The sequence below is a fragment of the Myxocyprinus asiaticus genome, chromosome 26, assembly GCF_019703515.2.
Source record: "Myxocyprinus asiaticus isolate MX2 ecotype Aquarium Trade chromosome 26, UBuf_Myxa_2, whole genome shotgun sequence".
Taxonomy (NCBI): Eukaryota; Metazoa; Chordata; class Actinopteri; order Cypriniformes; family Catostomidae; genus Myxocyprinus; species Myxocyprinus asiaticus.
Genome location: NC_059369.1, coordinates 517,802 through 661,980, shown reverse-complemented (window position 1 = coordinate 661,980; position 144,179 = coordinate 517,802). Strand labels below are relative to the sequence as shown.

At 40.3% G+C, this 144,179-nt stretch overlaps 3 protein-coding genes across 6 annotated transcripts; 2 read left to right on the top strand and 1 right to left on the bottom strand.

The window, feature by feature from the left end:
* Positions 1-50,817: 50,817 nt before the first annotated feature.
* On the bottom strand, positions 50,818-57,373 carry LOC127417359 (uncharacterized). Of its 2 annotated transcripts, XR_007893265.1 has the most exons (3): positions 56,405-56,727; positions 51,383-51,736; positions 50,818-51,181 (listed from the first exon to the last, which is right to left on the bottom strand). XR_007893265.1 is itself a non-coding variant. In XM_051657345.1 (2 exons), exon 2 carries the CDS (start codon positions 53,961-53,963, stop codon positions 53,151-53,153), a length of 813 nt encoding a protein of 270 aa, XP_051513305.1. In that variant the 5' UTR covers positions 53,964-54,055; positions 56,405-57,373; the 3' UTR covers positions 51,759-53,150. The 2 variants fall into 2 exon arrangements, 1 of the variants encoding a protein (XP_051513305.1); XM_051657345.1 differs by lacking the exons at positions 50,818-51,181; positions 51,383-51,736 and adding an exon at positions 51,759-54,055 and having other exon boundaries at positions 56,405-57,373.
* A 4,390-nt stretch (positions 57,374-61,763) lies between these two features.
* Positions 61,764-101,647, top strand: cldnd1a (claudin domain containing 1a). Of its 3 annotated transcripts, XM_051657343.1 has the most exons (4): positions 61,764-62,399; positions 62,490-62,597; positions 98,977-99,114; positions 100,074-101,647. In XM_051657343.1, exons 1-4 carry the CDS (start codon positions 62,108-62,110, stop codon positions 100,292-100,294), a joined length of 759 nt encoding a protein of 252 aa, XP_051513303.1. In that variant the 5' UTR covers positions 61,764-62,107; the 3' UTR covers positions 100,295-101,647. The 3 variants fall into 3 exon arrangements, with proteins under 3 accessions (XP_051513303.1, XP_051513304.1, XP_051513302.1); XM_051657344.1 differs by lacking the exon at positions 98,977-99,114; XM_051657342.1 differs by having other exon boundaries at positions 61,764-62,597.
* Positions 101,648-103,785: 2,138 nt separating this feature from the next.
* Positions 103,786-115,675, top strand: LOC127417362 (dynactin subunit 6-like). The gene is made up of 7 exons (XM_051657347.1): positions 103,786-103,887; positions 104,395-104,459; positions 105,416-105,521; positions 105,604-105,692; positions 105,899-105,946; positions 113,859-114,001; positions 115,439-115,675. Exons 1-7 carry the CDS (start codon positions 103,850-103,852, stop codon positions 115,535-115,537), a joined length of 588 nt encoding a protein of 195 aa, XP_051513307.1. The 5' UTR covers positions 103,786-103,849; the 3' UTR covers positions 115,538-115,675.
* Positions 115,676-144,179: the final 28,504 nt, after the last annotated feature.

The following is a 144,179-nucleotide window of genomic DNA, read 5'->3' as shown; positions in this document are numbered from 1 at the left end:
CCAAAGCTTCGGATTTAGACCAATTGACTCTATATCCTGAAAACTTAGAAAAGGAATTAAAAATTCTGTGGAGGCAAGGCATAAATCTACTGGGGTCAGAGACAAATAATAAAATATAATCCGCGTAAAGCAAGAGTTTATGCGCTATACCTCCCGCCACCACCCCTGGAAAATCATTCTCCTTTCTTATCGCGGCTGCTAATGGTTCCAGGGTAAGACAGAACAATAATGGGGAAAGAGGGCAACCCTGCCGGGTGCCCCTATACAAAGTAAAATAATCTGAAATTAGTCCATTTGTTTGTACCGCCGCTACTGGGTGTCTATAAAGTAACTTCCAATAAACGTACTCCCGAAGCCGTATATTTCCAAAACCTTAAAAAGATAATCCCATTCTACCATATCAAACGCCATTTCGGCGTCAAGTGAGATGGCAGCGACCGGAGATTGTTCATTCGCTACTGACCACATGATATTGATGAGACACCTAATGTTATCAGAAGAGCTGCGGCCCCGAATAAACCCCACCTGATCTATATGTATAAGCGTTGTCATAACTTTACTTAATCGATTAGCCAGAATTTTTTACAACATTTTTACATCTAACTGGATCAGGGAAATTGGACGGTAACTTTTACACTCGCTTGGATCTTTGTCCTTTTTATGAATCATACTGATCTGGGCTTGTGTCATGGTTGGCGGAAGCTTTCCATTCTTTAATGATTCAGTATAAACTTCTAGCAAAATTGGAGCCAGTTCTGTAGCATAAGATTTAAAAAACTCAGCAGCAAAGCCGTCAGGCCCCGGAGCCTTGCCTGTAGGTAAGGCCTTAATAACCTCACCAAGCTCCTCCAAGTTTATCTCAGAATCAAGAGAATTTTTTTGCTCAGTCATCAGTTTAGGGAGATCTAATGATTCCACAAAGTTTCTAATATCTTCATCAGTAGACGAAGAAGTGGAACTATAGAGATCAAAGTAGAATTCTTTAAAAGCATTATTAATATCAATGGCCGAGGTAAATATTTCACCACCAGCAGATTTCACTGAGGGAATGGTAGAAAAAGATTCTCTCTGCTTTATATATCTAGCCAAAAGTTTTCCTGCTTTGTCCCCCGACTCAAAGTATGACTGTCTTGCCCTGAATAATCAAAACTCCACTTTCTGCAACAAAATAGTATTATATCTGTATTTCAATCGAGTCAGTTCTCTGAGGCCATCAGATGACAAACGACACTTCAGCTCTGCTTCGGCATTTTTTATATTTCCTTCCAACTCCACGAGTTCTCGTGCTTTGGATTTTTTGTTGAATGAGGCATACTGTATGATCCGACCCCTATGAACCGCCTTAAGTGCCTCCCAAGCCACTCCCACAGTGGATACTGAGGACCAATTGGTCTCCATATAAACACTGATTTCAGCCTTTAGCATTTGTTGAAAATCAGGATTTTGCAAAAGGGACACATTAAGGTGCCAGCTATATGATTTCTTTTTCTCCGTATGTGGCACCACCTCTAAACTCACCAGGGCATGATCTGAGACTAAGATATTTCCAACTGAGCAATCCACAACAGATGAAATAAAATTATATATATATATATATATATATATATATTCTAGAATAAATCTTATGGACTGATGAAAAAAATTTATAGTCTCTACCAGATGGGTTCAAAAGTCTCCAAATATATGTAAGACCAAGATTTTTACACATCCTGTGAAGCGTCAAGGTTGCTCTAGGGGGCTTACACACTTTTGCTTCACTGTGATCAAGGACTGCGTCCATCAAAAGATTAAAGTCTCCACCCAATATTATATCATGAGGGATGCCAGCGGTTTGCAACATCCCTTCAAGATCTATAAAAAAGCCCTGATCATCAGTGTTAGGTGCGTAAATATTAGCCAAAATCAACCTTTGCCCTTGAATTTCAGCTAAAACAATAATGACTCTTCCTAATTTATCTTTAATCTGTTTGAGAAATTGGAATTGTAAATGTTTATTTACCAATGTAATGATGTTTTCTTTAGTGTATAATGACACTAAAGAAAACATGTCCACCCCATATCTTCCCAAATTTTTCAGCTTCCTGCGGGGAGAGATGTGTTTCTTGAAGAAACACTATATCATATTTCTTACGTTTAAGAAAAGTAATAACCTTCCTTCTTTTTGTGGGGTGCCCCAACCCATTTACATTCCATGTGGAGAGAGATAGTACACTCATATTAACAACTGACATATTGATTTAATAAAAAATAAAGAAAACTGTGTGTCAAAACAAAATTATACAGACCACATTCCCCATTAATGAAACAATCAAACCCCGAACTTCCCCCCGAACAAAACAAACAGAAAAAAGAAAAATGTGTGCATTAACCCCGCACATGAAAGCGCCAACCGGCGACAATCCCTCTAAACTCAAGAGGTCCATGAACACCCACGAGCCCCCACGACAACTTTGCCATCGGATTGCTCAATTTTGCCTCACAAATTTGTGAAGCAAAATTACATAACAGAAAATACTTTATAAAATAACCCCCAGCCAAAAGGAAGAATGAACACAGAACATGTAGATTCATTCACAGAACTGTTTTAAAGGTGTGATCCTCCACAAAACAAATTTCAGCTGATATAAAACCGTTCAGTTTCATGGATAGACAAACAAATGTTCAGTGAGCCAGCTGTTATGAGTTCAGCGGATGACATAATCATTCCAGTGTTCCGTAAACAGCACAAGTTCCAGCCGCTAGGCGGAGCCAACACAAAAAGAAACAAAACCGACATCCCGGTCCCGGATGGTCAAGTCAATTCACTCGGAGGCCGCATAAAAGTATATACCATGACTTACTCAATCCGTCAACTTTATAAAATACATCCTTTGTGTGAGCATGTAGATATTTTGCGGTCATCTATAGTGTCCACTCTCAAACTGGCCAGGAACTTCAATGCAAAAGTAATCTTTCATCAATGCAAAAGCTTCTTTAAGGAAAGTGTTATTCACAAAACAAACTCCAGCTTCTAGGCGGAGCCAACGCAGTTTACTTAGCCATTGATTCAATAAAAGACATTGCCTGATTTAGACATGTAAATACTTTGCGACCGACCTTCGTTTCTATTCTCAATTTGGCCAGGAACATCAGAGCAAACGAGATATTTTTCTGATGTAAGAGTAACTTACATTCCTTGAACTGACTGCATTTCTGTCTTGTCAAACTCGCAAAGTCCGGGAACATGAAAATATTATGATTCTTCCAAGAAAGCTTCCCTTTGCTCCACGCCTGGTGCAACACGAGATCTTTATCGGATGACCTCAGAAATTTGGCCAGAATCAATCGTGTCCTGTCTCCCTCAGCAGATCTGTGAGCTGGGACTCTGTGAGCTCGCTCGATTTCCAGCTTGTGGCCTGTTTTGTCGAGCAGACTCGGGAAGAGCTCGTCTAGGAATTTCACCATATCTCTGCCCTCCTCATGCTCAGGAATTCCAACTATTCGAACGTTATTCCTGCAGCTTCTGTTCTCAAGATCTTCAAGCTTTTCAAGAATACGTTCCAGATCAACTCTGGTCACGGGCAGATTAGCAGTTAATTCCCTCTCCAAAGACTCCAAGTAATCGATTCGTTTCTCAGCATCTGACACTCTTGTAACTAAAAATTACTCTTGTAATTTTATTTCCATCACCGACATATTACAGCGAGATCCTCCAAGTCAGAAAGAACCTTCGTCATCATCACCGATATGTTGGACAACTGACGCTGGATTCCTTCTCCTGCCGCGCCATCCAAATCGAGTCCCCGGTGTGTAGGCCTGTCGGGGCTTTCATCCTGAATACGTAAGTGTCTTTTAATGTCTCCAGAGCCTGATGATTTTGACTTCTTTGCCATATTTTACCTCAAAGAGCAAATGTGTAACTGGGTGTATCAAATTTCACCAAATTATAACATGAGAATAATAAAAAAAATTTGCAAAGTGCGCAGAGCTCATCGTTCACACGTCTGCTTCTTGCATGGTGTCACGTGACCTCCAAGAGAAGCATTGTTAACTCTTTCTGTATGTAATACATCATTGTTCTTCCTTCAATAAAAATATTAATAAAAAATAAAAAAAGAATGACTCCAAACAATTTTCTGAGCTTAAAAAGCTGCTTTTTGGCCTTTGAGAGCTGTTTCATGAGGTTTGCACAGTTTTGTGCTGACATTCATATTCCTCCAAGAAAATGACAGCTTAGCTCTCATTATGCAAAATGGTCGCACCAGCACTTGAGTTGGTCGCACCGGTCCAACTGAAAGAAAATTTGTTTTCTTTCACCGTTTCTTTCTTTTTATCAGGATCTTGATGATTAAAATACAGTCATCTGAAGACAAACAAAGCCTTTTTCTACAATCAGAGTGCATTAGAAAATATTTTACACAGAAGGAAAGTTCCATTATATCCATAGTTTTAACTGTGGCATTTGCAATAAGATCATAGTTACCAAAAGTATAAGTAAAAACTATGATTAGCAGTAACCATAAAACACATTCTGAAATTAAATTGTATTCTCTCACTACTATATTGATATAAGTTCATGGTAAAAACAATTTCTTAATATCTGTGATGTGTGGATTGAAACCTTATAATTTCTGTCTGTTCATTGTGCAGATTTCTCCTTTATTACTTTTCAATGCAGTTTAGAATGTTTGGACCGTTTAATACAATTTTAAACTGGTTTAATCATTGACAAACTAAGGGCTTTCATAGAGGTTTTAAACAAATAGTCAATGCCGAATTCGTGACCCAGCCCGTGCTTCTCGCAGCTCTGTTTATGATGATCTGCACGGCTGAGCGCTCGAGACCGGTCCACGTGTAAATGCAAGTCTCTGCGCTGATCTGTCCATTGAGCAGCGCTGACTGATCCGGGTAAAGCTGTTTGCTTTCACGTTTGGAACATTTGACATTTATATTTCTCATACGGAACAAAAAATGACAGAGCACAATCAGAGAGTCAGCCAACTTTGTAGTCACACCAATGTGACCTCTTGCAAAGTTTAATCGGACTGTTATGAAAAATGGTTGAAAAATTTGTCTCAGTGCGGAGCCCCGATTTATTTTGTGGAATCTGATAATTTTCCACAGCACACCTGACAGTCTTTCACGGCACAGTGTTTGGGAAACACTACACACCAAGCACGCTCAATAATGCTCAGACATTGACAGACATAATAATGTTTAAAAAAACATATTAAGGCCATTTTATTGGTCACTTATAATTATGATGCATGCAACTTTTTTAAACTCATATTATTTGAGATAGATACATGCATTTAAAAATTCACTTGTTACACTGGACCATTTAAAATGAACTAAAAAGGAAATGGTGACTATTTACAAGTGTACATGCTGATTATAGCCTACCGCTTAAATTCTAACCTAAAATCGTGGCGATTGGTCCTACTGCCCCCACCCCCCCTGTGCGGTCCCCCCGGAGAGCACTACTAATGAGGAGATCACTATCGCTGGGGGCCCCGGCCCACGAACACTACTGACGGGGTCAGGAAAGCTCCTCCACCAACCCCCCATACAACGGGAAGAGGCCCTGGCATTCAACATCGCCATAGGCCACACCTTTACTAGCGAAGGCTCTGGTCATTCTAAAGAACAGCATAGCAACATGGCTTAAAGTTTGTGGGTAAAGCCAGAATGTTAGGGTGTATTGACTCATTGAAATATTTGTAATGAGACTGTTTATACATTTTAAAATTTATATTTTAAAATTTTTAATCACATTTTGTGAATCTTTGGTTGTCTTTAAAAAAATTGGATGTCCGCTAATATTAAAACAGCAAATTATGTTATATATGTGTACAGGGGACATTTAAAGTATAATACAATTGCCCCCCTACAAGCACATCCGTCCCCCCAGTCAAAATGGTCTAGAACCGCCCCTGCATACAAGGTCCTTGAAGTGCTTAAAGTGCTTGAATTTAGTGTTTAGAAAAGTACTTAAAAACCTGGAAAATTGCCTTGTTTTGTTGAAAAGTGCTTGAGATTACAATGGAAATGAGCAGCGCAGTTCCAGCGGGAAGACTCGCAGCTGTACATCATCGCACCATTAGTTAGGTAACTCCTAGACAATCATGTATCAGCCATTGCTTTATAAGTCTGCTTACAATCTATCACATTGCTGTTTCAGTGTGCCAACGTGGCATCATCATTCTATTCGCTCCCCGACAAGCTGATATCCAGCTCTGGACATGAATTTGTCACTTGCTCTTTACCTTTTATCTAGGATCAGTAGCTCCTCGCTGCAGCACGCGTCTGTAATTTCCATAGTCTCAGTGGGATCGTGGCCCTCTTGGAATCTAACCCTAACTCTTATCTATCCAGGCCACAGGTGAACCAGTTCACGTAACATCTTGGGAAGCCCACCTTCCCTTCCCGACGATGCAGCCGCTCCATCTCAACTTTCTGCCACTCATCAAACCCACGGGGAGTAAGCGATCAGCAAATCTGAATCTTCATCCAGATCTCAGTCACGTAGGAGACCTCCCTCAGTTGAGCCACTGCATCCACAGCAATAGGAATGCACAACCACAGCTGGAAGGAGTGCGCTCCTCGTCATGTCCGTCAAAATTATCGCCTCAAGACAGCAGCTGATCCCCATCAGAAATAAGCTAAGTTCTCAATCATATCAATCAAATGCATTTAGAGGATGGTTTATGGGTCTTAGGCTTTCTGTTGCCAATGTTGTCTGTTCATTATAACCCTCATCTGCATCAATATCAAATTTAAGAGCCAATATTTCTTTTCAATAGAGCATTCGGGTCTCATAGGTCATGGTAGGCGATCAAGCATTTCACAGCGTGATGGCCGCACCATGAGGGTAACTCAGTTAAGGTTCATAATGCATGCTTCATGCACCGTGTTGCATGCCTGAGTGTACCCCTATCGGGGAATTAAGATCTATTATTCATGCATATCATGATGCACAGTACTTATCGTACAGGATCTTATCACTCCATTCAGTTAAGATGATGCCTTGTTTCGTTGGTCGCTCCTATCACTCAAAAATGTTTCTTACTTCATACATCTACTTCCATGTTCTCCAAATAAGGAAGCACCACTGTTGTTGCACACCTCTGACACCCAGCGGTAGGCTCCGCTAATTACATTTCCGTATTTCAACAGATCATTTTATTACCAGTGCAATGTATTTTGCTGCCTTATATGATCAAGTCAAACAGGGGTGTGATTCCTATTCCACAGTATGTTTATGTGTTACATTTACACATTTGGCAGATGCATTTGTCCAAAGTGACTTACAGTGCACTTATTACAGCGACAATCCCTCCAGAGCAGCCTGGAGTTAAGTGCCTTGCTAAAGGCTGTGGGGATCGAAACGGCAACCTTCTGTTTACCAATTCTGTGCTTTAGCCCATTTCGCCACCACCACTCCATTTACTCATTCAGTAAATGTTAATACTCAAATGTTATTACTCATTCAGTCATCCTTACAGTGCAGAAATTTGTATTATATGTCTCTCCATAAATAATTTATTATTTTATCACTGTTCGGACCATGTTTCAATCAATGGGTACTTTCTAAGCATTGGGGCCTTATCAATGTTATAAATTTCAAAGCTCATTACGAGTTTAACAACTATGTCAGCCTAACTACATTACATTTTTATTTTAAGTATCAATGCATTTCAGTTTTTGCTCCATTCGCTTTTAATGTGCTCGTGTTTGGCGCAGTTACATTTAGTAGCAGGTAAGTAAGGTTTTGTTTAGTCATTGGATAAAACCTGTGTCAGTTTTTCACAGTGTTCGATATTTCAAAAGCTCATTATTTCAATTCCGCTACAGTTAATTTTCTGTTCCTACTGGTAAGACATAAGCTTCCTCATAATTCTTCCTCCATTATTTCTACTATGTTTGCCTAAACGCATTATTTATTTTTAAGTTACCAAAGCATTTTGCTCTGCGCTCCATTCACTGTAAATATATTTGCAGACAGGGCAGCTTACATTTAGCAGCAGGTAAGTAAGATTCGTTCACTTTTGGATAAAACTGTGCCGGGTTAGCATTTCTTGCGAAGCAGATACTGAATATGTTCCCGTGCCACTCTCAGCTCCACCCTGGATACCTAAACAAATTTTCTAACAAGTTGGGCATTCCCTCTCCAGTGGAAAAATCATAGCCCTTCTACGTCTCTCAAAATTTCTGGTATCATGCTCTATTTACCCCAGATGCAAGCTTCTCCACCTCTCTATAAATTAGACAGATCATAAGTTCGCATTTCTTTCCTCCTGCCAGTTTTAGTTTCCAGATACAGTCTCCTTTCCCTTCGGGTCACCTTATTTCACCATGGCATCATTCATGAAGGCCGCTCCATCTCTCGCCTCCTAGCCCATTCCGTCAATAACTCTGACAACGTATCTATTGACGACTGCTGCCGATCGGACCTCAAATTTTGGTCCCCGTTACTAAATAATTTGAACTGGATTTCCCTATTCCATCAAAACCCTGAGACCTCAGAAGGCATGTGCTTTTTCAAGGATGCAAGCCCTCCGAAGATCTTGAAACTACTGTATAGGTACATGGTTTGCAAGGAAATGGTCAGACTAATTTTCCATTTGCGACCAGCTTCCCTTCATCCGCATCTTTGAAATTTACCCCATCGTCGTCGGCAGCATTTATGGGGTCCCCTCTGGGCACACAAACGTATCATTGTTTTTTTGCGACAACACCACCACCGTCGTGATCATCTATAAAGCAGGTCCTCCACCAGGCTCCTTAACCCCTACTGAGACGTTTGACATGGCAGAGAATCAACAGCACTTTATTCTCTCAGCGAGCACATTCCTGGGTTTCTCAACTGAATCGCTGACTCTCAATCTTGGTTCAGGAGTTTCATCGATTATGTCCCTCTGCCAGCATACTTCCCGTCCCCTGCCCACACCTTTTGGACCTTCTGCCGAACTAAGCCCCTCACCCCTCACCCTTTTAGATTCCGCTAAAACTCATGCAGAAGGACTCACTCAGTCCAGGCTCTTTTCCCCATTTTTCTCAAACACTCCAAAACAGACCACTTGGGGTGAGATCGTGGCATAATGATATCTATAATCTCCAGCTCCTTCTGCCCCTACATCTCCACGGTATATATCTGCAAACTAGTTCACATTTCACTTCTGACCCCTCAAATATTGCGGTCCCCTCCCCTAGTCTCTCAGGGCACTCATTCAAAACTGGTGCAGCCACAACGCTGCTCATCAAGGACAACCCACAATAAAGACGCTCGGCTGCTGGTCTTCCTTATTCTACCAGAAATGTATTTGACCCAACCCTCAAATCATCACACATGCTCAACTCTCCATCAGCCATAAGTCTTCATACCTATCTGGTGGTGGTCAGGGGCTCTCACTGCTCATCCACATCGTATCTCACACAATCATCAAATTCAAGCATGTATAATCCAAAATGGCGCAGTTCTATGGCTCTATTCACTGTTTTGTGTGGTGATGTCTTGTTTTTGGTTAGATTATGTGGGGGGTATGATGTCGTATAACAAAATTGAGTTACTGCATATTCGGGACGTTATGATTGAAGTGCAGTGTAAACTACACTTTTACTCAGAGGACTTTGTTATCAAGCACGTGGGTACTGCCAGCGGAGATGCTAGTGCTCAATGCGATAGAGCACCACAAGCGAGGAAGAGAGGGAGAAGAGCCGGCGCTTTGGTTCGGATCAGAAAACGGAAACACTGCTCTCCGCTGCCGAGTATTTTACTCTCCAACGTCCGTTCTCTAGTCAATGAACAAAATGAACTGACTCCTCTGTTAAGTAACAGACAGGATATGGCTAACTGCTTGGTACTATGTTTTACCAAGACCTGGCTGAATGAGTGTGTGCTGGACTCAGCATTACATTAGGCGGGATTCTCTGTTCCGTGTGGATCGTACTTCAAGTTCACTGAAGAGTAAAGGTGGAGTTGTGTGTTTCTAAGTGAATCAACAATGGGGCACAGACATAAAGGTAATCTCAACAGCATGTTCTACCAACTTGGAGCTACTTACCATCAAGTGCAAACCTTTTTACTTGCTTAGAGATTTCACCTCTATTATTTTGGTTGCGATATATATTCCACCTCAAGCAGGAGGTACTGATGCAGCTCAACAGTTGGCTGCTCATATCACGAAGATAGAAAATTCACATCCAGACTCGAAACTATTGATTCTTGGTGACTATAATCATGCTGACATGAGAAAGTCCATGCCAAGATGCAAACAGCAGAATAAAGTTGCCACAAGACTTAATAAGTCTCTTGATCAATTTTATTGTGTATTTTCAAATGCCTATTATGCTGTATCTTGGGCCCCTCTGGGACAATCAGATCATAATGTGATTTTTCTCATTCCTGTCTATCGGCAGAATTTCAAATGTATTAGATCGATCATTAGAAATGTTAAGAAATGGTCTCCTGATGCAATAGAGATGTTAATGGATTGCTTAGAGATCCCTGATTGGGCTGTGGTTTCTTCCTATATCAACTTTTCTGAGATGGTGTGTATTCCTTCCAAGATTGTTACTATATACAACAACAATTAGCCATGGTTGGGGGTCACGTGACGCCATGCAAGAAGCAGACGTATGAGCGATGAGCTCTGCGCACTTTGATAAATTTTTGATTATTTTCATGTTATAATTTGGTGAAATTTGATACACTCAGTTACACATTTGCTCTTTGAGGAAAACATGGCAAAGAAGTCAAAATCCTCGGGCTCTGGAGACATTAAAAGACACTTACGTGACAGGGGACTCGATTTGGATGGTGCAGCGGGAGAGGAGATCCAGCGTCAGTTGTCCAACATGTCAGTGATGTTGACGAAGGTTCTTGCTGACTTTGAGGATCTCACTGTAATACGTCGATCGATTACGGCGATGGAAATAAAATTCTCTGAGATAGTTACAAGAATGTCAGATGCTGAGAAACAAATCGATTTTCTGGAATCTTCAGAGAGGATTTCGACCAAAGTTGATCTGGAACGTATTCTTGGAAATCTTGAAGATCTTGAGAATAGAAGCCGCAGGAATAATGTTCGAATTGTTGGAATTCCTGAGCATGAGGAGGGCAGAGATATGGTGAAATTCCTAGATGAGCTTTTCCCGTGTCTGCTCGACATAACAGACCACAAGCTGGAAATCGAGTGAGCTCACAGAGTCCCTGCTCACAGATCTGCTGAGAGAGATAGGCCCCGATCGATTCTGGCCAGATTTCTGAGATCATCCGATAAAGATCTGGTGTTGCGCCAGGCGAGGAGCAAAGGGAAGCTTTCTTGGAAGAACCATAATATTTTCTTGTTCCCGGACCTTGCGAGTTTGACAAGACAGAAAAGCGATCAGTTCAAGGAATGTAAGAAACTCTTACATCAGAAAAATATCTTGTTTGCTCTGATGTTCCCGGCCAAATTGAGAATAGAAACGAAGGTCGGTCACAAAGTATTTACATGTCCAAATCAGGCAATGTCTTTTATTGAATCATTGGCTGAGTAAACTGCATTGGCTCTGCCGAGCGACTGGAGCTTGTTTTGTGAGTAACACTTTTCCTTGAAGAGACTTTTGCATTGATGAAAGATTACTTTTGCATTGGAGTTCTAGGCCGGTTTGGGGGTGGACACTGTGGATGACCGCAAAATATCTACATGCTCACACAAAGGATGTCTTTTATAAAGTTGACAGATTGTGTAAGTCATGGTATATACTTTTATGCAGCCTCCGATTCAATTGACTCGACCATCCGGGGAACCGGGATGCCGGTTTTGTTTCTTTTTGTGTTGGTTCCGCCTAGCGGCTGGAGCTTGTTTTATTGAAATACACTCATTTGGAACTGCTGTGGATTAATCTGTTTGTTCTTTGTGCTTATTCCTTCTGCTGGCTGTGGTTTGTTTTGTTGAGTATTTTTACGGGACACTGGAATGATTACTTCATCCATTGAACTCATAACAGCCAGCTCACTGGACATATCTGAACAGTTTTATATCAGCTGGAATTTGTTTTGTGGAAGATCACAATTTGAGACAATTCTGTGAGTGAATCTACACATTCTTTGTGTTAATTTTTCCTATTGACTGGGCTTATTTTACAAAGTATTTTCTGTTATGTAATTTTGCCTCACAAATTTGTGAGGCAAAATTGAGTAATCCGATGGCAAAGTTGTTGTGGGGACTCGTGGGCATTCATGGACCTTTTGAGGATTGTCGCCGGTTGGCACTGTCATGCGTGGGGTTGAAGCGCACGTTTTTCTTTTTCTGTTTGTTTTGTTCGGGGGGAAGTTTGGGGTTTGATTGTTTCACTAATGGGGAATGTGGTCTGTATAATTTTGTTTTTGACACACAATTTATTTTTTCTACTATATCAAAATGTCAGATGTTAATATGAGTGTACTATCTCTCTCCACATGGAATGTGAATGGGTTGGGGCACCCCATAAAAAGAAAGAAGGTTATAACATTTCTTAAACGTAAGAAATATGATATAGTGTTTCTTCATGAAACGCATCTTTCCCCGCAGGAAGCCGAAAAATTTGGGAAGATATGGTGTGGACATGTTTTTTCTAGTGCTGGCTCAAGTAAGAGCAAGGGAGTCATTATATTGGTAAATAAACATCTACAAACAGTAGTCTCAAACAGATTAAAGATAAATTGGGAAGAGTCATTATTGTTTTAGCAGAAATTCAAGGGCAAAAGTTGATTTTGGCTAATATTTACGCACCTAACGCTGATGATCAAGGCTTTTTATAGATCTTGAAGGGATGCTGCAAACCGCTGGCACCCCTCATGATATAACATTGGGAGGAGACTTTAATCTTTTGATGGACTCAGTCCTTGATCATAGTGAAACAAAAGTGTGTAAGCCCCCTAGAGCAACCTTGACGCTTCACATGATGTGTAAAAATCTTGGTCTTACAGATATTTGGAAGGGACTATAAATTTTTTTCATCAGTCCATAAGATTTATTCTAGAATAGATTTTTTTTTATATCCAAATCCCTCATTTCATCTGTTGTTGATTGCTCAATTGGAAATATCTTAGTCTCGGATCACACCCTGGTGAGTTTAGAGGTGTTGCCACATATAGAGAAAAATAAATCATATAGTTGCCACCTTAATGTATCCCTTTTGCAAAATCCTGATTTCCAACTAATGTTAAAGACTGAAATCAATATTTATATGAAGACCAACTGGTCCTCGGTATCCTCTGTGGGCATGACTGGGGAGGCACTTATGGCGATTCTTAGGGGTCGGATCATACAATATGCCTCATTCATCAAAAAATCCAAAGCACGAGAACTCGTGGAGTTGGAAGGAAATATTAAAAGTGCAGAGGCAGAGCTGAAGCGCCGTATGTCATCTGATGGCCTCAGAGAATTGACCGGACTGAAATACAGATATAATACTATTTTGTCACAGAAAGTGGAGTTTTGGTTATTCAGGGCAAGACAGTCATACTTTGAGTTGGAGGACAAAGCAGGGAAGCTTTTGGCTAGATATATAAAGCAGAGAGAGTCTCTTTCTATAATTCCCTCAGTGAAATCTGCTGGTGGTGAAATATTTACCTCAGCCATTGATATTAATAATGCCTTTAAAGGGTTCTATCTTGATCTCTATGGTTCCACATCTTCATCCACTGATGAAGATATTAGAAACTTTGTGGAACCATTAGATCTTCCTAAACTGACGACTGTGCAAAACATTTTTCTTGATTCTGAGATAACCTTGGCGGAGCTTGATGAGGTAATTAAAGCCATGCCTACAGGCAAGTCTCCGGGGCCTGACGGCTTTTCCTCTGAGTTTTTCAAATCTTATGCTACAGAACTGGCTCCACTTTTGTTAGAAGTTTATACGGAATCATTAAAGAACGGAAAGCTTCCACCAACCATGACACAAGCCCGGAAAAGGACAAAGATCCAAGCAAGTGTAAAAGTTACCGCCCAATTTCCCTGATCCAGTTAGATGTAAAAATTTTGACCAAAATTCTGGCTAATCGATTAAGTTATGACATCACTTATACATATAGATCAGGTGGGGTTTATTCGAGGCCGTAGCTCTTCTGATAATATTAGGCGTCTCATCAATATCATGTGGTCAGTAGCGAATGATCAATCTCCGGTTGCTGCCATCTCACTTGACACCAAAAAGGTGTTTGATATGGTAGAATGGGATTATCTTTTTAAGATTTTGGAAAGGTATGGGTTTGGGAGTACCTTTTATTGGTTGGATTAAGTTACTTTATAGACACCCTGTAGCAGCGGTGCAAACAAATGGATTAATTTCAGATTATTTTACTCTGGATAGGGGCACTCGACAGGAGTGCCCTGGAACCATTATCAGCTGCAATAAGAAAGGAAGATGATTTCCCAGGGGTGACGGCGGGAGGTATGGCGCATAAGCTTCTGCTTTACGCAGATGATATTTTATTATTCGTCTCCAACCCTACTAGATCTATGACTTGCCTCCACAGAATTATTAACTCCTTTTCCAAATTCTCAGGATACAAAGTCAATTGGTCTAAATCTGAAGCTTTGGCTTTGACAGCGTACTGTCCAGTAACGGCCTTCCAGCCGGGTGCCTTCCAGTGGCCCAAGCAGGGAATTAAGTATTTGGGAATTTTATTCCCAGCAAATTTGTCTGATTTAGTCAGAGTTAATTTTGATCCCTTAATAAAAAGGTTTTCGAATGATGTGGACAGGTGGGCTTCATTTCACTCATCGATGATTGGGAAGGTTAATGTTATTAAAATGAATTGTATTCCAAAATTTAACAACCTGCTACAATCTCTCCCTGTAGATGTCCACCTCTCTTATTTCAAGCAATTTGATAGCATGGCAAAGTCCTTCATTTGGAATGGTAAACGTCCCAGGTTAAATTTCAGTAAGTTACATAGGCCGATTGACAAAGGTGGGTTAGGCCTACCCAAGATTTTATTTTATTATTATGCATTCAGTTTTAGACATTTAGTTCATTGGTCGCTTCCACCTGAGAGAGCCCCTCCCTGGTTTTGTATTGAAAAGAAAGTTCTTGCCCCTATCTTGCCACTGCAAAGCCTTTCGATTAAACTAGCTGGAGAGGTTAAGTCACACCCCATTATTTTGCATTTGCACTCGATATGGACAAAAGTGTCCAGAGTGTTTAATTCTGATATTTATTTAAACGTAGCCTTGAGCATATGGCTGAACCCTAAACCATGTATTAATAAGTCCCCTTTCTGTTGGTCAGATTAGATTGTGAGGGCAGTTAATACACTTGGTGACCTGTATGAGGGTGGAGTATTGAGATCTTTTGAAAATTTGATTCAACATTTTGGGATTCCCAGATCTCAATTTTATAAGTATTTACAGCTGCGCCACCTGCTCTGCTCTGTTTTTGGGAGTAGCATACACCCCCCTAGAGCGGCAGATACTCTGGAAGTGGTGACTGCTGCTTTTGGGAAGGGTCATGAGGCATCAGTGTATTACTCCCTGTTAATTCAGAGTCTGGGGATGGAGCTTTAAATTCTCTCAAAAGATTATGGGAGAAAGATTTAAACTTGGTATTGGAGGAGGGAGTGTGGGCAAGGATTCTATAAAACATAAAGTCTGCATCTAGAGATGCAAGGGTTTGCCTTATGCAATTTAAGATTTTACATAGATTTTATTGGACCCCCTCTAGATTGTATAGGCTTGGTTTTAAGGACACACCCATCTGGCTTGGTTTTAAGGACACACCCATCTGGCTTGGTTTTAAGGACACACCCATCTGCTGGCAATGCCATACTGAAGATGGAGACACCATCCATGTTTTTTGGGGGTGCCTTAAGATCCAAGAATTTTGGCTGAAGGTGCAAAGTTTTGTGTGTGATGTGTTGGGCACTCAGATCTAGTTCTGCCCCAAACTCTGTATTTTGGGAGATAGGAAGGTCATGGACTTGGTAGATAAGTACATGAAGGACTGGGTTTTGACCAGTGTGATGATTGGTAGGCAGGTTATTTTGAGGAGTTGGAAGTCGGATGGAGCACCCTCATTCCCGGAGTGGTGCGCGGAGATGGGGAGGGTGGCTGCCTTCGAGGAGGGGTCGAGCATTAGGATGGGGGTTAGGGAATCTTACAATAAGAAATGGGGCAATTATTTAGCATTTTTGAGGGAATTTCGAGGTGGGGCAGTGGAGGGAGTAATTTAGTTTTTTATTATTATTATTATTATTTTTATACTTGATTATTATATGTTATTTTATGTTGTTGTTTTAGTTTTCTGTGTGTCTGTATTCTATTGACCACAGGGGTGTTCGTGGTGGGGGTCAGGGTGGGTTGAGAGTTTGGTAGGGGGAGGGGATATAGTGGGGGGTTTAATGTTTAAAGTGTTTGATTCATTATATAGATGTTGTTGTATTTTTTGTGTTAATTTATGAATCAAAAAAAATGTTAATAACAAAAAAAGAATGGAAAGCTTCTGCCATTCATGACGCAAGCCTGGATCAGTCTGATTCTTAAAAAGAACAAAGATCCAAACAAGTGTAAGAGTTACTGTCCTATTTCCCTGATCCAGCTAGATGTTAAAATATTGTTATTTTAAAATAAATAAATTTTGGCTAACCGATTAAGTTATGACATCTCTTTTACATATAGATCAGGTGGGGTTTATTCAGGGTTGTAACTCTTCTGATAACATTAGGCATTTCATTAATGTCATCAGACTCCAGTCGCTGCCATCTCACTTGATGCCGAAAAGGCATTTGATATGGTAGAATGGGGTTATCTTTTTAAGATTTTGGAAATGTACGGATTCGGGAATACTTTTATCGTGTGGATTAAGTTACTTTATAGACACTCGGTAGAGGCGGTTCAAATGAATGGATTAATTTCAGATTATTTTATTCTGAATAGGGACACTCGGCAGGGTTGCCCTCTTTCCCCCTTATTGTTCTTTCTTGCCCTGGAACCATTAGCAGCCACGATAAGAAGGGAAGATTATTTTCCAGGGGTGGTGGCGGGAGGTGTGGCACATAAGCTTTTGCTTTACGCAGATGATATTTTATTATTTGTCTCCGACCCTACTAGATCTATGCCTTGCCTCCACAGAATTATTAATTCCTTTTCTAAGTTCTCAGGATACAGAGTCAATTGGTCTATATCCGAAACATTGGCTCTGACAGCGTACTGCCCAGTAACGGCTTTTCAGCCAGGCACCTTCCAGTAGCCCAAACAGGGCATTAAGTATTTGGGTATTTTATTCCCAGCAAATTTGTGTGATTTAGTTAGAGTTAATTTTGACCCTTTAATAAAAAGGTTTTAGAGAGTTGTGGGCAGGTGGGCTTCATTACATGTATCTATGACTGGGAAGGTTAATGTTATTAAAATGAATTGTATTCCAAAATGTAACTACCTGCTACAATCTCTCCCTGTAGATGTCCCCCTCTCTTATTTCAAGCAATTTGATAGCATAGCGAAGTCCTTCATTTGGAATGGTAAACGTCCCAGACTACATTTCAGTAAGTTACATAGGCCGATTGACAATGGTGGGCTAGGCCTACCCAAGATTTTGTTTTATTATTATGCATTCGGTCTCAGACATTTAGCTCACTGGTTGCTCCCACCTGAGAGAGCCCCGCCCTGGTTTTGTATTGAACAGGAAGTTCTTGCCCCTATTTCACCATTGCAAAGCCTTTCAATCAAACTAACCGGAGAAGTTAAGTTACATCCCATTATCTCACATTTGCACTCAGTATGGACAAAAGTGTCCACAGTGTTTAATTCTGATATTTATTTAAATGTAGCCTTGAGCATATGGTTGAACCCCAAATTATGTATTAATAAGTCCCCTTTCTGCTGGACAGAGTGGATTGTGAGGGAGGTTAATATGCTCAGTGACCTATATGAGAGTGGTGTTGAGATCCTTTGAAAATATTATTCAACATTTTGGGATTTCCAGGTCTCAGTTCTTTAGAGATTTACAGCTGCATCACCTGCTCTGTACTATTTTTGGGAGTAGTATACACCCCCCTATAGGAGTGGTGATTACTGCTTTTGGAAAAGGTCATGAGGCATCAGTGTATGACTCCCTGCTAATTCAGTGTCTGGGGGACGGAGCTTCGGCTTTTCTCAAGAGATTATGGGAGAAAGATTTAAACATGGTATTGGAGGAGGGCGTGTGGGCTAGCATTCTAAAAAATGTCAAGTGTACATCTAGAGATGCAGAAGGGTGCCTTATGCAATTTAAGATTTTACATAGATTCTATTGGACCCCCTCTAGATTGTATAGGCTTGGTCTTAAAGACACACCCACCTGCTGGCGATGCCAATGAGAAGATGGGGACAACCCATGTTTTTTGGTGGTGTGTTAAGATCCAAGAATTTTGGTTGAGGATTCAGAGTTTTATGTGTGACGTATTGGGCACTCAAATTTCATTTTGCCCCAGACTCTGTATTTTAGGCGATTGGGCGATCATTAAAATAGGGGATATATACATAAAGAATTGGGTCTTGGCCAGTGTTATGTTCGGCAGACGGGTTATTCTTAGGTGATGGAAGTCAGCTGGAGCGCCCTCATTTCTAGAGTTAATTTTATATAATTTGATTCCGCATTTTCTGTTATGTTTATTTAATTTGTTGAATGGAATCAATAAAAATTGTTAATAATAATAATAGCAAAGGGTATTGCATGACAATGTCTCCCTTATTGTAGAGCTTTATGCTACGGTGTTCATCTTTTGGCAAAGGTATTTCAAACAACGTCCACCCTCGTCAGAGGGCTCACAATCAAATGTTTATCTTTCAACAAAAGGTACTGCCCAACAACATCACCCATATCATAGGGCCTCATATTATGCTGTTTATCTTTTGGCAAAGATTCTGCACAACAACTAGCTGATTCTGCACAATTTTGAGTCTGAGGGCTCAAAATCAAACTCATTTTCTCTCAACAAGGGTTATCCTCCAGCAAGGATATCACTCATACCATGCACCCTCTATCATAAGATCCATCAATAAACGCAAGCACGGCTTATCCTATTGCAAAGGTATTGCACAAACCATGACAGGTATATTGTGTATTTCATGCCAAGTGTCAGTTCTGGGTTTTCACATCTCCTTTTCTCCTCTTCAGATTGAATGGCAACCACAAGACCTGGTTCGTAACCTGCCTGAATCATCTTCTCTTTTTGGGGGTAGTATTATTTCTCTCTTTTGGGGTAGGCTCCTTGCCTCTGCCTCCTATCTCCAGCAGGATCTAACGGTTCTGAGTACAATCTCTTTGTACCGCAAGATGGGGCTTACGCCAAAGAGTGACATTACATTCCTGTTTCAAATTCATCAAATAAATGTCATCCTAACTTTACTCAAATCTGCGAGTTTTTTTGATAGAACATTTCTTCTGTGTAATGTGTCCATCAAAGATGAGATCCCGCACTCCACTTTCATTGAATAATTTGTCTTTTAATTTACTTTCTGCTCTTTGCAGTCAGATAAAAAAGTAAAAACAAATATAAATTTTAATCACAAATATCATGGATGCGCTAAAAAAGAGAGACTTCTCTATCATTAATAAACCGGCTGTGAGACGCTTGTTGCTCTCTTAAAGTGACAGTGCCATTTTGGCACTTGTAAAGGAATATTCTGGGTTGAATACAAGTTAAGCTCACTCGACAGTATTTGTGGCATAATGTTGATTACCATAAGAATTTGTTAAACTCATCCCTCTTATTTTAAGGAAGCCAGTCCATAAACATTCAAATACACAGTTTTTAAAGTATAGCCACTAGACGTAAACATTATACGTGTTAATATTATTTTAGTACAATAAAATCAGGAATTTACTGAAATTATGGCGTTTACCAGATTGCAGGGTTTACCACAGTAACATTGTCATGACAATGAAGTTGAAATACTGGATATACTGTACTTTTGAAACTGTGTATTTTAATGTTTATGTATTGGCCCCATTCAATTCCATTGTAAGTGCTTTACTGTAACTGCATTGTTTTAATGTAATTAAATTTTTTGTTTTTACCTAGGGACGAGTCTAAATTATTGTTTGTGGTAATTAACATAACGCCCCAATTTCTGTCGATTAAGCTTAACTTGGATCATTTCTTTAATAATAAATAATATAATAATACAAATTTATTACACAGGACTCTGGAGTACTACATTATGACTGGTCAATGGTGCCATTTAGTGGTCTAATATCTTTGCATAACATTTGCACATCTGGGATTAAAGATGTATCAAACCAGGTATTGCCAATCATCTTTCCTGCTTCTTGGAAAAATCTCTACAAGTGAATAAAATAATTTCAACTCAAATCAATGTTTCATGTCCATTTATTTGGCCTTTTCTTAAAAAAAAAAAAAGTGTTGCAGTGAGGCACGTCCAAAGGAAGGGACCAATTTTGAACATTTTAATGTTCACTTCTTCAAAGATATAGCCACAAAACAAACAACATGCATGTAAACAAGATTTTATTATGATACAATCACTTACTAACCTTTTCTGTGTAAAGTTTTAGCTAATTTTCAACTTCGTTGCCATGACGATATAATGTCAACAAACACTAAAGCTATACATGAGTTTTAACAGAATAATTAATCTAAGTGCTTATATATATATAAGTTTTAAAGAAAGGATGGATGAGTCTAAATTAATTTTTGTTTTAGTCAACATTATTCCACAAATGCTTTCGATTAAGCTTAACTTTATGTATTAAACCCAGAATATTCCTTTATAACATCTGCAGACAAATTGAACTGAGATAGATCAATTGAACTAAGATTCACCCTTAGTGAAAATAGTCTATACCTCATCTCACATGAAATTGAACTGGGAAGTGATGAACATGGACATTAACTTTAAAAGCCTTCCTGATATAAATTTATTATAGTAATTCATACTCTGGCACTAATTTGTGCAAAAAGCTCTAATGACTTGTTAAATACTTGAAGCTTAAAGTTGAAGACTTGTGACTTGACTTAGACTTGCCTGTCATGACTCGAGACTTGTAAAACAATGACTTGGTCCCACCTCTGGTTTTCACACTGGGCATGTTTGCTGCGGTCCAAATCCGAGCGTGATTGTGGGGGCCCCCTTAGAGTTGGTCTGGTTTCAGACTACTCATGATTCTGTTGAACCCGGTGCGTTTCCATCATTAAACTTGCGTCATCACAAACATGATGATGGAGAACACAACACGGTTTGCTATTTTTGTGTGTATTTTCTATTAATTTGGTGTCATTATGCACACCAGAGGGAACGACAATTGCGCCTCTGTGTGCCGCATGCACGTATAATTCAGCAGTTGTACATGTCCAGGAGAAGACGATTATATCTGATGCTTAGAAAAGTTATTTTATTTTTTAGGACAAATCTGGTTGTACGCTTACTCACGCACATATATAAAAGGCACCTCACCTCTTCTGTGTCCCTCAACGTTCCCCTGACACTCATGATGCTTGTATGTGTGTTTGTTTTTGTGCAACTGATGATGCCATCATGCTTAAATCGGCAAAAACGCACGCGCAAGTTATTTTACTTCCTGAACAAGTGCGGACCCGAGTACAGGTTGCTTTCTCACTCATGTGAACCGTGCCAGTTCTATTGCAACTGAACTCAGACCACTTCCTACAGGTACACTACCGGTCAAAAGTTTAGGGTCACTTACTCATTCTTTACTATTATCCTTAAATGTGAAAACATTTTAATAATAAAGTCATCAAAACTATGGAAGAACAGAAATGGAACTATAGGAACTGTGCTGTTTCTTAAAAAAATCCAAAATAAATAACAACTATGTAATATTTTAGCATATTCAAAGTAGCCACCCTTTGCATAGAATTTTCAGTTTTCTCAACCAGCTTCTTGAGGTATCACCCTGGGATGCTTTTTAAACAGTTTTGAAGGAGTTCTCATCAATACTGGGCACTTAATAGCTGCTTTTCATAATTATTCGTGTCCAAGTCATCCATTTCCAAAAAAAATGTTTGTTTTTTTTTTTATTATAAAATTTTCGTTTTGTAATGACATTAATTAATATGTTGGCACAATTATATTTTTGTCTACAAAACTAATTTCAAACATTTAAGCATGTGCCTTCAAATCAAAAGGTTTTTAAGATCATGAGAATAATTTCAGTCAAGTGACCCCAAACATTTGAATGGCAGTGTAGTCTTGGATTCGGTACTGCAAAACAGCTTTCACATTACCAACTTTTCATGCAAACCGTGCTCAGATTGAAAAAGCCATTGATTATGATCACAGCTGAAACACTGAAGAGACAAACCACAATTGCCCTTTATCTGTGACATTCCTGGTGATTAAGAATGCTTGCTGTTTTTTTTTTTTTTTATGTTCTCCTTAAGGGTCTGATTTCATGATGCCACAAACTGGCACATTACAATAGCACATGCTGTTCTGCTGGTTTGTTTTCTTTTTCAGCAAAGCAAGCATAAAGCTAACAGTTCACTCAAATTAGAGTCACCACCCATTTTTTATTTTAATTTTTTTCTGTCCTGAACATTTTTTTTCATTTTTTATTGATTCCTATATTAACACATACAAGCAAGAACATATACAAACAGAATCAATACTTAACCCCCTCTATCACTTTTATATATTTGTCCCCCAAATTTATGACAGCTCTGTCACCCAAAATATAAAGTCTGGGGCAAAGCAAAACTTGAGTGCCCAAAACGTCAAACAAATAGCTCTGCACGTTCATCCAAAAATCTTGAATCTTAACACACCCCCAAAAGGCATGAGTTGTGTCTCCAACTTCTGATTGACAATGCCAGCAGTTGGGTGTGTCTTTAAGACCAAGCCTATATAATCTAGAGGGGGTCCAGTAAAATCTACGTAGAAACTTAAATTGCATAAGGCGAACCCTTGCATCTCTAGATGCAGACTTGACATTTTTTAGAATCCTAGTCCACACTTCTTCCTCCAATACCAAATTAAAATCTTTTTCCCATAATCTCTTGATAGAAGCTAAAGCTCCATCCCCCAGACTCCGAACCAGCAGGGAGTAATACACTGATGCCTCATGACCTTTTCCAAAAACAGTAATCACCTCTCCCAAAGCATCTGCTGCTTTAGGGGGGTGTGTGCTACTCCCAAAAATAGTAGAGAGCATGTGGCGCAGCTGTAAATACCTATAAAACTGAGATCTGGGAATCCCAAAATGATGACCCAGATTCTCAAAAGATCTCAACACTCCACTCTCATACAGGTCGCCGAGTGTAACAACCCCTCTCACAATCCACTCTGACCAACAGAAAGGGGACTTATTGATACATAATTTTGGGTTCAGCCATATGCTTGAGGCAACATTTAAATAAACGTCCGATTTAAATACTCTGGCCACTCTTGTCCAAATCATGTGCAAATGTGAAATAACGGGGTGTGACTTAACTTCTCAGGTTAGTTTAATAGAAAGACTTTGCAATGGTGAAATAGGGGCAAGGACTTCCTGTTCAATAGAAAACCAGGGAGGGGCTCTTTCAGGTGGAAGCGACCAATGATCCAAATGCCTGAGACCGAATGCGTAATAATAAAACAAAATCTTGGGTAAGCCTAACCCACCTTTGTCAATCGGCCTATGTAATTTGTTGGAATGTAGTCTGGGACGTTTACCATTCCAAATGAAGGACTTCGCTATGCTATCAAATTGCTTAAAATAAGAGAGGGGGACATCTATAGGGAGAGACTGTAGCAAGTAGTTGAATTTTGGAATACAATTCATTTTAATAACATTAATCTTCCCAATCATTGATAAATGTAATGAAGCCCATCTGTCCACATTGCTCGAAAACCTTTTTATTAAAGGGTCAAAATTAACTAACTAAATCAGACAAATTTGCTGGGAATAAAATACCCAAATACTTAATGCCCTGTTTGGGCCACTGAAAGGCGCCCGGCTGGAAAGCCATTACCGGGCAGTATGCTGTCAGAGCCAAAGCTTTGGATTTAGACCAATTGACTGTATCCTGAGAACTTGGAAAAGCAATTAATAATTCTGTGGAGGGCAGGCATAGATCTAGTGGGGTCAGAGACGAATAATAAAATATAATCTGCGTAAAGCAGAAGCTTATGTGCCATACCTCCCGCCTCCACCCTTGGAAAATCATCCTCCTTTCTTATCGCAGCTGCTAATGGTTCCAGGGCAAGACAGAACAATAATGGGGAAAGAGGGCAACCCTGCCGAGTGCCCCTATCCAGAGCAAAATAATCTGAAATGAGTCCATTTGTTTGCACCGCTGCAACAGGGTGTCTATAAAGTAACTTAAGCCAGTTCTGTAGCATAAGATCTAAAAAATTCAACAGCAAAACCATCTGGCCCTGGAGCTTTGCCTTAATTACCTCGTCAAGTTCCTCCAAGGTTATCTCAGAATCAAGACAATTTCTTTGCTCAGTCATCAGTTTAGGAAGTTTTAATGGTTCCACAAAGTTTCTAATATCTTCATCAGTAGACGAAGATGTAGAACTATAAATATCAATATAGAATTCTTTAAAAGCATTATTAATATCAGTGGCCAAGGTAAATATTTCACCACCAGCAGATTTCACTGAGGGAATTGTAGAAAAAGACTCTCTCTGCTTTATATATCTAGCCAAAAGCTTCCCTGCTTTGTCCCCTGACTCAAAGTATGACTGTCTTGCCCTGAATAACCAAAACTCCACTTTCCGTGACAAAATAGCATTATATCTCTATTTCAATCTAGTCAATTCTCTGAGGCCATCAGATGACATTCTGCGCTTCAGCTCTGCCTCTGAACTTTTAATATTCTCTTCCAACTCCACAAGTTCTCGTGCTTTGGATTTTTTGGTGAATGAGGCATACTGTACGATTCGACCCCTAAGAACTGCCTTAAGTGCCTCCCAAAACATGCCCACAGAGGATACTGAGGACCAGTTGGTCTCCATATAAACATTGATTTCAGTCTTTAACATTTGTTGGAAATCAGGATTTTGCAAAAGGGATACATTAAAGCGCCAACTATATGATTTGTTTTTCTCCGTATGTGGCAACATCTCCAAACTCACCAGGGCGTGATCCGAGACTAAAATATTTCCAACTGAGCAATCAACAACAGATGAAATGAGGGACTTAGATATCAAAAATAAATCTATTCTAGAATAAATCTTATGGACTGATGAAAAAAATGTATAGTCCCTACCAGATGGGTTCAAAAGTCGCTAAATATCTACAAAACCAAGATTTTTACACATCCTGTGAAGCGTCAGTGTTGCTCTAGGGGGCTTACACACCTTTGCTTCACTGTGATCAAGGACTGAGCCCATCAAAAGATTAAAGTCTCCTCCCAATATTATATCATGAGAGGTACCAGCGGCTTGCAACATCCCTTCAAGGTCTATAAAAAAGCCCTGATCATCAGCGTTAGGTGCGTAAATATTAGCCAAAATCAACCTTTGCCCCTGAATTTCAGCTAAAACAATAATGACTCTTCCTAGTTTATCTTTAATCTGTTTGAGACATTTGAATTGTAAGTGTTTATTAATCAATATAATGACTCCCCTGCTCTTACTTGAGCCAACACTAAAGAAAACATGTCCACCCCATATCTTCCCAAATTTTTCAGCTTCCTGCGGGGAAAGATGTGTTTCTTGAAGAAACACTATATCATATTTCTTACATTTAAGAAAAGAAATAACCTTCCTTCTTTTTATGGGGTGCCCCAACCCATTCACATTCCATGTGGAGAGAGACAACTTATTCATTTTAACATTTGACATATTGATATAATAAAAATAAATAAACTGTGTGTCAAAAACAAGATTATACAGACCACATTTCCCATTAATGCAACAATCAAACCCTGAACTTCCCCTTGAACAAAACAAACAGAAAAAAGAAAAATGTTCGCATTAACCTCGCGCACGACAGCGCCAACCAGCGTCAATCCCTTAAAACTTCAAAGAGTCCATGTACGCCTACGAGAGCCCCCGTGACAACTTTGCCATCGGATTGCTCAAGTCCGGTGCTTCTATACAAATTTTGTAAGGCAAAATTACATAACAGAAAATACTTTGTAAAACAGACCCCAGCCAACAGGCAGAATAACAGAAAAAACATGTAGACTCCTTCACAGAACCATCTCAAAGGTGTGTTCCTCCACAAAATAAACTCCAGCTGATATAAAGCCGTTCAGTTTCCTCGGACAGACAAGCAATTGTTCAGTGAGCCAGCTGTTATGAGTTCAGCGGATGACATAATCATTCCAATGTCCTGTAAAAATACTCAACAAAACAGACTCCAGCCAGCAGGAGGAATAAGCACAAAGAATAAACAGATTTATCCACAGCTGTTCCAAAGGAGTGATATTCAACAGAACAAGCTCCAGCCGCTAGGCAGAGCCAGCACGAAAAACAAAACCGGCATCCCGGTTCCTCGGATGATCAAGAACCAAACTAACTTGGAGGCCGAAAAAAAAAAAAAAAAAAAAAAGACAAGAAAAATACACCATAACTTACTCAGCCCGTTAACTTTATAAAAGACGTCCTTTATGTGAGCATGTAGATATTTTGCGGTCATCCAAAGTGTGCATTCTCGATCTGGCCGGAAACTTCAGTGTAAAAAAGATCTTCCATCAATGCAAAAGTTTCTTGGAGTCATGCCACAAACTCCAGCCACTAGGCAGAGCCAGTGCAAAAAGAAAAAAAAAATGGCACCCAGCTTCCTCAGATAATAGAGTCACTGAACCACGAGTCAGTCCACTAATATAAGAAACATCAAATGGCATACTCCAATGTATTTATGAAGTGCAGAGTGCCTGTTTTGGACATGTAAATACTTTGCGACCATTCTTCCTTTCTATTTTCAGTTTGGCCGGAAACATCAGAGCAAACAAGATCTTTTTCTGATGTAAGAGTTTCTTACATTCCTTGAACCGATCACGTTTCTCTCTTGTCGAATTCGCAAAGTCCGGGAACAAGAAAATATTATGGTTCTTCCAAGAAAGTTTCCCTTTGCTCCTCGCCTGGCGCAACGCAAGATCTTTATCGGATGATCTCAGAAATTTGGCCAAAATCGATCGGGCCCGTCTCCCTCAGCAGATCTCCGAGCAGGGACTCTGTGAGCTTGCTCGATTTCCAGCTTGTGGCCTGTTATGTCGATCAGACTCGGGAAGAGCTCGTCCAGGAATTCCACCATATCTCTGCCCTCTTCATGCTCACGAATTCCAACAATTCGTATGTTATTCCTTCGGCTCATATTTTCAAAATATTCCAGTTTTTCCAAAATTAATTCCAAATCTGTTTTGGACGTGGGCGGATTAGCGGATAATTCCCTTTCCGATGACTCAAGATAATCTATTCGTTTTTCAACTTTTGTCACTCTTGTAAACAACTCAGAGAATTTTGTTTCCATCGCCGTAATCGATCGACGTATTACAGCGAGATCCTCCAAGTCAGCAACAACCTTCGTGAACATCACCAACATGTTGGACAGTTGATGCTGAATTTCATCTACCGACGTGCCGTCCAAATCGAGTCCCTGTCTCGCAGTCCCGTCAGAGGCCTCAGCTTGAACACGTAAGTGTCTTTTAATGTCTCCAGAGTCTGAGGATTTTAACTTCTTTGCCATGTTTACCTCAAAGAGCAAGTATGTAAATGGGTGTATCGAATCTCACCAGATTATAACATCTTTGAACCCTCTTCATCATTGAAACACAATAATGCCAGAACACTGCTTTGATACTAGCAGTGTGACTATGCTTAAGGAAATGCAAGAACCATATCTTAATTTGAAATACAGGCTTTATTAATGTCACATACACCAAGCTTTCAATGCTTCTTATGTCGACTTTATGATTTACAAATACGTGCTTAACTGTTGTCCTAAAACAGAAGGAATCAGTCATCAAGCCAGGCAAGATCCCTCACTTTACCTCCGAATGATCTTCTTCTGATGCCATAGTCCAACAAGAGTTCCTCATTGACATTAATGTCTCGTAAGGCGAAGAACAGAACACATTCCCTGGGCTCACCGGGAAAGTTAATAGTAACCCTTTGGGGATGCACATTGCAGTTTTTATGGGAATGGTTAATTCTTCTTCCATATGTGTCCTTGTCTGGATGGCAGTCGCAGGGAAATTTCTGAGCATCAATGCACAGTGTCTCGCCTCCCTTTCCCTTGAAAAAGTACAGGTATGAAGACTCATCTTTGAGATTCTTCAGCCTCCGTTCCCCTTCTTGCCTGGAAACAACTTCACCATGGCAGTCGCACAAAATCTGGTTCCGGGAGAAAGTCATTGTGCTGATGACACCTGTGCAGAGGAAAAGAAACATATCTTTGAGTAAATGCTTTCACACTCACAGTATCCCTAACAGGGATGGGTACTGATCCAGATTTCCCCATTTGATTCTGATTCACAAGCTCTCGATTCTTTATCGATTAATATGGATTTATTTAAGTTATAATGTCAATTCTGCTTACATATGAAAGAAATTCTCTCCTATCTAATGCTTGAATTATGAAATATTTTCTTAGTTTTTCACCCTTTTGGTCACATTTTAGGTTTTTAAAAATGAACAAATCAATCTATTTAATCAATGAATATGATATATTGAATATATTATATTTTGTTATACATCTAATTGCATATTTTTTACTATTTACAGTTATTTACATTGATTTGTTGAACAAATGCTAAAAACAATTACGGTCTCTTTAAGGAAAATCTTCATTTCAGTAAACAGCATCTGTAAATGAGTTAACGAGAGAGACTCGAATGGCTTTATCTCATCTGTGAAATGCCTCATTAATGTGCCTCATAATGAATTAAATGTTTTTAAATGTTCTTGTTGTTTTTGATCAACCAGGTTTCCCACTCTTTTATGAACACCAGATTCAAGGAGTGTTTTAAGCACCTTTCATTTCATATCAAGCACCTTTCAAAATCACGTTCCAGCAAACATGGTATAAAAAGGACTTTTAGATAATATATAGAATATATTAATATTTAATATGTGACCATAACTTATTCTTTAGGCAAAAAAAAAACAAAAAAAAAATTATATATTAGTTATAATACTTTCAGGCCAACAGTACAGTTTATATCACCTTTTAAAGTATCCATCTATGACCAAATGGAAGGGACTGTTAACTGGACTAGATTTAGCCAAGCCTATTACTTCATCCAAGCCCAGTGTCATTTGAACAAATTAACCACACAATCATACAGAAAACATCTGTTATTACTGTCCCTGCCCATGAGACAACAGCAGGAGTTGACAACACACTTTTTCAGAGTCTGTGAATATCCTGATCTTTGGACATTTTTAGCCGGGTGCAACTAATGATTATTCTGATCAACTAATCTAACAATTATGATAATTTGACTATTCGGGTGATTATTACAACAAATAATATGCACCTCTTAAATCATTAAGCTTGCAAATTGAGTTAAATGGTTATATTAAATAGGGGTGTAACTGTTCTCACAAAAAAAAATAAAAAGAACCGTAAGATCCACCACCCACGGTTTGGTAAGCATTAGCACCGCGGTTCACCTCATGTTTAATGACTCATCTGGAGTACAATATTTGGCAAAGAAAACTAAGCGTCCAATAGACACGCACAGTTACAACCTCCACTAATGCAACTGAATGGATTAGCTCTGCCTGGGCTTCATGTGGGTCAACTTGATGATCTCACAGTTCTGCACGTGTTGCGTGTAGTTAAAAATGGCAAGGGCAAAGTGGAGAATATGAGCCACTGATGGAGAAGCCCCCTGCATTATTCAAATCTTCTGTCTGGAAATGTTTCTTTATGCATTCAGTTAAAACAGCGATGGTCAAAAAAAGTTTACAAGACAGGCACTGTTTGCAGACATTGCTCTAGGCAAGTGTCGTACTGGTACATCGATAGGGATGCACTGATACCACTTTTTCTCTTCCGATCCGATTCCGATATCGGAAATCTCAGTATTGGCCGATACTGATCCAATACCAGTGTTGTTGTTTTTTTGGATAATCAGTTTAGAATATCTTTACATTATTGTGTGGAACTAACTGGGTTTGCTCTTTAATACATAAAGAAACACAAACCTCTAACTGCACATTATTTCAATATAAATGTATTGCTTGTTAAGAAAAACTTTATTGTTAACTAGTATACTGGATAACGTAGCAGCAAAATTAACAGTAATTCCAGCATAAGTCATCAGTAGAAAAGAAGCCGTTTTATTATTTTTTTATTACTTGTATCTGGACTTTAAAGGATTCAGATCTCTTTTTTGTTCAATTTAGTTGTAAGATATCAGCTCACTTTTCATTCACACAGTTATTTTTTGGAACCCATTCAACATAAATATTATTATCATTTGTAAACAAATTATAATAATAATAATATATTATAATAGTAATATATAGTAATATATCTCAATCGTGCACCTTTAACTTTTAAACCCTCACACTTTTATTATGACATTCTGAACTCTCCAGGAAGTCCTGTAAGTCTTTCTGTTTATAGGCATGTTTACAGCAGTTTAATTAGCTTCTTATTCAAATTCTGGCTAAAAAACAAAAAACAAAAAAATTAAAATAAAGCACCTCCAATGCCATTCTAAATGCATATTATAAGTGACCCGAACTATTGAGCATCTACATCTGAGATGCTGTTCGTGAGTAGCGCTCAAATATTGCGCACTGGGTGAAGGCTAAAAATAGCCGCGAGCGTGCGTGTCTGTAAACAGAGCAGCGCCATTCACTGACTCATGGAGCTGCGCGTGCATTATATATATTTACTTATTAAACACAGCCTTTTGTGATTCACATAGCTATTGCACATCTTCAGGTGGCTTTGAATAAAATGCACGAGTCATATGAACTACTTTAATTGTGTTTTTATGGTACTTTTGTGTCATTTTTGTTAGCTTGACAGTAACAAACATGACTAACACACAGTATCGGATTTGGATCGGGCTCGTCGGACCAATACCCGATCCGTTTAAAAGCTTCAGTATCGGAGCCGATACCGATCCAGGTATCGGATCAGTGCATCCCTATACATCGATATATGATTAATAATTTACAGCAACCTCATCCGGGGATAGAGAGCGTGCGGCGCACACAGAGCCGCAGATGAACACGAAACTGCACACACTCCCTTCCGTTTTAAAGCTGGCACTCAGTGCTAACTCGGAAATAAAACAATAACTAAAGTGCTTGGGGTGTTCATTGCTAAAGTTATTCTGTCGTACTCCGGTGATAAGGATGTGGGATTTCCACATATGATTAAAACAGCCTACGAGTCGTGTTACGACATCACTCCTCGTGTCGATTTTAACAGCAAGGTTTTTATAGTGATTACCAGCTTCTGAATGTAGACTATATGAGTTGATTATGAAATGCAATTTATGTTGATGTATGCAGAATAATAATGCAGGTTTTTAAGTTAAAATGTTGATTTAGTAATTAGAGAAAAGGTTTTTTTATTTTATTTTATTTGTTTAGTTAAGGTCCCTAATGAAAATTAACCATGGTTTTACTATAGTAATATTGTAATAACCATGACTGCTGTCACTGTGGTTTTCTTAGCAGAAATCATGGTTTTGTTTTTACAACAGTAGCCTAATACTGTAGTTTTCATAAAGTAGCCTTGACAGTAACCATGTTGATTTTGTGATTTTACTACAAATACCATGGTTAAACATGGTTACTGTAAAACAATTATTTTTATTAAGGGCAAACCTGTTGAAGGTTTTACCACATAGTCTATTCATACTTTGGATTTGGCAGTAATATTTGTTTTTCTGAACATTGCACATACTGAACCATACCAAAACCATGATACAAACCGAACCGTGAGAAATTTGAACCGTTACACCCCTATTATTAAAGATATGCTTACTAAAAATAAAAAATGAGGATGAAAGCATCTTTTAAAAATACATTTAAAATAAAAATACTTTAAAAAATAATTTAACTCAGTTAAAATAATAATAATAATAATAATAATAATCCTATTCTTAATGAGTGTTCTGTCTTGTTGTCCAGTAAAATATCTGAACATATTTAAAATAAGATACATTTCCCTGAGAAGCAATGTTGCAAAATATATTTAGACTTGTTTTCAGAGAACGTATTTTTTGTGTAAATGTATTTTCTGGCAGATTTTTTCGTAAATGCATATTACATGTTTCAAAACTATTGAAAATTGGCACACCTGTCAAAGTTTGGCAAGATTTTAGAATTCTTTTGTCATTTGTCATTTTTTATAACAGTTAAAGTTCTTTTTTTTTTTTTTTTTTTTTTGTGATTAACATTTTTATTGATTTTTCAAAGCAAACAAAACAAACAAATCATATATACAATAAATCAACATCAACTCCCACTACTACCCCTCTCCAATCAAGAACCCCACCCGACCCCAAACAAACATCCAAGTGGTCTTACCTAAGTACACACTTATACAGAGAATATAATAACAATAATGAATAAAAAAACCCAAAAAATATATAATAAAATACACATACAAATACACATACACACATACATACATATATACACACATATATATACATATGCACATACACACATATTCCACCACACATTCCCCTTCATTCACTCATCACTACCATCATTATTCTATAACACCCATACACATATATGTATATACGCATATACACATACACATTCTCATACACATATATACATACACATATAATAAACATACAACTCTAAACTATATTCCTCTCTCCACAGACCTACTCCGAGAGCCCCCCAAAAACATCAAATATTAACCCCATTTCCCATTAAAAGAATCTCATAACCCCAGCCTTCTACATATTACCTCCTCGAAGGCTGCCACCCTTCCCATCTCCTCGCACCACTCCCGAATTGAGGGTGCTCCCACCGACTTCCAACCCCTTAAAACAATCTGCCTGCCTATCATCACACTGGTGAGGACCCAATCTTTTATGGATTTATTGCCTACATTTATGACCGCCCCATCACCCAAGACACAGACTCTGGGGCAAAAAGAAATCTGAATGCCCAACACGTCACATACAAAACTCTGTACCTTCAACCAAAATTCCTGAATCTCAGCGCACCACCAAAAAAAAAAAACATAGGCCAGGTCTCCATCCTCCGATTGGTAACGCCAGCAGGTGGGTGTGTCTTTAAGACCAAGCCTATACAGTCTAGAGGGGGTCCAATAGAATCTATGTAGAATCTTGAATTGTATAAGTTGCACCCTTGCGTCTCTAGATGCAGTCTTGACGTTTTTAGAATCCCAGCCCACACTCCGTCCTCCAATACCAAATTAAAATCTTTCTCCCATAATCTCTTGATAGAGGTTAAAGCTCCACCCTCAGACTCCGAACTAGCAGGGAGTAATACACTGATGCCTCATGACTGTTTCCAAAATCAGTAATCACCACTCCCAGAGTATCTGCTGGACTAGGGGGGGTGCGTGCCACTCTCAAAAACAGTGCAGATTAGGTGGCGCAGCTGTAAATACTTATAAAATTGAGATCTAGGAATTCCAAAATTTTGAACCAAATTTTCAGAAGGTCTCAATACTCCACTCTCATATAGGTCACCGAGTGTATAAACCCCCCTCACAATCCAATCTGACCAACAGAAAGGGGACTTATTAATGCATAGTTTAGGGTTCTGCCATATGCTCAAGGCTACATTTAAATAAATATCCGAATTAAACACTCTGGACACTTTTGTCCATATCGAATGTAAATGCAAAATAACGGGGTATGACTTAACTTCTCCGATTAATTTGATCGAAAGGCTATGCAAAGGCGAGATAGGGGCAAGAGCTTCCTTTTCAATACAAAACCAGGGAGGGGCTCTCTCAGGTGGAAGCGACCAATGAGCCAAATGTCTGAGACCGAATGCATAATAATAAAATAAAATCTTGGGTAGGCCTAACCCACCTTTGTCAAGCGGCCTATGTAACTTATTGAAATTTAACCTGGCATGCTTACCATTCCAAATGAAGGACTTCGCTATGCTATCAAATTGCTTGAAATAAGAGAGGGGGACATCTATAGGGAGAGACTGTAACAGGTAGTTGAACTTTGGAATACAATTCATTTTAATAACATTAACCTTCCCAATCATCGATAAGTGTAATGAAGCCCACCTGTCCAAATCATTCGAAAAATTTTTATTAAGGGATCAAAATGAACTCTGACTAAATCAGACAAATTTGCTGGGAATAAAATTCCCAAATACTTAATGCCCTGTTTGGGCCACTGAAAGGCGCCCGGCTGGAAGGCCGTTACTGGACAGTACGCTGTCAAAGCCAAAGTTTCGGATTTAGATCAATTGACTTTGTATCCTGAGAATTTGGAAAAGGAATGAATAATTCTGTTGAGGCAAGGCACAGATCTAGTGGGGTCAGAGACAAATAATAAAATATCATCTGCGTAAAGCAGAAGCTTATGCGCCACACCTCCCGCCGTCACCCCTGGAAAATCATCCTCCTTTCTTATCATGGCTGCTAATGGTTCCAGGGCAAGACAGAACAATAATGGGCAAAGAGGGCAACCCTGCCGAGTGCCCCTATTCAAAGTAAAATAATCTGAAATTAATCCATTTCTTTGTACCGCTGCTACGGGGTGTTTATAAAGTAACTTAATTCAGCCAATAAATGTACTCCCGAACCCATACATTTCCAAAATCTTAAAAAGATAATCCCATTCTACCATATCAAATGCCTTTTCGGCATCAAGTGAGATGGCAGCGACCGGAGACTGATCATTCTCTACTGACCACATGATATTGATGAGACGCCTGATGTTATCAGAAGAGCTGCGGCCCTGAATAAACCCCACCTGATCTATATGTATTAGAGATGTCATAACCTTACTTAATCGGTTAGCCAAAATGTTTGACAAAATTTGTACATCTAGTTGGATCAGGGAGATTGGACAGTAACTTTTACACTCGCTTGGATCTTTGTCCTTTTTAAGAATCAGACTGATCCGGGCTTGTGTCATGGAGGAAGTTTTCCCTTCTTTAATGATTCAGTATAAACTTCTAACAAAAGTGGAGCCAGTTCTGTAGCATAGGATCTAAAAAATCAAAACCATCTGGCCCTGGAGCCTTGCCAGTAGGTAGGGACTTAATTACCTCTTCAAGCTCCTCCAAGGTAATCTCAGAATCAAGAGTGTTTATTTGCTCAGTCTTCAGTTTAGGAAGGTTAGGTTCCACAAAGTTTCTAACATCTTCATCAGTAGACGAAGACATGGAACTATAAAGATCAAGATAGAATTCTTTAAAGGCATTATTAATATCAATGGCTGAGGTAAAAATTTCATCACCAGCAGATTTCACTGAGGGAATGGTAGAAAAAAGACTCTCTCTGCTTTATATATCTAGCCAAAAGCTTCCCTGCTTTGTCCCCCGACAGTATGACTGTCTTGCCCTGAATAACCAAAACTCCACATTCTGTGACAAAAGTATGTGTCTTTGGCACCATGCTCTGAAGGGACTCAAAAGTTTCAGGACAGCACCACCTTGTGGTCAAAATTTATAATTCTATTGCTAAAAATGCTAATAGCTATTGACTCCTTTTGCCTACTGTCATGAGACTGGTCTCAATAGATTCCGTGGTTCATGCCGAGAACAATGATACCAATGTCATGATCTTCCTGTCCGCCATTTTTAAAGTTTTGAAAACCTACTTTTTCGAACTCCTACACCGATTTGCACGAACTTTGGCCTGCATCATCTAAAGGCACTCCTGACAAAAATTATACACAGAATTTTGATAAACCATACCGTTTTCGAATGGCGCTTCAACGAATTCGACGAAGAACACGCAAAGTTGAACTTGAGGCTATATCTCTGTAACGCTTTGAGGGATTGGGACGAAACTTGGTATGTGTCATCACCATTAGGTCCTGAGGTTACCTGCAGTGTTTTGGCACACTGCCCCCTACTGGTCAGGAGATATATAGCTTCTGAACGTTTTGTCCTAAAGTCACGAAACTGTTTTGTAGATTCTGTGGGGCATACCGTGTTGAATGATATAAATTTTGCCTATGTCAGCCATTTTGGGCGTTGGCCATTTTGAATTTTGTTGTAAAATGCTGTATTTTACAAACACATTGCCATATCGCCACGAACTCGGTATGTGTCATCGGCACGATGCCCTGAAGGTGCTCAACAAGGACAGCGCCACTTAGCGGTCAAAACATTTAAAGAAATCTATAAAAATGCTACTAACTTTTGATAATTATGGCCTATTGTTATGACACTAGTCTTGATCGATTCTTTGGGTCAAGCCAAGTTCAGCGATATCACATTTGTCATGTTCAGCCAAACATCCTGTCGGCCATTATTAATTTAATTGAAAACTTACTTTTTACAACTCCTCCTAGACGGTTGGTCCGATTTTCACCAAATTTGGCTCAGATCATCTTTAGACCATGCCGACAAAAAGTTTTCAAAGATTTTTGAAAGACCAAACTGTTCTCGAATACCTAGAAGAAATTTGACGATGAGCACTCCAAATCAATTGTTAGCCTATATCTCCGCAACACTTTAGTGTATTCAGACCAAACTTGGTGTGTGTTATGACAACCATGACTTGAGAGTACTTGAGCAGTTTTGGCACAGCGCCACCTACTCGTTACGAGATACAAAAATTGTTTGCTATTTTTACTTATAACTTCTGAACGGTTTGTCCTAAAATCATGAACCTGGACTCTTTAGATTCTGTGGCGCATACCATGTCGAATGATACCAATGTTGGCCATTTTGGGTGTCGGCCATTTTGAAGTTTGTTGTAAAATGCTGTATTTTACAAATGCATTGCCCTGAAGGTGCTCAACAAGTTTCAGGAGTGCTAGCTTGTGGTCCAAAATATAACGTAATATATACAAATTCTAATAACTTTTTTGGGGGGGGGGATTTTCTCCCCTTTTCTCCCCAATTTGGCATGCCCAATTCCCAATGCACTCTAGGTCCTCATGGTGGCGTAGTGACTCGCTTCAATCCGGGTGACGAAGGATGAATCTCAGTTGCCTCCGCATCTGAGAGTCACTCCGCGCATCTTCTCACGTGGCTTGAACGCGTTATCGCGGAGACCAAGCATGTGTGGAGGCTTCACGCTATTCTCCGCGGCATCCACGCACAACTCACTATGCGCCCCACCGAGAGCGAGAACCACATCATAGCAACCACGAGGAGGTGAACCCAACGTGCCTCTACCCACCCTAGCAACCTGGCCAACTGGTAGCTTAGGAAGCCTTACTGGAGTCACTCAGCACGCCCTGGATTCGAACTTGCGACTCCAGGTGTGGTAGTCAGCGTCTTTACTTGCTGAGCTACCCAGGCCCCCCCAATTCTAATAACTTTTAAAATTTTAACCTATTGTTATGACACTGGTCTTGATAGATTCCTTGGGTCAAGCCGAGTTCAGCGATACCACATACTGTATGTCATGGTCGGCCAAACTTCCTGTCAGCCATTATTAATTTAATTGAAAACCTACTTTTTCCAACTCCTCCCACAGCCATAATAAAATTTTCACCAAATTTTGCTCAGATCATCTTCAGACCATGCTAATCAAAAGTTTTTTTGAGCTTGCAGTCTATACTGAATGTAACAACAACCAAAAAAAAAAAAAACATGTACCACCAAATAATACCAAAAAACACTTCTTTCTTGTTGTCATTTTCACTCATTCCACTAAATTTACTCAAATTAAAAAAATTACTCAGTAGCATCGCCTCTATAGCATCACCATAATTCACTCTTACTCACAAACTTGCATGTTGATTCAGTCTGATAAATCGTTCAACTGAATGAATGGAATCACTTAGGGCTGTGTTAACCAAAAGCATTGTTAGCCCAAGTTGCTCTTAAAGACCATTGGTGCCTATGGTACCTATGATCAACATACACTAACGATGCTTTTGGGAAACACAGCCCAGAACAGTTAATAAATGAACGTCTGACCCACTGAACTGCATTTCTTTACTGTGTCATCTCTGACATCAAAATAACAAATGTTCGGTGTACTATCACCTTAACTGTCCCTCCCCTTTTTAGCATTTACCAGAAAATTACATTTTCAACTTTAAAATGGTTGTTACTCTTGAATGAGACGTAATTTTGGTCTCTTTTTAAAGAAGACACTTGGGAGATTATTGTGCAAGTGAAATCAGTTAAGTTAATTTAAAAAAGTAACAGAAGTTTAAGTGTATTGAAATGAAAATGCAATGCACTAAAAATGTATTTAATTTATTAAAAAATATATAAAAAATATATGCTGTGGCCCAAAAAATATAGAAAATTAAAGCCATATATCAAACCAAGTTGTGTCCCAAATTTCAAGTAAATAAGTTATAAATGCCAAATTTCTTAGAATTATTGTAGATGCAGTACCAAATGAGGCCACAAGATGACAAAGCTCTATTGTTCAGAGAGTGACATACTCAGATCTAGTATGTCATTCTGAAAAGCCTCTAGACGCAGTACCAAAAGTGGCCACAGGATGAAATCAGGACTCCATTGGTGCAAGAGTAAATAAAAGTAATTTCAGAGTTTTTCTGAAAAACTAATTTCAGAAACACTACTCAAACCACATATGAGGACACAATATTTTATTGCAAAACATTATAAAAAATAAATTACAGACTATAAAAGTGGCAATCATCAGGGTCCAAGCACATGTGAAGAAATAACCAAAATAATCAGAATTGACAGAAATGATCCAGTGGATGCCAAATTACACACATTGACTATATAAAAGCTGCTGAAAGCTGATTGGTCGATGGTGGCAATGTTTTTCAAAAAATGTGACTGTCCTCATAGACCTTGATGACACCTTGGCCAAATAAACTGCATGCACAATTTCAAGTCGATCGGACTAACGGTTCTATAGTTAGAGCCACTTTTAGCTTTTTAATTATTATAGCGCCACCAAGAGGCAAAGGTGTGCAACATTTTTTGTGTGTCCTCAGAATGAGCCCATACATATGTGTACCAAATTTGATGAAAATATCTCAATTTGTTCAAAATGTATAATCATTTTAGTAAAATGGACACAGCCACTACAAACGTTTTGGCGTACCGTTTGACGATAAATCAGAATTTCACAATTCCTTTGATACTTTTTCATATTGGGACTCTGCTGAATCATTCTGCACTGGTTTGGTTCCGATTGGGCAAATGGCCTAGGACGAGTTCGTTTAGAATTTTTTTCAAACAATCCAAAATAACGGGAAAACGAAGGGGCGGGGAAAAATTCTGGCAGGGGGTAAAACTCTTCGGCATGACGCAAGAAATCAGAAGAAAAAATAATTTTGTTTCTAGCCCTTACGGTTCAAGATTTATGGCCCAAAATGTGATTTTTTGTTTGTTTTCTTCGCAATTGCGCCACCAAGTGTCTGACGGATGTGTGTCTGTATGCCTGAGTAGTGGGGATTTGGAACCATCCTGCCAAGTTTGGGATCTCTACGACTTACGGTCTCTGACACCCAGACACATTTAGGGCAGGAAAAAATATAAGAAGAAAAATAATTAATCTGAACAAATACAACAGGTTTCCTGCACCTTTGGTGCTTGGACCCCTAATAAGAAGAAATAATAAGAAAATTGGAACAAATACAATAGGGTTCCTGCACCTTCGGTGTCTGGACCCCTAATAAACAGAAAATCAGTACGAATACAATAGGGTTCCTGCACCTTCGGTGCTTGGACCCCTAATAAACAGAAAATCAGTACGAATACAATAGGGTTCCTGCACCTTCGGTGATTGGACCACTAATAACAAGAAAATCGGAACAAATTCAATAGGGTTCCTGCACCTTCGGTGCTTGGACCCCTAAAAATAATAAGAAAATCGCAACAATTCCTGCACCTTCAGTGCTTGGACCCCTAATTATTATAATTTCATTTAGAATACATGGTAGTGTAAGTTTTGTTAGCAGTGGAAGCCAGTAATTATTCACATTTCTAACAAACATATATTTTTCTGCCAGAAATTATATAATAGTTTTACACCACTAAATAAAATAATAAATGATCCAAAGAGCCCATTCATTCACACTGATCGGCGCATGTGCATTTAGCCTGAAGCCGTCTTTTCACTGTCTCCGACATTCGCATATGACTGTCGTTTTTCTCCCTCTAGTGGCAGTCGTGATGAATTGTCATTTTGCTCGCAATGGATTTTGTTCATTGAAGGAGAAGCTACCAATGGTTTACCTCAGAATGATATTATTGTGTGATTTTGATAAGCAGATTAATAAATTCAATCAAATTCAGGAATAATATTCAATCAGTATTTATTATTAGGGCCCAAGCGCTGAAAGTGCGGAGCCCTATTGTTCTTCTAAGGATTATTAGGACCCAAGCAGGCCCAAGCACTGAAAGTGTGGAGCCCTATTGTTCTTCTAAGGATTATTAGGGCCCAAGCACTGAAAGTGCAGAGACCCTATTGTTCTTCTAAGGATTATTTTTATTATCCTTATTTTTATTATCATTATTTTCAAGGTTTTCAGTACTTTTGGGGTACATAACATGCATGAAAACTCTTGAAAGTTTGCACACACATTAGAGTCGCTGGCCATTAGGGTGTGGCAAAGTTACAGGAGGGGGGGTGCAGGGGGCTCTGCGGCACCACTTAGAACATGGGCATGTTCGGGGGGCTATGTAGCATATCCCTTTTGAGCTACAGTCACCAAACTTTGTACACATATAGATCTCACGAAGCAGGACAACTTCCGCGCTGACAGTCATAAGATCTGCCCAAAAGGAAGTTGGCCATTTTGGATTGTTTGAAAAATGCATGCTCAGGAATTTGATATACTCCTCCCAGGGATTTTATGTTACAGGTACCAAATGTGGGTGACATAATGCCAAGACATTGACGATGTTAAATTGCGAAGGGGTTTTGATATATCGAACGGTGTTGCCATGGCGAAGCGATAAAATAGCCTAAAAAAAATTTAATAAGGAAATGTCTCATATATTCTGCATGCATGGCATGATTTTACATAAAAATTTAGCCAAATGTTTGTCCTTGCAGGCTGATCACTTTGATGTGGCTATTGTGGGTCACGGCCATAGTGCCACCAACTGGCGGAAGGAAGTGTCACTTTTAACAGACTTTGACATATCCCTAATATTTTAACCTGAATTGCTGAATTGTGAATAATGTCAAGACAGTGCAGATTTAAAATTCTGAAGGGATTCTTGATATCTTAAATACTGTTGCCATGGCAATGCATTAAATCTCATCATTCATTTTTGTACATATTCACATGTTTTGAGGTATTTGGCAAGCTTGGTTTTTAAAGTTTATTGTTAATAAACATATGTCTTAATTAAATATCCAAGCTCCATTGTTGAATGATTCCCAAAATAATACTTTGAGAAGATTTTTTGTGTCCTGTCTAGAAGGGATCCCACTTTCGTCCATTATGTATATGAAGTATGTGTAACTACGTTCTTCAGTTAAATATATTTTTCATTTCATGTGTTAAACATCTCCAGTTCTTGAGTTGGGAGTTTCTGTTTCATCTGATCTGTGTATGTTTTGATTGCCGATCCGGAGCTGGAATGTAGTGTCAGCAGTTTTTTCTGCAGCTCACGCTCTTTTCCAGGAAATAGAAAAGCAAAATATGTCCCTCAATGTGATTGCCTTCTCGGCTGTATTGTTTGTGTGTGTGTAGAGCATGTGTTTTTTCTTTATCTCTCTCTCTCTCTCTTAATCGCTCTCAGGTGGGGGGTAACCAGGTGAGCTGATTGTTAATGTGTAGCACCAGCACACATTGTGTTTCCCTCCTATATAAACCGAGTGTTTCATGGCTGGGTTGTGCGATGGGTGTTCGTGAGCTGTGCCATCTTGATCACCAATGTTCTTGTGCAAATTCCCGCTGCTGAAGCAGACAGTTTGTGGTTGTCACTGTCTGAACTTCGGAGGTCGCTGGGTTTATTTATTTTTTTTTCAAATATAGAACAGTCAATAAATGTGTCTGTGTTTCCGCTACTCTCGTCTCCCGCATCTTTTATTGCATTTTATTTTTAAAGTGTAACACCCATCCACTGACATACAAAGAAATGAATTTGTCTGCCACTGTATGTAACAAGACAGCTTTTAGGACCTTTCTACCGATGAAGACAATAGAAACTTTGTGGAACCATTAGATCTCCCTAAACTGATGACTGAGCAAAACAATTCTCGATTCTGAGAAACCTTGGAGGAGCTTGACAAGGTAATTAAGGCCTTACCTGGAGGCAAGGCTCTGGGGCCAGATGGTTTTGCCGCTGAATTTAAGATCTTATGCTACAGAACTGGCTTCACTTTTGTTAGAAGTTTATAAGGAATCATTAAAGAATGGAAAGCTTCCGCCAACCATGACACAAGCCCGGATCAGTCTGATTCTTAAAAAAGGACAAAGATCCAAGTGAGTGTAAGAGTTACTGTCCAATTTCCCTGATCCAGCTAGACGTTAAATTGTCAAAAATTTTGGCTAATCGATTAAGTTATGACATCTCTTATACATATAGATCAGGTGGGGTTTATTCAGGTCCGCAGCTCTTCTGATAACATTAGACATTTCATCAGTATCATGTGGTCAGTGGCGAATGATCAGACTCCGGTCGCTGCCATCTCACTTGACGCCGAAAAGGCATTTGATATGGTCGAATGGGATTATCTTTTTAAGGTTTTGGAAATATACGGGTTCGGAAATACTTTTATTGAATAGATTAAGTTACTTTATAGACACCCGGTAGCGGCGGTACAAAAAAATTTATTAATTTCATATTATTTTACTCTGTAGGGGCACCTAGCAGGGTTGCCCTCTTTCCCCATTATTGTTCTGTATTGCCCTGGAACCATTAGCAGCAGCGATAAGAAAGGAGGATGATTTTCCAGGGGTGTTGGCAGGAGGTGTGGCGCATAAGCTTCTGCTTTACGCAGATGATATTTTATTATTCGTCTCTGACCCAATTAGATCTATGCCTTGTCTCCACAGGATTATTAATTCCTTCTCTAAATTCTCAGGATACAGAGTCAATTGGTCTAAATCCGAAGCTTTGGCTCTGACAGCGTACTGCCCAGTAATGGCTTTTCAACCGGGCGCCTTTCAGTGGCCCAAACAGGGCATTAAGTATTTGGGCATTTTATTCACAGCAAATTTGTGTGATTTATTTAGTTAATTTTGACCCTTTAATAAAAAGATTTTCGAGTGATGTGAGTAGGTGAACTTCATTACATTTATCTATGATTGGGAAGGTTAATGTTATTAAAATGAATTGTATTCCAAAATTCAACTACCTGCTACAGCCTCTCCCTGTAGATGTCCCCCTCTCTTATTTCAAGCAATTTGATAGCATAGCGAAGAACTTTATTTGGAATGGTAAACATCCCAGATTACATTTCAACAAGTTACACAGGTCGATTGACAAATATGGGCTAGGCCTACCAAAGATTTTGTTTTATTGTTATGCATTCGGTCTCAGACATTTGGCTCACTGGTCGCTTCAACTGAGAGAGCCCGTCCCTGGTTTTGAATTCGCCTATTTTGCCATTGCAAAGCCTTTCTATTAAACTAACCAGAGAAGTTAAGACACACCCCGTTATCTCGCATTTGGACGCGGTTTGGACAAAAGTGTCCAGAGTGTTTAATTCGGACATTTATTTAAATGTAGCCTCGAGCATACGGCTGAACCCAAAACTGTGGAAAATTAAAAGTCCCCTTTCTGTTGGTCAGAGTGGATTGTGAGGGGGGTTACTACACTCATTGACCTATATGAGAGTGGAGTGCTGAGATCGTTTGAAAATTTGGTTCAACATTTTATGATTCCTAGATCTCAGTTCATTAGGTCTGACAGCTGCACCACCTGTTCTGTACTATTTTTGGTAGTAGTATACACCACCAGATACTATGGAAGTGGTGATTACTGCTTTTGGAAAAGGTCATGAGGCATCGGTGTATTACTCCCTGTTAATTCAGAGTTTGGGGGACAGAGCTTCGAAAGACTTAAATTTGGTATTGGAGGAGGGAGTGTAGGCTAGGATTCTAAAAAATGTCAAGTCAACATCTAGAGATGCAAGGTTCCATCTGATGCAATTTAAGATTTTGCTTCAATTCTATTGGACCCCCACTAGATTGTATAGTTTGGGTCTTAAAGACTCACCCACCTGCTGGCGGTGCCAATCTGAAGACGGGGACATGTACGGGGGGAGGGGTTTATTGTGAATAATTGATTCCGTATTTGATTCTGTTGTGTTTTATGATTGGAATCAATAAAAAAAGTTGTTAACAAAAAAAAAGATATTTAATATATTATTTTGTTACATATTTATTGTTAAATATTTACAGTCATTCATTGAAACCGGTACTGTCTCTAACAAAAAAATAAAAAAAAAAATAAACGGCATTTCTGTAAACAGTGCTTTTAAATGAGCGCATGTTAACTAGAGGACTCGAACGGCTTTATCTCATCTGTGCAATGCATGATTAGAATTAAATATTTTTTTGTAGTTGTTTTTGATCAACAACTGACTGTAAAGAACAGAAAGGGCATTAAAAAGAGACAGTATTCAATGACAAATTGGTTAAGTAGGTCTTGTCTTGGACACATTACTTTGGACACAACTTTTAATACGCTATGAAAGGATCTCTCTGCTGAATGCTCCACCACTAAATTACACAATTACTGGTGAGTGAAATCTAAACATTTACCAGCCAGTTGCCAAATATATTCACTTTAGTCGCATAGCGCAAAATTTGGTTGCAAATGCGAGTGACTTCCTCTCATTGTAGTGGAGGGTTGCACATTGAGTGAAAGACTGACCGAAAGAAATTATTGATTTAATTTGTACATCAGTGTGGTTTCGTTTACATATTCTCAACTAATGTACATGTAGAACTGCACAATATGTAGGAAAAATGTGATATTCAGTAAGTTGTTGGATAATGCAATATTTGATACACAAAACTATATTCCTATGATGACGTCATCGCTGTGTGTGGAATATCGGAATCCCCACCACTCAAATAAACTGAAGTTTATTCTAATAATTTTTTTTTTTTAAAACGTCTATCCCAGTGATCATAAACATAGTTGCCTTTTGTTCCAAATAACATATAGACTCACTGCATATAATATATAGTTTTACCATTAGATATGTATCATATTAAAATTCATATTAAAATATTTGTATTTTTTCTGTAAAAAGCATATGAATATGAAGTTAATTTCACCATATTGTGGGATATTCTAAAATAGTTTGTGTTGTGAAATATTTTATTTTTTACACTGTAATTCATGTTCATATTTAATTCATAATTAGTTCATTCAATGGGGACTGCTATTCTGAAAAATGTAATCCAGAAGCACTTGCCCTAGATATTCACATTGGTTTAGTGTACCTGCTCTCAGTCTGCACAAAATTTGAGACTGAGAGGAATGATTCACGGAACAACATTGAAAACTATCCTTTGATATATCCACAGCGGCCAATAAACAAGCCAAGTTTTAGATTGTATTCCGCCATCTGGTCTCATTAATATCTGCAAAGAACCGCGCCGGTTACAGCTATATATGCACAAATGTGACACGCCCCATCAGTTGAGTCAGAAGTAGTTTTTGAAGAAACAAGATTTTAGTCTCGGCTTTCAAATTATGTCACTTTTATCATGAAATTCAAACTATAAATATTGTATTCATGCTCTTTAATGGTGCATGTGACAGATTGCGGTAGATGCCCATTTAAACGGATCGGGCACAACGCTCTCTCTCTCACTTATAGCATGAAAAAAAAACATGAATGAACATCAGAGGGTTTGTTGAAAGATACAACACAACTTACTGAAATGTGTCTTCTCTCATGTAATCTCCCCATCTGTTAACGTTGAAAATGAATGGGGAAAATCTTGTGCGGATCGACGCATATGCACACTGCACATGCACTGCGCCCAGGTCTAATCTCTGCTATCTGCGTTGCCTTGAAAGTTACTTTTGAACATGTTGAAATCACTCCGTTATCATAAGAAATTTAAATAAATTCTGTATATTGTGCAGCCCTATGTACACTTTAATATAAGGCTGGGTAACTAATCTAATTTTATTTTCAATTATGATTTTGGCTTACAACGATTATGAAAACAAGATAATCAAGATAAAACTATTATTGTGCCGCATTCCGTTTCGCAATGAAACACCCTGGCGTTATATCTTTAAAGCATCCTTTATTAAAGTTCAAATAATAAGGAAGAGGGTTATGAAAATAAACTCCAAAACTGGCATTTCTCTGTGCGGTCAGCACTACGTCTATGAGTTGCGTGAAGTGACCGGGAAAGATGCACCGGCTAATGCACACTGGTGTGGGGACGCTCGTCACATGCGCACATTTGCTGCAGCTGGATTATAACGTAGTGAATCATAATACATGTTTTGGTTTGTGAACGGCGCTTGGTCTGTGGTCTGTGCAAGTTTATTTTGTAAACAATGATGCACTTCCTGCCTCCTCCACGTGACGCGTGACCTTACCAATGAGCTTACGTCATCCCTCTCATGAGCGCAGAGATGTACGGATGCGAACATTTGTAGTTAAAAAGTATATAAGTATTGTTTTGTTTCTAATCAATCTTTGGGTTCAGAAGAACTTTATTTGTCGACTGGAGTCATGTGGATTATTTTGATGCACCCTAAAAATGCATTTTGGAACGTCAAAAAATGGAGTACATTCACTTGCATTGTTTAAAGGAGGAGGCCTGTAATGAAATCTTAAAAATCTTAAATTCTGTTTTGATGAAGAAAGAAACTCAGATACATCTTGGATGGCCTGAGGATGAGTAAATTATCAGCAAATTCTCATTTTTGGGTGAACTATTCCTTTAAGAAGAGAAAGTTTGTTTTTTGTGAGTTAAAGATGGCACACAATGAACAAAGGTGAGAGAGTGTAGTCATTGAGAGAGACACAGCGTGGACCACCAGTGTGCCCACTGTGGATGAGGTTCTGCTGGCCTGGGCACCCACTGTCCAACTTAGCCCATTATACACTGGAACAAAATACGTTTTTGTTAGTCTTTTTGGCTTATTTTCCAAAATAGTATCTAAAACTCCTTTAAAACAATGTACATTTACTTTAGGAGCTATACTGCAGAAGAAAAAATTGTTATTGGAGAATGTTGAATACAATATTTAATCAGGACTTTACATTAAAGCTTGTCCAGGACAAATGGATTTTTGAAGGGGCATGTGAAACAGAATTTTACGTGCCCGACAAGACAAACAGACTGATTAAAACGTCAATAACGATAAAATAACCGGCTATATTTGTGATGGCCAAGGCTAGGCCTGTGTCACTTATTAGAAAGTTGATATACTTATTCTGCTGTTGAAAGTAATTTTATAATTTGCAAGCGATCTAATAACAGCTGCACCCTGTTTGATTGACAGGCGCCGTATGTGTGTGCTGAACATGCACGTGTGTGTGTGTGTGTGTGTGAAAATGCTTGCGCTAATGCATGCCTGAATGGCCAAATACATTTCAAAATTCCGTATGTAAACAGTGAAGACCAGTAGTAGTTTTATGTTGTATTTCATTCTTAATGTTTACTTGAATACTTGATACTGCTGTTAAAAACTTTCAAAGCTGTTAAAAAAGTACTGAATTTTCTTAATTTGTATTTTTTGTTCTATTATTTTTAATTTATTTCTATTTATTGCTGTTTTTTTATTGTAATTTTATTACTGACTGTTTAATAGTCTTGAATAATTACTTAAGAACTTGAAACCATTCTTCCATAATTAACATATTAGTTAGTGTTATTATTTGTTGTGGTTTTGAAGCTGGTATTGAAAATCATCAAATTTCACTACCAACTACTGAAATTTTGGTATTGTGATAATGTATAGCCTTTAATGTACATGGTAGATCTTGATGCAATGCATGAAAAAGTAGATCTCATTCCATAGATGTGTGAGCACCCCTGCTGTTAATGATGGCAATGGAGGCTTTCCTTTATTTGACTACCATACATAACATAAAATAATGATCATATGACAATAGCCTCTCCTTCCCAGTGCAGTTTACATTTCAAGTTCAAGTCCACTGTTAAAAAAAAGTTTAAAAGTTTTTTTTTTTTTTTTTTTTTTTTTTAAGTTCAATAAATGTATGATGTTTCCAAAGTCAATGAGTAATCATGTTAAATAATCGTGATCTCAATATTAACCAAAATAATTGTGATTACGATTTTTGCCATAATTGAGCAGCCCAAATTTAATATAAATACATGTGTGCTGGAATTACCTGCATTATGCGGAACTTGGCGGGAATTATTAAAATTGTGTGCAATACCCGCACGCATGCTTTCAGTATGAGAACAGACCTGCTGCAAACACAGGACATGCAGCGAGCAGCTGTTGCAAAATATATACATTTTTAGTTGCATAGCATGAAATTTTGTTGCAAATGCGAGCAGTTTCCTTTCATTGTAGTAGAGGGTTGCACAGAGTAAAAGATCAATCTTGGGATTCAAGAATTGATATCAAGATCGCGATGCATTGGGAAATTGATATTTTTACCCACACCTAATCCCTGACTATTCAAAGAACTGTGAAGTGAAACTATATGTCTATGCACCTTTGCCTTTTCCCTCAAAGTCTTTGATGGCCAGCCCTTTCCATTTCTGCTCTGTGATTGAGTTCATGATAAAGACATCATTTTCTATCTGTGCGAGACAAGGAGCCGGTTGGACAGTTGGCACCCAGACCAGCAGAACGTCATCCACAGTGGACACATTGGTGGTCCACGCTGTGTCTCTCTCAGTGACGCGCTGAATTCTTCTTGTCTTCTTGAATTCTTCTTGACGCCAGCAGTCCTCCCAATAGATTGGTCTGGCAGAAATACATCAGATCTGTTGTCTTTATACGAGCACTCACAGGGTTGTTGCATTTGTATTGAGAGAGTTAAGAAACACCACAGGCACTTACCGAGGACATACTGCACACGTCATTTGTACTGGACCCTTCTCCAGTGAAAGTAATAGCTGCGGTAGCTCTCGAAACCTGACTCCGTTGCCTGACTCTTTATGGGAGGGTTTCCATGCAGCATCACAGGAAACAGGTCCTCAAAGGCACCCCAAAACCTTGGAGTTGGCACAGCAGGTCGCAATGCACTACAAAAATTCAAACAAAATCAAATTAGTTTTATGTTCGGCTCATTTACCAGTGTCATCCTTTTGATTTAAAATGGACAGTGCTTGCATACCCTTCCTGCATCTGGAGTGACGGCTCATTAGCTGAAGAGGTGGAGGGATTCGCTTGGAGCGCTTCAGCTGAGGCTCCACTCGCCGCACCTTCGGGCATCACTGTGGCTGCTCTCTTTCTTTGCCTCTTCACATACAGGTGCATCTCAATAAATTAGAATGTCGTGGAAAAGTTCATTTATTTCAGTAATTCAACTCAAATTGTGAAACTTGTGTATTAAATAAATTCAATGCACACAGACTTAAGTAGTTTAAGTCTTTGGTTCTTTTAATTGTGATGATTTTGGCTCACATTTAACAAAAACCCACCAATTCACTATCTCAAAAAATTAGAATACATCATAAGCACTATGACATAATTTTTAGTGAATTGTTGGCCTTCTGGAAAGTATGTTAATTTACTGTATATGTACTCAATACTTGGTAGGGGCTCCTTTTGCTTTAATTACTGCCTCAATTCGGCGTGGCATGGAGGTGATCAGTTTGTGGCACTGCTGAGGTGGTATGGAAGCCCAGGTTTCTTTGACAGTGGCCTTCAGCTCATCTGCATTTTTTAGTCTCTTGTTTCTCATTTTCCTCTTGACAATACCCCATAGATTCTCTATGGGGTTCTGGTCTGGTGAGTTTGCTGGCCAGTCAAGCACACCAAGACCATGGTCATTTAACCAACTTTTGGTGCTTTTGGCAGTGTGGGCAGGTGCCAAATCCTGCTGGAAAATGAAATCAGCATCTTTAAAAAGCTGGTTTTCAAAAAACACAATGGACCAACACCAGCAGATGACCGCACCCCAAATCATCACAGACTGTGGAAACTTAACACTGGACTTCAAGCAACTTGGGCTATGAGCTTCTCCACCCTTCCTCCAAACTCTAGGACCTTGGTTTCCAAATGAAATACAAAACTTGCTCTCATCTGAAAAGAGGACTTTGGAACACTGGGCAACAGTCCAGTTCTTCTTCTCCTTAGCCCAGGTAAGACGCCTCTGACGTTGTCTTTGGTTCAGGAGTGGCTTAACAAGAGGAATATGACAACTGTAGCCAAATTCCTTGACATGTCTGTGTGTGGTGGCTCTTGATGCCTTGACCCCAGCCTCCTTGTGAAGTTCACCCAAATTCTTGAATCGATTTTGCTTGACAATCATAAGGCTGCGGTTCTCTCGGTTGGTTGTGCATCTTTTTCTTCCACACTTTTTCCTTCCACTCAACTTTCTGTTAACATGCTTGGATACAGCACTCTGTAAACAGCCAGCTTCTTTGGCAATGAATGTTTGTGGCTTACCCTCCTTGTGAAGGGTGTCAATGATTGTCTTCTGGACAACTGTCAGATCAGCAGTCTTCCCCATGATTGTGTAGCCTAGTGAACCAAACTGAGAGACCATTTTGAAGGCTCAGGAAACCTTTGCAGGTGTTTTGAGCTGATTAGCTGATTGGCATGTCACCATATTCTAATTTTTTGAGATAGTGAATTGGTGGGTTTTTGTTAAATGTGAGCCAAAATCATCACAATTAAAAGAACCAAAGACTTAAACTACTTCAGTCTGTGTGCATTGAATTTATTTAATACACGAGTTTCACAATTTGAGTTGAATTACTGAAATAAATGAACTTTTCCACGACATTCTAATTTATTGAGATGCACCTGTATGTTTCCAAAAAAGGGGGGGTTAGAAACAGACTTGATGATATTTTCATTTAATACGGCATGATAAAGGAGGTTACTCACTTGCTCCGTATGCGTTCGACATCCGTGGTGGGATTTGTCAGTGGCAGTCCAGTTGCCCCAAGGAAAAAAATTCAATTACGCTCTTCGGAGACTGACGGTGTGTCCACATCATTGCTGCGACACAATAATGCCTGAAGAACGTTTTGCTTTTTTCCAAAACATCCTTTATGTGGGTCAGGCGGTTTAAAACATCGTCCAATTCCACTTTCGCTTGTGAAAGCACGTCCGCATACCTGTTGGTGGTGCTGGGGAGATATAGTTTAGGAAAACGGAAGAACAATAAATTATTTGACTTTGGATTAATCTAGCAAGATTTTCAAATGACCCCAAAGGTGTATTAGTTATTGCAGTTTACGTATATTCATTTCATTGATTACCTCTAGATAATTAATCAAAAAGGTAATCACAATCACTGCACACTCTAAAGAAGTAAACAGGCTGTATACTTTTCGTGCTGCTTTGCTGTGGGGAAATTTCTCAGGAAAAAACCCTTTTCCAGTAAGTATTCGGCCAGAGAAACGCAGGACAGGTCCATGTTCACAATTTCCCTCAACTCAGTGAAGTCCAAAATTCGTCCCTCTGTTGCCCACTTCATGTGTGATTCTTTTGCCCTCAAGACTTCTTGTTGGATCGTTTGAGGGTCAGCTTCTTTCATGCATGCTGCTTTAAGATGACCAGCAATCTCCTCCTGGGGCTTGCAGCACAAGAGGCAGAAAACAAAGGGTCCATCTGAAGGGTTTCTGTCAGGGTCAATGGATATTCGGGGCTCAGCCCAGACCACTGTGGATACGTATGGCCACCTGATGAGATAAACATTTAAAATGTTACATCTGTGTAATTTATATACTTAACTAAAAATAAAAATGTCTAAACTTTTGTCTCAGCCTCAGAAATGCACCGCAGTAAAGTTAGTTTGACGTTCGACGTTCGTTGGATATTCGTTTCGCTTACAGTCGACAATCTTACAAAGATGTCAATTAGCGCACTTGGTTTAAAGGGAGTACAACTATACTGTATGGGCATAAAAATTGGATTCAGAACAGTCAACGCTTGATGTGGCTGCAAAATTATGCCTGAAATGCTCCAATGGGCTTTGACTGCCTAGCAGATGTAAGGGACGGTCTGAAAACTCCACCCACTACGCTAAAACATAGATGTCCACTCATTCAATTGACGTGCAAGTTATACATGAAAAAAAAAAAAAAAAACCTAAAATACATTTTCAAATGCAGAATGTTGTAGTAACTTCCCAGAGGATAGACTGACTGATTACAGGTGAGATTATTACAGTATCATTAATTATATAAGTACAGTAATCAATTATTTTAGAAAAATATTCATTAAATTTCACCATAATGATATTTTAACATTCTAAAGGGTGTAGTAACTTTCTAGAGGATATATGGATTTACTAAAGGTGAGATTATTACAGTATCATCAATATATGAGTACAGTAATTAATTATTTTAGAAAAATATTCACAAAAATTCACCAAAATTATATTTTCACATTCAGAATGTTGTAGTAACTTCCCAGAGAATAGGCTGACTTACTACAGGTGAGATTATTACAGTATTGATCAATTATACAAGTACAGTAATCAATTATTTTAGAAAAATATTCACTAAAATTCACCAAAATGATATTTTCTCATTCTAAAGGGTGTAGTAACTTCCCAGAGGATAGACGGACTTAATACAGGTGCAATTATTACAGTATGATCAATTATGTAAGTACAGTAATCAATTATTTTAGAAAAATATTCACTAAAATTCACCAAAATGATATTTTCTCATTCTAAAGGGTGTAGTAACTTCCCAGAGGATAGACGGACTTAATACAGGTGCAATTATTACAGTATGATCAATTATGTAAGTACAGTAATCAATTATTTTAGAAAAATAGTCACTAAAATTAACCAAAATGGTATTTTCACATTCTAAAGGCTGTAATAACTTCCTAGAGAATAGATGAATTTACTACAGGTGAGATTATTACAGTATCATCAATTATATGAGTACAGTAATCAATTATTTCATTGGAGCCGGTGGTGGGTTTGGTGGTGGCTCCAGGAAGGGAGCAGGGTCCGGCAGTTTGGGGGGGTGACCACAGGACAGGGACAGGGACAGGGTCAGGAAGCCTGGGAGGTGGCCACGGGGCAGAGGGGACAGAGTTCTGGGCTGCGGCCGCTAGATAGGGTTCCGGAGGGAGCGGCTAAGAGGGCAGAGCCATGGAAGGCTCGGGCACTAACCATAACAGGGGAACAGTCTTAGTGACTGTGAGCACAGACAGTGATGAGGGAACAACCTCCGTGGTCATGGGCACTGGATTTGACGGGGGAACAGCCTTTGTGGCTGTGGGTACAGGAAGGGAAAGGGGATCTCTGTGGTCGTTCAAACTGGCAGTGACAGAGGAATGACCTCCATGGCCGTGAACACTGGCAGTGAAAGGGGAACGACCTCCGTGGTCATGAGCACAGGCAGTGATGGGAACGGTCTCCATGGCCATGAACACAGGCAGTGCCTGGGTATTAGGAGTCCTCCTTCTCTTCCGCTTCCAGACGGCCATGAGCACAGCTGTGGGAGAATCAGAAGGCGGAGCCGTGGGAGGCTTAGGGGACAGAGATATGGCAATATGGCAAGGTAGGGCCTCTTGACTAGGCATGGCAGGCGTGGTAACATGGCATGATATGCCAGATGTGGCAACATGGCATGACAAGGTAGGAATGGCAGGCATGGCAACATGGCTTGACGAGGTAGGAATGGCAGGCGTGGCAGCATGGCATGACGAGGTAGGAATGGCAGGCGTGGCAGCATGGGATGACGTGGGAGACATGGCAACATGGCATGATGTGGCAGACGTGGTGGCTGAGGCTTGCAACGCTGGCTCCGGGACGGACGAGAGGCTTGCAACGCTAGCTCCGGGACGAACGAGAGGCTTGCAACGCTGGCTCCGGGAATGTGGCGGCCGTGACAGGGGACTCAGGCGTGGCGGCCGTGACAGCCAGAGCACAGAAGTCTTCCACATATTCCTCTATGGAACGGTTTCCCTGGCGTAAACGCTGTAGCTGAACTGCTGGGTTCATTTTGTAGTCGAGTATTCTGTAACGTTGACACAGGCTGAAGACAGGAACAGACGATGACGAGTGATGTGAAATCCAAAACGAAACAAACATAAATGACTTGACTTGACAACATTACACCAAAACAATACTTGAGAAAAGACAATGGCAAACATGAGGGCTTAAATACATGAACATGGGTAACCACATGACAGAGAAAACCAATGACGAGACTAAACTAATGAACATGATAAAGCAATGAAACAAGAACCAATGATAAAACAGAACTGATAACAAGACTCATAAACATAGACCAATGAAAAGACAGGACTAAAAAACATGGTGGAAAATGTTTAAAACACATTAAAACATGACAATAATATTACTGTGATAATTCCCAGTAACAAGGACATCTGTGGTATTTATTTTTTCAAAAACTCTTTTATAATGATCCCCAAGTTGTTATGTTAATGCTGTCATAAATTGTTTTCTAGACTTAGGTATATTCACTACATTTCCATTAACAAAATTTCTAACAAATTCATAACAGATTTTCCACCAAAAAAGTGTATTGCTTTTATTCTATATTTTTATTCCTTCTGTAGACTATTTTAAATTAATTTCAGATCTTCTTTAAAGAATGTGACAGGCAAGTCAATTTGCAGTGTTTTTCGTTTTATTTCAGTAAATAACTGAATAAGTTGTTGCTAATTAATTGGCTTTGAGTGACATTGGAGATTTTAAGGGATAGAATGGTTTTAATCGATGGTTGTTTCAGTCAGGACCATTCGCATCAAGCGTATCAATTTTACTTTCATTTGAAGTAATCATTTCATTGTATGCTTCTTTTCTGGGCTCTCACTGCCCAGCCATTCACGGGTAGAGCAGGGAGAACAGAACTGAATTTATAGTGAAAGTCCAATTAGAGGGTAAATTCATTAAATCAGGGCAAGAAAAACGTAAAGTAGCATTGGTCGCAACAGGCAGGGAGGCAGAAAACCAGATGAAAAAAGCCTTAATTCAGAGAGACACAAGGAAAATACAAAACTCCCTGAACAAGTAACAGGAACAGACAGAAAGCAGATGATCTAACACATGATGATCTAGCAAAAAGCTAAATAACAGGCAGAGTATAAATTCATAGGGGAAAAGAAGACACTAGCACAATAATTATGTGGGTGGAGGTGGAAAAGCACAACTATTTATTTTTTTCTAAAATAATTCATTATTGTACTCATATTGTTATAAATACTGTAATAATCGCACCTGTATGAAGTCAGTCTATCCTCTGGGAAGTTACTACACCCTTTAGAATGTTAAAATATAATTTTGGTGAATTTTAGTGAATATTTTTCTAAAATAATTGATTACTGTACTTATATAATTGATGATAGTGTAATAATCTCACCTGTAGTAAATCCATCTATCCTCTAGGAAGTTACTACAAACTTTAGAATGAGAAAATATAATTTGTGAATTCTGGTTAATTTTTTTCTAAAATAATTGATTACTGTACTCATATAATTGATCATACTGTAATAATATCACCTGTAGTAAGTCAGTCTATCATCTGGGAAGTTATTAGAACATTCTGAATGTGAAAATGTATTTTACTGTTTTTTTTTAGTTTTTTTTTTTCCATGTATAACTTGCAGGTCAATTGAATGAATGAGTGGACAAAGCGCATCAGAGCATTTCAGGCACAATTTTGCAGCCACACCAAGCGTTAAATGTTCTGAATCCAATTTGTATGCCCATATAGTGTAGTTGTTCTCCCTTTAAACCAAGTGTGCTAACGACATCTTTGTAAGTTTGTCGACTGAAGAGAGCGCGGGTAAGCGAAACCGAATATCCAACGAATGTCAAACTAACTTTACCGCGGTCAGAAATGCATACTTTTAATACTCTGTATTTTGAATCTTGCTTTAAAAAACACTATTTTGTCCCTTTTACCTTGTGTACAAGTGACAGTTTCATACAGTAGCTTATTATTGATTCATCTGGTGTTTTTTAACTTAGTTTATAAAATAAAAGGCTATAAATATGCTTAATTATGTGCTTCTAAGAAATAATAGTTGGTAGATTTGGCAAAGTTTGCGAGGTTCGTGGCATCGTGTCTTAATAAAATATTTTTGCATGTCGTAACTAGTGAAAGTCTGTAAATTCCTCGAGCACACGTGTCGCTATATTTCAGTCTTTGTTTTATATGGAAATATTTGGAACTAACCAGAGGAATATTGATAATAACATTATATTAAAAGAGTAAATAAAGAGAGATTCATTCATTCACCCGCTTGGATGAAGTTAGCTGTAGTTTATATACTGTAAATGGCTCTCTGAAACAACATTAACGTGCCCAAAACAGAGACGTTACATTAGAAAGACATTCAAGTAAAGCAGCACTTACTTTATTCACTGCTCTTCTTCTGCTGGTTTACTGGCGGGAATACGCATCTGACGTCACATAACTTCTTCTTCTTGTTGTTTTACGGCGGATCGCAAACACATAAGTGCATTACCGCCACCTATCACCCACATGGACCATTGACACTCTACATACAATCTCTTGATTTACCTTACTCCACCAACCTACATACAATCGCCCTTAATTCTTATACCCGCATAGAGGCTGAGGTTTCGTCCGGCGCTGCGTGTTCAGCTCCTCCGTTCTCACACTAAGCCCCCATGGAGGGGTAAAATAAATGAGGAAAAAAAAAAAAATCTTAACCTACATACTTATATACGTTTGTGCAAACCTGTACTTCCCAAAAATTGTAACAATAATGGTGTTATGTTTCTACCTGGATTTAGTAAATGTTTTATTGTAAACTGCTCACCCTTATTTACTAGTTCATCCTTCCACTCATTCCTTTCAACAGTATATTTCCTACAGTGCATTATAACATGCTCAACTGTTTCATTAACACCACATACCTCACATAGACCCGTTGGATGTTTGCCTACTAAATGCATTGAACTGTTCAACCTTGTATGCCCCAATCTTAATCTTGTAATTATGATCTCCTCAAATCTGCTCCCACCTGATACTCTTCCCTTACCCACTACTGACTGTATGAGATACAAATTTCTACCTTTTTTGTCAGTGTCCCAATACTGTTGCCATAATTTCAGAATATACTTTTTGATTATTGACTTTATTTCTGACCTACTAAAAGGAATCTGGATATCAACTATCTCTCGCTCTATGGCCTTTTTTGCTAAAACATCTGCCTCTTCATTACCTCTCAACCCAATATGATCCGGAACCCACAAAAACTGTACCTTTATACTATTTTGCTTAAGTGAATATAATTCTTGAATAATCTCTATTATCATATCTTGTCTTGTTTCTGACTTCTGCTCATTCAGACTTATTAGAGCTGAACGTAGCACTGCTACGTGTCGCTGAGTGATGATGACTAATAGCAGCCGGTGCCAGCCAAATATCACTTCAGTCTAATACGATGGACTTCAGAGGATGAACTGATGCCAACTCCAACCATAAGACATGGGATACTTCATATGCCATTGCCTGAAGCTTGGACTTTGGATAGACCTCACCGAAATTACCGGCCAGATTGAACTGCGATGCACCTAACTGATCTCTGCCTACATCACCTCGGTCTAATGATGGACTACACTCTTGAAATGGAATACATAGACTATCAATTAATTGCCAACAAAACCCTTCATCAGCCAACTAACAAGGACAATTGCATCTATGTGAACTTCTGCAGTTAATACAGGATGGACTTCAAAGACATTAGTCATTAATCTTACAGTTCATACAAAATCTTTGTTTAAACACTGACCCTTAACACTTACTTAGTTTAATAATTTTAAACCATGACTTGCACTATACCTAAGTAATATTGGTATTATATTCATGATGTTAGCCAGAGGGGAACTGGCCCCCACAGTGAGCCTGGTTTCTCCCAAGGTTATTTTTCTCCATTAACCAACATCTTGGAGTTTTGTGTTCCTTGCCACAGTCACCTTCGGCTTGCCCAATGGGGTTATAAATACAGTTATTATTTAATTACTTATTTTTAAACACAATTCACAATCGTATTTTATCAAACTAAATGATGACTCTAAGACATTATTGATATAACAGTTTCATTTTCTGTTAATGCATGATCTTCTGTAAAACTGCTTTGAAATGACATGTATTTTGAAAGGCGATATACAAATAAAAATGACTTGACACACAGCCCCTCTCCTCCACCCCCTCCACACACACACACAGCCTCCCCCCCTCACCCCCCCACACACAGCCTCTCTCTCCCTACACATACACACATAGCCCCTCTCCTCCACTCCCTCCACACACACACACACACACACACACAGCCCCCCCCCCCCCAAACACACACACACACATACTCACACACACATGTTGGTGCCGCTATCATTATGCATTTTTACACTTTCAATAAAACATAGTTTAGTTTGTTTTTTAAGCGATTTGAATTATGGGGACACTAGAAATGTCCTCATAAACCACATTTATAGCATAATTCCCTTGTAATTACCAGTTTGTAACCTAAAAAAAGTCCTCGTAAACCACCTAAGCCCGCCCACACACACATATACACACACACACACATATCAACAGTTTCTAGAAATTTTAAGAAGCAAACTCCATGAAACTGGCACTTTTCAACATCTAAGAGAGGAGTTAAAGGCTTTTAAAGAGGAGAACAGAATCACAAAATGAAAATAAAAAATCTCTAAAAGACAACAATAATCTGAATGAAGAGGTCTAAACTGAGAAAAGACCTGATGGAAAAAGACAACATTAATGCAAAGCTGGAAAAGTTCAGCAGAACCACTGATAAAGTTCATTTCAGTTGCTCATCTACAGGTTCACTATCGCAAGCTGTTTTGGTTTTTAAAGCTTTTATCTAACTATCCGTAATTATATTTTAGATATCTACAATTGCATTTTGACGAGTCACAATTATAATCGGACTAGTCAGAATTCTAATTTGAGATATCTGTCATTAATAATTTGACTAGTAAGAAAAAACATTAAAGATATCTGTTCCTATATATTGCCTAGTCGAAATTCCATTTAAAATATCTGCAATGATGTCACAGATTTCGTCACTTGTCATTTCATACATCCACAAAGATGATTAGAAATATCTGTAATTCAGTTTTGACTAGTCATAATTATATTTTCAGATATCTAAATTGCCCTTACCCCTAGTCAGTCTGCTGTGTTGTGACGTGCAATGACTCTTCATTACGTAGTGCTATCGAAGCTGTTAAAGTAACTAGCTGCTAACAAAAAGATTAAGTCGATGCTTGATAAATAAACAATATCTTGATGCATTTATATATGTTAAAAGATCTCCTGTTAACTATGTGAAGCAAAGTGATTGTAATATGTTGCAGCACAGACCAATTTAAGTTAAATGTTTAATAAAGAAAGACAACCACAAATGGGTATTTTGAATTTAGTATGCAATCTATAAAAATGTGAAATTGGGCAAATAAATTCATGATGTAGTGGTTTAATCCTTCAGAATCAAGGCACCCATGTTTTTTAATCCATTAAAATCTTTAAACACAGTTAAAATTACAGTCAATTGAAAAGAGAGAAGTGTCATTCAACAATTTAAATAATCGACCATAATTGCTATTAAGCAGCTGTGATTTCCTAGTTACTATAACTTCTGTATTTTAAATTAATACATAGCCTATATTAATTAATGGTATTAATAATTAAATACATTTATTTAATTAGTATATTAAACATGCTTGTGTATTATTTGCCAATACTGTTATAGCCCACTTGATGACAGTGTGTAACAGCAACACTGAGAGAAGTACTGCTGTGTTGCAGTGAGGAGACATGGATCAATAAAGTTCATTTCTAATAATTACATGCCCACTGTAGACATGCAATGTGCAATTGACCTTTGAGCTAATGTAGGAGTCCCTTCTGATTTTATTTGAGTTTATTTGGGAATGATGGCTTATATAAATAATTTTTACAAGTGCTCCATTATCATTGTTCCTTTATTATTAGATTTTTATTTACTTTTTAATCGCAAAATTTTGTTTAAAATAAACCAAACATGCAAGACTAACATTAAAAGATCAGTTCTTGCCTGGGTAGCTCAGCGAGTAAAGACGCTGACTACCACCCCTGGAATCATGAGTTCGAATCCAGGGCGTGCTGAGTGACTCCAGCCAGGTCTCCTAAGCAACCAAATTGGCCTGGTTACTAGGGAGGGTAGAGTCACATGGGGTAACCTCCTCGTGGTCGCTATAATGTGGTTCTCCCTCTCGGTGGGGCGCGTAGAAAGTTGTGCATGGATGCCATGGAGAATAGCGTGAAGCCTCCACACGCACTAGGTCTCTGCGGTAACACGCTCAACAAGCCACGTGATAAGATGCGCGGATTGACGTCTCAGACACGAAGGCAACTGAGATTCGTCCTCCGCCACCCAGATTGAGGCGAGTCACTACGCCACCACGAGGACTTAGAGCACATTGGGAATTGAGCATTCCAAATTGGGGAGAAAAAGGGAGAAAAAATTAAAATAAATAAAAGATCAATTCTTTATCAGACAAAATGGCAGACGGCAAAAATGTCAGAGGTAGGAATGTTTTTGTTTTGTTTTTGTTTTTTAAGACGGGGCATAGCAGAGAGGCAATTTGCATAAGCATTTTAGATATATGTAGGAATTTTCACTAGTAAGAATGTTGCTTTATATTATCTCTTTTAAAATTATTCCCAGTCAGATTAATAATTGCAGATATCTCCAAATAAAGATCTTCCTGGTCTGTAATCAATTTGAGATATCCATAAATACATTATAGATATCTTTAAATGAAAATTGTCTAGTAATAATTCAAATTAAAGATATCTCCTATTAAATATCGACTAGTCATAAATCCAATTCAAGATATCTTCAACTATATTTTGCCTAGTCATATCTTAGTTTCAGATATCCAAAAAAAAAAAAAAATAATAATAATAATAATTAGGATATCTTTAAAGATGCAGAATTGTAGATATCTGTAATTGAATTATGACTAGTCAAAACCATATTAAAGATATCTTTAATTAAGTTCTGACTAGTCATAATTCAATTACAGATATCTACAATTTATTTTTATTACTAGTAACAACTTCATTAGAGATAGGCAATCTTAAATTATAATTTGTACTAGTAATAAATCAATTGTAGATATCTTTTATTACAATTTCTACTAGGGAAAAACTCTGTTGTAGATATCTGAAAATAGTTTTCAATGGAATCTTATGGAAACAAATGACTGTTCAAAGTTGCATTGCAGATATCCTAAATGTTAATTGTGACTAATCAAAAATGCATTGCAGATATCTTCAATGTAAATTATGACTAGTCAGAAATGCATTGTAGATATCTTAAATGTGAATTACTGCTAGTCAAAAATGCACAACAGATATCTGAAATTAGAGTTTTGACTAGTCAAAACATAATTATGGATAGTATAATCTGAATATTAAATGATAAAAGCGCCTGCCATAGGTTCACAGACAGTCAGGAGACAAGCGACATCAGTCAGTGCATTCCTCCTCAAACCCCTCATCATACCCCATTACAACCACCAAAAACACCAAATCTAATACACATTTGAAAATTTAAATCTGTATTGTGTCATTTACTCATTTGATGACTTTTTGTTGTTGTTGTATTTAACGCTGATTACGGCGCGTTTCTTGTAGTGAACTACATTACCCATAAACCCATGCTGCAGGAAAACGCATGGATTTATGTGCAAATCTTCCTTTAAACAAGAGATGTTCATTCATCGTCATATGAACGAGTTTATTCTGATGAACACATGAATATAAACGCAGACACTCTGATGAGCGAGTGAGTAATCCTTCATTTGTTCTTTATTTACACACTGATTGATAGACGGAAAATAGGACACGAAAAGCTGCACGCGTTTGATCGGAATGACAGATAAACGCATTTCATTTTGATTGGAGTTAAATGCGTTCAAATGCGTCTGATGTGAATGAGAGAGACGCGTTAAATGCGTCTGATTTTGACGGGAAATAAACGCGTCTGATGTGAATGTGCGTCTATACTGTGGAATAATGGTGGATAACCGGTACGCCACAGCTCTGGTCATCGCCGCTGTTTTAAGCGTCCTGGCGTCCGTATATCTGTCGGTGTCGGTAGGTTCGCCGCACTGGTACCGGTACACGAGCCCGCCGGTGCACGCGGAGCACAACGCCACCGAACTGCGAGCGCTGCAGGAAGAGTTTCTGGACGGAGAGTTCGACGAGAAAACCGCGAGTGACGCGCTCTTCCGCATGAACGGAACGCTTGGACTGTGGTGGAGATGCGTTCAGACGCACCTTGACGCGCACTGGTACAAGGAACACGGTACACACTCTATTATTACTATTATTAAGATGATTGTGACACACACACAGTGTGTGTTTATGTTTACACAGTTGTGTTTGTTGTGTTCAGATCCACAGATGGTTTTGGAGTGTGTAAGTTTCACTCCCTCACAACAGTTCACACCAAAATACAAAGAACCAGGAAACCACAACAGTGGAGAAGACATGATACGAACATGTGAGTCACACACACACACCCACACACACTGGGCCCGTGCTACAGGCTGACGAGGGGTGTTTCTTATTTGTGAAATTGTGCATCCTTGCTTCCTTTCCTTATTTCCTTCCTCCACCCTCTTAGGAAACGAGGACGCAAGACGGATTTGTAAAATTAAATGTCCTGCTAACTCACGCGTCACTTCAGAGCGCATCTCTGTGCAGCTTGCATTACATCTGAGCGCTTGATGTTATGTTGTTGAAACTTTATTTATTTTATTTTTTTTCATAATTAATAAAAATAATTCAAGATGCTCTGTTGAAGTACTGTATGTGGCAATTCTGGTTTATTTAAAAGGTGAAACATGTATTAAAACTATTATGTCAGATGTCAAGGAGAATTTATGCGTGCGTCAGGTGCTTCGACACAAAGAGTCTTCCGTATAGGATGGTCCTGTGTTTCCTTGCTCAAGCGTCCTCGGGAAGCTTCCTCTGTCCTCAGTCCTCACGGTGCATTTAGAGAATTGATATATCCTTCGTGATGGCGGACTTTGATTGGTTTCTGGGTTACGGGCTCGAGGACGAGAAAACATAGGCTGCGTCCGAAACCAAAGGTAGCTGTCTTGTTGCCTCGCAGCCAATGACTCAACAGACTGCGTTTGCGTATGAAGTTACCTCCAGAGACTGGTTTCGGACAGGCTACTGAGGCAGCATAATGTCACATCATTGCTAGGATACTAGCAACTGATTATCGCCATCTGGTGTCCACTAAAGGTAATGCGTCTGAGTCCAACCAAACCACAAAGAGTTTTTCTTCAGCTCAGCCGCCGGGGATTCGGGAGCACAGGATTGTGAGATTTCATAGGCAGCGAAAGATACATCTGTGCCGCCTTCAAAAATCAATCAGATGATGGTATCTCAGTAGACAGAACATTGCATTCGGATGTGCCTTGATCCCTTCCTACCTCCGTATACAGCTTCCGGAGGCATCATTTTCCTGGTTTCAGACGCAGTGAGTATTTAAGAAATGAGAAGCACTCTTGGGCTGCGTTCCACTTCTCTTTAAACATCCACTTGCTAACTTCCCTGAGCACTTCCCCTTGAGAGAATTCCCGACGGCATTGTGGACATTTCTACTTTGTTAAGTGAGAGAGAGGGAAGTTTCTGTTAACAGATCCTCATCTCCCCGATTATGACCAAGGGAGCGAGTCTACACTCGTACGCTTCAGACAGCTCCATGTCCCACAATGCAACTCAATTATGACATCACAGCAGATTGCGCTTCATTAACCCACACAACTCTGAAGTATGATAAAAAAATAAAGCTACATTAAACTGTCTGTGTGTTACACAATCATTGCATATGTGTTCATTGTAATGTTAACATTTTCTTTTGTGTAGATTATATTGCAGTAGAATTTTTACACTGCAATAATCAGGTAAAGCATTTATTATTTGTTATTACAGTCTAATAGCTAACAGCATTTAAGGCAATAGGTTGAGTCAACAATAATTATTTCTAATAATTCTAATAAAAAATAATAATAAAATAACAGACAAAATGTATATATAAACCTCTGAAATTACAACTAAATTTAACTAAATCTAGGATTACATCAGTCTCTGAAGATGTTGTCTTCTCTGGTGTAAAAACTGCCAAATAATTTCAGTAATTGACATGTTATTGTGTTATTCGAGTGTTATTGCACGAGTGACGGTGGGCTCCACAGCGGTATTACAGATTACCAGACGCGATGATGTTTCAAATTCAGCTGCTGAGAGAGTGACAGTAAATTCAACGTCTGTCTTCTGACAGTCGTAATATATTACTGTATATTTTTTTCTTCGTTTGGAAAGTTGTGGAAATGTAATAGTGGTGTTTTTCTTTAGGGGCTCTATTTTCGTGAGCGTGCAAAGCGCAGCGCTTACGCACAACGACCGTGCGCAACGTCTTATCCAATTCTTATTCTAATTGCAATTTTCCTGCCAGTGCAAAGCTGCCGTGTGTGGGTGTATTTGCGCTATTGTGGGTGTATGTGCACAAACTGTGGGTGTATTGAAGATTAATAAAGTGGCGCAATTTGCAATTTTCCTGAGAAATATATCGTTGCGCTAAGATGTTTGAAAACCACATCTTAGCTCAGCACAAAGTTAAAAACTCTGCATTTGCAGTTTGAAGATTGTACCAGCAGGTGGTAATAAAGTTCAAGTCCAAACTCTGAAAATATAGTGGATCATCAAATTATGTCCTTGACAATCACTGTTGTAGCCGTCTTATATGAAACAAAAATCTATGAGATTTAAACTATCTATAGGTCATAGGTTTTTTCAATTATTATTATTATGTTTAAATTTACAATTGTATTTATGGTCTAATTTGTAGGCCTAAAGGTATTTTTCCACCCATTGTCGTAGAGTGATTTTTAAGTCACTGCAAAAGGGTTGATGGAAGAAGTTGGAGAGAGTAAAATGTTTGGAATTGGTATGATGTTTTTGACCACTTCATTATTTTGATTATTATTATTATTTTTAAAAATGTAATTTCAATTTAGAAATGTTTGTTTTAATTTTTTTTTCAATAAATGTTTTTAATTGTTCAAAATCAAAATTGACAGAAGTGAAGTGCGTGTCGATAAAATCACTGTTAATACTAGCCATTATTTGTGTGTCAGTAGATGAAAATTATTAATAATACTTACATTCTCTGTAATTTAATCATACATCCAAATTCAGAAGAGAATCACATTTTCCATGCATATAAAAGTAGCATGTCACTGTCATAGAAATATGCTTGGCATTCATCAAGGACGCATTTAGTGAACAAAAGAACATAATTTTCCGATTAACACTTTTTATTGATTCACACACTTGAAATGTAAAACATATTCATAAAATCAGCTATAACCCCCATTAATCCCTTTCCCCCTCCCAGTTCCCTGACCCTCAACAAATATCCCTATGGTCACAACTTGAGTTACACACAAAAAAAAAAAAAGAAAAAAAAAAAGAAAGAAAAATATATAAAATAATAATAATAATCACAAACATTTAAAATTGCACATCTCTCTCCACTGCCCCTCCCCGAGAGCCCTCCAAAAAGGCCAAATAGCAGCCCCATTTTTTATTAAATGAATCTAAGTTGCTTATCCTTCTACATGACATCTCCTCGAATGCTGCTATCCTGCCCATCTCTGTGCACCACTCTTGAAATGAGGGCATTCCAGCCGACTTCCATCCTCTAAGAATGATCTGTCTGCCGATAGTAACACTGGCTGGGACCCAATTTATGCATTTATCCCCTATATTAATGACCGCCCTGTCACCTAAAATACAGAGGCTGGGCCAAAATGAAATTTGAGTGCCCAATATGTCACACATAAAACTCTGAACCCTCAACCAAAATTCTTGGATCTTAACACACCACCAAAAAACATGGGTTGTGTCCCCATCATCTGATTGGCATCGCCAGTAGGTTGGTCTGTCTTTAAGACCAAGCCTGCAATCTAGAGGGGGTCCAATGGAATCGATGTAAAATCTTAAATTGCATAAGGCTAACCCTTGCATCTCTAGATGTAGACTTGATGTTTTTTAGAATCCTAGCCCACACTCCCTCCTCCAATACCAAGTTTAAATCTTTCTCCCATAATCTCTTGAGAGAAGCCGAAGCTCCGTCCCCCAGACTCTGAATTAGCGAGGAGTAATACACTGATGCCTCATGACCTTTTCCAAAAGCAGAAATCACCACTCCCAGGGTATCTGGCGCTCTAGGGGGGTGTATGGTACTCCCAAAAATGGTACAAGCAGGTGGCACGGCTGTAAATACCTGATTGTATTGATGTGTACTGGAAGCTCCTGTCACCAAGACAAATTCCTTGTATGTGTAAGCATACTTGGCAATAAAGCTCATTCTGATTCTGATGAATTGAGACCTGGGAATCCCAAAATGTTGAACCATATTTTCAAAGGATCTCAACACTCCACTCTCATATAGGTCACAGAGCGTATTAACCTCCCTCACAATCCACTCTGTCCAGCAGAAAGGGGACTTACTAATACATAATATGGGGTTCAGCCATATGCTCAAAGCAACATTTAAATAAATGTCTGAATTAAACACACTGGACACTTTTGTCCATATCGTGTACAAATGCGAGATAACGGGGTGTAACTTAACTTCTCCAGTTAGTTTGATAGAAAGGCTTTGCAGTGGTGAAATAGGGGCAAGGACTTCCTGTTCAATACAAAACCTGGGAGGGGCTCTCTCAGGTGGAAGCGACCAATGAGCCAAATGTCTGAGACCGAATGCATTATAATAAAACAAAATCTTGGGTAGGCCTAGCCCACCTTTGTCAATCGGCCTGTGTAACTTATTGAAGTGTAATCTGGGATATTTACCATTCCAAATGAAAGACTTCACTATGCTATCAAATTGCTTGAAATAAGAGAGGGGGACATCTATAGGGAGAGATTGTAGCAGGTAGTTGAATTTTGGAATACAATTCATTTTAATAACATTAACCTTCCCAGTCATAGATAAATGTAATGAAGCCCACCTGCTCTTATCACTCAAACCTTTTTATTAAAGGGTCAAAATTAACTAACTAAGGGGGGCCTGGGTAGCTCAGTGGTAAAAGATGCTGGCTACCACCCCTGGAGTTCGCTAGTTCGAATCCCAGGGCATGTTGAGTGACTCCAGCCAGGTCTCCTAAGCAATCAAATTGGCTCGGTTGCTAGGGAGAGTAGAGTCACATGGGTTAACCTCCTCGTGGTCGCTATAATGTGGTTCGCTCTCGGTGGGGCGCATGGTGAGTTGAGCATGGATGGCGCGGTGGATGGCGTGAAGCCTCCACACGTGCTATGTCTCCGTGGCAACGTGCTCAACAAGCCAAGTGATAAGATGCATGGGTTGACAGTCTCAGATGTGGAGGCTACTGGGATTCGTCCTCCGCCACCCAGATTAAGGCGAATCACTACACGACCATGAGGACTTAAAAAGCGCATAGGGAATTGGGCATTCCAAATTGGGGGAAAAAGTGAAAAACAATTACTAACTAAATCACACAAATTTGCTGGGAATAAAATACCCAAATACTTAATACCCTGTTTGGGCCACTGGAAGTTTCCCGGCTGAAAAGCCATTAGAGCCAAAGCTTCGGATTCAGACCAATAAACTCTGTATCCCATGAATTTAGAAAAGGAATGAATAATTCTGTGGAGGCAAGGCATAGATCTAGTAGGGTAGGAGACAAATAATAAAATATCATCTGCATAAAGCAAAAGCTTATGCGCCACACCTCCCGCCACTACCCCTGGATAATCACCTTCCTTTCTTATCGCGGCTGCTAATGGTTCCAGGGCAAGACAGAACAATAATGGGGAAAGTGGGCAACCCTGCCGGGTGCCCCTATCCAAAGTAAAATAATCTGAAATTAATCCATTTGTTTGAACCACCGCTACCGCCACCCAATAAAAGTATTCCCGAACCCTTACATTTCCAAAATCCTAAAACGATAATCCCATTATACCATATCAAATGCTTTTCGGTGTTAAGCGAGATGGCAGCGACCGGAGTCTGATCGTTTGCCAATGCCCACATGACATTAATGAAATGCCTAATGTTATCAGAAAAGTTACGGCCCCAAATAAACCACACCTGATCTATATGTATAAGAGATGTCATAACTTATTCAATTAGCCAAAATTTTTGACAACATTTTAACGTCTAGCTGGATCAGGGAAATTGGACGGTAACTCTTCTACTCACTTGGATCTTTGTCCTTTTTAAGAATCAGACAGATCCGGGTTTGTGTCATGGTTGGCGGAAGCTTTCCATACTGTAATGATTCTGTATAAACTTCTAGCAAATGTGGAGCCAGTTCTGTAGCATAAGATCTAAAAAATTCAGCAGCAAAGCCATCTAGCCCCAGCATCTTGCCTGTAAGCAAGGCCTTAATTACCTCGCCAAGCTCCTCCAAGGTTATCTCAGAATCAAGAGAATTTTTTTTGCTCAGCCATCAGTTTAGGAAGATCTTATGGTTCCACAAAGTTTCTAATATCATCTTCAGTAGACCAAGACATGTAACTATAAAGATCAAGATAGAATTATTTAAAAGCATTGTTAATATCAGTGGCCGTGGTAAATATTTCACTACCAGAGGGAATGGTAGAAAAGTACTCTCTAGCCACTCTCTAGCCAGCAGTTTCTCTGCCTTGTCCCCCAACTCAAAGTATGACTGTCTTGCTCTGAATAGCCAAAACTCCACCTTCCGTGACAAAATAGTATTATATCTGTATTTCAATTGGGTCAATTCTCTGAGGCCATTGGATGACATTTGGTGCTTCAGCTCTGCCTTGGCACTTTTAATATTCCCTTCCAATTCCACGAGTTTTTGTGCTTTGGATATTTTGGTGAATGCGACATGTATGTATGATCCGGCCCCTAAGAACCACCTTAAGTGCCTCCCAAGCCATGCCCACAGAGGATACTGAGGACCAGTTGGTCTCCATATAGACATTGATTTTAGCCTTTAACATTTGTTGGAATTCAGGATTTTGTAAAAGGGATAAATTAAAGCAGCAACTATATGATTTCCCTTTCTCCATATATGGCAACACCTCTAACAAATTATACAACACTTTCTATACAAATTTTGTGAGACAGAATTACACGGCAAAATAATCTTTAAAACAAACTGCAGCCAATAGGAGGAATAAACTCAAAGAGCGTGTAGATTCATCCATAAAACTGTCCTGAAGGTGTGTTATTCTACAAAATAAACTCAAGCCGCTAGACGGAACCAGCACAAAAAAGCGCACAGTTTCCTCAAACAGTCAAGCAAATGTTCAGTGAACCGGTTCACTCGGCTGCAACGTGAGTACCACAAGATGACTCACTCACTCCATTGACTTTATGAAGGACATCGCTTGCTGTGGGCATGTGAATGTTTTATGGCCATCCTTAGCATCTGTTCTCAATTTGGCCAGGAATATCAGTGCAAAAGTGACCTTCTGTTGATGTAAAAGTTTCTTGCATTCCTGAATCGATCATGTTTCTCTTTTGTCAAATTCACAAAGTCTGGGAACAAGAAAATGCTGTGGTTTTTCCAAGAAAGCCTTTCTTTACTTCTCGCCTCGCATAACACAAGATCTTTATCAGATGATCTCAGAAATTTGGCCATAATTGATCGGGGCCTGTCTCCCTCCACGGATCGCCGAGCAGGAAACCTGTGAGCTCGCTCGATTTCCAGCTTATGGCCTGTTATGTCGAGCAGATTCGGAAGGAGCCCATCCAGGAATTTCACCATATCCTGTCCCTCTTCACCCTCAGAATTTCTCGACATCCCCCACTCTTGTAACAACCTCAGTGTGCTTAGACTCCATGGCAGTGATCGATCGACGTATCACAGCAAGATCCTCCAAGTCTGCAATGACCTTCATCAACATTGCTGACATGTTCAGCATCTCTCACCACATTTCCCGCACTTCCCCGTCAAAGTCGACTCCCAGGCCACGGCCTGCTCGGGGCGTCAGCTTGAGCACGTAAGGGTCTTTTAATGTCTCCAGAGCCAGATGATTTTGAATTCTTTGACATATTGTCCTCCTAGAACAGTTATGGAACATAGTGTATCGAATCTCACCGGTTTATGTCATTAAAAGTTTTAAAACTAGCAAAGTGCGCAGAGTAGGGATGTTGCGATTACCCGATTTCACAATTAACCCTGATTAAAATGGTCACGATTATTAAACCGTAAGAATTTGGAAGCTACGGCTAAAAACCAGAAAAAACAACCATGTTATGTCTTTTCAAAACATTTACTGAAATGAGTCTTTCAGTGTGGGTCTAACCATAGACATATATACAGTTGTGCTCAAAAGTTTCCATACCCTTGGAGAATTGGAAATATATGTACCATTTTTAAAGAAAACATGAGTGAGAAGGCAAAACACATTTCTTTTATTTCTTATGGGATTCATATTCAACTGTAGGTTATAACAGAATGGCACAATCATAAAACAAAACATGGCAACAAAGAAAAAATGAAATGACCCCTGTTCAAAAGTCTGCATACCCTTAGTTCTTAATACTGTGTATTGCCCCCTTTAGCATCAATGACAGCATGCAGGTTTTTGTAATAGTTGTCTGTGAGGCCCCAGATTCTTGCAGGTGGTATATCTGCCCATTCGTTTTGGCAAAATGCCTCCAGGTCATGCAGAGTCTTTGGTCGTCTTGCGTGAACTGCACATTTGAGATCTCCCCAGAGTGGCTCGATGATATTGAGGTCAGGAGACTGTGATGGCCACTCCAGAACCTTCAACCTTTTCTGCTGTAACCACTGGAGGGTCAAATTGGCCTTTTGCTTAGGGTTATTGTCATGCTGGAAAGTCCAAGAGCGTCCTATGTGCAGCTTTCATGCAGAAGAATGCAAATTATCTGCCAGTGTTTTCTAGTAACATGCTGCATTCATCTTGCCATCAGTTTTTACAAGATTCCCCGTGCCATTAGAGCTCACACACCCCCAAAACATCAGTGAGCCACCACCATGCTTCACAGTGGGGATGATATTCTTTTCACTATAGGCCTTGTTGATCCCTCTCCAAACATAGCGCTTATGGTTGTGACCATAAAGCTCTATTTTGGTCTCATCACTCCAAATTACAGTGTGCCCAGAAGCTGTGAGGCATGTCAAGGTGTTGTCAGGCATATTGTAACCGGGCTTTTTTGTGGCATTGGTGCAGTAAAGGCTTCTTTCTGGCAACTCGACCATACAGCTCATTTTTGTTCAAGTATCGTCGTATTGTGCTCCTTGAAACAACCACACCATCTTTTTCCTGAGGTTACCTGTGGGTTTTTCTTTGTATCCCGAACAATTCTTCTGGCAGTTGTGGCTGAAATCTTTCTTGGTCTACCTGACCTTGGCTTAGTATCAAGAGATCCCCAAATTTTCCACTTCTTAATAAGTGATTGAACAGTACTGACTGGCATTTTCAAGGCTTTGGATATCTTTTTATATCCTTTTCCATCTTTATAAAGTTCCATTACCTTGTTACGCAGGTCTTTTGACAGTTCTTTTCTGCTCCCCATGGCTCAGTATCTAGCCTGCACAGTGCATCCATGTGAGAGCTAACAAACTCATTGACTATTTATACACAGACATTAATTTCAATTTTAAAAGACTCAGGTGTGGGAAATTAAACTTTAATTGCCATTTAAACCTGTGTTTGTCACCTTGTGTGTCTGTAACAAGGCCAAACATTCAAGGGTATGTAAACTTTTGATCAGGGCCATTTGGGGATTTCTGTTATCATTATGATTTAAAAAGGAGCCAAACAACTATGTGATAATTAATGGCTTCATTTGATCACTATCCTTAAATAAAAGACAGTTTTTTTGCATGATCAGTCATATTTTCAAAATCAATGCCAAAATTTCACAATTTCTGCCAGGGTATGTAAACTTTTGAGCACAACTGTATGCCTATGGGTCTAACTACTTGCGCCCCCTGCCTGGCTGGTCTGTGAGGCTGTTACTATGTTAACGGATTTCACAAGGTGATTGTCTAGGTAAGACAGGGCGCGTGCAAAGCGTGAACTTTCAATGCACGTGAAACTCTCAAAATGAAAACATGGCGAAACAACACGATCTCCCGGACTTGCATCCACAGGAGAAGCGAATTAAATCAGCTGTTGGGAGCATTTTGGCTATCTAGTTATTAACAATTTTTATTGATTCCATGCAGCAAATCAGATAGACAGAAAATGCAGAATCAAACCACATGAAATCAAAACTTTCCCCCCCAAACATTAACCCCCCCCACCCGACACAAACAAGCACCCCAGTGGTCAAAAGCCAACTGACAAAGACACACATATAGACAATAAAACAGCAGAAAATGTTTAGAAACATAAAAACACTAGTCTCTCTCCACTGTCCCTCCCCGAGAGCCTTCCAAAAAGGCTAAATAGCTGCCCCATTTCCTGATGTACAAATCCAGGTTGCCTAGCCTTCTACATGCCATCTCCTCAAATGCTGCTACCCTGGCCATCTCGGTAGACACTCATGAAATGAGGGCGCATCAGTTGACTTCTATCCCCTGAGAATTAGCTGTCTGCCAATCATCACGCTGGTTAGGACCCAGCTTTTTATATATTTATCATCTATATTCAGGACCGCCCCATCACCCAAAATACGCAGTCTGGGGCAAAACGAAAATTGAGTGTCCATTACATCACACACAAAGCTCTGAACCCTCAACCAAAACTCCTGGATCCCAACACATCCCCAAAAAACATGGGTTGTGTCCCCGTCTTCTGACTGGCATTGCCAGCAGGTGGGAGTGTCTTTAAGACCAAGCTTATACAATCTAGAGGGGGTCCAATAAAATCGATGCAAAATCTTAAATTGCATCAGACACACCCTTGCATCTCTAGATGCAGACTTGATATTTTTTAGGATCCTAGCCCATGCCCCCTAACCCAATGTCAAGTTTAGATCTTTCTCCCATAATCTTTTGAGAGAATTCAAAATTCCGTCCCCCAGACACTGAATTAGCAGGGAGTAATACACTGATGCCTCATGACCCTTCCCAAAAGCAGCAATCGCCACTCCTAGAGTAGCCGCCGCTTTGGGGGGTGCGTGCCACTCCCAAAAACTGTGTAGATTAGGTGGCGAAGCTGTAAATACTTGAAATGTTGAACCAAATTTTCAAAAGGTCTCAATACTCCACCCTCATATAGGTCACCAAGTGCATTAACCCCCCTCACAATCCAATCTGACCAACAGAAAGGGGACTTATTAATACATAGTTTAGGGTTCAGCCATATGCTCACGGCTATGTTTAAATAAATATCCGAATTAAACACTCTGGACACTTTTGTCCATGTCGAGTGCAAATGCAAAATAACGGGGTGCGACTTAACGTCTCTGGCTAGTTTGATCAAAAGGCTTTGCAGTGGTGAGATAGGGGGAAGAACTTCCTTTTCAATACAAAACCAGGTAGGAGCTCTCTCAGGTGGAAGCGACCAATGAGCCAAATGTCTAAGACCAAATGCATAATAATAAAACAAAGTCTTGGGTAGGTCTAACCCACCATTGTCAATCGGCCTATGTAACTTATTGAAATTTAACCTGGGGCGCTTACCATTCCAAATAAAGGACTTTGCTATGCTATCAAATTGCTTGAAATAAGAGAGGGGGACATCTACAGGGAGAGACTGTAGCAGGTAGTTGAATTTTGAATACAATTCATTTTAATAACATTAACCTTCCCAATCATCGATAAATGTAATGAAGCCCACCTGTCCACATCATTCGAAAACCTCTTTATTAAGGGATCAAAATGAACTCTGACTAAATCAGACAAATTTGCTGGGAATAAAATTCCCAAATACTTAATTCCCTGTTTGGGCCACTGGAAGGCGCCCGGCTGAAAAGCCGTTACTGGACAGTATGCTGTCAAAGCCAAAGCTTCGGATTTAGACCAATTGACTTTGTATCCTGAGAAATTTTAAAAGGAATGAATAATTCTGTGGAGGCAAGGCATAGATCTAGTAGGGTCAGAGACGAATAATAAAATATCATCTGTGTAAAGCAGAAGCTTATGCGCCACACCTCCCGCAATCACCCCTGGAAAATCATCCTCCTTTCTTATCGCGGCTGCTAATGGTTCCAGGGCAAGACAGAACAATAATGGGGAAAGAGGGTAACCCTGCCAGGTGCCCCTATCCAGAGTAAAAAAATCTGAAATTAATCAGTTTGTTTGTACCGCCGCTACAGGGTGTCTATAAAGTAGCTTAATCCAACCAATAAAAGTATTCTCGAACCCATACATTTCCAAAATCTTAAAAAGATAATCCCATTCTACCATATCAAACACCTTTTCAGCGTCAGGTTGGGATGGCAGCGACCAGAGTCTGATCATTCGCTACTGACCACATGATATTGATGAGACGCCTAATATTATCAGAAGAGCTATGGCCCTGAATAAACCCCACCTGATCTATATGTATAAGTGATGTCATAACTTAATCGATTAGCCAGAATTTTTGACAAAATGTTTACATCTAACTGGATCAGGGAAATTGGATGGTAACTTTTACACTCGCTTGGATCTTTGTCCTTTTTAAGAATCAGACTGATCCGGGCTTGTGTCATGGTTGAAGCTTTTCATTCTTTAATGATTCTGTATAAACTTCTAACAAAAGTGGAGCCAGTTCTGTAGCATAAGATTTGAAAAACTCAGCGGCAAAGCCATCAGGCCCTGGAGCCTTGCCTGTAGGCAGGGCCTTAATTACCTCATCAAGCTCCTCAAAGTTTATCTCAGAATCAAGAGAACTCCTTTGCTCAGTCGTCAGTTTAGGAAGATCTAATGGTTCCACAAAGTTCCTAATATCCTCATCAGTAGACGAAGACGTGGAACTATAAAGATCAAAGTAGAATTCTTTAAAAGCATTATTAATATCAATGGCCGAGGTAAATATTTCACCACAACAGATTTCACTGAGGGAATGGCAGAAAAAGACTCTCTCTGCTTTATATATCTAGCCAAAAGTCTTCCTGCTTTGTCCCCCGACTCAAAGTATGACTGTCTTGCCCTGAATAACCAAAACTCCACTTTCCGCGACAAAATATATATCTCTATTTCAATCGGGTCAATTCTCTGAGGCCATCAGATGACATATGGCACTTCAGCTCTACCTCGACACTTTTAATATTTCCTTCCAACTCCACAAGTTCTTGTGCTTTGGATTTTTTGGTGAATGAGGCATACTGTATGATCTGACCCCTAAGAACCGCCTTAAGTGCCTCCCAAGCCACGCCCACAGAGGATACCGAGGACCAGTTGGTCTCCATATAGACAATAATTTCAGCCTTTAGCATTTGTTGGAAATCAGGATTTTGCAAAAGGGACACATTAAGGCGCCAACTATATGATTTATTTTTCTCTATATGTGGCAACATCTCTAAACTCACCAGGGCGTGATCTGAGACTAAGATATTTCCAATTGAGCAATCAACAACAGATGAAATGAGGGATTTGAATATATTTAAAAAAAATCTATTCTAGAATAAATCTTATGGACTGATGAAAAAAATGTATAGTCCCTACCAGATGGGTTCAAAAGTCTCCAAATATCTGTAAGACCAAGATTTTTACACATCCTGTGAAGCATCAGTGTTGCCCTAGAGGGCTTACACACTTTTGCTTCACTATGATCAAGGACTGAGTCCATCAAAAGATTAAAGTGTCCTCCCAAAATTATATCATGAGGGGTGCCAATGGCTTACAACATCCCTTCAAGATCTATAAAAAAGCCCTGATCATCAGCGTTAGGTGCGTAAATATTAGCCAAAATCAAACTTTGCCCCTGAATTTCAGCTAAAACAATAATGACTCTCCCTAATTTATCTTTAGTCTGTTTGAGACATTTGAATTGTATGTTTATTTACCAATATAATGACTCCCTTGCTCTTACTTGAGCCAGCACTAAAGAAAACATGTCCACCCCATATCTTCCCAAATTTTTCAGCTTCCTGCGGGGAAAGATGTGTTTCTTGAAGAAACACTATATCATATTTCTTACGCTTAAGAACAGAAATAACTTTCCTTCTTTTTATGGGGTGCCCCAACCCATTCACATTCCATGTGGAGAGAGACAATCCACTCATATTAACATTTGACATTTTGATATAGTAGAAAAAATAAATTGTGTGTCAAAAACAAAATTATACAGACCACATTCCCCATTACTGCAACAATCAAACCCCGAACTTCCCCCTGAACAAAACAAACAGAAAAAAGAAAAACATGCGCATTAACCCCTCGCAAGACAGTGCCAACCGGTGACAATCCCTCTAAACTCAAAAGGTCAATGAACGCCCACGAGCCCCCACGACAATTTGCCATTGGATTGCTCAATTTTGTCTCATGAATTTGTGACCTGTGAGGCAAAATTACATAACAGAAAATACTTTGTAAAATAAACCCCAGCCAATTGGAAGAATGATAGAATGTAGATTCATTCACAGAACTGTCTCAAAGGTGTGATCTTCCACAAAACAAATTCCAGCTGATATAAAACCGTTCAGATTCCTTGGACAGAAAAACAAATGTTCAGTGAGCCAGCTGTTATGAGTTCAGCAGATGACGTAATCATTCCAATGTCCCATAAAAAAATAAATTCCAGCCAGCAGGAGGAATAAGCACGAAGAACGAACAGATTAATCCACAGCTGTTCCTAAGGAGTGTTATTCAATAGAACAAGCTCCAGCCGCTAGGCGGAACCAATACAAAAAGAAACAAAACCGGCATCCTGGTTCCCCGGATGGTCGAGTCAATTCACTCGGAGGCCGCATAAAAGTATATACCATGACTTACTCAATCCGTCAACTTTATAAAAGACATCCTTTATGTGAGCATGTAGATATTTTGCAGTCATTCGTAGTGTCCACTCTCAAACTGGCCGGGAGCTTCAATGCAAAAGTTTCTTTAAGGAAAAGTGTTATTCACAAAACAAACTCCAGTAACTCGGTGGAGCCAACGCAAAAGAAAAAAGAATCCAAAATGATGACCAGATTCCTCAAAAGCCAGAGTAAGTACAGCGAGTCGACCCACTCACATGAGAAACACCCAATGGTTTACTCACTCATTGATTCTATAAAAGACATTGCTTGATTGGGACATGTAAATACTTTGCGACCGTCCTTCGTTTCTATTCTCATTTTGGCCGGAAACATCAGAGCAAAAGTGATCCTTCGCTGATGTAAGAGTTTCTTACATTCCTTGAACCGATCGTGTTTCTCTCTTGTCGAATTTGCAAAGTCCGGGAACAAGAAAATATTATGGTTCTTCCAAGAAAGCTTCCCTTTGCTCCTCGCCTGGCGCAACACAAGATCTTTATCGGATGATCTCAGAAATTTGACCAGAATCGATTGGGGCAGATCTGCGACCCAGGACTCTGTGAGCTTACTCGATTTCCAGCTTGTGGCCTGTTATGTCGAGCAGACTCGGGAAAAGCTTGTCTAGGAATTTCACCATATCTCTGCCCTCCTCATGCTCAGGAATTCCAACTATTCTAACGTTATTCCTGTGGCTTCTATTCTCAAGATCTTCAAGCTTTTCAAGGATATGTTCCAAATCAACTTTGGTCACGGCGGATTAGCGGTTAATTCCCTCTCTGATGACTCCAAAAAATTGATTCATTTTTCAACATCAGTCACTCTTGTAACTAACTCAGATAATTTTACTTCCATCACCGTAATCGATCGACGTATTACAGCGAGATCCTCCAAGTCAGCAAGAACCTTTGTCAGCATCACCGACATGTTGGACAACTGACGCTGGATCTCCTCTCCCGCCGCGCCATCCAAATCGAGTCCCCGGTCTGTAGGCCTATCGTGGCTTTCATCCTGAACACGTAAGTGTCTTTTAATGTCTCCAGAGCCTGAGGATTTTGACCTCTTTGCCATGTTTTGCCTCAAAGAGCAAATGTGTTACTGGGTGTATCAAATTTCATCAGATTATAACATGAAAATAATAAAAAATTTAGCAAAGTGCACAGAGCTCGTCGCTCACACGTCTGCTTCTTGCATGGCGTCACGTGACCTCCGCAGTTTGGCTATCTAAAAGATGACACAGGAGTTGTTGAAGATGGGTATCCAGTATGCAAAACGTGCAGGTGAAAAGTGTCAGCAAAAGCGGTGAACACATCTAATATGTTATAGCACCTGAAGGATCACCATCCAGAGATTCATGCCCAGATGAAGGTAATAATTTTACAGACACAGTAAATATTATATGTAGTGTACTTCTTACCTTTTGGTAAAGTCAAACACTGAATTGAACATGTGTAAATCGAAGAGTTGTATATTTTAAGTTTAAAAGAGGAGGGGCTCAGCTTTATATTGTGAATGTGATGCCTCCAAATAGTTTTTCCTACTTGAATAAGATTTCAGTGAGCGTAAAAGTGCTGTAATAATCTGGCTGATTGTTAGATTACTCAAAGAATGAAAGTTCCCCTAGCCTGACTATTTTAAACATATGGTTTAAGTTATAGTTGTTTGTTGTTTATTTGTTTTTGTCTTTTTTTTGGTTATTTATTTTTAATTAATATTTTATTTTTATTTATTGAAAGGGTACATACTTTTTTGTTGAAAAGGTACAGTACGTTTTGGTGTCAGAGGGCAGATAGAGAAAATTGCACCTACTTAAATACCTACTTGTTTTCAACTTGTTTTCAGTTAAAAGTTGGAATATATATGTTAACTGCATGCCCTAACGAATGCTGCAATAAAACTTAAGTTGTGATATGTTTGTGGAGGTTTTTATTGTTGCATAAATGTACATTTGCAGATAATCGTAAAAATCATGAAATCGTGATTTAAAAAAAAAAAAAAAATAATTATCAGACAATATTTGTACCATCAAAAATTCACATCGTGACATCCTTAGCGCAGAGCTCGCCGTTCACACGTCCGATCTGCGTATAGCATTACGTGACTCGCCCAGAACATCATTTTCAATTCTTCTAATTCATTGTATACAGTCCATTTACACTACCAATTTCTTATGAATGAGCTGTCTTCATTTATATTGCTGGTGTTTGAAGGAATGGACTATAGGATGAAGACGGTGGAATAACCGGAGAAGAAGCTCAGAATTCAATTGCACTTAATCCAGCCCTTTTGCGCATTGCGTGTGCGATTTCACCAAACCTACTTGCACCTAGACTTGCCGCATGCTTGCATGAAAATACCAAAACCTCATGGCCATGCCCACTGGCTTTTGTGCTTATGATTTATGGCATAGCGCTGTGCTTAGCACTAGCGCTCTTAAAATAGGGCCCTTGATGTTGAAACAAATGGTTAAACAAAAATTATATTTGTCATGGTCTCTCATTCACCACTATCGAAGTTTGCCAAGCAATCATTTTACTTCTGCGTTCCTAAACCCGAAGTGTGAAAATATTCCATTGCTTCGGGCCTTTGCAAGACATTGTATGTTAACTTTGTGGTCAGCCATATCAGTCCATGATTTATATTTATATAATCGAATCTTGTTTTATATTCTCATAGTAATAACATGTGTTAAAATGAAAAGAATGTGTATAAATACAAATAAACTGCAATCAGAGATTTTTCATCTGTTTTTTATTTTGCTAAGCATGACACAGTAAAAGATCGAGATTAATTTATGATAGTAGTGAAGCGGAAGATGTCAGAATAAACAAGAAATGCATATGTCGTCATTATCGTTGGAGCATCTGTCCAATAACGGATCAGCTGTCATTAGAGCCCATGCAGCCGGTCTCGTCTCGCACTTGCGGTACTTTAATGGCATACTGTATGTCTGTGTTTATCAAACTTTTATGATTCATTTGGGTATATTTTACTTAATTTTCAGTTATGTGTATTTAGCTCACATATGAAAGAAATTCTCTCTGTGCTAATACTGTTAATTATACAGGGGACCTTTAAGTTGGTACATTACGAAATATTAATAAAAGAAAATTGTCATTGGTTTTTCATCATTTTTTTGACATTTTAGATTTTTTTTAAAAGCACAAATTTCTTACATTCCATCAGTAAATATAATGTCTTGAAACTGCATATATTATATATGTAAATACATATGTTTTATTACATGTTTATTGTTTACATGCATAATTTGTGCTATTTACAAGTATTTACACTGACATGTAGAATAAGAGCTGAAACAGTACTGTACTGTTTTAGCTCTTATTCTACATGTCAAAGATCACTGTCAAATTGATCACTGTCAGTACTGTCTCTTTAAGACTACCGGCAGTTCAGCTAATGAGTGCATATTAACGAGAGAGGACGTGCACGGTTTATATATATATATATATATATATATATATATATATATATATATATATATATATATATATATATATATATATATAAATAATAATAATAATAATAATCATCATCCTTATTATTTTTATTTTAAACCATACATTTTGTAAGGTTCAACATGGCAAAATCTGATTGTTTTTGCACACCCCCTGTTGTACGCACACCCCTGGTTGGGAATCATCACCATATGTCATCGATTTGTGACGTGCCGCCAACGGGAGTTGAACAAACTTTCTAACCAATATGCATTGATTCTTTAGCTGTACTCTCACTACACAACTGTCAGACGAGGCCATACTGCTCATATTACACAACATCGGTCGTCTTTTCGTAGCAGCGCACACACTCCACTCATGGGTGTGGAATACGTGCGGGATGCAGGGGACGTGTCCCCCCTTACAATAAAACCAAAGTCCGTCCGCCACACCTTTCACTGCGCAAATGTGTTCACGTTGTGTATTTCATACAGCAGAAGTGTATATGTGTAAATGTAGACGTTAAAATTCATTGGTCTATCGAGATCAACTGCATAGCTTATGATGTAGTGTCGTTTCCATGGTGACCATGTCACTCACTCCCGAGCTGCATGTCAGTCACTTGAAATCAACGCGGGAATAATACCCCCATTCATGTTTTTACTATGACATCAAGTAATGAAAGTTGTCTTTTTAAGGATATTCTTATATTAAACAATGGTAATATATAACATCATATATATCTTAAAGTAATGAAACAATAAGACATGGTCAGATTTTGACACATATACATATTACACATTACAACATTATAAGGCATCATCAAGAGAGTATTAAGCAATGTTCAAGTGTTCCAGGATATAGAATAGCAGCAATTTTGCGTTATAGTCTATTTCATTGTCATTTGTATGTGTGTGTGTGTAAGTGTGCATATGCATATGTTCCTGAGTAGGGCGTGAGTTCCCAAGCTCAGTCCAACACCAGTGCTAGTTACTTGTCTCAGTTCCAATTGTCATTTTACCTCTGAATGTTGAGGATTCTGATAGCTTGTGGGAAAAAGCTATTGCACAGTCTGGCAGACCTAGCTCGGATACACTATACATTTTTCCAGAGGGAAGGAGATGAAAGAGGCTGTGTGACAAATGGGAACGGTCGTTCACAATCCTGGAGGCCCTCCTTGCACACCGTGCATGGTAGATTTCCAGGATAGATTGAAGAGAGACTCCAATGATCTTTCCAGCTGCATTCACTATCCATTGTAGACTCTTGCGATCCAAGGTACTGCAATTTCCATACCAGCCAGTGATGACGCTGGTTAGAACACACTCGATGGTGCCCCTGTAGAATGTTGTTAAGATGGATGTCGGAAGTCTTGCTTTCTTTAACCATCGCAGGAAGTGAAGACGCTGTTGAGCCATACTGCCAGTTCATCCACATCCTCCCTGCACAGTGCATCACTGTTGTTACCAATGAGTCCTACCACAGTAGTGTCATCTACAAACTTTATAATGTGGTTGGCAGTGGCAGTGCAGTCGTAGGCTAGCAGCGTGAACAAGAGCGGACTGAGCACACAGCCCTGGGGTGCACCAGTGCTCAGCATTGAGATGTTGCTGCCAATTCATACTGACTGAGGTCTCTCAGTGAGAAAATCTAGGACCCAATTTTGAAGAGAGGTGTTGAGGCCCAGCTGTTTCAGTTTACTTATGAATCAGTTTACTTTTCATATGAATCTACTGAGGAGGTCTATAATACCTGGAAAAAGCTATCTGATAATATTTGTGATTTAAATGTTGCTTGCAGTAAAATTCACTGAATGCTCAAGCAACCTAATTTACACGTAGAAAGCTCCAGATGTTGCTATAACAATGCAAAAAGCACTTACCAATTTAATTAAAGTGAAAATCAGCAATCCTTTTCTATTTAATAAGTTAAGCGATCACACGGTCATGCAGAACATGTTGGGTATATAAATCCATAAAGATCTCTTTCTCAATGGCGATAACAGCAGTGATGACAGCCATCTCTGTCTTGATCTCGTGCTCTTTGCTTTTGAATTACGGATATTACTTAATGTGTGATTGTGTCACGCAAGGCCAGCTAGAAGGCTATAGGTGTGTTCAACTTGATCTGCAAATCAAGTTGCAGTTTGGCAAGATTTGCCGGCTGCAGTCGGAGGAGTTGAAAAGAGAGCAGTTAAGCCGGACACTTGCACTTCTCGTCACATCAACCACACCAGTCACGGAAGATCATGCGAGGTTTGCTTTCTTTATTGCAGACGAAATGTGATTCAGATGGACAGATGCTTGAATTTTACACAAAATAATCAGAAACATAATTCACTGAAAAGGTTATATGCAGCTTAATAAAGTTATGTTGGGTGTGCAAGAAGTACAATAAAACCCTGTATTATTTTAATACCAATAAAGGAGTCAGTATTTTTAATATTTTAGAATTTTTTTATGAATAAACTTGATATTACTATGACAAACATAATGTAACATGACATAAAAATTAAGTGAGAGTTTTCGCAGAATTGGAGGTGTCAGAATAAACACATTGGTAATGGCATACTACCATACTGCTCTTATTTCTGCCATAGACAGACATAGCAGAAGTAGTAAGAGTAGTATGTGAAGTATGCAATTGCGAACACAGCCCATGAAACACGTGTATCTGTTGTCACCTTGTGAGTCTGGCCAATTGTGAATAAGCTGTGCCATCATTAGAGCTTATGCAGTTCCTCTGGAGCAACTGCAGCGGCTGCACCAGCCGGCTGATCTCGAATCGCTCTCACGGTACTTTGATGGCATACGTCATGGTGACACGGCGGTGGCGCTGTTTCAAGTCGGACAAAATTTCTAACTGACACGCACTGCTTCAAGTCCAGCGGCGATCGGTCTGCGCATTGCTGCATGAAGTTGAACACACCTCTTGACTAGGACTTATCTAAAAGACCACCCCAACCAAGAACAAATAATTCAGTCTGATTGGCTGATGAATCTGACAATATGACATTACATGCCTATTCATTTGCACTGTTGAGGGATTCAGTGGAAATTCTGAAGGCCTAACGGGGTGGAGCTCAGACTCATGCAAATGAACTCGGCTTTGGGCATGCGATTTGTGAAACAGCCACCACGCTTCACTTGTAAGCATCAAGGAATAAATTCTGATTGGATAAACTTTTCGTTTCTCATTTGTAGATGAATTAGTTGTGGAAAGTGATTAAAAATACATGGGCATAAAGGTGAATGAGAATGATAGGATGAAAAAATATCTCTTTATTAGGTGTGTTACCCCAGCAGATAATATAATATTCTGACTGTTCCCATGAGAACACTTTACTGAGTTTGGACTGTGCTGGTGAAAATTTTTGTTTCCTACTTCATAACAGATGTCATTTTTTTCTTTCATCAGGCTACTAATAATTTAAGTGGAATATCTTAAGGTAAACATGGCCAGTTTATTTCCAAATATCTAACATCATTTGAACAGAACATATATAAGACAGGAGGAAAACTCTGTCCATAATTTGTTGATAAGTTTTGGAGGTCCCAACTTTAAACCGCGCTATGTTCTTGTTCTTATAACCTGAAGGTCTTGTTACACTCCCGGGTTTCGGCACCAGTGTAATAAGACCTTCAGGTTTGGGTATGGAAAATGAGGAGATGGGGAGCAGTGACTCGCTTCAGGTAAGGCTTTTATTCGATAAATAATTACACCCGGATTCGATACACCCAGTTACATATTTGTTTTTTGAGGTAAACATGGTAAAGAAGTAAAAATCCTCAGACTCTGGAGACATTAAAATACACTTACGTGCTCAAGCTTTTCAGCTTGACGGGCCTGCGGACCGGGGACTCGATTTGGATGGCACGGCGGGAGAAGAAATCCAGCGTCAACTGTCCAACATGTTTGTGATGCTGACGAAGGTTGTTGCTGACTTGGAGGATCTCGCTATAATACTGCGATCGATTACGGCGATGGAAACTAAATTCTCGGTTGGTTACAAGAGTGGCAGATGTTGAGTAACGGATTGATTATCTGGAGTCATCGGAAAGGGAATTATCCGCTAATCAGCTCATGACCAAAAAAGACCTGGGAAACATTTTGGAAAAACTGGAAAATCTCGAAAATAGGAGCCGAAGAAATAACGTATGGATTGTTGGAATTCCTGAGCATGAAGAATGCAGAGATATGGTGAAATTCCTAGACGAGCTCTTCCTGAATCTGCTCGACATAACAGGCCATAAGCTGGAAATCGAGTGAGCTCACAGAGTCCCGGCTCAATTCTGGCCAAATTTCTGAGATCATCCGATAATGATCTTGTTTTGCGCGAGGCGAGGAGCAAAGGAAAGCTTTTTTGGAAGAATCGCAATATTTTCTTGTTCCCGGACTTTGCGAATTCGACGAGAGAAGCGCGATCGATTCAAGGAGTGTAAGAAACTCTTGCATCAATGGAAGATCGCTTTTGCACTGATGTTTCCGGCCAAACTGAGAATGGAGATGAAGGATGGCCGCAAAGTATTTACATGTCCCAAACAAGCACTGTCCTTCTTAAATACATTGAAGTGAGTAAGCCATCTGGTGTTTCTTATGTGAGTGGATTGACTTGCTGAGCATACACTAGATTGTCTATGGATGCTGGGCACCATTTTTGTTTCTGTTTGTGTTGGTTCCGCCTAGCGGCTGGAGTTTGTTTTGTGGAATATGACTTCTCCTTCAAGAAACTTTTGCATTGACAGAGGATCGCTTTTACACTGGGGTTCCCGGCCAGATTGAGAGTGGATGCTGGGGATGGCCACAAAATATCTAGATGCCCACACAAAGGATGTCTTTTATGAAGTTTTTGGACTGAGTAAGTCATGGTGTATTTTTATTTTTTTATGTGGCCTCCGAGTGAATTTGACTCTTGACCATCCAAGGAACCGGGACGCCTGTTTTGTTTCTTTTTGTGCTGGTTCTGCCTGGCAGCTGGAGTTTGATTTGTGGAATAACACTGCTTTGGGACAGTTCTGGATGAATCTGTTCATTCCTTGTGCTTATGCCTCCTGTTGGCTGGAGTTTGTTTTGTGGAGTATTTTTGCAGGACATTGGAATGATTATGTCATCTTCTGCACTCATAAACAGCCGGCTCACTGAACACTTGTTTGTCTGTCCGAGGAAACTGAACGGCTTTATATCAGTTGAAATTTGTTTTGTGGAGGATCACACCTTCGAGGCAGTTCTGTGAATGAATCTACATGTTCTTTGTGTTTATTCTGCCTATTGGCTGGGGTTTGTTTTACAAAGTATTTTCTGTTATGTAATTTTGCCTCACAAAATTTGTGCAGAAGCACCGGACTTGAGCAATCCAATGGCAAAGTTGTCGCAGGGGCTCTCGTAGGCGTACATGGACCTTTTGAGTTTAGAAGGATTGACGCCGGTTGGCACTGTCATGCACGGGGTTAATGCGCATGTTTTTCTTTTTTCTGTTTGTTTGGTTCTGGGGGATGTTGGGGTTTTGATTGTCGTACTAATGTGGGAATGTGGTCTTTATAATCTTGTTTTTGACACACAATTTATTTTTTCTATTATATCAAAATGTCAAATGTTAATGTGAGTGGGTTATCTTTCTCCACATGGAATGTGAATGGGTTGGGGCACCCCATAAAAAGAAGGAAGGTTATTTCTTAAGTGTAACAAATATTACATAGTGTTTCTTCAAGAAACATATCTTTCCTCGCAGGAAGCTGAAAGATTTGGGAAGATATGGGGTGGGCATGTTTTCTTTAGTGCTGGCTCAAGTAAGAGCAGAGTCATTATATTGATAAATAAACATCTACAATTCAAATCTCAAACAGATTAATGATAAATTGGGGAGAATCATTATTGTTTTAGCAGAAATTCAGGGGTAAAGGTTGGTTTTGGCTAATATTTACGCACCTAACATTGACGATCAGGGCTTTTTTATTGATCTTGAAGGGATGTTGCAAACCGCTGGCACCCCTCATGATATAATATTGGGAGGAGACTTTAATCTTTCGATGGACTCAGTCCTTGATCATAGTGAAGCAAAAGTGTGTAAGCTCCCTTGAGCAACATTGACGCTTCACAGGATGTATAAAAATCTTGGTCTTGCAGATATTTGGTGACTTTTGATCCCATCTGGTAGGGGCTATAAATTTTTTTCATCAGTCTATAAGATTTATTCTAGAATAGATTTTTTTTATATATATCTAAATCCCTCATTTCATATGTTGTGGATAACTCAATTGGAAACATTTTAGTCTCAGATCACACCCTGGTGAGTTTAGAGATGTAGAAATAGAAATCATATAGTTGGCGCTTTAATGTATCCCTTTTGCAAAATCCTGATTTCCAACAGATGTTAAAGACTGAAATCAATGTTTATATGCAGACCAACTGTTCCTCAGTATCCTCTGTGGGCGTGGCTTGGGAGGCTCTTAAGGCGGTTCTTAGGGGTCGGATCATACAGTATGCCTCATTTACCAAAAAATCCAAAGCACGAGAACTCGTGGAGTTGGAAGGGAATATTAAAAGTGTAGAGGCAGCGCTGAAGTGCCGAATCGTCTGACCCGATTGAAATACAGATATAATACTATTTTGTCACAGAAAGTGGAGTTTTGGTTATTCAGGGCAAGACAGTCATACTTTGAGTTGGGGGAAAAGGCAGGGAAGCTTTTGGCTAGGTATATAAAGCAGAGTGCGTCTTTTTCAACCATTCCCTCAGTGAAATCTGCTGGTGGTGAAATATTTACCTTGGCCATTGATATTAATAATGCTTTTAAAGAGTTCTATCTTGATCTTTATAGTTCCACGTCTTCATCTACTGATGAAGATATTAGAAAATTTGTGGAACCATTAGAACTCCCTAAACTGATGATTGAGCAAAAAAATACTCTTGATTCTGAGATAACCTTGGAGGAGCTTGACAAGTAATTAAGGCCTTACTACAGGCAAAACTCCGGGGCCAGATGGTTTTGCCTCTGAATTTTTTTAGATCTTATGCTACAGAATTGGCTCCACTTTTGTTAGAAATTTATCTGGACTCATTAAAGAATGGAAAGCTTCCCCCAACCATGACACAAGCCCGGATCAGTCTGATTCTTAAAAAGGACAAAGATCCAAGCGAGTGTAAAAGTTACTATTCAAATTCCCTGATCCAGCTAGATGTAACAATATTGTCAAAAATTTTGGCTAACCGACTGTAGCACTTCTCAGTGGAAGGAGGAGGCGAGAAGCAGATTTCCTGGTTCAGGTAGGCATTTTTATTTTCCTCACTGCTGCACATACACACTCTCAAGGCTTTACGTTGTTCGATAACACAGTCTAAAAAACATCCACAAACTAGCTCACAAAATAAACTCTCAACTTTGTAATAATAATAACTTTTGGCTTCACAGTCCGTGCCCAGGTTCTCTCTCTCGTCTAACTGCTGTGTGGCTCTATTTATGCCGCTCTCCCCGTGCTCACTGAAATTAGAGACAGGCGTTAGACATAATTTAACTCAGGTGTAAGCGCCCTTACCGCTTTCTCTCTCTCCGGAGAGATGCTTGACCACGCCCCCGCTGCCACATATCCCCACCGCCCGACTCAGGCTGGGGCGGCATCCGGCCTGCCTACCACTCCCCCCCATTCCTGGAAAGGAAATTGGCGACAGCCATCTGCGCCCCCGGTCTGTGGACCACCTTGAACTTAAACGGCTGAAGAGCCAGATACCAACGGGTGATCCGGGCATTGGTATCTTTCATGCAGTGGAGCCACTGGAGTGGGGCGTGATTGGAACAGAGGGTGAAGGCCTGTGCCGCTGCCAATCAATGCTGTAAATGATGATGTCATCTAAATAGGCAGCGGCGTAAGCTGAATGCGGTCTGAGGATTCGGTCCATGAGATGCTGAAATGTAGCCGGGGCCCCAAACAAACCGAATGGAAGTGTCACAAATTGGTGTAATCCAAACGGTGTGGAGAAGGCGGTTTTCTCACGGGAAATTGGTGTCAAGGGGATCTGCCAATAACCCTTCGTCAAATCCAATGTCGAATAAAAACGAGCAGTGCCCAACCGATCGAGCAACTCATCAACGCGAGGCATTGGATACGCATCAAATTTAGACACCGCGTTGACTTTCCTATAATCCACACAGAATCGCACAGACCCGTCGCTCTTAGGCACTAGAACAACTGGGCTGGACAATCGCTGTGGGATTCTTCTATTACTCCCATATCAAGCATCGCATCCAATTCTTCCCGAACGATTTTCTTCTTGTGTTCGGGTAATCGATAGGGGCGGCTACGTACCACGACCCCCGGCTCGGTCTCGATGTGTTGATGGATGAGGTTTGTACGTCCCGGTAGAGGGGAGAACACATCCGCAAACTCCTGTTGCAACCTAGCAACCTCCGCGAGTTGACTCGGTGAGAGGTGGTCTCCGCAAATGACCGGGGTGAACTGTTTATGTTTTGAACTCACCTCCGGTCCGAGCTCCGCCTTCTAGGGAACTACTGTAGCCAATGTCACGGGAACCGCCTCTCTCCACAATTTCAGGAGATTGAGGTGGTATATTTGACGTGCACTCTATCGGTTCGTTTTAACCTCATAATCGAGATTTCCCACTCGTCGTGTGACCTCAAAGGGTCCTTGGCACTTGGCGAGTAATTTAGAGCTCGATGTGGGAAGCAATACAAGCACTTTATCTCCCGGTACAAATTCCCTTAGCTGAGTTCCCCTGTCATACAGTCGGCGCTGTCGTTCTTGGGCTTGGAGCAAATTCTCCTGTGTTAGCTGTCCCATAGTGTGGAGTTTTGCTCTAAGATCAAGAACGTATTGAATTTCATTTTTGCTGTTTGAAGGTCCCTCCTCCCAGGCTCTCGCAATACATCAAGCACACCGCGTGGGCGTCGCCCATACAGCAGCTCAAATGGGGAGAAGCCAGTGGAGGCTTGTGGGACCTCTCGTACTGCAAATAACAGGGGGTCGAGGCATTTATCCCAATTTCTAGCATCGTCGTGCACGAACTTACGAATCATGTTTTTGAGGGTTTTATTAAATCGTTCTACCAGGCCATCCATTTGAGGATGGTATACGCTGGTGCGAATTGATTTAATATTTAACAACTCGTACAGTTCGCGTAGTGTCCGTGACATAAACATTGTGCCCTGATCGGTGAGGATTTCTTTCGGAATCCCCACCCGGGAGATTATTTTGAAGAGTGCCTCCACAACACTGCATGCTGAGATGTTGCGAAGAGGCACTGCTTCCGGATATCGCGTTGCATAGTAAACTAGGACCAATACAAAGCGATGTCCGCGTGCTGACCGTTCTAATGGCCCGACAAGGTCCATTCCAATTCTCTCAAAGGGGACCTCGATCAAAGGGAGAGGGCGCAATGGCGCTTTTGGGGTGGCTGGTGGGTTAACCAGTTGGCATTCGCGGCATGCTGCACACCACCTGCGGACATCGCAGCCAATGCCCGGCCAATAGAAACGGGCTATTAGGCGGTTCAGTGTCTTCCTTTCTCCTAAGTGACGTGCCATGGGATTATAATGAGCCGCCTGGAATACCATTTCCCTACGGCTCCTTGGAATCAAAAGTTGGGTTGAATCCTCTTTGGTCCGAGTGTCCTTTGTCACTCTATACAACCGCTCATTTATAATTGCAAAATAGGGGTATGAAAGGGCGATGTCAGGCTGGAGTCATTGAACATCGATGACTCTCACTTGGTCAAAGGCGTGTTTGAGGGTTTCGTCTTGCGACTGCTCCAAAGGGAAATCCCCCTCAGGGAATTCCCTGAGAAGGGGAGGGGCTGCAGCCTCTCCCCCTCTCTCGTCATTATGACGTGGTGCTGTCGAGGACGGCCCCGGCTCCGCCTCCCCTGCCAGAGTATCGCACATTGCACATCTCCCTAACTTCATACAGGACCCATCCGCGCAAATTCCCTTTAATAATGCTCTAAAGTCAGGCCAATCAGTCCCCAAAATCAGCGGATGGTTGAGGCGGGAACTAACTGCGGCCTCCACTCTATGCTTTTCCCCCGGAATTTAATCGTCAGGGTCACCACCAGATACTTGTAAATATCCCCGTGTACACATTTCACCTTCACTGTTTTAGTTGTGACCAATGCCTCGGGTTGAACCAAGCGTTGGTGGATAGTGGTTTGATTACACCCGGTGAGTAGCCCCCTTGACACTTACCGGTATCCGGTACGCTCCGGCCCGTTCGTGGGCAGCCTGTGGGAGGTCAGAGACCCGCACCACCATCCCCAGCTCCATCAGAGGGCACTGGTCTCGGAAGTGGCCTGGGTCTCCGCACCTCCAGCAGGCCGGCCCAGGTGCTACACCCGCACTTGCGTCCCGAGGGGGAGAGCGGCGGGGCATTGGAATAGGGGAAGGTATCGCCTCCCACACCCGGGGAACTGGTCTCAGTGGCTGAAGTCCTCCTTGTCTGCGTGGGGCAGGAACGGGACCTGGAGAGAGAGCAGAATGAGAGGAGATAGGGGAGGGGAATGAGACAGGGGGAAGAGAGAGAGAGAGAGAGGGAGGGCTCTTCCACCCTCGGGATCGCTGCCATGTGGTCCTCCACAAGCCGGATAGCTTCCTCAAGTGACGCCAGGCGGTGGCACTGGACCCACTCCGCCGTCCCTTTTGGCAGTTGATGTACTAATTGCTCCAGTACCACCTGGTCGATGATCGCGTCGATGCCGCGGTCCCCCGCTAGCAACCATCTTCGGCAGGCGTCGCGGAGCGGTTGGGTGAAGGCAAATGGGCGGTCGGAGTTCTCCAGCTTCAGGCTCCGGAAGAGCTGACGATTTTCTTCTGGACTCCGGCCAACCCGTTGCAGGATGGCTTTCTTTAAGTCTCCGTAGGCCAGGAGGCTCATCGCTGGTAGTTGTTGAGCCACGAGTTGGGCTTCCCCGGACAGTAGCGGTATGAGTCAGGCCACCCACTGGTCGAGTGGCCAGCCCCAGATCTCGGCGGTGCGCTCAAAGAGATCCAGGAACGCCTCTAGGTCGTCCGCCGCCCCCATCTTTTGTAACGCAGGTGGGGTTAACGGCGTGTCGGTGTCCGGGGTCGCGGCTGGGGATGCCTCCTGAGAAGGCTCCAGATCGCCTGTCAGTCCTCTGCTTGAGCGCGCATGAGCTCCACAAACTGGCGGTCTTGATCTTGCTGGAGCTCAAGCAGGGATTGCTGGTGGCTCCGATGTAGGCCAGCGAGGGCTTGGAGGATCTCCGCCAACTGGGAGGACTCTACAGGGCGACTTCCATCCATCTTCAACCAAACATCAATTCCCGGGTTTCGGCACCAGTGTAGCACTTCTCAGTGGAAGGAGGAGGCAGATTTCCTGGTTCAGGTAGGCGTTTTTATTTTCCTCACTGCAGCACATACACACTCTCAAGGCTTTACGTTGTTCGATAACACAGTCTAAAAAACATCCACAAACTAGCTCACAAAATAAACTCTCAACTTTGTAATAATAATAACTTTTGGCTTCACAGTCCGTGCCCAGGCTCTCTCTCTCGTCTAACTGCTGTGTGGCTCTATTTATGCCGCTTTCCCCGTGCTCACTGAAATTAGAGACAGGTGTTAGACATAATTTAACTCAGGTGTAAGCACCCTTACCGCTTTCTCTCTCTCCGGAGAGATGCTTGACCATGCCCCCGCTGCCACACCGATCAAGTAAAGTTATGACATCTCTTATACATATAGATCAGGTGGGGTTTATTCGGGGCCGTAACTCTTCTGATAACATTAGGCGTTTCATCAATATCATGTGGTCAGTAGCGAATGATCAGTCTCTGGTCACTGCCATCTCACTTGACGCCGAAAAGGCGTTTGATATGGTAGAATGGGATTATCTTTTTAAGATTTTGGAAATGTATTTGTTTGGGAGTACATTTATTTGTTGGATTAAGTTACTTTATAGACACCCTGTAGCAGCGGTACAAACAAGTGGATTAATTTCAGATTATTTTACTCTGAATAGGGGTACTCGGCAGGGTTACCCTCTTTCCCCATTATTGTTCTTTTTTGCCCTGGAACCATTAGCAGCCGCGATAAGAAAGGAGGATGATTTTCCAGGGGTGATGGCGGGAGGTGTGGCGCATAAGCTTCTGCTTTAAGCAGATGACATTTTATTATTTGTCTCTGACCCTACTAGACTTATGCCTTGTCTCCACAGAATTATTAATTCCTTTTCCAAGTTCTCAGGATACAAAGTCAATTGGTCTAAATCCGAAGCTTTGGATTTGACAGCGTATTGCCCAGTAATGGCTTTTCGCCAGGCCAAACAAGGCATTAAGTATTTGGGTATTTTATTCCCAACAAATTTGTCTGATTTAGTTAGTTCATTTTGACCCTTTAATAGAAAGGTTTTCGAGTGATGTGGACAGGTGGGCTTCATTACATTTATCGATGATTGGGAAGGTTAATGTTATTAAAATAAACTGTATTCCAAAATTCAACTACCTGCTACAGTCACTCCCTATAGATGTCCCCCTCTCTTATTTCAAGCAATTTGATAGCAGAGCAAAGTCCTTCATTTGGAATGGTAATGTCCCAGACTACATTTCAACAAATTACATAGGCCGATTGACAAAGGGGTGCTAGGCCTACCCAAGATTTTGTTTTTATTATTATGCATTCGGTCTCAGGCATTTGGCTCATTGGTCGCTTCCACCTGAAAGAGCCCCTCCCTGGTTTTCTATGGAAGAGGAAGTCCTTGCCCCTATTTCGCCATTGCAAAGCCTTTCTATCAAACTAACCGGAGAAGTTAAGTCACACCCTGTTATTTCACATTGCACGTGGTTTGGACAAGAGTGGCCAGAGTATTTAATTCGGACATTTATTTAAATGTTGCCTCAAGTGTATGGCTGAACCCCAAATGATGTATCAACAAGTCCTCTTTCTGTTGGTCAGAGTGGATTGTGGGGGGGGCGGTACTACACTCGGCAACCTGTATGAGAGTGAAGTGTTGAGATCTTTTGAGAATTTGGGTCATCATTTTGGGATTCCCAGATCTCAGTTTTATAGGTATTTACAGCTGCACCACATGATCTGTACTGTTTTTGGGAGTAGCACACACCCCCCTAAGGCGGCAGGTGCTTTGGGAGAGGTGATTGCTGCTTTTGGATAAGGTCATGAGGCATCAGTGTATTACTTCCTGCTAACTCAGAGTCTGGGGGATGGAGCTTTAACTTCTATCAAGGGATTATGGGAGAAAGATTTGATGTATTCTCTCATAGATGTATTCTCATTTCTGTGGTCAGGTCAATGTAGCGATTTTTTTTTTTCTTTTTTTTTTTTTTTTAAAAGGTGTTATTAAATTAAGTTTTGTTTGATTTCACACAGCACCTTAAAGTACAACATTCTGCATTGAATTCAAAAGGTTTCATATTAGATGGTGAAAAAAAAAAAAACTAATATTCAATGTAAACATGACATGCAATTTAAGTAATTGTTATATATTAATTAAATGCAATTATGTAATAAACTAACTTCGAGCATGTGGATGACTGTATACGTCAGTCACCACCAAAGTCCCATTTGTTTACTCAGGAAAACCCCTGAACAATGATTGGGAAGATGCAGGCAGGCAGTCTGTGTCTGTTCTGGAAAAAGAGTTAGTGGTAAATAAAACAGCACAATGTCAAGAATAAACCTTTTTCACACTCAGCGTTTTGGAACACCGAAGTAAACGATTGCAAGGTAAACTTCAACAGTGGTGAATGGGAGACCACAGCAAATATAATTTTCACTGACGCATTTGCTCCAAGATGAAAAGAAGAAATCCACTATTACATTTAGAGAGCGGTGGATTAAGACAGTCAGATGGGAGAAGATGCCAAAGTTACTGTCACTCTCTCTGCATCTGTAATTGAAACCCCCTCGCAGCTGTGGCAATTAATTTTTTTAAACTAAAACCATAATAATGTAACATAAGCATAATGTTATAAACTTGCACTGAATATTTAAAAAAATTATAATATAAAAAAGTTTGCTAGATTTACGCTCACAGTCTGTGAAAAGGGTCTATAGTGCGTTAGTTTCACAACTCCATCGGTCTCCCTTTCATCTGCCTTCTCCTGCTCCTACTCACAAACCTTCTAATATTCTAATCAGCACCACCTGTCACCAATCACCTCTCATCAAGGACTCTATTTATTCTCTCCATTTCCCTTTAGTCTTTGTCTAGTCTCGTCGTTATACAAAGCCCAGACCACACTTAGCTCTCACCTGTTATAGTTAAGTGTTATCTTTATCCTTGTTATTGTTCCCTGTCTTTATCATTGTTGGATTTATCCTGTTGTTTACCTACTGTATATTCTCCGGCATCATCATTAAAGATCCTGTACTTGGGTTCACCCTCATCCGCTGTGCTTTGTCTTCCCTAAGCTCATGACAGAAGACTAGACCTGCAAAAATGAACCCAGCAGGATACAATTACTTGCAAGAACCCCACGATGCTCTTAAACAATTTATGTAGCCTTTTGGGATTGTCGTTCATCAGATTCGACACGCACTGGATCCCATCGTGAGTTCCTGTTACCACCCATAATTGGTCAGTTCTACCAGAACTACAGCGGCTTACCCTGTTAGCTCCTCTCCTGACCCTCTGGTTCAACCTCTTCACAATCCAGTGCCACTCAGACTTACATTTCCTGTTCTGCCGAAGAGTGCCATGGATTCCTCCAATGTTTTCTCCTGTTCCAGAGTTCTCCACACAGTTTTCCCACCGAACGAGCAAAGATCACTTATATCATATCCTGTTTGACTGGGGAAGCCTTAAAGTGGGGGTCCGTGATCTGGTGGTGAGGAGGTAAAGTAACTCAATCCTTTGATGTCTTCATCACCCACTTTCGGGAGGTCTTTAAGCTACCAATGTGGTCCTACAATGCTGCAGTTCCCTTGAAGGGGATCTACGAGGCTGCAGCTCACATGGAGGGGTCCCACACTGCTGTAGCTCCCTTGGTTGAGTCCCCAGCCACCTTGACCTCCGAGCCCTCTGAGTCCCACGGAGGCCGTTCCCCTGCCGCTGCCAGCTCTCCCAGCCACGGAGGCCGTTCCCCTGCCACTGCCAGCTCTCCCAGCCACGGAGACCGTTCCCCTGCCACTGCCAGCTCTCCCGGCCATGGAGGCCGTTCCTCTGCCGCTGCCAATGCTACTGGCCACGGAGGTTGTTTCTCTGCCTGGCCCTTTGCCTGCGCCCATTGCCCAGCCTGTGACCGCCACCCAGCCTAACCCAGTCATATCCCCTGCGGCCGCCAACGAGTCTGTCAAGCCCTCTGGAGCGGCTGACCAGTCTGTCCAGTCCGCAAAAGCCGCTGCCCATTCTGTCCAGTACCCGGAAACTGCCTTTGACCTCACCCTCTGTCCAGCTACCACCACTGACCTTACCTTCTGCCCAGTGGCATCCACTTACCTCACCCTCTGCCCAACGGCCACCACTCAGCCTGTCCAATACCCAGTGGCCGCTGCCCTTCCTGACCCCTTCCCAGCAGCCACCACCCTGCCTGACCCCTGCCCAGCGACCACCGACCTACCTGACCCATGTCCTGCAGCTCCGCCCCCTGAGCCTTCTGGAGCACCGCCCCCTCAGCCTCCAGCGGCTCCGCCCTCTGAGCCTATGAATTCTGCATCTCTCTCCACTTCTCCTCCTGGGGCTCCACCCGCTCCACCTCCTGACTTTCCTGTGGTTCGGTCCACTCTGCCTCCAATGGTTTTGCCTCCTGTGGCTCCATCCGCTTCATCTGCGGCTCCACCCGCTCCACCTCCTGAGCCTCATACTATTCTGCTTCCAGCAGCTCTGTCTCCTGTGGCTCTGCCACCAGCAGCTCTGCTTTGAGTTGCATACTGCTCTGCCCCCTGACTCTACAGTGGCTCTGCCCCCTGAGATTCCAGTATGCCACTCTGCCTCATTGGGCCCTGCTCCATAGCCCCCATCTGCCTCATTGGGCCCTGCTTCACAGCCCACTAATGCCCCGTCAGGCCCTGCTCCACAGCCCAAGCCTCCTCCCTGGCTGCCGGACCCCGCTCCCTTTCTGGAGCAGCCTCCATGGCCGCCAGACCCCGCTCCTTTCCTGGAGTCGCCTCCCTGGCCGCTGGACGTTGCCCCCTTCCTCAAACCTCTATCACGACCATCCAGACAAGGAATACCCTATCATCGGGTATCTCGTGCCTCTGGAGCAGCCCGTGGAGAGGGAGGGTACTGTCACACCTCCATCGGTTTCCCCTTCATCAGCCCTCACCCGCTCCTACTCACAGACATTCTAATAACCTAATCAGCACCATCTGTCACCAGTCACCCCTCATCAAGGACTCTGTTTATTCTCTCCCTTTCCCTTTAGTCTTTGTCTAGTCTCGTCGTTGTACAAAGCCCAGACCACACTTAGCTCTCACCTGTTACAGTTAAGTGTTATCTTTATCCTTGTTATTGTTCCCTGTCTACCTCCTGTATATTCTCCAGCATCATCATTAAAGATCCTGCACTTGGGTTCACCCTCATCCGCTGTGTTTTGTCTTTCCCAAGCACATGAAAGTTAGTGTATTATAATAAAATACAATTATGGTCAAATTGTGGCTTTCCATTCCTGTACAAAGATGCATGATGTGATTAGAAAAGTCCTGCCCCATAAACATAATGTTTGTTTTGTTTTTATTTTATTATTATTTTGTTATGTATTTTCATGATGAGGTACCAGCCAGGACCGGTTCCAGATCAAAATCACAGAGGGTGCTTCTGAAAATAGTGTCTGTGATCTGTATAAAGTGATGTAATTTAAACTACACTGTAACTTTTTTTTTGGTTAAAAATAACAATGATATTAATGAGAGAGTGCAACAAAAATCCATCTTCCAAACCATGTCTTTACCCAAATACACTGTGATAAACCTATAATAATCATTTATATTTTAGAGCTGTCGGGATGGATTTCGCAGGAATTTGCATACATACGTCATTCGCCTGTGCGTGTTGACGTCATATCCGTACACATGGAAAATAAGCTTGAACCACATTCATCCACGCAGAGGAGCAGAGCTGAAGCACAACCAAAACAGTGTTCTTCCACAGACGCATGCAGTTTTATTTTTTAACCGCTAGAGGGCCAAAAGTTACATAGTGTAGGTTTAAATAAAACAATTGATGAAATTGTGTTTTATGCTTCCAAAACAATTAAATATTTAATCCACAAATTATGCTGCCCTCGTTTAAGAAAACAGTTTTAAAAATGTTCAATCATTTATAGCGACGTTTGTGCATGAATGCAGCAAGTGATTTTCTGCAACCGCTGATCTAGAGTCAGTTTTCAATTTTCACTTAGAATTAAGGTTTGGATTTGTCCTTGAGAAACTGATCCTAGACCAGCAGTTACAGGCTGCTTTATCCCGGAGCAGAAATCAGAAGTGGATTGAGTGCGATAATCACCATGGATTTATAAGTGTGTGCGGAGGCCTCTTAACCAATCTAATGCTCATGTGTACTGTAGATTATGACACATTGATTTACACGATCATACATTTTTATTAGTTTTGATGCAGGGATTTTGTGTGTTTGTGTGTGTGTGTTCAACAGGATTCAAGGAAATCTGATTTGTCAATATCCAGTATTATTGGTGTGTGAGTGTGTGTGAATGGGAAAATGAGACACAGTGTAAAGTGCTTTGTAAGAACCGCTAAGGTTAAAAAAGGCGCTGTATAAGTGCAGACCATTTACCATTTACCATTCATATTCAATTAAGGGTTCATCTGAACCAGGCCTGGATGAAACCTTGTGAATAATGTGTTAAAAATGTGTATGAAATTTCAAACAGTGACAACATCTTTATCATTATTATATATGCAGTTTCATGACATCATGTAAATTGATAGAATGTGAAATTTGTATATTTTTAAAAAGCTAATATGAGATGAAAATTATGAAAAGTGAAACATACAGTACTATAGCAGGTAAAGTCATATATATGAATATATATATGTGAAGATATTCTCTTACAGGTTTGCACAAATGTATGTGCAGATGGTGATTCTTTCTGTAGAGGGTTAATAACTATGTGAATTTCTCTGTAGTAAAACTCATGCTTGCATAATACATTCTTTCAGTTTTTAATTTAGAAATACATTTTGTGGTTTTTGTTGAGGAATAAATGTACAATTTTATGAACATGGACATGATAGTATTTGTAAGGAAGGACTGTGAGAAAGACATTGTAAACAGCCTTTTATTCCTGGAGGAGAGTCTAGAGTTAGAGCTAGAGTTGCTGCATGCACAACACATGATGGTACACATGACCAGGGGCGTAGATTCCGGGGGGGATGGGGGAAGGTAACACCTCAATAAACAAAACAAGCAAGTACAACCCCCCCCCCCCCCCATTATTTATACCATAATCAATGGAAACATGTAAATGCTTATTGCTGCTACCCCCCCCCCCCCCCCCAATGTTCAAGCCAAATCTACACCCTTGCACATGACACACGATTATATTCACATGACTTATTTGAACTTTTTCATCCTTTTGCCGCAGCACTTTCTTCATAAACAAACACTGTTTCCTGCAGATTTGTGGCGTTGTCAGTTTCTGCTGCCGCTGGTCTCTCTGGGACTGGTGGTTTTGGGCGGTCTGATTGGGTTCTGTGCATGTGTGTGCAGCAGTCTGGCGCCGGCACTCTTCATCGGCTTGTTGCAGCTGCTCGCAGGTCAGTGACGCACCGCTTGTGTTGTGACATCATCAGTCAACAGCAGCTGTGAAATAATATCCATTACTAACAAACTCTTCCCTGAGTTAATAAAAACACACAGATATCACAGTTATGATGGAAATGACATAACCAATATAAGCTTCAACATCCCTTTAAGAAAACATAACCAAACATTACAGCAGATAAACAACTTCAGCAAACAGTTAAAAACCGTTAAAGATCCATGAGGAGAGTGATTTCACTAACACTCCTGAAACCCCTAACAGACACTCTCTTCTCGCGACACAGCCGGACATGACGTAAACACACACAGACGAATAACATATGCCTGCGATTTCATGCCAAATCTGACCGACAGCTCTAAATAAAAATCTCTATTGTACACTTACTGTAATGAATCGTGGGAAAACAAGCACTGGGTTTTGAACATGGATTTTTTTATGTTCTCACTCAATAATGAACTTTTGTTTTTTGTAACCAAAAAAAATTTATGTAGCACATCTTTAAGGAATTAGTTTCGGGATCATCTGATGCAATTTTAAAGTTGTACTAAAGGGGTGAAAAATTATCATAGGTTGTTAAATATGACCTCCCAATTGTTTATTAACAATAAATATACTAATATAATTCAATGTTATAATTTATATACAAATATTACTATTGGACCTCGGGGAAAATAATAAAGTATGTCATGACACTTTTAACATGTATGGCATTGCCCTGATTACTTTCATTGTAAGTGCATAACAATAACCTCGGATAATTTGTTTTTTTGTTGTAATAATTTCCCGTTGTGTAGGACATTATGCTACACATGCTGTTGATAGAGCTCAATCCAGAACATTCCTTTAAACTCTTTATCAAGAAAAGTTCATTATTTATTTAATTGTTGTGAGGTTAAATACAGTTGTGATGTGTTTGTGCTCCATCGTGAGGAGTTTTGTGTTGTGTTGTAGGTTTGTGTTCTCTGGCGACTGTGTGCTGTTTCCTGGCGGGGATGGACCTGCTTCACCGCGTGTCCATGCTGCCGGATCGTGTGGACGCAAGTCTCGGCTGGTCGCTGTATCTGGCGCTCATCGCGTCTCCTCTGTACATGATGTCGGCCGCGCTGCTCGTGTGGGCCGCTCGCAGTCACAGTCAGACTTACGACCGCATGGCTGTGTACAGAGTCGCATAAAACATCAGAGATGCTCGCGGACGAAAGATCGGATCAGTGTCGAGTTCAGCAAATTAATTATGATTGTGATAACCCTAACCCTGAACTCGAATGAACTTTGACATTGAATCTGTAGAGCAATCACATCCTGACAAATGAAAAATGCACTTTTGGAAAAGAGAAACTGCCTGTGTGTGTAACTTACAGATACAGTGTGAGTGTCTGTGTGTGTGTGATTGCGTGTCTTTGTGTGTCTCTCTCTGTGTGAGAGAGTGTTCAACGTATTTTACTCAGTTGTGTTTAGAGTTCAGTATGGATGCAGGCAGGGGTCAAAATTACATCTTTGCCACACATGGCAGTTAATAAAGTTTACTGGTCATATACTGTATTTTCTTACTGCCATGAAACAATATTTTCCATTATGTTTTATTAATAACTGTAATAATGGGGACAAAATATTTAGTTTTTGTTTTTTCTTAGGAGTTTTGGAAAAAAAAAAGAGAACTTCAGACGTCTAATAGTGAGTTCAGCTCCAGTTGTAATTAAACACATCTGACTGTAATTATCAAATAATCCTGAAGACACTGATCAGCTCTTTCAGATGTGTGTGATAGATTTGAAATTATATTGAATTTCAATTATTATTATTGTAGTTAAAAACATAAATTTCAATAATAGAAGTACATAACAAAATTATCAGCTATTTGGCGAGTAATTCCCTTTTATTTGGCGAGTGTTAATTTTAGACAATGGATGTTGGTCTACGGCAGTCTCGTGACTATGTGGTCTCGCTGACCTGACGGTTTGTAGAACAAGAACTGATTCACCAAATCTTTACATAGGTTTTAACATTTTGTGTGTATGTTTAAGTGTTTGTTTCCATTTAAACACTGACAAACTTTCAGTCAAACACTATAGTGTAATCTGTGGTATAATGTCATGCACAGAGATGATTTGCTGATTTTCTCCTGTATTATTAAACACATTTATCTTGTGGTTTAGAGAATGGCCAGGAAACTTTGTGTGTATTGCTTTTAATTTATTAATTCTATTTATTACTATCATTTGAATGGATTTTATTGAGATGCTTTACATTTATTTTGGTCATTTCTAATGTTGTTGCCATAAAAATAATATAAATGTGTGTGCCAGTGTGAAAACTGGTTTTGGAATAGAAAACAAATTACATGTTGAATACTGCACAGTGTTTACTGCCGGCTTTTATTTTGAAGTGGTAAGTGAAATCGTGTGCAACAGTAAACATTTCAAACTACAGTATGCTGTATTATTGTCTCGTGACCTCATCATGCTGCATGTTTAATTCACTGATTGGCATCCAGTTATCTGGGAAATAAAATTGTTGTGTAAAAATGTCTTCAGGTTTGTTTTGTTGAGATGTTAAAAAGCTCCGGTTACACATGTAACCTCGGTTCTCTAAATGAAGGGAACGAGACATTGCTGTAAGCACTATGGGGAAGTCCTTCTAGACTAGTGGTTCTCAACCTTTTTGACTCCAAGCCCCTCCACTGTCCAAAACAATATTTGAAGGCCTCCTCGCCCGAAACTAGACTTGTCCGATTATAATAATTAATCATGGATCATTTTTGATTCTAGAGGTTTCAGAAAGAGTCTGTTTGTAATTTGTGGCCATACATCTTAAAGTATTTTTAACATTTTTATTAAGTTGGATTATTTTATTGATTTTAATATTTCTTATTTTAAATTAATTTCAAATCATCTTGAGGCCCCCTTTGAAGAGTGCTGAGGCCCCCTAGAGGGTCCCGTCCCCCTGGTTGAGAACCACTGTTCTAGATGACCTTGTTGAAACCCTTATTCAACCACACCAATCTTTTGATTGGCAATGGTGTCTGAGGCCTGCCCATTTAGGCGCACAGTTGGCCTATATAAGCGGGCACTCAGTCACCATTTCTTCAGAATTTTCAAACTGAGGGACAAGAGTGAGTCAAACCCATCCTGTGGTCGGACCACAGATTGCAAAACGGCAGCGAAACGAGGTGACCGGCCTACAAACTGAATCGAATAACCGTGCACGATCGTTTTTAACACCCAATCTGACACGCCCATGAGGACTCGCCACACGTTTCCACAGTGGGCTTATTGATTAGCATGCTATAGGTAATAGAGTGCCGCTCACCATAGGGTAGTGTTTGAGCATAGTGTGTGGGATGTATGATACGTGATGAGGAAATGGCCCTTTTCTGAGATTGTGTGAATGTCCCGTGTTCTTACAATGGGTACTTTTATTCTTTTTTGTGAGAACAACCTTTGTTTGAGTAATACACACAGAAGCAACATTCTGAACAATGTCCCGTTCCCGATGAACAGTAATGGGGAAGAGGGGAGAAACACTCTTCCCCATTACATTGTGCCTCGAATTGAGCCTTCTTTGAGCTAGTTGAGCATGAGACTACTTTTGTGCCGCGATGAAGCATTCTAAAAAGCCTTTTTTAGAGATTGTCGGGCGACACCGGGGTGTCAAGGAGTGTGGCTTTATCTGCGTCAGGCATCTCCGTGAGAGTTAGCCAAATATGCCAGTCCAGAACCACCAGGCTGCTCATCGCTTTGCCGATTGCCTGAGTGGTAGCTTTTGTGGCTCGCAGCGCCAAATCTGTAGCGGTGCAGAGCTCTTTGAACGGCTTTGCTCATCCATTTGTTTGAGGAGGTTAGCTTGAAAAACCTGGAGCACCCACATGCTGTAGAGTGCTGAACCTGCTTGGCCCGCTACTGTATAAGCTCTTCCAGCCAGTGCGGACGTTAGTTGACATGGCTTGGAGGGGTCGGCGGGGCGGGATTCCATCCCATGACAGTATTATGGCAGAGGTGAGCTGCAACCACTTTTTCCACCCTGGGAAGCTTTGAGTAGCCTTTTTCCTCTGCATGGTCCAGTTTAGTGAGGATGGCAGCATCTCCGACCTGATGCATGAAAAGTAGGGCGCACACCAGGTCTTTGTGAGCTCCACATGGCCCTCAGGGAAGAATAGTGCGACGGCTGGCTTGCAAACCATTGCAAACCATTCATCCAGGCGAGACATTTCTGGCTCTTCTGGAGGGGACTACTCAAGACCGAGCTCTTCAGCCGCTCTCTCTAGGATGCGAAGAAGCTCCTTGTCCGTGGAGCGTGCACGCTCTTCACCCTTGCTGGGAGAAGAGGTGGCAACATCCTCTGTGTACCACTCGCCTGAAGCTGCGAGTGACACAGCATCATCTCCAGGTAAAACTTCATATAATGTGTAGTTGTAGTGCTTTCAAAATAGCAAAGGGTGAACATAATTTACAAATCACTCCTTTTTGTTTTTATTAGCATTTCTCATACTGTCCCAAATATTTTGGAGTTGGGGTTGTGTGTATATATATTACAGTGAGCCAGTAAGTAAATCAAAATAAAATGAAAATTATGATTACGTCATTGTGTGTGTGTGGTGTGTGTGTGTGTGTGTGTGTGTGTGTGTGTGTGTGTGTGTGTGTGTGTGTGTGTGATCAGACATTATCAATCGCTCATTGCGTCATCACTGACAGGCGGCTCAATCGAGCACTGACGTCATCGAGTGAGTGAAGATGGCGGATCCGATTGCTAAACAAACCGGCCAGAAAAGGTACAAAGGTTTTAAATTTCAATTTAAAATCATTATACATGTTTTTAAACACTCAGTTTCACTGTATGAAGATGTAACCGGAAGATATAACGCGATTGAGACGCGTGTGTCACTTTAAACGCTGCGGAATGAAGAAATGAATCATATTAATAGAGACACACCCGCAGAAATTAAACTTATATTCATTTAATCATCCATTTTTACTGTTATAGTGATTATTAAAGCACATTAAAATGCATGCAGGAACGTCTATATTAATAATTATATCTGCGTTTGTATTTACAGTTATAATGAGATAATGAATATTAAAACGCTCGTAGAAACCCTAACAGTTTAATATATCATATTAACATCATTATTTACAGTTATAGTTAATAATATCTAAGATATTAACGATGTTTAGATTTAAATGTCGTCTATACAGTATATATAGACTCATCATCAGATGTTTATTCATACAGACGAGTGAAACACTGTTCATGTGTTATAAACGTGTTGTTTATTTAGTGTGAAGATCGCAGCTGGAGCTGTAGTGTGTGTGGAGAGTGAGATCAGAGGTGACATCACTATCGGTAAATAAATCACACGTTATCATTGCACAACACTATTAACTTTTCATTATATGGGATCAAAATCCCAAAAATAATAAGCGTGAATCAAAAAGTAATAAGCGCAGATAAAAAAATAACAAGCATGAATCAAAAATATATAAACACATTTAAAATAATCATCAGTATTTCCTTGGTTATAATTTCTGTTTTTTGTGCTCTCTGACAATTTTGCTCATTTAAATTGTTTTGTACGCTTATGCTGTATTTTTCTTTGCTTTTGTTTCAAAGTTCTGCCCTTGATTTTCCAAAACTTGAGTGGTTTCATGTAAATCAGGGGGCGTTTTGCGTCCCCATTGGTCCACTAGTTCTTGATTGACAGCTCCTCCTCTAGCCAATCATTCGAAGAGGGGAGGTGACGTCACTCCAATGCAACATGGCTGCTGCTCAATATTATATTATTTGTGTTTGATAGATACGCTGCTTGTGTCTGTTTTGAGTATTTTCTGCCAGCTCTAGGAAACTGTGTTGTCTGAGTTAATTTAGTTAGCAGAGTCTTTAGATTAGGCATTATTTAAGACTTCCTTGTTTGTAGGTTATTGGCTGCATATAAAAAAATAAAAAATAAATATGGTGTGGATGTTTGATGCATGTTTTTACTAGCTGTACCAATGTAGTCGTGAGTTCAGATTTTTTGATTTACGCTTATTATTTTTGGATCTGTGACCGCAATACTTTTGACGGGATTTTGATCCCATAATTACATGTCAGGAACAAGAGGACACTTCATGAATTACATTAATAAAACATTGATGTCTTTAATATTTTTATAATGTTGTAACCGTTTTATAAAGCAGTATGTCTCTTGAGGTTGTATTATATTGTGAATATTGTCACTCCGCTGTGTTAATGTCCTTTAACTGTAAATAAAACACTTAACATATCCCAGTTGGACATCTGAGAATTATTGTGACTTTCAGGATCCAGAACGGTGGTTCACCCGAAAGCGCGGATCATTGCAGAGGCCGGACCGATCGTTATCGGTGAGGGAAATCTGATCGAGGAACAAGCGCTGATCATCAACAGGTGAACGCTCATCGTGTTCTCTTGTAAAGTTTCTCGTGTGTGTTTAATCTTCTGTGTGAAATAAAATACAGTTTGTTTGCAGCTATCCTGAAAATATTCTGCCCGACACAGACGATGTGGAGCCCAAAACCATGAACATCGGCGTCAATAACGTCTTTGAAGTCGGCTGCGGTACGTCATCCTTTCATCACACCATTCACAATGATAATGAATTACAGATGTCCATTTTTATAATCAACTGTCATGATAATTAGAGATTAATCATTAACATTAATAATGCTAAACACATGTGGAGGACTCCAGATAATATGTGCAGGCAGTGTTTAAATATAACAACATTTTCATTACATAACTGAGTTTGCCGTTGTGTTTTTCAGTGTCTCAAGCTTTGAAAATTGGTGACAACAACGTCATTGAATCAAAAGGTGAGAAAAACAGTACCTGAATAATACAAATATAAATGATATACATTTTACAGGCTCTTTTTTTGTCCCAGCGGTTGTTTAATTACAACAGATTTCAACTTTTGTCTTTTTGTTTGTCACATTAAAACTGATTTATCATTAATGTTAAAACTGTACCCATTATAATAACTAATTCTACTTTTCTTAAGTTTTTATTTATGGACAGGGTTGGGAGGGTTACTTTTGAAATGTATTCCACTACAGATTACAGAATGCATGCTGTAAAATGTAATTTGTAACTTATTCCGTTAGATTACTCAAGGTCAGTAATGTATTCTAAATACTTTGGATTACTACTTCAGCACTGGTAGGTTTTTTCACTTGCTTTGACTATAAAAAACTCTGCCAGTACAATAAGACAAAATACACATGTTAACAATACATTCTCTGAAAAACCTAAATATCTTATGCAGTGTTGTTTCTAAAACAAGATGAATCAGATTGATCTTGTTTGAATGATTTTCAGTTATTTTTACAGGAAAACAATACAAAAATTATTATCAAGAATACGATTTTTGCCCTTACTAGAAAAAACAAATTATGATCCAATGTGAATTTTCTTGATAAAGAAATATGATCGTGCCTGGTAACGTGCATGTAAAATGGATAGAAACAGCATTTTAGCTTAGCATAAAGCTGACAATTTACACAAGGTTTATTTCTATTTCTTCTGCTCCAAATTTACTTTAAACTTCTCTGTCTGCTTGTATGAATGTAACACATCATAAGAAAGTGTTTCACCGCTGTTCAAATGCACTTTGGATCGCATCATTTATACGTAAAAATGTTTTCCATCTGAAAGGACTAAATATTAAATGAAGCAAATGACAATAAAATGCAAAGTAATCAAAATACTTTTTGAATGTAACTGTATTCTAATTACCAATGATTTAAACTGTAACTGTAGTGGAATACAGTTACTTATATTTTGTATTTTAAATACGTAATCCCGTTACATGTATTCCATTACTCCCCAACCCTGTTTATGGATATAATTGTTTGAGGTGTAGAGATCCAGACTTATATCACTTCTGTGTTTGTCTGACACTTGAATCCGCTGCAGTGGCAGAAACTGTTTATTCATATAGTGATGACTCGAGGGAGACTACTTTACATGTGTAATTTACAGGAGTTTCTGCAGAAGCCATAGTTTATTGCATTGTATTTATGCAGTAATTGTCACATTCAGTATAACTGTTATTTATGTAAAAAAAAAAAAAAATATCATCCTGTTTTGGAGAGATTTATCATGTGTTCTGCCGAACTGAAGAGAGCTCTGATGATGGAGGAATACTGATGAGAACTGAACATTTTACTCTAATTTATTTCTTTTATTTGCAGAACAGTTAACAAATGACACAATAAATAATTATTAGATTACTGTATCATTACTGTTGTTTAAGTAAGGGATAATGTTCAGTCAGCTGGTCATTATAAATTACCCATTATAAGGACGATCACGACCCAATGCAGACCAGAGGACACTTGTGTGAGTCTGAAGGGGTTTATTTTCAGATAATGACTGACTGACTGCTCATTATCCTGCTTATTGCATGATATACATGCCAAATAAATAATTTTATGGACATGAAATATTGAATTAAAATGTTTAATTGAAATAATTAAATGATATGCAGATGAATTAATTGAGTTAATCATGTTAATAAATATTTGCTTATAGCAGACCCTCAAATAACAATAATTATTAAGATTATATTTGAATAATTATAGATGTGTCAAGTTAAACAAACCTGTCTTGAGTTGCTCTCCGTCAAGCTGTTTGAACATAAGAACGCATCCTCATCTTGTGCTGTTGCTCGTGTCAATCATGCCTGAGTTTCACTTATTGCCCCCTGCTGAAAACAGGTGCTACTTCAAACTTGAATTACTCCGATGGTAGAAGAATTTCCTATTATGGTGCAGGGACATGATTAATTGTGTTCATTTTGTTAACATGCTTTTTTAAAATATAATTAAATCGACAGTCCTAATTCATACATATTGAAACTCATTACTGAGATAATTTTTTAACTTTACTTAAAATCGTTGTATTTTAGAAAGAAGAGTAGTTTGCTGCGACTCTTTGACATTTTCGCTTTGGCTGAATATTATACCAGTGTAAGGGGGAAGTCACCCACTGGCCCAAGGACGGTATCCAATGGCATGGCTGAAGTTCTCTTGTGTGTTCTGTCTTATCGTGCGCAACATTAAATAATACTTTGATTATTTGATTTGAGTTGCATGTTTTTTATTAATCTTATCATTAATTCTTTTCTTTATTTCATCTGACTCCAATTATGAAAAACCTCGTTGATGTATCTATGCTCTGAATTTTAGTAATTCTCTCTTCTAGACTGCATTTGTTACTTCAATGTTATTTGGGTCCTGTGCTGGTCAGACACAGGTCCTTTTAACTACAAATTCATCAGTTTCAGATATTAGTAAGTTTTAGACTAAGTCCATATAGGTTCTCGGCTTTATCCGTTTAGTCTTATTTGGCTAAGTTCTATAATAGATTCTCGGTTTACCGTTTAGCCCCAGTCAATTAAGTCCTGTTTTACAGGTTCTCGGTTCTACATTTAGTATTCCCATTTAATTCTACTTGGCTAAGTTCTATAATAGATTCTCGGTTCACCGTTTAACCCCAGTCAATTAAGTCCTGTTTTACAGGTTCTCGGTCCTACATTTAGTACTCCCATTTAATTCTACTTGGCTAAGTTCTATTATAGATTCTCGGTTTACCGTTTAACCCCAGTCAATTAAGTCCTGTTTTACAGGTTCTCGGTCCTACATTTAATATTCCCATTTAATTCTACTTGGCTAAGTTCTATTATAGATTCTCGGTTTACCGTTTAACCCCAGTCAATTAAGTCCTGTTTTACAGGTTCTCGGTCCTACATTCAGTATTCCCATTTAATTCTACTTGGCTAAGTTCTATAATATCAAATCAAAATCAAAATCAAATCAAATCACTTTATTGTCACACAGCCATATACACAAGTGCAATGGTGTGTGAAATTCTTGGGTGCAGTTCCGATCAACATAGCAGTCGTGACAGTGATGAGACATACGCCAATCTACAATAAACATCAAATTAACACAACACAATTTAAACATCTGTTATACATAATTAAACTCGACTTAAAACATCAAATTAACACAGCACAATTTAAACATCTGTTATACATAATTACACAACTTAAAACATCAAATTAACACAACACAATTTAAACATCTGTTATACACAATTACACTCAACAATATACAATAATAACATACATTGCACAGTATACAATATGCTGTTTTTGTTTTTTGTTTTTTTTTGTTTTTTACTATATAGATACTATATAGATACACATTATTCAATAAAAATTAAAATATATATGAAAAAAGTATATATATAGAATGTACAGTATTGTACTGTATTGACATTCAGGCTGTCGGTTGATAGTCAGTTGTTAAGAGAGACATAATATAATGACAGTAATATAATTTATGACAGTCCGGTGTGAGATAAAAGAGTAATAAAGTGCAGGGATGATGTATTTTGATCGTGGGAGATCAAGAGTTCAGAAGTCTGATTGCTTGGGGGAAGAAGCTATCATGGAGTCGGCTGGTGCGTGTCCTGATGCTGCGATACCTCCTACCTGATGGTAGCAGTGAGAACAGCCCATGGCTCGGGTGGCTGGAGTCTCTGATGATCCTCCGAGCTTTTTTCACACACCGCCTTGTATATATTTCCTGGAGGGAGGGAAGCTCACCTCCGATGATGTGTTTGGCAGTTCGCACCACCCTTTGCAGTGCTTTGCGGTTGTGGGCAGTGCTATTGCCGTACCAGGCGGAGATGTAGCCAGTCAGGATGCTCTCCACAGTGCAGGTGTAGAACCGTGTGAGGATGTGGCGGTTCATTCCAAACTTCCTCAGCCGTCTCAGGAAGAAAAGGCGCTGATGAGCCTTCTTCACAACGACTTCAGTGTGGACGGACCATGTGAGTTCCTCAGTGATGTGGACACCCAGGAACTTGAAGCTGCTGACTCTCTCCACTGGTGCTCCATTGATGGTGATTGGACTGTGTTCTCTGTCTTTTCTCCTGAAGTCCACCACAAGCTCCTTTGTCTTACTGACGTTGAGGGAGAGGTTGTGCTCCTGACACCAGTGTGTCAGAGTGTGCACCTCCTCTCTGTAAGCTGTTTCATCATTGTCAGTGATCAGAGCTACCACCGTCGTGTCATCAGCAAACTTAATGATGGCATTGGAGTTATGTGTTGCCACACAGTCATGTGTGTACAGGGAATACAGTAGTGGGCTGAGAACACAGCCCTGCGGGGCTCCAGTGTTGAGGGTCAGTGATGAGGAGATGTTGCTGCCTATTCTAACCACCTGGCGTCTGCTTGACAGGAAGTCCAGGATCCAGCTGCACAGCGAGCTGTTTAAGCCCAGAGCCCGGAGTTTCTCATCTAGCTTGGAGGGCACTATGGTGTTGAATGCTGAGCTGTAGTCTACAAACAGCATTCTCACATAAGTGTTCTTTTTTTCCAGGTGGGAGAGAGCAGTGTGTATTGTAGATGCAATGGCATCATCAGTGGAGCGGTTGTTACGGTAAGCAAACTGCAGCGGGTCAAGATTGAGTGGTAATACAGAGCAGATGTAATCTCTGATTAGTCTCTCAAAACATTTGCTGATGATGGGGGTCAGAGCAACAGGACGCCAGTCATTTAAACAAGTTATTTTCGATTGTTTTGGAACAGGCACAATGGTGGATGTTTTAAAGCATGTGGGGACTACAGACAAAGAGAGGGAAAGGTTGAAAATGTCCGTAAAAACACCAGCCAGCTGGTTCGCGCACGCTCTGATGACGCGGCCCGGAATGCCGTCTGGACCCGCGGCTTTGCGGATATTCACCCGTCGGAATGATCGGGTTACATCCGCTACAGAGACGGAGAGTGAACTAACCTCTGTAGCTTCGGCCGTGAGAGCTCTCTCCGCGAGGGCGGTGTTATTTCCCTCGAAACGAGCATAAAAAGTATTTAGCTCATCCGGTAGAGAGGCAGCGGTGTTCATGGCGGAGTTTTTATTCCCTTTAAAGTCCGTGATGATGTTAATTCCCTGCCACATGCTTCTAGAGTTGGTGGTGTTAAACTGTCCTTCAATCTTACTCCTGTACTGGCGTTTTGCTGTTTTGATAGTTTTTCGGAGGGCATAACTGGCTTGTTTATGCTCCTCCGCGTTCCCGGAATTAAAAGCGGAGGTCCGCACATTAAGTGCTGCGCGAACATCGCTGTTGATCCACGGCTTCTGATTCGGATAGATTCGCACAGTTCTGGTCGGAATCACTTCCTCTACACACGTTCTGATGAAGCACATTACGCTATCAGCGTAAAGCTCGATGTCGTCATCAGAGGCGGACCGGAACATCTCCCAGTCCGTGCGATCAAAACAGTCTTGTAGCGTAGAGTCTGATTGGTCCGACCAGCACTGGATCGTTCTGAGGGTGGGTGCTTCCTGTTTCAGTTTCTGCCTGTAAGCGGGCAGAAGCAGAATGGAAGAGTGGTCCGATTTTCCAAATGGTGGGCGGGGGAGGGATTTGTAGCCATCCCGGAACGGAGAGTAGCAATGGTCCAAAACCCGGTCCCCTCGTGTGTTGAAACTAATGTGCTGGTGATATTTTGGTGCGACTGATTTTAAACTGGCTTTATTAAAGTCCCCGGTCACAATGAACGCGGCCTCAGGGTGCGCGGTTTCCTGCTCACTTATACTCCCATACAGTTCCTTGAGTGCCCGGTCTGTGTCGGCTTGTGGGGGGATGTACACAGCAGTGATAATGACCGCTGTGAATTCCCTCGGTAGCCAGAATGGTCGACACAGAAGCATAAGAAATTCCAGATCAGGAGAACAGAAAGACTTGATAGAATGTATGTTCCTCTGATCACACCAGGATTTGTTGATCATAAAACATACACCACCTCCTCTAGTTTTACCTGAGAGGTCTTTCGCTCTGTCCGCTCGGAGCATGGAGAACCCCGCGGGTTCAATGGCTGAGTCTGGAATCTCCGCAGACATCCAAGTTTCCGTAAGGCAGATAACGCAGCAGTCCCTCGTCTCTCGTTGGAAAGAGATCCGCGCTTTCAGCTCGCAGAGCTTGTTATCCAGAGACTGAACATTTGCCAGTAGAATAGTGGGTAGCGGGGGTCGATTTGCGCGGCGTCTTACTCTGATGAGAACGCCGGCTCTGTTTCCCCTTTTCCTCCTGCGTTTCCGCGGCCGTGCTGCCCAGACAAAGGGCTCCGCTTGCGTGTTTGTAAACAGCGGGTCGGCATTGAGGAATGTGAAGTCCGGTTTACGGTGTGAGATCGCTGAGCCAATGTCCAAAAGTGTTTGTCTGTCGTAGACAATAAGGCAGGCAACATCCAAGACAAGAAACATAAGAATTGTAAACAAAACAAACAAACCATTGCTAAGTTGTGTCGGAGCTCGCAACGCAGCAGCCATACTCGGCGCCATCTTGAGTCCAATGATCCAATAGATTCTCGGTTCACCGTTTAACCCCAGTCAATTAAGTCCTGTTTTACAGGTTCTCGGTCCTACATTTAGTACTCCCATTTAATTCTACTTGGCTAAGTTCTATTATAGATTCTCGGTTTACCGTTTAACCCCAGTCAATTAAGTCCTGTTTTACAGGTTCTCGGTCCTACATTGAGTATTCCCATTTAATTCTACTTGGCTAAGATCTATTATAGATTCTCAGTTTACCGTTTAGCCTCTTACATACTTAACTAATGGGTTACTTCTGAAGTAGCTTAATTAAGCCAACTCTGACCATAGATTTGTAGTTAACAAGAAATATACTAGAAAACAGTCCTTCAGAATGAATCATAATAACAATTTATTTACCAGGTAATAGTAATACATTCAAACAATCCAATTAAAATAATAAATCAAACTCAAAGCTATCAGTGAACCAAACATAATAATATATTTAAAGTTGTATTCCATTCAAACATTTACCAAACATAAGAAATACAAATTGCAATTACCTGGTAGTGAAAAAAACTACATGCAAACGACGAAGCATGGGAGATCTGATTTGCAGATTCCTTCAAACATTTATCAATAATAAGAAATACCTGGTAGAGAAAAAACTACATGCAAACGACGAAGCACGGGAGATCTGATTTGCAGATTCCCCGAGCTTCTCTGCCATCCTTCCTTAAGTACCAAACGATTCCATTGTTATTTCAGATGTGTGTGTTTGATGTTATTTAGGATTTGGTTTACAATTTAGGGAGTTGTAAGTCGACCTTTAATTGAGTAGGTTGTTTGATGTTTACAAAGAATACACCTAATCTGCATACAGCATCTGGTCTCTATGTGAGACTTTGGAGGGGCATGCCCCGGATAGAATACTGTATTTTATTAAGTTCTTAAATCTTGCTTGTGATTTGACTTTGCTGAAAAGGAATGAGACCGTTTTACCAGTTGCACTGAGACCTCTTGAATGATACCAAACATGTATGATCAGAAAACCTTTTACATTACAGAACAGGATAAGTCATAACTTAGTTTTTAGTGTCCTTAAAGTGACCTAAGGTGAGAGAGAGAGAGAGCAGATGTGAATGTGATTTGTGTTTTATGGTCCCCAATCAGTGGGGTGTGTTTTCTCAGGTGGAGATGCTCCTCTGTGTGAGAGTTTTATGACGTTGGTTCTCGCAGAGTTCTTTGACTTTCCCGGAAGTGATGCAGATCATTTTTGTGACAGTCTTACACCAGAAACCCGTTATCGTGCTCAGATTTGACCAGAAATACTTACCGTGCATACAGTTCATTTTTATTTGCTTAAGTTTGTGTGTGTGTGTGTGTGTGTGTGTGTTTCCAGCTGAAGTTGGCAAGAATGTGATTTTGTCGAGCGGTTGTATCGTTGGCGCATGCTGTCAGGTGAACACGTGTGAACTGATTCCAGAAAACACTGTGATCTTCGGCTCTGAGTGTCTGAGACGCGTTCAGACGGAGAGACCGCAGGTAACGCACACACGTGAACACAGGCATGTTTCTGATAAACATAAATTATGTTTTTTCTAGTAAGTCTATTTTTCTATTTATTTATATGAAGGATCTATTAAGTTATTCTAAAGTACATTTAAAATGCAGTTCATCCAGAAAATGACTTGGACATTTCCTAGAAGAGGAACTGTCCTGTAAAAATGTACTGTAGCTGCAAGCAGCGGCGATCGGGGATAAACCCTGCTGGCATTCATCAAGCAAAATGCAAAGAGCTCCAGCACAATAGAGACACAACATTAAGACTTTTTGAGGAGGGGATCAAATCGAGGCTCAGCCAGTCTTTTGAACTGAAGCCCAGAGCTCTAACCACTGCACCACACAATCAACAAGTCCAACTAATATCAAAGAGACATTCCAGGTTGAGAGAGCATAACTATTACAGAGAAAATATTGTTACAGCTTAGTTTCTTAGAAATGAAGTAGGAATTATGCATTGAACTACAGTCTGCATTGTAGTAAGCACAACTTCAATCAGAAGATCTGAGATCAACAGAAGTACACATTTTAAAACCATCCTTTGCTGGGTTTGATCTCACAATCTTTTGAGCCGTAATCCAAGGCATTAACCACTGGGCCATTAATTGGCACAACTCAACAATGCCGAAGAGACATGACAAGTTTAGAGTGAGCACACAAAAGCATTGGTTAGCGATTAGCATGCTAGGCAAACGTTGTCTATGGATTCCATTGTGATCAAATAGCCTTAAAACATAGAATAACCAATTACCATATTAAGCTATCAAAGCATGTAGCATGATAACCATCAAACCCACCCATAACAGTGTGCCAAATTTCATAATTTTTCTATGAACAGTTCATAGGGCTGCCATAGACTCCTTTGGCAGATGAATAATAATAATAGGAAAACTAACGGATACAATAAAAAAAGCTAAATATCAGCTTATTTTTTTATTATTAAGAAGTAATAGAAACAAATGAATAAACAGTGAATATTTATTTATTTTTTTGTGAAAAGAAAAAAATGGTTTAAAAATGTAAAAACTGTATGAAACCAACTGGAATACAAAGATTACACTAAGTTTTACACATGTGTTTTAAAGGTGCACACATTTTTTCCTCCATTAACATATGTATAAAATCATGAGATGAAGACTCCAGTGACATCAGTTGTTTAATTCTACATTGAAAGGGTCTCCTCATTATGATCACATGACCAGCTGTGTGACCAGCAGTAACTGCTCTGTTATTGGACACTTTCACTTATGTGTTAAATTAATCATGACTGTGAATATTGAATTTCTACAATTAAACCTGTTGTGTCCAAATTAAGCTTCATCCACGTGAAACACAAACTGACCGAGTGCGTCTTTAAACTTCATTATTATTAATTCATCTTTGATCCATGAACTCTTTTATTCTGAATCTGTTTCTCAGCCTCAAACGCTGCAGCTGGATTTCCTCATGAAGATTTTGCCCAATTATCATCATATGAAGAAAACGATGAAAGGAAACGCCACGCCGGCGAGGAGCTAAAAATATAAAAACACACATGAACACAGTTTTACTTCCAGCTGTGTTTTCTGTTGTATTTCTATCATGTGCACCCAGTGTATTACATGGTTTCTTTTGGTGTTTTATAACTTATTAATGACATTAAATCTGTAGATCTGACCAGCGTCTGTGTGTGTTGATTTTTACGTTCTGATCCACGTGATGACGGCAAATTATTATTATGAGTTCAGAGTGGCACAATACCAGCATACTCTAAAACATAATACATATAAAATACATATAAAATGAATTGTCTGAAATGAATTAACACTCTTTTGTAATGCCGATGTGTTTCTTTTCAACTTCAATTATTTTATTCGGGCACGTATAGATTTAATTTAAAGGTTTTTAATGTTTTAATACACACTGATGATGTAGAAAACTCTTTATAAAACATTATTGAATATGACAGTGTGTGTATGTGTTTTATAAACATCATTGGTTCAGTGTTGTGATCTTTCTTAATTTGACCTCTTACTGATATCACATATTTATTGATGATTCACGAGTTCACTGGTTCATATAGTCCTGAAGTGCATTAAGATGAACATATTTGGTGTGCTGTCCATAACAGATGGGCTTGAGCACTGAGATCCCCACCACCGGACTATCGGACTAAAGCAGGAGATGGAAAGATGATTTGAAATAATTGGTATAGGCATTAATGAAATATAAAGGTGGAGGGATGCCGGAAAAATTGTCGTCGGATCAAGGGAAGCAGCTGGATTTTATTATTTTTATTTAAACTGTAAAAACAACTGAAAACATCTACACCCGAAACCACTTGAGCTCACAATGACAGAATATTAAACATATTACAATAATGACATGATGTGTGTTTGTAGAGTGTGTTTATAGATCATTTAAACTGCATTATTTACTGTGTTTATTCCTGTTTTGACACGAGAAACTGATAAGACCAAATATTTTTGTTCCAGAGAGATTAAACTAATAATTAATGTTGAATCTGTGTTTTTTTTTTTTTTTTTTGTCATTAACAATTTTTACTGATTCCAAACTCAAATCAACACAAACAGCACATGAAAACACGGAATCAACTTTCAACAAAATATATCCCCACACCCCCAACACACATCCCAGTGGCCAGACACCGATAATAACAGACACACATACAAGCAGGCAGTCCAAAGAAAATACTCACTGACATCAACAAAAAAAAGAAAAAGAGTTCTACACATCAATCAATTACATACAGTACACACCATTTAAACTGTCCCTCTCCACTGATCCTCCCTGGCAACCCTCTAGGAAGGCCAAATTAGTGCCCACTTCTTGTCAAAGGCACCCAAACTGACCAGCCATCTATGCAACATTTTTTCAAAGGCCACCACTCTGCCCAATTCGGTGCACCACTCATGAAATGAGGGCGCACCAGCCGACTTACATCCCCCAAGGATCACTTTCCTGCTGATCATCACACTGGTAAGGACCCAGTTTTTAATGTGTGTATTCCCTGCGTTAACCTCCACCCCATCACCCAAAACACAATGTCTGGGGCAGAATGAAATCTGAGTGCTCAGGATCTCACAGACATAACTCTGAACCCTCGACCAAAACTCTTGAATCTTAGTACATTACAAAAAATGTGGGCTATGTCCCCATCCTCTGATTGGCATCGCCAACAGGTGGGTGTATCTTTAAGACCAAGCCTATACAATCTAGAGGAAGTCCAATAAAACAATGCAGAATCTTAAATTGAATGAGGCGGATCCTTGCATCGCTAGACATAGACTTGAATTTAGTACTGGAGGAAGAAGAATGGGATAGGATTTTTAAAAATGTCAAGTCTCTCTCCCATAACTTCTTAAGAGATATCAAAACACTGTCCCCTAGTCTCTGAATTAGCCAGGAATAGTACATTTAAGCCTCGTGACCCTTTCCAAAAGCTGCTAGCACCATCTCAAGAGTGTCTGCAGCTTTAGGGGGCTGCGTACTACACCCAAAGGTGGTACAAAGTAGATGGCGTAGCTGTAAGTACCTGAAGAATTGAGATCTGGGAATCCCTTCTCAATCCATTCTGTCCAGCAAAAAGGGGACTTGTTAATATACAATTTAGGGTTTAACCAAATACTTGCGGCAACGTTCAGGTAAATGTCCGAATTGAGCACGCGGGAAACTTTTGTCCACACTAACTGCATGTATGAGATAACGGGATGTGTCTTCTCCGGGCAGCATGGTAGAAAGACATTGCAGTGGCAAGATGGGGCAACGACATCCTGTTCAATAAAGAGCCAGGGAGGAGCACTTTCAGGTGGAAGTGACCAATGCACCAAATGTTTGAGACCAAAAGCATAATAGTAAAACAAAGGAGAGACCTAACCCACCTTTGTCAATTGGCCTGTGTAACTTGTTAGAATGCATTCAAGGACGTTTACCATTCCAGATAAAGGATTTAGCTATACTGACAAATTGTTTAAAATAAAAGAGGGGAACTTCAGTGGGGAGAGACTGTATTTGGTAGTTACATTTTGAAATACAATTCATTTTTATAACATTAACCTTCCCAATCGTAGATAATTTAATGAAGCCCACCTTTCCACATCACTCGAAAACTTTTTTATTAAAGGGTCAAAATGAACTCAGACTAAATCACATAAATTTGCTGGGAATAAAATACCCAAATACTTAATGCCCTGTTTGGGCCACTGAAAGGCGCCCGGCTTAAAAGCCGTTACCGGGCAGTATGCTGTCAGAGCCAAAGCTTCGGATTCAGACCAATTGACTCTGTATCCCGAGAATTTAGAGAAGGAATTGATCATTCTGTGGAGGCAAGGCATAGCTCTAGTTGGGTCGGAGACGAATAATAAAATATCATCTGCGTAAAGCAAAAGCTTATGTGCCACACCTTTAGCAGCCATTAGCATCTGCGATAAGAAAGGAAGATGATTTTCACCATCCCTGGAAAATCATCATCCTTACTTATCGTGGCTGCTAATGGTTCCAGAGCAAGACAGAACAATAATGGGGAAAGAGGGCAGCCCTGCCGGGGGCCCCTATCCAAAGTAAAATAATCTGAAATTAATCAATTCGTTTGTACATCCTGTGAAGCATCCATGTTGCTCTAGGGGGCTTACACACTTTTGCTTCACTATGATCAAGGACTGAGTCCATCAATAGATTAAAGTCTCCTCCCAATATTATATCATGAGGGGTGCCAGCGGCAAATCAACCTTTGCCCTTGAATTTCAGCTAAAACTATAATGACTCTTCCTAATTTATCTTTAATCAGCTTGAGACATTTGAATTGTAGATGTTTACTTATCAATGTAATGACACCCCTGCTCTTATTTGAGCCAACACCAAAGAAAAACTGCCCACCTTATATCTTCCCAAGTTTTTCAGCTTCCTGCGAGGAAAGATGCATTTCTTGAAGAATCGCTATATCATATTTCTTACGCTTAAGAAAAGAAATAACTTCCTTCTTTTTATGGGGTGCCCCAGCCCATTCACATTCCACGTGGAGAGAGACAGTCCACTCATATTAACATTTGACAGTTTGACGTATTAGAAAAAATAGATTGTGTGTCAAAATCAAGATTATAAAGACCACATTCCCGATTAGTGTAACAATCAAACCCCCAACTTCCCCCAGAACCAAACAAATAGAAAAAAGAAAAACATGCGCATTAACCCTGCACATGACAGCGCCAATCGGCGTCCATATCTCTAAACTCTAAACTAAAGCGACAACTTTGCCGTCGGATTGCTCAAATCAGGTGATTCTGTACAAATTTCGTGAGGCATAATTACATAACAGAAAATACACTGTAAAACAAACACCAGCCAATATGCAGAATAAAAACAAAGAACGTGTAGATTCATTCACAGAACTGTCTCGAAGGTGTGTTCCTCCACAAAACAAGCTCCAGCCTCTAGCAGAACCAGCACAAAAAAAAAGGGCTGTTCAGTTTCCTCAGACAGACAAATGAATGTTCAGTTAGCCGGCTGCTCATGAGTGCAGCAGTCCTGCAAAAAAAAATACTCCACAATACAAACTCCGGCCAATGGGAGGCATAAACACAAGGCACATGCGTATTCATCCACAAACTATCCCGAGGAGTGTTATTCCACAAAACAAACTCCAGCCACTAGGCAGAACCAGCAAGAAAAGAAACAAAACTGGCATCCAGCTTCCTCGGAGGGTCAAGTGTATGTTCAACAAGACAAGCTCACTTGGAGGCAATGTGAGAAACACACCATGACTTCCTCAGTCCATCAACATTATGAAAGACATTGCTTGCTGTGGTCATGCAAATACCCTGCGGCCATCCTTAGTATCATTCTCAATTTGGCCGGGAACTTCAGTGTAAAGGGATCCTCCATCGATGGAAGAGTTTCTTGAAGGAGTGTTATTCCACAAAACAAACTCCAGCCGCTAGGCTGAATCAACACAAAAAGAAACAAAAAAAGCGCTCAGCTTCCTCGGACAGTCAAGTGAATGTACAACACCAAATGGCTTACTCACCCCATTGTCTCTATGAAAGACAATGCTTGCTGGGGACATGTAAATACTTTGCAGCCATCCTTAGAATCTATTCTCAGCTTGGCCGGAAACATCAGTGCAAAAGCGATCTTCCTTTGATGTAAGAGTTTCTTGTATCCCTTGAATCTATCACGTTTCTCTCTTGTTGAATTTGCAAAGTCCGGGAACAAGAAAATGTTGTGATTCTTCCAAGAAATCCTTCCTTTGCTCCTAGCCTTGCGTAACACGAGATCTTTATCGGATGATCTCAGGAATTTGGCCAGAATTGATCGGGGCCTGTCTCCCTCCATTGATCTCTGAGCCGGGACCCTGTGAGCTCGCTCGATTTCCAGCTTATGGCCTGTTATGTCGAGCAGACTTGGAAAGAGCCCGTCTAGGAATTTTACCATATCTCGGCCTTCCTCATGCTCAGGAATTCCAACAATTCGGACGTTGTTTTGCCGGTTACGATTCTCCAAATCCTCCAGTTTTTCCCAAACGCGCTGCAAAGTCTGTCTTGGTCGCTAGCGGATTAGCAGCTAATTCCCTCTCCGATGACTCAAGATAATCGATCCGCCTTTCGACGTCTGACAATCTTGTAACCGACTCAGAGAAGTAAGTGAGTAAATGATGAGAGATTTTTCATTTTTGGGTGAACTATCCCTTTAACACTCTCTATAGGTCAGAATGTGTGTTTATGATTATTTATTGATGTTTATGTGTTTTAAGCAGATTTTTTGGTTGATGTTTTTATCCAGTTCTCATGAACGTGTAGTCGAATCATAATGTGTCCTATTTCTTTTTTATTCAAGAAGATTTCAGGTTAAAATGTAAATGAAAGTATAAGAGTGTGTATTTTAAGTGCTGTAACTGGTCACCGGTACTTTTAGGTTTTTCATCATTTTTAATAATCTTTTGGCCTTCACTAAAATCATCCTGTTTAATATACAAATATTTCTTGTAGTCTCTCGGTGAGCTCATTAAAACTGTGTGCATAATGATGATACAAGAATGATCAAAATGCTTTTTAAAATAGTTTTAGCTGAAGTTTAGTATGTCACTACAGAACAGATCAACACCACACACACTGTAATTGATTCTGGTATTAATATCTGTGTGCGTGACTCCAGAGGTGGTGTGGATGCTGACTACCACCTCTGGAGTCACGAGTTCAAATCCAGGGTGTGCTGAGTGACTCCAGCCAGGTCTCCTAAGCAACCAAATTTGTCCGTTTGCTAGGGAGGGTTGAGTCACATGGGGTAACCTCCCCGTGGTCACGATTAGTTGTTCTCGCTCTCAATGGTAATTCAATTGATGTCAACATGAAATTAAAAATACTTTTTTAATATATGTTTCTGGTCTTATTGTAAATGATTCATTATTGCATGTTATTGCAATTTAAAAATGTTGGTCTTCGAAATCTTTCATTAAAATAATTAGCTCTGCATCTTTAGTCATTTTACTTTTCATTTTGCCAATAATTAACACAGTCATGTAATGCTGGTTAGTGTAAATATAATAAAGATTATGGCAAATAATGATCTATTTAAAAGAGAATTGTTGTTGATACTCTGAAGGGAGATCTTGGCTGTGTCCAAAACCAAAGGTAGACGTCTTGTTGCCTCGCTGCCCTATCAGTCAATAGGTGCATTTACATGGACCCTAGTAATCCGTTTGTGTTCGGACTAGTAGCACAGTCCAAATAAAAAAGTATTATGTAACCACGTCAATCGGAATGAATTGGCCAAATCCGAATGTAGCGGGGATTTCTCACTACAATGTAGGGTTAAACACTTTATCAAATATCTTTGATGGCTAAAACCGTGACAGCAGCTAGGTCCCGAACTTCTAGCACAATTAATTCCCGTTCTTAAACAATAAGTATATTTTTGTCTGTCTTGTATAATTGTGTTCTCTTACTTTTGAACAAACTGGTGAAAAGGAGGCTCCAGGATTTAGTTTGGGCAGCTTCCCCAGATTGTGATGTCTAAGTGTGTGTGTACTTAGCTTACCCCCTGTTCTCCAAGCCCCACTCTCCAAGATAATAACACAAGTTAGATTTGAAATGTTACTTTGCTTAGAAACGTATTATTCTTAAGAAAACTTCAATAAACAAAATAAAGAAAATGAAAAAATAATAATAAAGATTCAGCAATTTACCCAAAAAATTTAGTTCACTTCAAATAAAAAATAAATAAAAAAATGTAAATCAATTAGGTTTCACTTTGTTTTCAACCTTTTGTTTCACCATTCTTTTTCTTCAGTATGACTTGAATTCAATCTTCAATCAACAAACAGATCAAATTCAATATACAAATAGCAACAATTCAAATGTAGTGCTCAGGTAATAAACAGTTCAGTTCAATCAGCAATGTTCAATGAATGTCACAAACCCATGAAACACATTTTCTGGCATTTCTGACACACACAAACCAATGAGTTTTAACTTTACCCCACTGAAGAACTGGGCTGGTAATGGAGGGTCCTGGTATGGCAGGGTAATCTGCTTCATTAAACACTGACCTGTTTAAGTTTAGGAAGTCTCTTCAAAAACACAAGAAAAATAGTTTGTAGTGAAACAAAAACAAGGCAACATCCACTTGAAAACTTTCACTTGACAAAATAGTCTCTTTTCATGAACACAGTACTAATGAAGAAAGTTCAGTTCAAACTCAACTCAGGTCAGCTTTGACGAAATAATGTCCGTATACTTTCATCCAGATATCAGTGGTGATTAAGCGCAAAGATACAGTCACTCAGCTTCACTCAAAGAGAGGAAAAAACGTCAGAAAAACTCACAGCAAGAGAGTTACATGACGCCATGTGAGGAGCGGACGTGTGAGCGGTGAGCTCTGCGCACTTTGCTAGTTTTATTACTATTTGTGTAATAAACCGGTGAGATTCGATACACCCTGTTTCTTAACTGTTCTAGGAAGACAATATGTCAAAGAATTTCAAATCCTTGGGCTCTGGAGATATTAAAAGACACTTATGTGCTCAAGCTGATTCCCCTCAGTGGCAGCAAGCCCCGGACTCAGTTCGGACGGTGAACTGAAAGAAATCTGCCATGAATTGATGAATGTGTCGGCAATGCTGACTAAGGTCGTTGCAGACTTGCAGGATCTTGCTGTAATACGTCAATCGATTACTTCCATGGAGACGAAATTCTCTGAGATGGTTACAAGACTGTCGGATGTTGAGAAAGGGATCGATTATCTGGAGTCATCGGAGAGGGAATAAGCTGCTAACCCGCTAGCGACCAAGACAGACTTTGCAGCGCATTTGGGAAAAACTGGAGGATTTGGAGAATCGTAACCGGCAAAAAAACGTCCGAATTGTTGGAATTCCTGAGCATGAGGAAGGCCGAGATATGGTAAAATTCCTAGACAGGATCTTCCCAAGTCTGCTCGACATAACAGGCCATAAGCTGGAAATCGAGCGAGCTCACAGGGTCCAAGCTCGGAGATCCACGGAGGGAGACAGGCCCCGATCAATTCTGGCCAAATTCCTGAGAACATCCGATGAAGATCTCGTGTTACGCGAGGAGTAAAGGAAACACAGCATTTTCTTGTTTCCAGACTTTGCGAATTCGACAAGAGAAAAACGTGATCGATTCAAGGAATGCAAGAAACTCTTACATAAACGGAAGGTTGCTTTTGCACTGATGTTCCTGGCCAAATTGAGAATAGATGCTAAGGATGGCCGAAGAGAATTTACATGCCGATAGCAAGCATTGCCCTTCATAAAGACACTGGAATGAGTAAGCCATTTGGTGATTTTCATGTTGCTGCCTAGTGGTCCTGATTCACTGAACATACACTTGACTGTCCAAGGAAACTAGGCGCCTTTTTCGTTTCGCTTTGTGCTGGTTCCGCCTAGCGGCTGGAGTTTGTTTTGTGTAATATAATTTCTTCGGGACAGCTTGTGGTTGAATCTGCTCGTTTTGGGTGCTTATGCCTCCTGTTGGCTGGAGTTGGTTTTGTGCAATATTTCTTGCAGGACATTGAAGTGAGTTTGACTGCCCGAGGAACTGAATGGCCCATTTTTTTTTTCTTTTGTGCTGGTTCCGCTAGCGGCTGAGGCTTGTTTTGTGGAGGAAACACCTTCAAGTGAATCTACGTTTTTTATATTTTTTTTATTCTGCTTATGAGATGGAGTTTGTTTTATAGATTATCTTCTGTTGTGTAATTCTGTTTTACAAATGAGCACACCAGCAATCCGACGGCAAAGTTGTCGCGGGGGCTCTCGTAGGTGTACATGGACTGTTTGAGTTTAAAGGGATGGATGCTGTTTGGCACTGTCATGCGTGGGGTTAATGCGCACGGTTTTCTTTTTCATGTTTTTTTTGTTTTTGTTCTGGGGAAAGTTCGGGGGTTGATTGTTGCACCAATGTGGAATGTGGTCTTTATAATTTTATTTTTGACACACAATCTAATTTTTCTAATATGTCAAAATGTCAAATGTTAATATGAGTGGATTGTCTCATTCCACATGGAATGTGAATGGGCTGGGGCACCCCTTAAAAAGAAGGAAGGTTATTTATTTTCTTAAACGTAAGAAATATGATATAGTGTTTCTTCAAGAAATGCATCTTTCCCCGCAAGAAGCTGAAACATTTTGGAAGATATGGGGTGGACATGTTTTCTTTAGTGCTGGCTCAAGTAAGAGCAGGGGAGTCATTACATTGATAAGTAAACATCTACAATTCAAATGTCTCAAACAGATTAAAGATAAATTAGGAAGAGTCATTATTGTTTTAGCAGAAATTCAGGGGCAAAGGTTGATTTTGGCTAATATTTACGCACCTAATGCTGATGATCAGGGCTTTTTTATAGATCTTGAAGGGATTTTGCAAGCCGCTGGCACCTCTCATGATATAATCTTGGGAGGAGACTTTAATTTATTGATGGACTCAGTCCTTGATCATAGTGAAGCAAAAGTGTGTAAGCCCCCTAGAGCAACATGGATGCTTCACAGGATGTGTAAAAATCTTGGTCTTACAGATATTTGGAGACTTTTGAACCCATCTGGTAGGGACTATAAATTTTTTCATCAGTCCATAAGATTTATTCTAGAATAGATTTTTTATATATATATATCTAAGTCCCTCATTTCTTCTGTTGTTGGTTGCTCAGTTGGAAACATCTTAGTCTCAGATCATGCCCTGGTGAGTTTAGAGGTGCTGCCACATATGGAGAAAAATAAATCATATAGTTGGCGCTTTAATGTATCCCTTTTGCAAAATCCTGAATTCCAACAAATGTTAAAGGCTGAAATCAATGTTTATATGGAGGCCAACTGGTCCTCAGTATCCTTTGTGGGCATAGCTTGGAAGGCACTTAAAGCGGATCTTAGGGGTCGGATCATACAGTATGCCTCATTCACCAAAAAATTCAAAGCACGAGAACTTGTGGAGTTGGAAGGGAATCTTAAAAGTGCCGAGGCAGAGCTGAAGTGCCGAATGTCGTCTGATTAGCTCAGAGAATTGACCCGATTGAAATACAGATATAACACTATTTTGTCGTGGAAGGTGGAGTTTTGGCTATTCAGGGAAAGACAGTCATACTTTGAGTCGGGGGACAAAGCCGGGAAGCTTTTGGCTAGATATACAGGTGCATCTCAATAAATTAGAATGTCGTGGAAAAGTTCATTTATTTCAGTAATTCAACTCAAATTGTGAAACTCGTGTATTAAATAAATTCAGTGCACACAGACTGAAGTAGTTTAAGTCTTTGGTTCTTTTAATTGTGATGATTTTGGCTCACATTTAACAAAAACCCACCAATTCACTATCTCAACAAATTAGAATATGGTGACATGCCAATCAGCTAATCAACTCAAAACACCTGCAAAGGTTTCCTGAGCCTTCAAAATGGTCTCTCAGTTTGGTTCACTAGGCTACACAATCATGGGGAAGACTGCTGATCTGACAGTTGTCCAGAAGACAATCATTGACACCCTTCACAAGGAGGGTAAGCCACAAACATTCATTGCCAAAGAAGCTGGCTGTTCACAGAGTGCTGTATCCAAGCATGTTAACAGAAAGTTGAGTGGAAGGAAAAAGTGTGGAAGAAAAAGATGCACAACCAACCGAGAGAACCGCAGCCTTATGAGGATTGTCAAGCAAAATCGATTCAAGAATTTGGGTGAACTTCACAAGGAATGGACTGAGGCTGGGGTCAAGGCATCAAGAGCCATCACACACAGACGTGTCAAGGAATTTGGCTACAGTTGTCGTATTCCTCTTGTTAAGCCACTCCTGAACCACAGACAACATCAGAGGCATCTTACCTGGGTTAAGGAGAAGAAGAACTTGACTGTTGCCCAGTGGTCCAAAGTCCTCTTTTCAGATGAGAGCAAGTTTTGTATTTCATTTGGAAACCAAGGTCCTAGAGTCTGGAGGAAGGGTGGAGAAGCTCATAGCCCAAGTTGCTTGAAGTCCAGTGTTAAGTTTCCACAGTCTGTGATGATTTGGGGTGCAATGTCATCTGCTGGTGTTGGTCCATTGTGTTTTTTGAAAACCAAAGTCACTGCACCCGTTTACCAAGACATTTTGGAGCACTTCATGCTTCCTTCTGCTGACCAGCTTTTTAAAGATGCTGATTTCATTTTCCAGCAGGATTTGGCACTTGCCCACACTGCCAAAAGCACCAAAAGTTGGTTAAATGACCATGGTGTTGGTGTGCTTGACTGGCCAGCAAACTCACCAGACCTGAACCCCATAGAGAATCTATGGGGTATTGTCAAGAGGAAAATGAGAAACAAGAGACCAAAAAATGCAGATGAGCTGAAGGCCACTGTCAAAGAAACCTGGGCTTCCATACCACCTCAGCAGTGCCACAAACTGATCACCTCCATGCCACGCCGAATTGAGGCAGTAATTAAAGCAAAAGGAGCCCCTACCAAGTATTAAGTACATATACAGTAAATGAACATACTTTCCAGAAGGCCAACAATTCACTAAAAATGTTTTTTTATTGGTCTTATGATGTATTCTAATTTTTTGAGATAGTGAATTGGTGGATTTTTGTTAAATGTGAGCCAAAATCATCACAATTAAAAGAACCAAAGACTTAAACTACTTCAGTCTGTGTGCACTGAATTTATTTAATACACGAGTTTCACAATTTGAGTTGAATTACTAAAATAAATGAACTTTTCCACGACATTCTAATTTATTGAGATGCACCTGTTTAAAGCAGAGAGAGTCTTTTTCTACCATTCCCTCAGTGAAATCTGCTGGTGGTGAAATATTTACCTCAGCCATTGATATTAATAATACTTTTAAAGAATTTTGATCTTTACAGTTCCACATCTTCATCTAACAATGAAGATATTAGAAACTTTGTGGAACCATTAGAACTCCCTAAACTGATGACTGAGCAAAAAAATTCTCTTGATTCTGAGATAACCTTGGAGAAGCTCGGTGAGGTAACTAAGACCTTGCCTACAGGCAAGGCTCTGGGGCCAGATGGTTTTGCCGCTGAATTTTTTAGATCTATGCTCTAGAACTGGCTCCAGTTCAGAACTCGCAAGTTTATGTGGAATCATTAAAGAATGGAAAGCTTCTGCCAACCATGACACAAGCCCGGATCAGTCTGATTCTTAAAAAGGATAAAGATCCAAGCAAGTGTAAGAGTTACCATCCAATTTCCCTGATCCAGCTAGACATAAAAATATTGTCAACAATTCTGGCTAACTGATTAATTAAAGTTATGACATCTCTTACACATATAGATCAGGTGGGGATTATTCAGGGCCGCAGCTCTTCTGATAACATTAGGCTTTTCATCAATATCATGTGGTCAGTGGTGAATGAACAGACTCCGGTTGCTGCCATCTCACTTGACACCAAAAAGGCATTTGATATGGTAGAATGGGATTATCTTTTTAAGATTTTAGAATTATACGGGTTCAGGAATACTTTTATTGGATGGATCAAGTTACTTTATAGACACTCAGTAGCGGCGGTACAAACAAATTTATTAATTTCAGATTATTTTCTCTGGATAGGGGCACCTGGCAGGGTTGCCCTCTTTCCCCATTATTGTTCTGTCTTGCCCTGGACCCATTAGCAGCCGCGATAAGAAAGGAGGATGATTTTCCAAGGGTGGTGGCAGGAGGTGTGGTGGATAAGCTTTTGCTTTATGGAGATGATATTTTATTATTCGTCTCTGACCCTACTAGATCTATGCCTTGCCTCCACAGAATTATTAATTCCTTTTCTAAGTTCTCAGGATACAGAGTCAATTGGGCTAAATCCGAAGCTTTGGCTCTGACAGCGTACTGACAGTTTAACTGCTTTCCAGCCGGGCGCCTTCCAGTGGCCCAAACAGGGAATTAAGTATTTGGACATTTTATTCTCAGCAAATTTGTTTGATTTAGTTAGAGTTCATTTTGACCCATTAATAACAAGGTTTCCGAGCAATGTGGGCAGGTGGGCTTCATTACATTTATCTGTGATTGGGAAGGTTAATGTTGTTAAAATGAATTGTATTCCAAAATGTAACTACCTGTTACAATCTCTCCCTATAGATGTCCCCCTCTCTTACTTCAAGCAATTTGACAGTATCGCGAAGTCCTTCATTTGGATTGGTAAGCATCCTAGATTACATAAGATTTAATAAGTTACATAGACCGATTGACAAAGGTGGACTAGACCTACCCAAGATTTTTTTTTATTATTATGCATTCGGTCTCAGACATTTGGCTCACTGGTCGCTTCCACCTGAGAGAGCCCCTCCCTGTTTTTGTTTTGAACAGGAAGTTCTTGCCCCTATTTTGCCATTGCAAAGCGTTTCTATCAAACTAATCAGAGAAGTTAAATTACACCCCGTTATCTCGCACTTGCACTCAACAATTGTCCAGAGTGTTTAATTCTGACATTTATTTAAATGTTGCTTCAAGCATATGGCTGAACCCCAAATTATGTATTAATAAGTCCCCTTTCTGCTGGTAAGAGTGGATTGTGAGGGAGGTTAATACACACGGTGACCTATATGAAAGTGGACTGTTGAGATCTTTTGAAAATTTGGTTCAACATTTTGGGATCCCAGATCTCAGTTCTATAGGTATTTACAGCTGCGCCACCTGCTCTGTATTGTTTTTGGGAGTGGCACACACCCCCCTAAAGCGGCAGATACTCTGGGAGAGGTGATTATGGCTTTCGGAAAGGTCATGAGGTATCAGTGTATTACTCCCTGCTAATTCAGAGTCTGGGGGTTGGAGCTTCAACTTCTCTCAAGAGATTAAGGGAAAAAGATTTAAATTTGGTATTGGAGGAGGGAGTGTGGGCTACGATTCTAAAAAATGTCAACTCTGCATCTAGAGATGCAAGGCTGCACCTTATGCAATTTAATATTTTACATAGATTCTGTTGGATCCCCTCTAGATTGTAAAGGCTTGGTCTTAAAGACAATCCACCTGCTGGTGATGCCAATCAGAAGATGGAGACTCAACCCATGCTTTTTGGGGGTGTGTTAAGATCCAGGAATTTTGGTTGAAAGTTCAGAGTATTTTGTGTGACGTTTTAGGCACTCGAATTTCACTCTGCCCCAGACCCAGATTTTGGGCGATGGGGCGGTCATACATTTTGGGGATAAACACATAAAAAATTGGGTTCTGACCAGCATTATGGTAGGCAGACTATTATTTTAAGGGTATGGATGTCGGATAAGGCGCCCTCATTTCCGGAGTGGTGTGCGGAGATGGGGAGGGTGGCTGCTTTTGAAGGGATGTCAAGCAGAAGGCTGGGGGTTCAGAATTTGTTTAACAGGAAGGTGGGCACTTACTTGGTGTTTTTAGGGGACTCTCAGGGAGGGGCTGTGTGTATCTAATTGTGACCACAGGGGTGTTCGTTGGGGTTTAGGGTGGGTTTGGTGTGGGGAGGGGTATTAGGAGGGGGTTAAATGTTAAATGTTGATTCAGTGTATATATGTTGTGTTTTTTTTTATTTTGTTATATGTTTATGAATCAATAAAAATGTTAATTAAAAAATAAAGAAAAATTCACAGCAGTTGGAACATACTTGGAATCCAATGGTGCTTTTCACCATCCCTCAGCAAAACACACTTGCTCTGAATCATCGCGGCGCTTTGCAGCATCTTCCGCAACACATGTTGGTTAACTTTCACTGTCCCAGTCATTACAACAACAAAAAAACTTGACAGCACCAGCTCGCCCAGCTTCTCGACAGCTCCCGTCGACATTTGTCAGTACTGTCTATAGAAATACGGGAAAACGGGTTCCTTTCACTTTGAGTGCTCTCCACTCTCACCGCATGCTTCAACCATGTTTTTTCTTCTTCTACTTCCCTTCTCATCTCTCCCTCTTCCAGTCTCCTTCTCTTCCATTCTTTTATGCACCACAGTTCCACAAAGCGCAATTTCAGAATAAAAGTCCTTGAATATTAACATAGTCTTCCACATTCCCCCTGCTAAACCCTGCCATACACCGGACTCTCCAAGCAGCCCAGTTCCTGCAGGAAAAAGCATAAAATACATAATGAGAATTACATTAGATACAATACATCAACATTTTCAACTTTGCACAAATATTCACTTGAAACAAGTAACACATTCCTAGGCATTTTTCTTTCTTTTTTTTTTTTTTACATTTGTAATGACACTTAAAGGCTCAATTACATAATATAGTCTTCCTTATACCCTGCAGGCAACCTACCCAGAGTTTCTCTCTTAGAACGTCTAAACTCAGGTAACTTTCTAGCGTCAGCTTCTGAAATGTCAGAGTCTTCAGATTCACAATCTTGTTCTGTTTCTACTCATCCTCTGCTACACTACCTTCATCAGATACCACTCTGCCCACTTCCCCAGCTAAGTTTGTGTTCTGTGAGCGTGTGGTATGCAGAATGTAAACAATGTCGTGTGAGTCAATGTCGGTGTCTGACAACGCCTTTTCTCTGTGTGCACGTGTTACCTGTCTAGTGGGTGAGGGAAAGGTACAATGCCTCAACTGATCCCTGTGAACCACCTTTGTAGGACCCCCTCTCTTCGGATGAACAGTAAACACCAGTAAATCTGCGTGATTCTGTTGTACTACCAAATACGGTACGGACTCCCACTTATCTTGAATTTTGTTTCACCCCAGAAACTTGTGATTATGCAGCAATACTTTGTCACCAGGCCTGATGAGCGCCCCTGTGGATTTGTGGTCATAGGCTCTTTTTCTCTTCCTGGAAGTTTCTTGGGCTTTTGCTTTTGCAGTTTGCACTGCGGTTCTCAGACGCTCATGGTGACTCTTTACCCACTCATCCAAGTTTTCTGCTTCATCTTTGGCTAGATTCTTTCCTCTTAAAACATCCATGGGCAACCTCTTGTCTCTTCCGAACATGAGATAAAACGGAGAGTAACCCGTCGATGAATGAACGTGGCTATTGTAAGCCACCACCAACTCAGGCAGGTAAGTCTCCCAATCCTTCTTCTTTTCAGCAGGCAATGTCCTCAATATGTCATGCATTGTCCAGTTCAAACTTTTGAACTGCGCGTTCCCTTGCTGATGGTAAGGGCTTGTGCGACTCTTGCTGATTACATAAATCTTGCAAAGGTCTTTGATCATGCTCGCTTCAAAATATTGTCCTTGGTCTGAGTGCAACCGGGCTGGACACCCGTAGCAGACAAACCAATGTCGTAGAAGGGCTTTGGCAGTAGTAAGCGCTGTCTGATTTTTCGTCGGAACCGCCACTGTAAACCTTGTAAACATGTCAGTAAGGACCAGAACATACTTGTATCCCCCTGCAGACTTCTCAAGCACAGTATAATCCATCGTGAGGACTTCCAAAGGTGCAGTCACATTAGTACAGGTCATGGGAGCATGAATCTTAGGAAACACGTCCTTAGCTAGGGTACATCTTCGGCATTGGATTACCCACTCTTGTACATCGTTGGACATCGTAGGCCAATAGTAACTTTGTCGCATCCACTCCAAAGTACTCCTACTTCTGAAATGACCTCCATGCTCATGCAATTCCTCCGATACTTTCTTCTGTAGAGATTCAGGCACTACCTGTTGCCAAATCTCCTCTCTGTCTCTTGGATCCATAATCACTAAGAACAACACTCCATGCTAATTTCATCTGCTTTGGTTCCATGGTTCGGAAACTTCTTGGCACAAACTTCCCGTTCTTGAGCACGACATTGTACACATGCACTATACACAGTTCTTGTGTGTCCATCGACTCTTTTTTCTGATTACTGCTTGCTTGGCAACTCTGACGTCAGATTTATCACCTTCCTCTTCTTTACCTGGCCACAGACTCACATGTACTTCATCTGAACTCAATCAAATGAAGTCTCTGTATCATCCTCCTCTGGTTCTTCACCCCATGGAGTCCTAGAAAGAACATCTGCATTGATGTTCTGCTTACCAGGCTTGTAGCAAACCTTGAAGTTGAATTGCATGATCTGAGCGGCCCAACGCTGTTCTACCCCTCCAAGATTGGCCGTCTCCAAGTAGCGAAGTGGGTTGTAATCAGTAATGACCTGAAACTTGGCAAACATCAGGTACTCCTTGAATTTCTCAGTTACTGCCCACTTAAGTGCGAGTAACTCCAACTTGAAAGCACTGTAATTGTTGTCGTTCTTCTCAGATCCTCTTAAACTTCTGCTCGCGTAGGTGATGATGCACTCTACGACCCCTGCTTTTGGCTGAGTATGGCCCCTAGTCTGTTGAGGCTCCCATCCGTCGTCAGAATGAATGGGCAATGGAAATCAGGGGAAGTGAGAATCGGTGGTGACATCAAACACCTCTTAGCTTGTTGAATTCCACCTGGCACTCCTCACTCCAAATGAACGGTTCTGATGACTTGCCCTTATTACCTTTCCCAACCAGAGCGTGGAGGGGCCTCGTCAGCTGCGCAAATCTCGGCATGAAACGGCGGTAGTAACTCATAAATCTCAACAGCCGGCGAACCTCTCTGACACTCTTCGGGGAAGGCCAGGTATCCAAGCATCGAATTTTCTCTCCTTCTACTTGAATCCCTTATGATGAAATTACATGTTCAGACTTCAGCAGGAAACATTTACTTGGTTTTAGCTTCAATCTGTGTTGATGCAGTCCGGAAAAGACCAGCTTCAACTTCTCACAATGACTCCTGAAGTCCACCAAAAACACAATGATGTCATCAAGATTAAAAGGACGAGGACCACCCCTTCAGCTCTTTTGAGAGCACGTGAAGATGAACCATGTCTCAAGCGATCTGATGTGTGCGCCGTGTTTTTTTTTTAAAGTATCCATGTAAACGCAGCTAACTCAACAGACAGCATTTGCGTACGAAGGTACCTCCAGAAACTGGTTTAGGACAGGCTACTGAGGCAACATAACTTCACATGATTGCTAGGATACCAGCAACTGATTACCGCCATCTGCTGTCCACCAGAGGTAACACATCTGATTCATTCATCCAACACAGTGTTTCCCAAACAGGGGTATGCGACAATGGGGGTACGCAAATACAATTCTGAGATTTACTGTTCTTTTAATTTCATCACAATGGTATTTCTCACTGGCAAAAATCATTTTGTTTGCCCTCTAGTATAGAAACACCAAAATGGTTGTGTCATAAAGGTCAGATAAATATGCAATGAAATCTTTTGCGGTTAAAAAAATGCATCTATTCATGAGTTGTGCATCACACAAGTATCCTTATTCGCCAGCCCAGCACTGCTAGGTGACGTAGCTTAATGATAGCAAGTAAAATTGATATATCACTGTTTTATCAGATGTCAGTCATCCACAGTTTTAGTTTGTCTTTTTTTTCACAGTTTAAAAAGTAATTTGTATTTAAGGTTAGATGCATAGGGCGTTTTGATTCTGATGGTATAAGTTAATAAGCTTTGATGACAGGTTTCAGACATCCAGTGCAGCCAAATACTTTTCCACATTCACATGCAGTAATTTTCACTCACATTTGATCAAACCTAGAGACCTGTTTTTCCATTGTTGCATGATGTTTTTTCAGCAAATGAGCTCAACCTTGCTAACAGTCAAATGTGACATAAAAAAGCACCTTGAGCTGACCACGCAATTGCACAGATACTTACCTGCAGTGCTCGAAGTCGGCTGGCAATGCCGTAAACCTGCAATGATGCGCAATTCCAGGCACAGAACGTTATTCTTGCAGTACGCAAGAATAATGTTCGGTGCCTGGAATTGCGACACGATGAGGGGGTAGTTTTCAAGTTATGCAGTTATATCATATCTAGCATACCCATCTCAATCAGAAAGCCATTTATTCAATATGTATATGATTAATATAACGTACAAATATAACATTTAATATAAGGTAGTTGTTTTACAAAGATAATTGTGTTAAATATACATATTTTCAAAATACCTTGTGTGAATGTTATCTATGTATTAGAGAGGGGTATGCGAAAGGATGTTGAATGTTTGGAGTGGTACACCACTGCAAAAAGTTTGGGAACCACTTATCCAACAGAACTTCAATAGTCTAATAATCTAGAACAAACTCTATAGAGTTTTGGTGATAACCAAGTGCATATTTCATAACTACAATAATAATTTATCGTTAAATATGGAATCAAAAGTTGATTGGCTATCAATCATGTCTTCAACAGCCACTTTTTTCTTCAGGTCAACTGCCGTGGATCCACGTGCACAAGATTTTGAGATTTCATAGGCAGCAAAGGATACATCTATGCTGCCTTAAAAAATCTAGCAGATGAAGGTATCTCAGTAGACAGGATGTGACATGAACATTGGATTCGGACGTGCCTTGGTCCCTTAATACTTCTGTATTCAGTCTTCGGAGGCAGCATTTTCCTGGTTTCAGATACAGTCCCTGACTCGCTCCAGTCTGATATGACATGCCCACTTTACACCAGCCAATCAAATCATCATGAATAAAATCAAGCTCCACCCTACTTGTTTTCCTCATAGGGTGCTTCTCATTTCTGAAATTGTGCGTATTTGTTTCCTTTCCTTGCTTCATTTCCTTGCTTCCTAACTCCATACCCAATACCCATAATCCTTTGCAACATGAACAGCCAATCAGAACTAAGAAAAAAATCCCTGCGGCTTTTATTAATTTAGTACTCCAATGTGACGTAGTCCTGTAGGAAACCATGCCATTACATCCATTGATGGCACAGGGCTCGACATGTATCCAAGGTCCTCAGAGCCCTCAGTTGTCCATACCTCTGCCTGTGGCTGGTACAGTGCTAAGTGGTCCCTATGGAGCACCACTGTCCGGTGCCACCAAGGCCCCATGCAAACCCTGTATACAGTGTCTGAGATCTTTTTCATTACCTCACGGTCCCAGCCAATGACTATCCAGTTTAGGAGAACACACTTTTTTCCTGATGGGGCTGGTCTCCAGCGCCGAAGTCCTGGCTGCTAGTCCGTTCATCATAAGCGTGCTTCTGCTTGCCAGCAGCCGTCTCTTGTCACTCTCTTGCCAGGGCATGAACTACTCGCAACCGATCCTGCAGCCGACGAAGGTAATCCATACTGGAGCCACCAGGAATTTCTGGCTCCAGAAGTGCCCCAAAAATTAAATCCATGGGCGTTCGTAGCTCACACCCAAACATGAGAGCTGCAGGAGTACATCCGGTTGACCTCTGCCCAGTATGTCCACAGGATCAAAGCTAGGTGTTGGTCCCAGTCACACTGATTCTTGCTAGTAGAGGTAGCAAGCTGAGTGGCCAGGGTGCGATTAAAGCATTACACTAGGTCGTTACTCTGCGGGTGAAGAGGGGTGGTATGGGTCTTTCGTACCCCCAACCACAGATAGACCTCTGTGAACACATCCACCTCGAAGTTCCATCCTTGATCGCTGTGGATATTCTCTGGTACCCTGAACTAGCAGAACATCTCCTCCACCAACTTCCCTGCTGTCGTGATGGCAATTTGATCAGGAATTGCATATGCCTCCGACCATTTCGTGAAATAATCCATGGCCACAAGAGCATAGCGATTCCCAGCCTCCGAGTTGAGAAATGGCCTGAGGATGTCCATCCCAACGCATTCCATGGGCGCCCCCACCAAGTACTGCTGCAGGGGGCATGGGGTCTGTGGAGAGGGATGTGGTCGTGTGTCTGTCACTGGGGGAGAGGAAGCGGTAAGGACCATCACCTGGTAATTAATGATGCGTAACACCTGTTTCTCATTACAGTGACGACAGAGATGGGCTTAAAAAGGCCGCTGAGAACGCCAGTGAGAGGGGAAGAGTTGCGTGTATCTGAAAGCCACATCTGTGTCTAAGAACCTGTTTAGTGTTACGTGAAGCTGAAAAGCCTACTTTTTGTTACATGAAGCTGAAAAGCCTATACTTTGTCAGTGAAGCTGAATGCTGAATAAAAGCTGATTTACCTGGACTGTCAACCCGCTTCCCATTTCCTTCCTGGTGAAACCTTTACACTGGTGCTGAAACCTGGGAATTTGAAGGAAGAAGACTGGTCGCTATGGACACCTCACCGCTGGGCGAAGTCATCCACGCCCTGGCTAGCATCCAGGAGACCCATCACCAAGCCCTGCTCACCCAGGAGCGTCATTTCCAGGAGCTCCTCCAGGCCCAGTCCTAGGATCGGCAGGCTATACGGAGCTGGTTAGCTCCAGGTGGATCCTCCGCCGCGACCCCGGAGGCAGCGATGAAGCCGCAGCTCCTCCTGATGAAGATGGGCCCTCAGGATGACCCAATGGCATTCCTGGGCCTCTTTGACCACTGCCTCCGGCTGGCCTCAAGCCCAGTGTGCCCTCCACTTGCTACCACTGCTTTCCGGGGAGGCCCAACTCGCGTTGCAACAACTGCCAGCTGCAGACCGCCTGGAATATGTGAAACTGAAGACTGCTGTCCTGCAACGGGTGGGCCACACCCCCAAACAACATTGCCAGCAGTTCCGCTCCATTATGTTGAGTGAAGTCAGCCGCCCGTTTACATTTGCCCAGGAGCTCTGGGATGCCTACTGAAAATGGGTGCTAGCTGGGGAAGGGCACTCCGTGGAGGACATAATAGAGCTGATGGTGCTGGAGCAGTTTACCAAGAAGACTGCGGATTGGATCCAGTGCCATCGCCCCAGGTCGGTGGATGATGCTGTCCAGCTGGCCGGAGCCCACATGGCGGCCTACCCCGAAGCCGGCGAGCAGTCCAAGTCTCTCTCTCACTCTCTCTCTCTCCTACCCCCTGTCCAGGACTGGCGCCCGGTGATGGAAGTGGGGACGTGGATCCGGGTCCCCGACACGCCACAGGCCGCCCCCGATCGGGCCGGGACGTATCGCATACCGGTAAGGGTTAAGGGGCATACATACCAAGCCCTGGTGGATTCAGGTTGCAATCAAACCTCGATCCACCACAGCTTGGTTCATGACGGTGCTTTGGGTAGAAATCACAAGGTGTTGGTGAGATGTGTGCATGGGGATGTTCACGAATACCTGGTAGTGACCACTGTTATTAAATTCCAGGGTGTAATACATAGAGTGTAGGCTGTGGTTAATTCCCGCCTCACCCATCCGCTGATTTTGGGAACAAATTGGCCAGGGTTTAAAAGATTATTGAACGCGTTATGTGCGGATGGATCCTGCAAACCAAAAACACGGTGTGTGATGTGTGATGCGATGACTGGGGAGGCGGAGCCGGTGCTGTCCGCAGCTGCTCAGCCTCAGAATGACACAGGAGGGGAATCCACTTGTGTTCCCGCCCTCCGTGAATTACAGGAAGGGGACTTCCCTCTAGAGCAGTCGCATGACGAGATCCTTAGGCATGCCTTTGGCCAAGTGAGAGTAATCGATGGCCAGCAGCTCTAGCTGGATGTTGCCCTCATATACCTGTACTTTTCAATTATTAGGGACCGGTTGTATTGAGTGATGCAGGACAATCAAACCCATAAAAATACAACCCGGCTATTAGTCCAGAGTAGCCATTGGGAAACACTTTTCCTGGCGGCTCACCACAATCCTATGGCGGGTCACTTAGGACCGGAAAGAACACTACACCGTTTAATGGCCTGCTTTTATTGGCTGGGCATTCGTGGGGATGTGCGCTGATGGTGTGCGGCATGCCGTGAATGTCAGTTGGTGAATCCACCGGCCACCCCAAGAGCACCATTGCGCCCATTACCGTTAATCGAGGTCCCCTTTGAAAGAATTGGAATGGACCTCGTCGGGCCATTAGAACGGTCAGCACGCGGATACCATTTTGTATTAGTCCTGGTGGATTATGCAACACGATATCCTGAAGCGGTGCCTTTACGCAACATCACAGCACGTGAGGTTGCGGAGGCACTCTTCAAAATGATCTCCCGGGTGGGGATTCCGAAAGAAATCCACACCGACCAAGGCACAATGTTTACGTCACGATCACAATGCGAACTTTATTAATTGATGGGGATTAAATTGATTCGCACCAGCATTTATCACCTGCAAACTGACATGCTGGTTGAACGATTTAATCAAACCCTTAAAAACATGATTAGTAAGTTCGTACATGAGGACGCTAGAAATTGGGATAAATGGCTGGACCCCCTATTATTTGCAGTCAGGGAGGTCCCACAAGCCTCCACGGGGTTTTCCCCCTTCGAGCTCCTGTATGGACACCAGCCCCGCAGGGTGCTTGACGTCATACAGGAGGCATGGGAGGAAGGACCTCCCCAGAGCAAAAGTGAAATTCAGTACGTCCTTGATCTTCGAGCAAAGCTCCAAGATTTTGCTTGAATTTGCTCCAAGCTCAAGTGACACAAAGCCGGCTGTATAATAGGGGCGCCCAGCTATGGGAATTTGCACCGGGAGACAAAGTACTTGTATTGCTCCCCACATCGAGCTCCAAATTACTCGCCAAGTGGCAAGGACCCTTTGAGGTTACACGGCGAGTCGGGGCTTTCGATTATGAAGTTAAACGAATGGATAGAGGCGGAGCATGTCAAATTTACCACCTAAACCTACTTAAATTGTGGAGAGAGGCGGTCCCCGTGTCAATGACGACGGTAGTTCCGGAGAGGGCGGAGCTCGGGCCAGAGGTGAAGTTCAAAGCTGATCCATTCACCCCCACTTGTGGAGACCACCTAACCGTACCAGCTCACGGAGGTGGTCCGGTTGCAAAAAGAGTTTGCTCATGTTCTCTCCTCTTCCCGGTCGGACTAACCTCATACAACACCATATCGAGACCCCACCGTGAGTCGTAGTGCATAGTCGGCCATATCGCATACCCCAACACAAGAAAAGGTGATTCGGGACATATTAGAGGCAATGCTCGAGATGGGGGTAATAGAAGATTCGCACAGCAATTGGACGAGCCCGGCTGTTCTTGTACCAAAGAGTGACGGGTCAGTCCGGTTCTGTGTTGATTACCGGAAAGTCAATGAGGTGTCTTAATTTGACACGTACCCAATGCCCCGAATTGATGAACTGCTCGATCGTTTGGGTGCGGCTCAATTTTATTCAACATTGGATTTAACTAAGGGATATTGGCAGATCCCCTTAACTACATTATCCCAAGAAAAAACAGCATTTTCCACACCGTTTGGATTACACCAATTCGTCACTCTTCCGTTCGGTTTGATTGGGGCTCCCGCCATGTTCCAGCGCCTCATGGATAAGATCCTCTGGCCACACGCTGCGTATGCCGCTGCCTACTTAGATGATATCATTATATACAGTAATGGTAGAGGCATATGCAGCATCTGAGAGCCGTCCTGAGGTCGCTGAGGCAGGCGGGGCTCATGGCAAACCTGAAAAAGTGCACAATTGGGCAGGTGGAAGTACGGTATCTAGGCTTCCGCTTGGGTCATGGGTAGGTACGTCCCCAATTTGATAAGACTGCAGCGATAGTGGCCTGCCCACGTCCCAAGTCCAAAAAGGAGGTGAGGCAGTTCATGGGGCTGGGTGGCTATTTCAGAAGGTTTGTTCCTAATTTCTCTGATGTCACCAGCCCCTCGACTGATCTCACTAAAAAGGGGGCACCAGATCCCGTCCAGTGGATGGAGGCCAACAGGAGTGAAATCTGCACTCTGTGGCGGGCCGCTTTTACATGCTCCTAACTTCTCTCTCCCATTTATTTTACAGACAGATGCATCAGAGAGGGGGTTGGGGGCCGTGCTGTCGCAGGAGGTGGAGGTGTAGCGCCCCGTGCTGTACATTAGTCGTAAGCTCTCTTTGAGGGAGACTAAGTACAGCACCATCGAGAAAGATTGCCTGTGCACTCAGAGTGGCAATTACAGCACACTGGGTTAGACTTAGCCTGGGTTTTCTAGTATTTTTACATTTACATTGATATTTTTATTATATTTTATTTATATAAATTTTATAAATATGTTTATTAACAATAAACTTTAAAATTCATACATGCAAAATACCTAAAAACATGTGAATATACACAAAAAGGAATGATGAGATTTAATGCATTGCCATGGCAACAGTATTTAAGAATCCCTTCAGAATTTTAAATCTGCACTATCTTGACATTAATCTAAAAAATGTTGAAGCAATTCAGATTAACACAATAGGGATATTTAAAAGTGACACACTTCCTTCCGCCAGTTGGTGGCACTATGGCGGTGACCCACAATAGCCACATCAATGTGATCAGCCTGCAAGGGCAAACATTTGGCTCATTTATTTGACGTTATTTTATCGCTTCGCCATGGCAACACTGTTCGATATATCAAAACTCCTTTCACAATTTAGCATCATCAATGTCTTGGCATGATGTTGCCCACATTTGGTACCTGTAACATAAAATCCCTGGGAGGAGTATATAAAATTCCTGAGCATGCATTTTTCAAACAATCCCAAATGGCCAACTTCCTTTTGGGCAGAGCTTATGACTGTCAGCGCGAAAGTTGTCCGGCTTCATGAGATCTATATGTGTACAAACTTTGGTGACTGTAGCTCAAAAGGGATGTGCTACATAGCCCCCCGAACATGCCCATGTCCGCAGAGCCCCCCCTGCACCCCCCACCTGTAACTTTGCCACGGCCTAATGGCCAGCGACTCTGATGTGTGTGCAAACTTTAAAGAGTTTTCACGCATGTTATGTACTCCAAAAGTACCGAAAACCTTGAAAAAAGAATAAAAAATTATAATAAAATAAATAAATAATAATAATCCTTAGAAGAACAATAGGGCCTTGCTTGGGCTTCGGCCCTAATAATAATAAATATAGCTGCAAGCAGTGATGACGGGCCCAAGCACCATGGGTCCATTTCCACTCGGTGGCTTTCGGAAAACAGAGCATGATGGACACAGCAACAACTCAACATTAATGTAAACTTGGACCCTAATCATACAATGAGTAATAGATATATGCCACCATTCCAGTTTGACTACAACTTCATGTAATTTAATCCATTGCCATGACAACACTATTAATGCTATCAAGCATCCCTTCAAATTTTTCCATCAGCAGTGTCTAAACAATTTAAGCAATTTGGGTAAAGGTAAGAGAACTTTTTCAAAGTCTGTTGAAAGTGCCACACTTCCTGCTGCCAGTTGGTGGCACTATGACCATGACCCACAATAGCCACGTCCATGTGATTAGCCCCCAATAAAAAACATACAACTCAATTTTGATCTAAATCACACAATGCATGCAGAAGATATGAGAAACTTCATGTTTGCTTATTTTTGCCATTAATTTAGTGAACTGCCATGACAACACTGTTCGATATTTAAAAATCTGTTCGCAATTTAGCATCTTCGATGTCTTGGCATAATGTTGTGTAAATGTGGTGACAGTCTCATGAATCACCATTTAGAGAATCTATCTATCTATCTATCTAATTTTAAATGTTTTGCTAACTGATTAATTTTACATTTTTGCTATAATTTAATATAATTATTTATTGAAATAATAAATACATTTTAAGGTAGCAAAAGTAAAAATTCACATGAGTCAATTTTCATCTCTGTTTTTACTGTTTATTTAAAATGAGGCAAACTTGGTATCATTTTAATCTCCAATCTTTTAGTTAGCATCTTACATAGACTTTTAATTCTCAGATAGCCAGCAGAAGTGACCAGCCAGGTTTAAATCCCAGTTGCGCCGATGGGGCACGTTGTAACACTGGGTTACAATGTGTCCCAATTCCAAAAAACTATATGCAATACCAAGCAGTCAGATATGTAAATTACATAATTCCCCTTAATGCGTGTATGTTTTGTCATCAATCCATGCATTATTTCAGTCAATGCTGTGGCTTTGTTGTGTATTTATTGTCAAGTGTCAAAATTATTGTAAAGTTAATAAATGGCTTTTATTGACATGAAAATTTAGTTTATCTTCAAGGCTTTTTAATTAGATCAGATACAGTTGTTAGAGGGGGGTTTTAAACTGTTATATGGTCTTGTTACAATGTGCCCCTTGTAACAACGTGCCCCTCTCCTGTTACAACGTGCCCCGCCATTTCACTTTCTTTTTTTCAAGGTATGGCACGTTTCCACCTTATTCATCAGTGTAAATCTTGCAGTAATTTTCGCAGTGTGCGAATGTCAGCCTACAGTTTCTTGTATTATTAGTTGCTTTTTGCTTTCAGAACAATAGCCTGTACTTACTTATTATACAGTATAGACCTATGTCTAGAAGGCAGTGGTGGCTCAGTGGTTAAGGCTCTGGGTTACTGATCAGAAGGTTGGGGGTCCAAGCCCCAGCACTGCCAAGATGCCACTGTTGGGCCCTTGAGCAAGGCCCTTGACCCTATCTGCTCCAGGGGTGCCATATCATGGCTGACCCTGCACTCTGACCCCAGCTTAGCTGGGATATGTGAAAAAAAAAAAGAATTTCACTGTATATGTGCAAATGTATAATGTGTGATAAATTAAAAAAAAATGTATATGTAATATGTCTAAATATATAGTTACCACTAAGATTATCAAGCTGCCATAGGCTACACTGAAGGTGAATGTCAAATCAACATAATTAAAGGTGCATACAGTCATTTTGTCCTCATTACAACGTTTTCCTCCTTCAGAAATTAACTGTAATTTTGAAAAGTATGTATAAAATCGATCACTATCACGAGATGAAGACTCCAGGTATAAGCCTATCAGTAACCTTATTAAAGTTTTTTTAGTCTGCATGGACAGTCTGTCTTTCTGTTTACTCTGCAATTATTATTATTATTTATCTATTATTTATCTACCTCTGCTATACTTAATTTAATGATTATTTTAATGTCTTTGCAATATAAACATCATCAAATATGTACATACAATATTATGGTACCATACACATTTTTATAGGCATAAAATGCAACACTCAATTTTCAGACAATATGCAATGTGGTCCCTGCTCCGTCTCTCTACATACCAAGTGGCCCTTGGCCTGAAAATGGTTGAAGACCCCTGTCCTAAAGGGACTAAGAGTTTGGGAATCATTCAACAATGGAGCATGGCTGCCCTCTATTGGACATTTCTTGTAATTACCACTCAGAACTGGGTTAGACATATTCCTTTGATTTTCTAGTATTTTTTCATTTCAGTTGATATTTTTATTATATTTTATATGTGCAGTATATTTTCATTACAATAAACTTGAAAATTCAAGCATGCCAAGTACCTCAAAACATGTGAATATACACTTTAAGCTATCAAGCATCCCTTCAGAATTTGAAATCTGCACTGTCTTGACATTATTCAAATTTTTTTTTAAGCACCTCATGTTATGCTCTTATTATAATGTTTCATTAATGTGTTTTGAAGAAAAGATCAACTTAATCAGTAAATTGGATCCTTCACCTAACAGCAAGTTTCATCAAGAACCTTATTTTATAATGATATGGGCAAAGGACATTTATCAGTGGAAGTTAATAATCAAACTACCTCTTTTTAACTGCAAGTCTGCAAAAAAAAAAAAGTAATTATAAGCATTAAATAATAAATCTAAAAATAAAAAGATATATTTCTATACGTATATATATATATATATATATATATATATATATATATATATATATATATATATATATATATATTAAATACATTTCTCCGCCTTCAGAGAAAAACAGAATGTGTTTAATCATTACATCCAAGGTAATATGAATCGGGTAGATAACTACCTCTTGATGTTACTGTAAATAAGTGAAATAATATAGACCTATGGCTGACTGAAACAGCCGCCTTTACCCATTTTGTAAGTGTGTGTTGCGTGTCTTGGTTGTGTGATAAAATTACATTTCA

Coding starts and splice junctions, on each gene's coding strand:
- LOC127417359 (XM_051657345.1), bottom strand. CDS start 53,963: ATGTGGAAGACTTCTGTGCTCTGGCTGTCACGGCCGCCACGCCTGAGT.
- cldnd1a (XM_051657342.1), top strand. CDS start 62,108: ATGGTGGATAACCGGTACGCCACAGCTCTGGTCATCGCCGCTGTTTTA. Junction 62,598..98,976: donor AGAAGACATGATACGAACAT/GTGAGTCACACA, acceptor TGTTTCCTGCAG/ATTTGTGGCGTTGTCAGTTT. Junction 99,115..100,073: donor CTTGTTGCAGCTGCTCGCAG/GTCAGTGACGCA, acceptor GTTGTGTTGTAG/GTTTGTGTTCTCTGGCGACT.
- LOC127417362 (XM_051657347.1), top strand. CDS start 103,850: ATGGCGGATCCGATTGCTAAACAAACCGGCCAGAAAAG. Junction 104,460..105,415: donor CAGAGGTGACATCACTATCG/GTAAATAAATCA, acceptor TGTGACTTTCAG/GATCCAGAACGGTGGTTCAC. Junction 114,002..115,438: donor TTCAGACGGAGAGACCGCAG/GTAACGCACACA, acceptor TCTGTTTCTCAG/CCTCAAACGCTGCAGCTGGA.